The 123131-nt window shown below is 41.2% G+C and overlaps 1 protein-coding gene across 12 annotated transcripts; it reads right to left on the bottom strand.

The window, feature by feature from the left end:
• Positions 1-8245: 8245 nt before the first annotated feature.
• MYLIP (myosin regulatory light chain interacting protein) lies at positions 8246-93592 on the bottom strand. 12 transcript variants are annotated; one of them, XM_073810379.1, is made up of 11 exons: positions 93298-93592; positions 92001-92191; positions 80508-80693; positions 79013-79210; positions 78301-78465; positions 76830-77296; positions 74859-75274; positions 73143-73303; positions 70204-70527; positions 70016-70073; positions 8246-8360 (listed from the first exon to the last, which is right to left on the bottom strand). In XM_073810379.1, exons 1-7 carry the CDS (start codon positions 93382-93384, stop codon positions 75147-75149), a joined length of 1422 nt encoding a protein of 473 aa, XP_073666480.1. In that variant the 5' UTR covers positions 93385-93592; the 3' UTR covers positions 8246-8360; positions 70016-70073; positions 70204-70527; positions 73143-73303; positions 74859-75146. The 12 variants fall into 12 exon arrangements, with proteins under 12 accessions (XP_073666480.1, XP_073666477.1, XP_033719753.1 ...); XM_073810376.1 differs by lacking the exon at positions 70204-70527 and adding an exon at positions 9935-10275 and having other exon boundaries at positions 69935-70073; XM_033863862.2 differs by lacking the exon at positions 70204-70527 and adding an exon at positions 10051-10275 and having other exon boundaries at positions 69935-70073; positions 76876-77296; positions 93298-93589.
• Between the last annotated feature and the right edge of the window lie 29539 nt (positions 93593-123131).

The following is a 123131-nucleotide window of genomic DNA, read 5'->3' as shown; positions in this document are numbered from 1 at the left end:
AAAGGTTAAAGTATTAAACATTAATCTGGATTGAGTTACTATTAATTTATTATTCCTACACAATTGATCAAAACAACCTATATATTTCATATACTTTGAAAAGGATAACTACATGTAAAAAGTAAACTTTTATTGGAAATTCATCTATTAATGAGATGTGTGCTTCCTCCACTGAGTTCATATACCTATGAATGAATATTACTTCTAGGGCTCTCAGACACAATTAAACATTAATTTGATTCCTATTCTTGCTTTTATAACTAAGTGTAAACACTGGACAACTAGCTCATATAAATCGTTGGATGAGAATTGGTATACTTTTGTTTTTGTTTTTGTTTTTCTTTGCGGTACGCAGGCCTCTCACTGTTGTGGCCTCTCCCATTGAGGAGCACAGGCTCCAGACGTGCAGGCTCAGCTGCCACGGCTCACGGGCCCAGCCGCTCCACGGCATGTGGGATCTTACCGGACCGGAGCACGAACCCGTGTCCCCTGCATCGGCAGGCGGACTCTCAACCACTGTGCCACCAGGGAAGCCCTACTTTTGTTCTTGCAAATCACTCAGTTCTTTGAACTCAGAATTGCATGCTAGGAATCACATGATGATCCCTGCCCCTGCCCCTCCTCCCCTCCTCCTTTCTCTCTCCCCCCACCACCCCCTCTCTTTCTCATATGCCAGGTTCTCTCCAAAGCATGTTACATGAATTATTTTATGTAGTCTCCTAGCAACTCTATAAAGTATGGCCTTTTATTATTCCCATTTTACAAATGAGGAAATTGAGGAGGAGACTGACCCTCCAAGTCACAAGTTTAATAGATGGGAGAGCGTGAATTCCAAGCCAAGCAGAGCCTGCACCCAGAGCCTGCACCCCTAGCCACGACCCGTTACAGTAGGTGGCGCAAGAAAGTCCAAGTCTGTCTCAGTGCTTGGAGCATATACTTGTCGGCCAGTTCTCTAATGAGAGTGAAAACCCCAGAAATAGGAACATTCCATAAGCATTGTTTAAAAGTTCATTCAACGCATCTTCAGTCTCCTGGAGATCTGCTACCCAGCAGCTCCTGAACAAAAGACCCAGCTGCCTGGTCGGTGATCTTTAGAAAGCTAGCTGGAGGAATTGTCATGATGTAAAGGTCCTTTCACAGTATTTTCAGGGATTGTCAGGCAGTGTTTTTCACCCTTTCCATCCCAGCAAAGTACAGATTGGCTCTGACTCTCCGTCCTGGACAGCCTCGTTATGTCCTACCTATATCCAGGGCTTCAAATGCCCAAAGAGTTGGTCTAACTCAGCCTCATCGCCCCCTGCTGAGGTCCGGTCTCTAGGCTTCAATTTCTACACCAGGCACCACTGAAATGCTGTTTGATTAAGTCAACCCTGTGTTAGGATCTCAGGGTACTGGATGGGTGTGAGCAACATATTTCTCTGTTTATTTTCTTTGGATTCTAGCAGTTATATCACGGGCAGTGTTAATGTGCTGGGGCTGCCGTTGCCTACTATTCAAGAAAATGAGGATTGGAGATGTTGGCAGAGGTCCTGTGCGCATTAGGGAGGGAGGGGGGTGAAGGGTGTGGTTGGAGTCATGTTTGGAAGTAAGAAGAGCCAATGGAAAAGCTTGGGTCTTGACTGTGCCTGACTGGCCAATGAAATGATCCCATTTGGGTAACTGGCTGTGCAGGCCTGGAGTCTGGCTAGCAACAGCCCTGTACATCTGGCCACACTTTGGCCTGTCTGTGGCAGCTGATTTTGGGCTTCACGGCTATTAACCAGAGTCAGGAGTAATGTCTTTCATTCTGAGACGTCTAAACCCCCAACCACAGGCCTGTGTTCCTCCAGGGCAGAGGGCAAATGCAATTACATCTGTGACCAATTTACACAGCTGGGAGCTCAGCCTCCTGACAGAAACATTTATTTGAGATTCAAGTCTCCAGGGCGCTGGGGAGCCAGACAGGAAGTGAGGTCCCTCAAGCCTTTGTTGCTTGCTAGTCTGAGCCTTGAAAACAAAACACAACAACAGAAAATGTCAACTTTGGCTTTTATAAGCTAAAAATGAGACCACTCTCTCTACAAACAAGGAGGATTTTCGAGGCAGAGAGGAGAATAAGAATATTCAAATATGACCTGGCTGCCATTGAGTAAGGAAGACTCATCCACACCAGTGTGGGCAGGTCTCATCGAATCCACTGAAGGGCCAAAAAGAACAAAAAGGCAAAGGAAGGACATATTTTATCTCTCTCTTCTTGAACTAAGATATACATCCTCTCCTGTCCTTGGACATCAGAGCTCCTGGTTCTCAAGCCTTCAGACTCTGGGACTTATGCCAGTGGCCCCCTTGTTCTCAGGCCTTTGGCCCCAGGCTGAATTAACTATCAGCTTTCCTCATTTTCCAGTCTGCAGATGGCAGATTGTAGGACTTTTTGGCCTCCATAACCATGTGAACCAATTCCTATAATAAATTTCATCATATATATATATTTATATGTGTGTGTGTATGTGTGTGTGTGTGTATATATATATACATATATATATATACACATATATTTATATGTGTGTGTGTGTATATATATATATATATATATATATATCCAGAACAACATATATATATATCCCATTGGTTCTGTTCTCTTTAGAACATTTACTAATATATCTACCAATGGACATTTGGGTTGTTTTCACTTTTAACTATTATGAACAATGTTGCTTTGAATATTAGTGTATAAATGTTTATGTGGACATACATTTTCGTTTTCATTTCTCTTGGGGATATATGTGGGAGTAGAGCTGCTGGGTCATATGATAATTCTGTTTAACTATTTGAGGAACTGACAGTTTCTCAAAGCAGTCGTACTCTTTTATGTTCCAACCAGTAATATATGAGGTTCCAATTTTCTCTACATTCTTGCCAACACTTGTTATTTTCTTTAAATTACAGCCATCTTAGTGGGTGTTAATTGGTATCTAATTATAGTTTTGATTTGCATTTCCTGATTGCAAATTATGTAGAGCATCATCTGCTTATTGGCCATTTACATATCTTCTTTGAAGAAATGTCTATTCAGATATTTTGTCCATTTTTTAAATGGGTTGTCTTTTTGTTGTTGAGTTACAATAGTTCTTTATATATTATAGATATGAGTCCCTTATCATATATATGATTTACAAAAAATTTTCTCTCATTCTGTGGGGTCTTTTTCATTTTCTTGATGATATCCTCTGGAACACAAAAGTTTCAAAATTTAATTGTGCCCAGTGTGTCTCTTCTTTATTTGCTTATGCTTTTAGTATCATATCCAAGAAACCACTGCCTACCCCAAGGTCACAAAAATTTACACCTATGTTTTCCTCTAAGAGTTTTAGTTTTAGCTATTGCATAGGTTTTGATCTATTCTGATTTGTATATGGTGTTTGATAGGGCCCAAATTCTTGTTTTAAATTTATTTTTGCATGTCTACCCATTGTCCCAGCACCATATGTTGAAAGACTATTCTTTCCCCATTGAAAGGTCTTGGCATCTTGGTTGAAAGGCAATTGACTCTAAATGTGAGAGTTTATTTCTGGACTCTCAAATCTATTTTATTGATCTATATGTCTGTCCTTATGCCAGTACCACACTGTTTTGATTACTGTAGCTTTGTAATAAGTGCTGAAGTTGAGAAGTATGACTCCTCCAACTTTGTTCTTTTTTTCAAGATTATTTTGGTTGTTCTGGATCCCTTCAAATTCAATTTCAATATGAATCTGGGGTTAGCTTGTGAATTTCTGAGAAGAAGTCATCTGGGATTTTGATAGAGATTGCACTGAATCTATAGATCAATTTGGGTAGTATGGCCATCTTACTAATACTAAGGCTTTTGATCCATGAACCTGCGGTACCTTTCCACATTTTTAGTTCTTATTTAATTTGTTTCAACAATGTGTGTAGTTTTCAGAGTGTAGCGGGTCTAACCTTTTTGGGGGGTTAAATTTATTCCTAAGTATTTTATTACTTTAATGCTATTATAAATGAAACTCGTTCTTAATTTCATTTTTGGTTTGCTCATTGCTCCTGCATAGAAATACAGTTGATTTTTGCATAACCTTGATGAACTCATTTATTAATCCTAATGGTTCTTTAGTGGATTCCTCGGGATTTTCTATAACCATGATTAAGTCATCTGAAAATATAGTTTAACTTCTTCCTCTCTAACCTGGATTCCTGTATTTCATTCTTGCCTAATTGCCCTGGCTAAGGCCTTTTGTATCTCAGCTGTCTAAGGAGCTGAATTTCTGTTACCAGACATCACAGAAGTGCTCCAGCTTCTTTAGCCAGGCAGCTAATGCTTAATATTCAGCTTACCCCCAAATCGAGAGATACATGCTCCCCAGGGTATATTTCAATAGAGCAAAACAAGTCTCTGGCACTAATCAGGCATGTGCTTGGTCAGTTTACTACAGTGTTCCCAGGTAGGGAGTTGGGACACCAGGAAAGAAAGAGAACGGGAACAGCTTCGGATGTAGAACCCTTTCTGTGAGGGCTAACACCCTTAGGACTGCAACCAGAGAGGGAAATGGAGGAGCTCGCAGAGGAAGAGATTGGGGCTCACGCAGACAGAACTGCAGCCATGACCTGGACAAACCTCCCGGCTCCTGCCCGCCATCCGCACTGCCCACTGCAGGTCGACACAGAAAAGAAAATCACTGCTCTTTCAAGCTACTAACCAAGTAAGTTCTTTTCTTCTCAGACTTAGAGTCAACAAATTCTGTAGGCCATCCTAATTAATGAGGAAAGCTCCAAGTCAGGCATGTTTTTCTAATGTTTTCAAGCATTCTGTGCTTCTAGCACTTCCCTGATTGGCTGGGATCTGGAAGGTATCCAAAGAGACCTCTGAGATTGTACATACTTGTGGCGGCTGTTTGCTGTGAGGTGGAAACAGACCCTCCTCCCTCACTGGAGGTAACCTCACGGCCCCCAAGACTTCAGCAACAAGATGAAATAAACGTCTTGGTTTGCAGGCAAACTGTGCAGAGCAGGCTTTGTGGGGCAGCCCTGCAAAGGTGGAAGAGCTATTCAAAGGTTGCCAGAGCCTGAGAATAAACTGGCTTTGATGAGGCTTATGGACACAATCCAGTTTTTAGCAAAATCCATGCCCAACCTCCTTGAAGTGCCCCATTGAGAAAACGGCTTGAAAATAGGTTGAATGACATGGGGTGCAACATCGGTAGAATAGATTTAATGAGCCAAAAAATGCGGTTTCAAATGCCCCTCTGAGTGCCACTGCCTGGCTTTGCCAGCAGATGTAAAAATGTGCACTGGGGAAAACTCAGAGAGACACAAAGCAGTGCTTATGCAAACTCTAAGCCAGTCAGTTGCATTCATGTTCAAGTCCAGAAAATTTACTCATGTGTAGAAAGATATGTCTGAGCTGAAGGGGGATTGTTTATGGTCCTGACTGCACGGTAGGGGTGGGGGCAGGGTGTGTGCAGAAGGAAATCTCTCGGATCTCCTCCAGAGAGTTTTTGGCTGTGCTTTGCCTTTGGCTCCCAGAAAGGGGGGAGGAGGTTGTTTACGGTACAGTCAGATCCTGATTATTCAGGGGCTGATTATCCATTTCATGGATTCACTGGCCTTGGGCCTCTCCTCCTTTTTAAGGGTTTTCTGACTTTTGGGGATGCTGTTACTCAGCTGATGCCAAATAGTAGAAAGAATGAAAAGAGACTAAAAATATTTTTACCGTATATGAGCAATTCCTATAAAGGATTTGATCAGGAACAGGGAGCAAACTGCGTCATTACAATAGAAGCTGGGGCTTGTTGGGGGGATTTCTTTCTCTGTTCTCTGTATGTGGTGTCTTGAGCCCCTACTGCTGTTGGGACTCCATAGCAGATTTGCTGGGGAAAGCTCTGGAAGGCAATGCTCATGAAGTGAAGATGAGGAGAGAAAGCAGCCAGCTGGGCTCACAGTAAGGAATGTTGACTACAGAGAGTCAAGCAAGGCAATGGACCCTGAAGAAACATTTGAGCTCTGACTACACTTGGTCTACAGCTGCTTATGTGTCACCAGTAGGATTCAAGCTCCATCAAGCTCTTAGACACCAACTGATCAGACATTTGGTAACGATGACTTGAGGGGGGTCAGGAACAAACGCCCAGAGGCCAGAAGCAAAAGTACAGATCTGTGAGGACATCTGGTGAAGCCAAACCCCAAGAAAGTCATGGAAATGGAAAATGAAGATAGTCATTTCCACAGGAGAAGTTGCATTAACCATTGGGAAGGAAAGGGGGATGACCTTTCATAAAATTAACGGCAGAAGAATCATATGACTTAAAAAATACCTTCCTTTAATAAAGATTTCTTAGAAGGAACTAGCTCTTTTATGTTAATATACTGAAGGCTAAGAATTGATTAGTGTCATTACTTTGAATTGTAATCTCTTCATTAACCTCTCTCACTTTCCTTTATTAGTGACCATTTATATTTTTTAATTTCTATGATACATTTAATTAAATGATTGCAATTATACTTTAAATTTGTAATTAGGATTTTTAAATAATTCACAGAGCTTTTCAAAGAGTTCTTCCCTGCTCTGCCACTCTTGTCCTTTCCTCTAATCTCACCACTTAATTCAAAATGAAAGTTTTTATTGCAATTGAAACAGAACAGGAATTATATTTCAGTCTTAAGTCTTTAACCTTGCTCTTGATTTTCTTCCTGTTGTTATCAAGTTTAAGAACATTCAGGGCTTTGGGTTCAAATATCTATTATTTTTACTGGTGAGGTTGACAGAAGACAAGGTGTGTTATAAACTAGAAAAACCGATCCTAAAAGCTTTCTCCACCCCTCACTGCTAGGATGTTGCAGGAAAAAACTAGTTTGACAATAATAATAGTCCTTAAACTTCTTTAGTCCCAGTTGACTTTGAGATTCTAATAAAATTTATGGATTTTCCTCCCAGAAAAGTCCACATGAACACAAAAACACAGATTCCTTAAAGCTATTCTACTCTGGTTAGTCTCCTGAAGCAAAATTGGTTCTACAGCTGCATCCATGGGAGATGAGCTTTAAGGAGGATTTAGAAACTTTTTCTTTATAGTCAACATAAAGAAATGAAGGATTGCCAAAAAATTAGGAAGGGAATGCAGTGGGGGAACTCAAAGGAAACAGAGGTGCAAAAAATGAAAATAAGTAAACTCATAGAAAAAATGCAAAGAGAAGATTATGGGAAACCTCTTGTGGTAACACTACATGGGAGTTTATTCTGTCTTAATCTCAGCGGCACCCAGGGAAGGGAGGACCCCAGAGTAAAATGATCTGCAAAATTGCTTTTCGGACGCAATGCAATGATGCTGACAACAATTTGAAGCAAGCATGTGAGAGGACGGCTGGGAGGAGAAAGTCTGAATTCAAAAGACCCCAGCAGGAGATGCCCCGTGACAGAATCCGACTTGACAGGCAGAGGCATGTACTTCTGCTGTCATCTCAAAACAGAAATCTCAGGCGACATATTTAGTATGCTCTTGAGAATCCACCGTGTGTCAAAGGAAGAGCAGGCATATGGTCAAGCCACAAGGCAAAACCTGCCTTGAGTGGTGGAGATGACTCAGACCTTCGTTCCTATTCCTAATAAAAGAAGGCAGCTCTCTCCTGCTATGGGATGGCTTGGTTAACTACAAGTGGATTGAAGATGCATCGGGAGTGCCGACTGTCTTTAGACAAATTGTACCTTGGGGTCTTGCCACAGAGCTAGCCGCTGGTCTAGCAATAGCCTATATTTAAGGGGTTTGGCAAAAACACGTCTAATTAAGCAGTTTGAAACTGATGGGTCTGTGTTGAGGAGTCTGTTACTGGATGCTTCCGAAAATAGCAGCAAATAAATCCAGGGCTCCTAAGAGTCATGCTTTGCTCTAAGTACAGGGTGTTGCTGTAGTGGTTGAGATAAAATTCACAGAAATATTGCTATGAGTTTTCAATGACAGCATTATTTCACATTTCTGTGCAACTGATATTGTCTTGATCAGGAATAGAAAATGCTATGTGGAGATTATTCAAAATGTCTGGTCAGAAATCTGGCCAAAATAGCCTTATAGATTTATTCCCTGAGACCTCCCTTTGCCCCCAAACACATAGCAATAATATATAAAATAGGCAAACAGTAAAGAACATGTAAATATAAAAACAAAATTAGAAAGACATTGTGTGTCATTACTGCTAGCTACTGTTAACAATCTCTGAAATCTCAGGGGTAAAATACAATAAGAGTTTATTTCTCACTCACATAAAGTTCAATCAGATGTCCAGGGGCTGCCTTCCATGCAGTGACTCAGGGACCCATGCTCCTTCAATTCTGTAATTCTTCCATCTCTGAAGAGTACCTCACTTCCAGCCGATGACTAAGAGAAACAGAGAGCGTGGGACATGATGTGGCAGAGGTTTTTTCTGAGACAGGTCTAGAAATGTCATGTATCACTTCTGCCCACATTCCTTAGCCATAACTTAGTCATATGGCCATGCCAAATTGCAAAGGAGGTTATAAATGTAGGCTAGTTTTGTGCTGTGAAAATAGAAGAAACAGGGGCTTCCCTGGTGGTGCAGTGGTTGAGAGTCCACCTGCCGATGCAGGGGACACAGGTTCGTGCCCCAGTCCAGGAAGATCCCACATGCCGCAGAGCAGCTGGGCCCATGAGCCATGGCCACTGGGCCTGTGCATCCGGAGCCTGTGCTCCGCAACGGGAGAGGCCACAACAGTGAGAGGCCCACGTACTGAAAAACAAAAAAAAAAAAAATAGAAGAAACAGATTTTAGTAAACACAAAAATGTCTGCCTACATAGTAAGACATTCTTGTGGTCCAAACACCTCCATGGGGGTACATGTCTCCATAGACCAATGGCAGAACAAAAACACAAAACAATAAGCAGGAAGTAAAGTAATTGGCCACTACACTGTAGGAATGCAAGCATAAAGAGTAGCAAAAAGATTCAGCTCCTGGAAAATGAATAGGGCTAACAGTGATTCCCATAAATTGAGAGGCTGGGATAGGTTCACTGCTGGAGTCTGACTCAAGAAAAATATATATTGAAAAATGCTGCTTGATGGAACCATATATAAAATACTGCATATCTGGGGAGGTAGATGGACAGAGACACAGCCTCTTAATCAGAAACGGAGGAAAGCTTCCATTATATCTGTGATTTCACTGTTATCATCAAAGGGCCAGAGAGGTCCATTCAGACTTTGTAATGAATAGAGGTGACTGTAATAACAGAGGCAATTGCAAACCCTGTAGACAGGGAGGGGTCAGAATAGAAAGAATGATTTGGGAAAAAAAGTCAAAGACAAGATTATCCTACAAATCCCAATTCCAAAACATATCAAGGAATATAACACTAAGCAAACAAAAAACAGAATGACGACAAAAACAGCTTCCAAAATTAACAATCAAGAAATAAATTGATTCTGGATAAACTTGTAAAGGACATTCCGAAAAAGACCTAAAAATAGTTATGCCTGGAATACTCAGCGAGATAAGGAAATTATATCCATGAAGTAGAACAGATTATATTTCTAAAAATCAGCCAAGCATAAATAAAACAGGAAGATATAAAAAAGAATTAATTAAAATTTTAGAAATAAAAATATTAATTTAAACAAAAATTATCATTGAAAATTTTTAAATATTGGGAGTTTACAAAAAGTGAAATTACTGCATATTAAGGACTGAGGATGCAATTTAAGTGGTAGACACAAATATCATAATTAAAAACCAAGGAAGACTGAAAAGAAATAAGATTTAACTCTAGAGGCTAGGAACACAATAACAGAGTAAACCTAAAGTTAGTAGAAGAAAGGAAATAAGGAGAGGATGTGAGGGGAAGTGATGTTTTTTTACCAGCTTGTGATACCATTTTAACAAAAGGAGCGTATTTCATTCATTTTTTTTTTTTTTGCGGTACACGGGCCTCTCACCGTTGTGGCCTCTCCCGCTGCGGAGCACAGGTTCTGGTCGCGCAGGCTCAGTGGTCATGGCTCACGGGCCCAGCCGCTCCGCGGCATGTGGGATCCTCCCGGACAGGGGCACAAACCTGTGTCCACTGCATCGGCAGGCGTACTCCCAACCACTGCTCCACCAGGGAAGCCCCGAGTGTATTTCATTCTTCATTTTGCTGGCTGGAATGTGGAGGTGATGATGAGACCTGGATACACCATCTGAGAGTGTGGGATGGAAGCCATGAATTGAGGATGGTAGGATGAGATGGACTCTGGTTTCTGACACCATGAAGCCTCTGGATCCACCTGGAATGCTTAAACTGTTAGGAGAGAGAAAATACATTCCTATCATGGTTAAGCCACTGTTCTTTTGGCCTTCATACATTTCACACGTATAAAGATACATCCAAAGTAATAAAATTATGAAGATTCAATTCAGCAGTATATAAATCTGAGGGAGGATGGGTGCACTGTTGTTTATCTTATTGTTATTCTTTAAACTGTACGATTGATGTGACTCTTTAGTGTCCTCAAGGATGGCTTTTGTATGCAGAAATAATGATTCATGTTTAGTTGTTCCTTAAGAATTAATATTCAATTATTAACATAATTTTAAAAATCTAGTGTACCTTAGAAATGTTATCATTTTATTTGTATGTCTAACTGATTTTTCTAATAACTTTTTAGGGAACTTTGTAATACTTGTTTTCTTCCACAAACTTAAAACACCTTTCCTATAGAGTATACCACTCCAATAGTCCAACATTTATAAATATATTGTGCTTTCTTTCTAAGTACATTGTTAGAATTAACAACAAAACTGCCTCAAGAACTTAAATAACTCTTCAGAAATATATTAAATTAAAAGTACTGAAAAACTTGTTTTAAAAAATGTCTTCAATACATACAATGTCAAATTTATATAAATAATTTATCTTCTCCTTCCTCCTCCTATCTTTTTTAGGATAAATTTTCAATCATGTACGAGAAAGAATAGAATATCCATCACTCAGATTGAACAATAAAAATTAAATTCTTTTGTCCTTTTGTTTATCTGTTTCTTTCTCCCCTTTCTTTATTTGCTAAAATATTTTCAAAACAAATCCCGGAGAGCTTAACCCCCTGTACACTTCAATATAGCTCTCTAAAAATATAGATATTTCCTTAAAGACCTCAATATCATTATCAATCACAACAAAATTTACAATAACTTTTTTTGTATCACCCAATTCCATGTCCATAACCACAGTTGCCCAATAATCTCAAAAAACTCTTTTTACACTTGCTTTGGCCTAATCAGGATTCAAGCAAGGTCACACAACACATTTGATTGTTTTGTCTCCTGGGTCTCCTACAAACCAGAGTACTCTACCCTCCCTTTTCCTTTCCTGAAGAAACTGGGTCAGTTGTCTTGTAGATTATTTTCTATTCTGGATTTACATGTTTACTTCCTGGTATCATTTAACATGTTTCTTTATCCCCTCATACTTCTTGTAAATGGAAGTTATCTCTAGACTCTTCAGGTTAAACTTAAAAAAAAAAACCAAACACTTTATATAACCGTCAGAACGGGAGAAAATATTTGCAAACAAAGCAACAAACAAGGGATTAATCTCCAAAATATACAAACAGCTCGTGCAGCTCAATATCAAAAACACAAATAACCCAATCGAAAAATGGGGGGAAGATCTAAATAGACATTTCTCCAAAGAAGACATACAGATGGCCAACAAACACATGAAAAGATGCTCAACATCACTAATTATTAGAGAAATGCAAATCAAAACTACAATGAGGTATCACCTCACAACTATCAGAATGGCCATCATCAGAAAGTCTACAAACAATAAATGCTGGAGAGGGTGTGGAGAAAAGGGAACCCTCTTACACAGTTGGTGGGAATGTAAATAGCAGTCATTCCCCATTCCTGTACAGCCACTATGGAGAACAGTATGGAGGTTCCTTAAAGAACTAAAATTAGAACTACCGTATGACCCAGCAATCCCACTACTGGGCATATGCACTGAGAAAACCATAATTCAAAAAGAGTCATGTACCACAATGTTCATTGCGGCTCTATTTACAATAGCCAGGACATGGAAGCAACCTAAGTGTCCATCAACAGATGAATGGATAAAGAAGATGTGGTACATATATACAATGGAATATTACTCAGCCATAAAAAGGAACAAAATAGTGCCATTTGCATAGATGTGGATAGACCTAGAGACTGTCATACAGAGTGAAATAAGTCAGAAAGAGAAAAACAAATATCGTATAATGTTGCTTACACGTGGAATCTAGAAAAATGGTACAGATGAACTTATTTCCAGGGCAGGAATAGAGACACAGATGTAGAGAACAAACTTACAGATACCAAGGGGAGAAGGGGGGATAGGATGAATTGGGAGATTGAGATTGACATATATACACTACTATGTATAAAATAGATAACTAATGAGAACCTACTGTATAGCACAGGGAACTCTACTCAGTGCTCTGTGGTGATCTAAATGCGAAGGAAGTCTAAAAAAGAGGGGATATATGTATACATATAGCTGATTCACTTTGCTGTACAGCAGAAACGAACACAACATTGTAAAGCAATTTATACTCCAATAAAAATTAATTTAAAAATTGCATAAAAAAGCTTTATGGAGATATTCACACACCATACAATTCACCCACTGAAATGTCCAATTCAATTATATTTAGTATATTCACAGGGCTGTGCATCCGTCACAACAATCAGTGTAAAATATTTCATCACTCCCAAAAGAAATCCCATACCCATTAGCAGTCATTCCCCATTCCTGCCTCTCGCCCCCAGCCCATTCTGTTTCTATGGAGTTGCCTATTCTGGACATTTCATATAAATGGAAACATATAATATGTCACTGTTTGTGAATGGCTTCTTTCACTTAGCATAGTGTTTTCAAAGTTCAAACATATTGTGTCCTGTATCAGTACCTCATTCCTTTGCTTTGCTGAATAATATTCCATCATATGGATATACCACATTTTTATCCATTCATTAGTTGATGAACATTTGGGCTGTTTCTACTTTTCTGGGTACTTTTAATCATATCACTATGGACATTCTCATACTAGCTCTTGTGTGCACATTCGTTTTCATTTTTCCTGACTATATACCTAGGAGTGGACTTACTGGGTCATACGGTAACTCTGTGTTTAAGACTGAGGACCTGCCAGACTATTTGCCAAAGCGTCTAGACCACTTTACATTCTCACCAGCACTGTTGGCGTGTTCAACTTTTTTTCAAGAAAACTGTGTATATATCTACAATTTTAATATAAAATGATCATACAAATTGAATGTTACTATACTCCAGCAATATCTAACTTAAAAATATAATAGAAAATAGGAAATCTTCCATATCAGCAACAGAAACCAAGGAACAAACTCAATAAAAGATGAGAAATTCTGTTTTGGAGAAAAATTAGAAAACATTATTGAAGGAACTATGGAGAAAAACATCCCATGAATTCAAAATTTTAAATATAGGTTTGTCTTTTACCAAAGATCTGCATCCAGGAAGAGATGAGTCCAGAGCCAGGGACTAACATACCTCAGATCTTACAGCTACTACATTTGAAAAGAGATTTTAAAAAAATACATTGTAAAAAGAGAGTGAGAGTATTTGTTCAACATAATGAAGGAGAGTTTGATATTGATCATCTCTTCAAGGGAGTAAAACATTAAGCGTATTTTTGTTACTTGATTGTTTTATCTTTTAGAATACATGATAAAGTGTTATAGATTACTGAAGGGTTTTATCTCCTCACCAAAGTATGTAAACCTTTAATAATGGAGAAATAATTATACCACGTCATGGATGATATGGCTAAACGTCTTAAAGCTATTCTCTTAAAATTAGTCTCTATATCAACCAAAATCCCAACAGGATGGTTTTGACAAACTGATACTGAAATGTGTATAGAAAAGTAAGGGACCAAGATACAGATGTTTAGTATATGGCTATTCAACAATGACTGTGTAATACAGGTATAGGTATATACAAATAGTCCGATAAAACAGACTAGAGACCTAGAAACAAAGGTGATCCTATGTGGAAAATGGTATTTGCCAGGGTTAACATTACATATCAGTGAGGAAAAAGTCTTTCTATTCAATAAATCGTTCTGGAAAAACGGGCAATCTGTACAGAAAAAATACTTAGGACCCCATCCAACATTAAATATAAAATAGATCCCTGGTGCAGTAAATATCTAATGGTAAACAAGGAAAATTTTATTTATTTATTTATTTTATTATTATTATTTTTTTTGCGGTACGCGGGCCTCTCACTGCTGCGGCCTCTCCCGTCGCAGAGCACAGGCCCCAGTCACGCAGGCCCAGCGGCCATGGCTCACGGGCCCAGCCTCTCCGCGGCATGTGGGATCTTCCCGGACCGGGGCATGAACCCGCAGGCGGACTCTCAACCACCGTGCCACCAGGGAAGCCCGGAAAATTTTATTTTTATTAAAAAAATAAGAGAACATCTTTATGTTCTATAAGTATGAAATAATTTTTAAGCAATGTATCAGATAAGCACAAACAATAGAGAAAAAATAAGTTCAAGTATATTAAAATTAAAATTTCTACACAGTAAAAGACCAAGAGCAAAGATCAAAACAAACTTAGAATGGGAGAAGGTATTTCCAGGAAATACAAGTAAATAACAAGAATTATATAAATAATGTATTTATAACTCAAAAAAATCAATATGTAAAAGATAAACTATCCAGTCGAAAAATAGGCAAAGGATATAATTAAGCAGTTCACTGAAGGGGACATCCAATTGGCTAATACACATACGGAAAGGAATTTAAGTCTCCCTAATAATCAGGGAAATGTAAATTAGAATCGATGGACAAAAATTAAAAATTCTTTTAATTCTATATGATGGCACACAGAACGGTTATGGATATCGTTCCTTCACTCAAGAGTATTTCATAGGAAGAGTAATTTACCAAAAAACTCCACTCTAGCTTTTGCTACTTTTTAACTGGGAGGATGCTTTTGGCACCATCTGACAAATAACGATGTTTCCAATAGTTTCAACAACAAGGAAATCTCTTATCTTACTCAATAGGAAGTTCAGAGGTGCTTGTGTGGGCTTAGTTATTGGTGACTTCAGCGGTTCAAAAATGTAAACAAGGACCTTGCTACTCCCCCTGTCCTTAATGCTGTTCCAGCGTTAGCTTCGCCCTCTAGCTGGGCCCCTCTTGTGGGAGGAGGGCTGTCAGCAGTATTTGGGGCTCAAGCTTCATAATTCACATCCACTGGGGGAAAAGGAGGCTCTTCGTCATCATGGAGTAAAGGGCCTTCCCTGTGGTCTGATAAAGCCCAATTGGATCACTTGCCAACTCTGGACCCTGTACCCCTCCCAGACTTGAATATAGGAAATGGGTTTGCTGGAATTAACTCAGATGTCTGGAGCTGGGTCAATTCCTAGGCATGTTGCTGTGGATGAGGATTGGATTGGGTGCTGTGGAAGTCCATTGCACCTCCTGTGGGCATATGACTCCCAAACACCCCAGATATAGACCTACAAAACCCCAGAAATAGGAACGAAAGGCAATATCAATTTTAAATACAATTACATGACACTTGACATAAGCTTTCATTAAACTGTTTTAGTCATTCCTGAAGGCAGGACAGTGAGGAATCTCTGAGGAGGGTGAGAAATTGAGCTTTGCATGCATCTCGGCTTGAGAGGCAAACCTTGGAGTGGTCGACTCTCACAGCCCCGAACAGCACTCAGGGGCACCATCTTTCCTTTCAAAGATGATATTGATAGGAGAAACATGCCACTGTACTGCAAGCTTTTTTTGCTTATATGCACTGCTGGAATGTGAGATCCTTAAATTGCCTGGAATGGGACCACAAGCACACTGCCAGCACAAGTACTGTCATTGTAACCAGAAGCTGTATTCCTATTCCGATTCCAAACTTGACCCACGTCTTGAGTGTTTGTTCCAGAACTTCAGTGCTCAGTCCATTTCTAACAGCTCACTTCCAGAGTCCTACTCGCACCAAGAGGAGCATCTTGACTTTTTGAGGTGTTGCTGAGAAACACCTTCTCAACTGTTGAAAGTTCAGAAACTTCTCTGAATCTTGCATAAGCAGCGATCCCCTCCCCCCAACACATAAGAAACATTAGACACCCACTCACTCAGAATCTCCAAACTGTTCTCCTTGGAGACTCTTTAGAGCCTTTGCTGGGGGTGGGGGGGTGGAATGAGAGGGAGAGAAAAAGCCAGTGGGAAGACCTCTAGGATTTTAATCTTCCTTCAACTACCTTCTAATCTGCCTTGATCTACTTTATATGTTGAGCTTCAGAAAAAAAAAAAATCATTTGCACAAAGTTTCAATGAACAAAAACATCCAAAAAAACCCCAAAAAACTGCTGACCTGTTCATATTCCTTTTTGCTAGATGGCAAGGAAGGCCAGAAAGATGACATTAAGATAACCCAATTTATCAGAGTCAGAACAAGGATCAAGTTCTGAGGACTCCTCATCTGCGGCTCAGTCCATCACATCAGTGTTTACTAAGATACATTCTGTGGAACGCTAGGCCCATAAAAGGATATTAAAAAATTCTAGGGGCTTCCCTGGTGGCGCAGTGGTTGAGAGCCCGCCTGCCGATGCAGGGGACACGGGTTCGTGCCCCGGTCCAGGAAGATCCCACATGCCGCGGAGCGACTGGGCCTGTGAGCCATGGCTGCTGAGCCTCAGTGTCCGGAGCCCGTGCTCCGCAACGGGAGAGGCCGTGATAGTGAGAGGCCCGCGTACCGCAAAACAAACAAACAAACAAACAAATTCTATGGACCAAGTAGGGGGAAACTTTACATGTTATATCCTCTTGGAGAATTATATCAACATCTTTAAGATTCTGAGTAGTGAAGAAACCTGTTTAATTTGGTATTTTCTAATCCAGTAGCAGAACCTGTTATATGAAAGACATCTATTAACATCCTCAGAACTAATGTTCCAAAGAATGTACTTTAAGAAACATTGCATTATATCATATAGCCAATAAACAATAAACTTTCAATTTTAGATGTATAAGCTACCTTAAAAACATGCTTTTACCATGGAGTATTTCAACCATATGCAAAACTAGAGAGACTAGTATAATGAATTCCAAGTACATGTCACCTAACTCAGCAACTGTCATTAGTTATCTTTTTTCTTTGTGCCACCATCCATTTTCCCAACCACTCATGATTATTTTGAGGCAAATCCTAGACATATGATTTCATCTGAAAACATTTCGGTATGTACCTCTAAAGACAAGGGCTTTCTTTTTTTTAAACATAACTTTAATATCATCATATCCTGAAAACTGCAACTATAAGCCTAATATCAGTGTTCTTATTTTCCTGATTGTCCGTAAATGTTCTAACTTCAGTTTTTTTGTTGTATTTTGTTTTTATAGTTTGAAATAAGATCCAAAAAGGTCCATATATTACCACTGGTTAATAATTTAAGCCTATTTTAATGAAAAGATTCTCCCTCTTTATACTTCTGCTCTTGTTTTTTTTTTTTTTTTTTAAACTGGACCCTTTGTCCTGAGTTTCCCCTAGTCCAGATTACAACCCCACGGTGTCTCTTAGCATGTTCCTCTGTCCTCTGTACTTCCTGTAAGATAAACAAATTCTGGTTTGGTTTCTTTGGCAAGACTATTATATAGGTGGGTGGAATACTTCCACTGAGAGACGTACAATGTCCCTTTTTTGATGTTATCAGCCACAGTTGATCATTGCCTAAAAACACTAATTCATTAGGCATTACAAATAGTGATGTTTCTTTCTATCATCCCTTCTTCATTTATTAGCTAGATTACTTCTGTAAAAATAAACTTCCTCTTGTTAAATACTTGGTTACATTGAGATACAATTCCTGTAGAAAGGGCAAGAAAAAGAAGTTTGATTCTTTCTACTGATAAGTTTTCAAAATAGTGCATTGGTGCCCTTGAGCTGGTAAAGAATTATCAGTGTGTTACTGTTCTGTTATTATTATGAACCATTACATTTAGACATATTCTATGTGTTTAAATAAACGTATTCTATGTGTTTAAATCCTTTTTAATTATCACACTTATTGATGCTCAGATTTGTCCCTTTTGCCCAATGCTCCTGAGTCCTTTTGACACAATCCACATAGCTTTTGATCGATTTCTGATGTTTTGGTAGGACAAGATGTACCAGGTTCTTCTTGTACATTTCTAGCACCAGACCTGGAATGATTTCTTCCAGGTGCCCTGGTTTTGTTTTGTTTTGTTTAACTGGGAAATGTATTTAGAAAACACAGTATGAATATGATCTTTTAGAGCTTAATATAGATAAAAATCTCCTGGGGCTTCAGTTAAATGTTTCATATGACAAAAGAGAAAAACATTTATTTTGAACTTGACCAATTTACTCTCCAAATCTGTTTTCTCATTTGTTAAATGCAGACCATAATCCTCACTCATAGTTTACAGATTAAACAAGTCAATACATGTGCAGTAGTTAGAATAGTACCAGTGACAGTGAGTACTTAATAAACATTAATTATGATTTGACACCTAGCATTAGTTTTATACTCAGATTTCAATATATGGTGATTTAAGATCAAATTATTTTTCTTTAACAACTCACAGTTCCCTTTGATGATCTGACACCCCAAATTCCCCTAACGTAGTTTGAGCAGTCACATTCCCAGGCAGCAGGGTTCAATTTCGGAAGCCAGAAGAAAGAGCAACCAACTCCAGAGTTATTTTTTGCTTCTTGGAAGGCCATCTGCTGCCATGACCCATTTCACATGGAAATTCATCAGCTGAGTGCAATTTCCCTTCAATCAGTGGCCCAGTAAATAGAATTACATTGCTAATTTTAAATTTCAAATGGTCAGCACGGGTTAAAAAATGCCCATTCATCAGTCAAGATTCTGCAGTTAATTGTGACAACAGAGGGTCCACCGCATGCCAGGATTTTGACAGAGAAGTGAGAAACAGTTTTGTTTTCCTTCACCTCTTAGGCTGCTGGCACACAGCAAACAGATAGTTCCAAATCTTTCCCTCTAAATTTTTTACTTTTTGCCTGATGCTTCGGTGTATAAGTAAGGGAACTTATTCTCCAAACTTAGTCCTTTCAAGACTGGACTGATCTCTTTAAGGGGAATGGATTTGTTGATCTTTGAATAAACTTTATGAAAAGCCCACATTAAAAATAAATTCGTGACAACAAAGTGTTTTCAAAATTATATGGACTTGTTAGTTATACTAAAGAATATCAATGTGTTGTTGGACTGGATAATGTATCAAAAATTGCTTTGCAGGGATGTTATTAGGACAATTGGTGAAACTGGCATAATATTGTAAATTAAAGTATTACATCAATATTAAATTTCCTGAATTTGATTACTGCTTTGGTCTTAGACAATACACACTGAACTAGTAAAGAGTACAGAGACATGATGTCTGCAGAGTACTCTCAAATGGTTCAAAGAAAATTAGTGTGTGTGTGTGTGTGTGTGTGTGTGTGTGTGTGTGCAGAGAGAGTGCATGCACACACAGCACTCAAATGTGACACGTGTTAAAAACTGGTAAAAACTGCCGAATTTGGGTGAAGGGTATAGGGAAGGTCTTGATATCATTCTTAAAATTCGTCTGTAAGTTTAAAATTATTTCAAAATAAAATGTTTTTTTAAATTAATTTGTTAAAAAATTCTATAAACGAAATCAAAAGCCCAGGCCCAAAAGGCTAAGAACATGAGCAGCTACTCAAAAGTCAAATTAATAATCAACCTAGGGCTTCCCTGGTGGCGCAGTGGTTGAGAGTCCGCCTGCCGATGCAGGGGACACGGGTTCATGCCCCGGTCCGGGAAGATCCCACGTGCTGTGGAGCAGCTGGGCCCGTGAGCCACGGCCGCTGAGCCTGCGCGTCTGGAGCCTGTGCTCCGCAACGGAAGAGGCCAAAACAGGGAGAGGCCCGCGTACCGCAAAAAAAACAAAAACAAAAAAACAACCTATAGAGAAGTGGGTTAAGCACGAACATTTGAAGGTAATGATTTGAGCTAAGCATTAAGAAAAACTAACAATGCAAGCCTTGATGCACTTCTGATACCAGTACCATATTTACAAATTGCTCACCATACAGTTCTTCCAAGACGGTCCCACAGACAACTTAGATTCAACAATCCTGAGACCTAAGATAGCTAAGAAAACGTGAGGGTAGCATCTGTCTTCTGTTGATGAAGAGGCCTGATAGACATAACTGGGAAAGTGGCTCACAAGCTCTAAGGTCAGCTCTGCAGCTGGAGATCATGTTAAGCAAGGTCCTGCAAGACCTGAAGACCTCGGCTTCTGAGAATAATGAAGCTGCTCTCTCAGACTGTGTGGGAGAGTTCCTAGATAAACAGATGAAGGACATAGCCTTTCTGGAATACCATCTTGGCTGTTGGAAGGAATTAGAAGAGCTAGCCCAGTGGGAAGCCCTATTTGAAAAGCCCGCTGCAGCCTCAGGTGAAGAGATTTAACTTTTGAAGGCAACACAACAAGTCTTCCCATTACAGTGAGTCCCAAAACCAGCTACTTAAGAGACTTGATATTCTCTATTTGTCAGAAGACTGCTTCCTTTTTATCTAGTATCCCAACCATCATTACTGGGCTTGCAAATAAATCTGCTTTGCATTGTACACATATTTTAAAAAAACAACAACATGATACCACCCAAGCTTTTCCCCAGATGTTCCCCTCTCTCTAATGTAGCACAGAGCACTATCCTCTTTAGTGGTTCTGCCCATGCAGTTTCCATGGCTGCTGAGTGAACTCCTGTTAAGGCTGTGCTGGGCTGCACCCCACAGGCCAGCAAGCCTTGTAGTTGCCCAGCCTCGAGACCAAAGAAAGAGCTGGGAAAGAGTGACAGAGACATCTTTGGTTTATTGGATAGGGGGATCTTACACATTTGCAGCAAAAGGTCCTGGAGCAACACCTCACTGTAGACAGCAAACGGGACACAGCAACAACCATCACTACTCAGGGGAGAAGTTGGTCGCCATTTATAGGGGGAATTGACGGCAGGTTAGCCCATCAGTTACCAGGGAAACCAGCAGCTAGGGCGGGGGCAAGCACGTAGGCAGTTCCTGATTAAGACCTATAATTAAGGGAATTGGATAGTCATGTGAGTGAAGCAGGGACTAGTGGAGCAGGGGATGTATAGAGAATAGCCATCTTGAATGGCCTGACCATACAGGCTGGAAAGTCTTCCTTCTCTGATTCCTCCAGGCAGAGCTGGTTATTTGCTCTTCTGACTTAGGGAGTAACCATATTATAGAACACTTCATTTTGTATGTTTGTTGGTATGGCTAAACTTCTCAGAAGACTGAGTTCCTAGAAGGTACATAATGTGACTTACTCATCTTTTTATTACCCCGACAACTCTGGCATATTGTAGGCTCATGAGAAGAAAGAAAGAAAGAAAGAGAGCGAGAGAGAGGAAGGAAGGAAGGAAGAAAGGAAGGAAGGAAGGAAGGAAGAAAGAAAGAAAGAAAGAAAGAAGGGGAGAGAGAGAGAGGGAGGGAGATAGAGAGAGGGAGGGAGGGAGGGAGAAAAGGAAGAAAGAAAGAGTGAGCAGATAAGCTCTGAGCTTGACCTGGATGACATGAAAAAGAACATCAGTATAATTAGTATTTCTTTGTCTGATGTATCTGAAGTCTGAACCAAGAGTGCCAATGCAGGCACAATTATTTACCAACAGATCAATCTCCACGTCTTAGCTATAAGATATACAAGTTCTCAGGAGGAAAGTACTACTGAAACACATCTGAAACATGCATGTACTAAGTATCGTTTCTGCCATTGAGGCCATGTTTTCCTACCTGTTCCTGGTGAGAATGAAGTTCAGAGTGAGGAGGTTACATGCCTCAAACAACCAGACCCAGGAGAGTGGAGTCCTCGTGGAGTTCAGTTCTATGAAGAGGCCTCATGAAAGATGGTGCTGTGTCATGATTCCCGCTTCAGAGAGTATAAATATATCCACCCAGGCTGAAGATCAGTTGAGCAAGTTACCTAGCCTTTCCGGGCCTCATTTTCCCTCCTTGTAAAATAACCATAACAATACCTACCGGTACTGGTTAGGGTTGAGTTGCAGAGAAAAAATCCGTGCTAGCTAATCTACACAGGAAGAAATAGTAAGTGATTTACAGATTCATTGAGAGGCCAGAAGGAGCAGACTCACAGAAGCTGCACTTCAGAACCAAATCAAAGTGAGCTCCTGCCTCTTCTCAGGTCAGGAAGCCATGAGCTCCTGAGGATACCACCCTTGTGACTCAGGAGCCCTTACAATTAGGAAGCCACTGTGGTTAGAAGGCTGCTCGCTACAGCTAGTACCCGTAAAATGAATGCCCCATGCCATGCCTCATAACACCGTGTAGCTATGACTGGACACGGGAGCCTCTGATGATGATGGGGGAAAAGTACATGCCCCCACTATCCTATGACCAGGCGAAACAGCAGGAGCAAAGCCTCCTTCTCATTTCCACCCTCCAAATCTCATCCAACTTGGGAAACCGAAATCTCCAGACAATAACCTCAGATACAAGGCAGTCTGGGAAATGTAGTTTTTAGCTTTCCAGCCTCTAAAGTAGAGAAAAGCATACCAGAAGGAAGTTGGAGTGAATGTTGAATGCCAATATTAGTATTTACTGCCTTTTAGAGCAGGGAGGATTAAACGAGATAATGTATATCAAGTACATAGCTCAGTGTCCGTCACACAGTAGTACTCAGTAAATGGTATTCATATTAAATCTGCACAACTTGGATACTCATCTTTGTGCTACAAAGCTGTACTATTACAGGTTTCAAAATTAAATAGAATGGTATTTTTTCCACCAGGATGGACTTTAAAACTAAAAATAGAGCTACCATATGATCCAGCAATCCCACTCCTGGGCATATATCTGGGGAAAACCATGGTTTGAGAGGATACATGTGTCCCAATGTTCATTACATTGCTGTTTACAAGGCATGAAAACAACCTAAATGTCCATCGACAGATGAATGGATAAAGAAGATCTGGTACATATATACAATGAACATTACTCAGCCATTAAAAAGAATGAAATAATGCCATTTGCAGCAACATGGATGGACTTAGAGATTATCTTACTAAGTGATGTAAGTCAGAGAAAGAGAAATATATGATATTGCTTATATGCAGAATCTAAAAAAAAATGATACAAATGAACTTATTTACAAAACAGAAACAGACTCACAGACATAGAAAACAAACTTATGGTTACCAAAGGGGAAAGGGGGCAGAGAGGGATAAATTGGGAGTTTGGGACTGACATGTACACACTGCTATATTTAAAATAGATAACCAACAAGGACCTACTGTATAGCACAGGGAACTCTACTCAATATTCTGTAATAACCTAAATGGGAAAAGAATTTGAAAAAGAATAGATATGTATATATGTATAACTGAATCACTTTGCTGTACACCTGAAACTAACACAACATTGTAAATCAACTATAATCCAATATAGAATAAAAATTTTAAAAATCAAGGGTGGAATATGGCAATGGAAGGGTATTCCATGTTCCAAAGGACATCAGCCTGTACAGGTGGCCTGCAGTGTGCCAGGTGCTATGCTCCTGATTCATACTCCTTATCTCACTAATTCCTAACAATTCCATGAAGTTCTTGTTATAGAATTTCACATGGAAGCTAAATAACTTGTTCAAGGTCCTACAGCTGGTAAAAAGCTGGGGCTTCATACAGACCCAGATTGGCCAACTTTAGAGCCATGTGATTTCCATTAAGTCATAGGTAATGTGATTTCCATTAAGTCATAGGTAATGTGATTTCCATTAAGTCATAGGTAATGTGATTTCCATTAAGTCATAGGTAATGTGCATGTGATTTCCATTAAGTCATAGGTAATGTGCGTGGGCACATTAGGGAGCAGCAGGACTGGCTAAATAAGATGAGCCCCGGAATTTTGTTTTGATCTACAGGATGCAGGTGATCAGCAGTACTTGTTCCGGTGTAGTTGGGTTGTTTAATGGAAAGGTAGGGAAAGGGCTTAGACTCCTGGTAAGCGCTCCACAAACATTAGCTTATTCCTAGTCTTATGCAAAGACGTTTATACGTTGACTGGATGGTAATATTACTAGCTGGCTTTGCACCTTATAGAACATCCATTTCCAAAGAGTTTTGGTTAATGGCTAAATATTGATAAAGAGAGTTCTCTATGTGGTGTTCTAGATGGACATTGAAATTTCTACCATTTCACTTTCTCTAGCTTCAAGAAATTCCACCATATACCAGCATTGTGACTTTGGGTGAGTCAGTCTTTCTTGCCTCTGTTTTTTTCATCTGTAAATGGGAATAATAACCCTACAATATCATAGGGTTGTTATGAGGATTAAAGGTTTAACATATACAATGCCCTTTTTGTTCTTGCTTTGGTTACTGTTTGTTTTACCAAAATGGGAATAATATATAATTTTTAAATTTCCCTTTTCTTAACAATATCTCAAGAAAATAATTTAACATCATTTGGTATAGTGCCAATTCATTCTTTTTTTTTTTGCGGTACGCGGGCCTCTCACTGTTGTGGCCTCTCCCGTTGTGGAGCACAGGCTCCGGACGCGCAGGCTCAGCGGCCATGGCTCGCGGGCCCAGCCGCTCCGCGGCTTGTGGAATCTTCCCGGACTGGGGCACGAACCCGTGTCCCCTGCATCGGCAGGCGGACTCTCAACCACTGCGCCACCAGGGAAGCCCCGATTCATTCATTTTAATGGCTGCATAATATCCATAATGTGGATATACAATAATTTATTGGCCATCTCATTCTCCTGATCAGCATTTGCTTTTTTTACGATTTTTCACTAAGAACAATGCATTAAAAATCCTACGCATGTGATTATTTTGGGGAAACAACAACTTGGTGCACAAATTGGAGGTATACAGCTCAATAAATTTTTAAAAACTAAACATATTCATATAATCAGCACTCAGGTCGAGAAGCAGAACATTACCAGGTCCCTAGAAGCATTCATTATGCCTCCTTCTGTCATTAACAGCTACCCTCTTGATTTCTCTGAATTTTGTTTTTAAACTGTATAAATGGAATCATGCATTTGGACTCTGTCATGCCCGGCTTCTGTTCTGAGATTCACCCATATTGATGTTTGGAGTTACAATGTGTTCATTCTTATTCCTGTATAGCATACCAATAAATGGATACGACCATTAATTTGTCCATTCTAATCTTCATGAATGTTTGGGTAGCTGCCAGTATGAATGGTGCTGTGGTCAACATTCTTCTACATTTCTTCTGGTGAAGATATGTACACATTTCTGGTGGGCATATACAAAGAGTGGTACATCTGCATCACAAGGCATACATATGTTCAGATTTAGAAGACACGGACAAACAGGTTTTCAAGGTGGTTGTATCAATTTAAACATCTACCTGGAGTGTATGATACTTTTGAATGTTCCCTACTTTTGCCAAAATGTGGCATTTTTATTGTACATAAGTTTTTTTTATGTCTGAGGGATAGATTGTCAGAAGTGGGATTACTGAGTCAAAGTGTGCACGTGTTTTAACTTTAACAGATGCGGCCAGATGGTTTTCCAAAAATCTGTATAACTGAACATTTTCACCAGGAACATAAAATACTCTTCTCCCTACATCTCTACCAACAATAAATATTATTGCTCTTTTTAATTTTTGCCATTCTGATGAGTACAAAATAAAATAAAATGTTATTTTAATTGACACTCCATACTACTAATTTTTATATTTTTGGCTACTGGATTTGATCTTCTATGGACTGTCTTTTTGATAGAGGGAAGGTTATTGAATATGTGACCAATAAGAAAGGATTAAAGGAATGCCTTTGCCCAGAGAAGAACACATCAAAGGCAAACTGTATTAGTTGTCTTTGAATATTTGAAGGCTCGTATTGTAAGGAATTTCATGTATCCTGTGAATCTTTTGAGGGCAGATTTGGGACCAATGAATGGAAGTTTTAAGATGACATATTTTAAGTTAAATTAAGAAACTAACAGTGTTATCCCATTGAAAAAAAAACCCCTCCCCCCAAACAAAACCTCTCTGTGAAGTTGTAAATTCTCTCCCTCCGTATGTGTCCACGATGAGGCTGCCCTGCTTACAAGTCAGAGATGTGTTGGGGGGATTCTTCTACTGAGTTGAAGATAGACTTGGCTAAGTGGTTCCAAAGGCAGGAACCTTGTGACTGAGAATCAATTTAGAAACTTTAACATGCAGATTCCTAGTATCCTGCCTTGAAGACTTTGCTGAAGAAGGCCTAGGAGAGCCCCAAGAATCTGTATTTTTGTAACACTAACCAAGTGATTCTGATTAACCTGTGTACAGACCAACATTTGAGAAACACTGTACTAGAGGACCTCTCTCTTTGAATTTCAAAATGATCGATTCTATCAGCTGCTATGTTATCAATGTTACCTAACACAAAATGTAATGAGTCAGATACTAGAGGACTATAAACAACCCCACCTGCAGTTCCTCACCCCTCTGTACCATTCTAAGGAAATACAAGAAATACATTTTCCTCCTACAAATGAATGTGTCAACTATAATCCTCATGCAAACAAAAATACCCATGAAATTATGAGTTACAGCTTAATAATTTGTGGACAAAGTATCTCTGGAATTCTGCAGCTGAGTGTTGAGTGGGGGCTCATGAATTAACTCTCAGAAGTTCATGCAATAAGGAGACAAATCCCCTGTTTAAACGGAATCACCATTAAAGAGAATGAGCTTTGGAGTCACGGGTCAGACTCACTCTCACCTTCTCCGTATCTCTAAAGCGGGGACAACAATACAGCAGTTTCTACTTTAAGGAGATTTCCCCTCAGGATTAAAGAAAATAGCATATAAAGTGCATAGCACTGCCCTCAGCATGGAAGAAATACTTAATAAGTATTACTTCCCTTCCATTCTTTCCCTTACAGTGCCAGCAAAAGTCACCCGATTTTTAGTATAGTTTATGCTCTTCTTTCTACAATTCAGTAAGTCAGAAAGTAAGTTTGATCTTGATACAGCAGTTTAAAAAGATTACAAGCATTTCAAAATATTTGGCTCCTTCTTTGATAGCTAATGAAGGTACATAGTGTTTTAGTTCTAGAAGTTGATCAAACAGTTCAAGGATATTTAAAGGAAAGTATTTGTATTCAAGAAAGAGAAATATTTGGTCTTCATAGGAACATTTTAAAGGTCACAAGAGGAAGGTTATTTTCACAACATCCTCATCTGTTCCAAAAGGATTGAGTAAGTAAGCCCATTCTTTAACTTTCAACTAGCTGTTTTGGGTTTCAGATATTTCTTTAGGTCTAATATTCAGTTAGTCTTAAGCTTAATTTTATTACTAATTTCTTCTACTAAACCAAGATGCCCAAGTATCTACTAAAAGCGTAGGCAGTTGGTACTTGGTCAGAGTCTTGGGTCGTGTAAGGAGCCGTTACCTCTTAGTATAAGGGGAAATACCTAGAACTATTTTCCTTCGACTAGGTGAACAAATAGGTAAGTCAGGCTCAGTTTTAACCAAGTTCCCGGAGACAGGGAATTGGTCTTATTTGTTTCTATAAAATAAGTGCTTGGCACGTAGTAAGTTCTCAATAAATGTATCTCAGATAAATAAATGAACGAATGAATGAAAGAAATCAGAACTAGGAGCTAAGAGTTGGAAATAAGGAAGACTGAGTGAAAAAGCAAAAAAAAGCACACAATACTGATTGATCCGGTTCTAAGTATATGGAAAACCGGAAGACCCCAAACAGGTTCCTTATATCATGGTCCAATATGGTGGCATATTGTCAGGCAATGAATGGAGAAAATATTCTCCAGAATTCTTCTTGTAAGACCACCATATAGGTCTGGAAGAAATTCTGTAGTAAGTCCTTTGAGGTAGTAGATGAGAACCCCAAGGGACGTGGTATAGGCATAGTTGCCAGTACAAGGGAAGGGAGGAGGGATTTATTTATAACTCCAGAATGGTGAGGGGAGAAGAGGGAGTGTAGAGGAGCCTGAACTTGTGGAATGTCCCTGTGCTGCAACTGAATAACGTCTACAAAACACTCAGGACTGCTTGCTGTGGTTGAACTTCTTGCTGAAACAAGAAGAGACAGCTTGGCAGGCTGTTTAGGAGTCAGCAGGCCTGGAGATGAGAGCATTGAGGCTGAGAGACAGGAGGAAACAAGGTGCAAGAATTTGCAGAAATTATGAGGAGGGCTTTGCATTATCTCAGGCCATAGAAGTAGGGTTTCAACGAGGTTATCAGATCTCTGATACCAGGGGGCAGGGAGACTCTGCTGACATCTTGGTTACATGAGTGGGTCTAAGAAATTACATTCTTAGAGGAAAGTTGAATGAGCCCTTCTATAGCTGGGTCTTTCCCTGTGCCAGGCATGAGGCTTAGTTTATTGAATTAACATCCATTGCCATCTTGGCATCCGTCGTGTTCCCAAGTCATGTTATTATTAATATATATTGATAAGATATATGTAAACACACACACACACACACACACACACACCCCTATTTTTTTCTCCAGGAATTTATAAATTTGTAGGATAGACAAGAGAAGCTCACTAATATCAGTGCAAGGAAATATCTAAGTACCCTGAGTTACAAAGATACTACAGGGCTTCCCTGGTGGCGCAGTGGTTGAGAGTCCGCCTGCCGATGCAGAGGACACGGGTTCGTGCCCCGGTCCGGGAAGATCCCACATGCCGCGGAGCGGCTGGGCCCATGAGCTATGGCCGCGGAGTCTGCGCGTCCGGAGCCTGTGCTCCGCAATGGGAGAGGCCACAACAGTGAGAGGCCCGCGTACTGCAAAATTTAAAAAAAAAAAAAAAAAAAAAGATACTACAAAGCCTCAAAAGTAGAAGTAACTTCAGGCTGGAAAGGACTCATAAAAGAGGCAGCTTTTGAGTAAGCGGGACAAGGAAGCATGAGTATAATTTCAACAGGTAGAGTGTTTAAGTGAGGGCATTTCAAGTGTCTGGCACAGTGAGAGTAAAGAGATGAGGATGAGAAGAAGCACGAGTTTCGGGGAGAAAGCAGTGAAAATCTGTTCGGTCGAGCAGAGGGACCACAGGTTTCTTCTTCTGGTTCTTGACCCCAGGAGTCTAACCATTTTAGGCTCCTATTTCTCAAAAGAGCCCAACCACGCTGGTTGCCAAACTATGGCCAACACATAATAGTGGCTGCACTTATTATTCACTCTGTGACTGACCTAGACCTAGTGCTTTTATTTTCAGTTCATTTCACCCATGTCCTTCAAGTTAAGCTTAAGTTCAGCTTAGATTTGTTACCTATGGAGGCTGAAGAGGAGAATGGATCAAAACCCCCCTGAAACACCCACTGAGGACTTATAGTATTGACTGGTTTCTACCACCATTTATTCATTCATCAAATATTTATTGAATTTATTTATTGAGTCTGAATGTTCTTAACTTATATAGCGAACAGTGTATTAACTGCAGTTCACGGTTTATATAAAGAGCCAGAGTGATTGCTATACTCTAACTAAATGCCCTAGGCCTTTGGGGCTTCATTTATCTCTGTTCTTGAGCTTCCAGATATTCAAAGATTATTGGTGCAGGGACACCCTTCCCTCTTCTCAAAATATACAAGTATCGCAAGCCCACAGAAACTGACATTGCTTCCACCAAGCAAAAGGAAATCATGTTGTCTTAAGTGCTGTGGAAGTTCAGCTGGAGAAAATCAGCAGCGTATCAAAGCAGATCTCCCATCCAAGCTCTCTTTCTGCCATCTGCACCAAATGAGCAGTTGTTCCTTTGGGCTTTCTGATGGTGCCAGGAGTCAGTAAATGTTGCCAAAGGCCCCAAATCAAGCTGGCGGGTTGAGGTTAGAGGGATAGCTCATTCCTCTGCAGGGAGAGGTTACAGCACACTTGGTACTTCCAGCTAGAGAATCCCATTTTCCTATCCCGGATCTCTGTGCACCAATGGCCTGTCCTTGGAAAGCTTGAATTTGGGCCTCAAGCCTTGTTTGTTTCCTTTCAAGTTTATGTTTCAAACTGAGTAGTGAAATCTGCTCGAAGTCCATATTATCGGAACTCAAGCTTTTGTTTTACGAACTCAGATGGTCTGTGTTTCTGGAAATGATTCCACCCCAAAGGAAAATGAACAGCCTATTCTGCAACACACGCTTTGCTTTCAAAAGCCTCATTATTTTAAAGCATTTCTCCAAGATCCCTCTGATGTAGCCCAATTTTGAAATCCTTTGGTTGTGTAGAAACATAAGCCTCCATAAATAAAATTGAAAATTTTTTCAAGTTGTGAAATTTTAGACGTAATTTTCCATTGTCTCCAATCTCTCTATTGCTGTTAAGGTAGAGACCCTGTCATTCTTATTTAGCAAGTTTGGGCTCTACATTTTTGGATTTTCAAGTGTTTTCTCCATCCTCATTGTACCCTTGGGCATCTTTCTGAAAGCCATTTGTTTGGCTATGAGCTTCAGGATGGCAGAATTTTGTTGCATGAATAAATGAATGAATAAATGTTTGTTCCCCAAGCATGAATCAGCCATTATTCTAAACACTTCAATTCAATTCAACTCAATTCAATTTTAATTTTTATAAACCAGTTAAAGAATGGGAAACTGGACAGGGTGACCATACTTTTCTTTGACTCCACAGAGGTCCTGACCTGTTGGGAAGGTCCTGCCAGAGGAGCAGCCTTGGGTCACTATTACTGGTCAAGCATATAGACTTCGAGCTACAGGAAAGATAGGACAGCCTTCAAGCTGAGAATGTTTAATTCTAAAGCAAAGACTTGTCATTTCTTGTCAATTTTTTAACTTAAAGAATTTATAACTCTTTGTGGTTTCTGTGGTGTGGAGGTGAAAAGGGAGGCTGATCTTCTAGAGAGGACAGTTAAATGCTAAGATGGAAAAACCATCAGGGAATCCAGTCCTTTCAGTGATGTTGGAACATGTGGACATGGATGGCAGTCTACCCAGGCACATCGCCCCCTGCCCCATGACATTACTGGCTTCTATATGTTCAAGACCAGGACATTGCACAAACAGGAGGTTAGCATAGGCCCAAACGAGCATAATTAAAATTCCACAGGAAAGCTAGACCTCACTGACACAGAAGCACAGGAAGCGAGAGGATTGGGAAAGAGCTGTATTCAATGGTGGTTGTAACAGGACAAGAGTCAGGAGCAATGTCCCCAGTCATACAACACCCTGGACTCCCCTGAATCTCTCCCTTAACAATGTGTGTCTTTGTTTCTGCACGTATAAACAGTGGTTCTGATTGCACGTTTTCAAGGGGTGTCTGGGGATTGGTGCAGTTTGAAGTACTATGAGAGCATAAGATGAAAAAACCAAATTCCTGAAGCCGGGTATACCACAGAGCCCATGAATCCGATACTTCACGTTGTGCCTAGCAGTCCCCCAAAATGGTTATAAATAGCTGTAATAATCCTGATCGCCAATCACCATCATCACAGAAGAGCAAACACTCCATCTGAAACCCTAGAGGAATGCTAGCTCTTCATATAACAAAGTCCTAAAGAGTTCTTACTTCTGCTTCCTCCTACCCTCAAGCCTTCCAAAAAAAAAAAAAAAAAAAAGAATCAAATTTCTCAGGCATTTCTGTTTGGAACCACTTTACTAGACCTAAGCCTCTATAAGTTTTAGTTCAAGGGCCTCAACTTTCACAGTGTAATTTAAATAGATTCTGAGTTGTAGTTTTCTTAATTAAAAACACACAGCCTGGAGAGCGCTTAAAGGATGAAAAAGAGTTATTCTAGCAAGGATGTGTATCTTGAAACCAGAACTGGCACCGGGGCAGCGGATGCTCTGGGCCCCAACTCTCTCCTACCTTTTCCCTTCTAGCTTCCGCTATAGGTTGCAAAGTTTCCCTTTCAACAGAGCTACCTGCCCTCAGCCCAACTCACGACTTTCAGGGCATGCCTTGGCTTATCCATGGTTGAGGAGACCTCTCTGAGAATCTCTCTTTGCACAGCACTGGTCTTTCTGTTATTGCCTTAGTCTAGGCTTAGAACCACCAAGTGTAACTCACGAGACCCCCATCTTCACATGGTTCCAACTCAGTCAATGCCATTCTCACCCAACTGAGATTTCACTGGACACTGTCTGACAGCCATGTGATACTTTTTTCTCTGTTATCCTGGATTTGTCACAAACCTCTAACATGTCCAAACCTCTCTCGTGACATTTTCCTTACCATTCCCATTTGGATTAAAGAGATGCCTCAAACCTACCGTCTGTTGCTTTTCTAAATTGCTTGTTTCTAAAGTATAATAATTCTTTCCACGGCCAACTCTGGTTGCTTTCATCAAAGGAGGTCTGAATGGTTTCCCTGTAATGAAAGAAGTATGCTGAGCTCCCATCTGAGAATCCTGGGCCCCAAGGCAGTTAATTACCAGCAGAGAGTCTCAGTGAACTCTATTGTCCTTGTGTTTCAAAGAATCACATTGGGTGGAAGGCAATTTTCTTGAGTGGAAAGATGAATGCTCTGAGATCCCTGGAGCCAATCCTACCTCTGGCATCACCATAAAAGGAGATAGCTTCTAACCACAGAAGACCATTCAATACCCCACCACAGTCCCAGACGCAAAAGCGGGCAAACCTGGCAAAAGCACACATTTTCCTGTTACATGCAATGAAAACCATCTGCAGGCAGTTCATTTTGACATCATCCAATTGGGAAGAAAACTTAATTTTGAAGTCTACTTATTAATTTTGCTCACTAACCTCAAATCACTTTGGATGTCAAGCAGTCATTCATTATACCACACATAGCACCCAGAAGACACAAGGCGGTCTGCATGCCCTCCCCTTCTTCATGCTCTAAGTAGCCCATCTATAGGCATAGTTCCATTCAGCTCTACTCACAGTAGGATGCTCGGGGCAAGAGGCTGGACCACTAGGTGGTACTTTAGTGATGTGGCCCTCTGATGCTCGTGCACTTTATTGTATTTTAAAAAGAAAACATCTTATATTAATAATAGTCTCTTTAAGCTGATAACAACTTAATTTTGAACATATACAAAGTTTTACATATATATACTGCCCCCATTTTATGATTTGGATGTCACAATTGACATCTTTTTACACTGTGTGTCCATTAACAAATTATATTGTAGTTCTAATTATTTTTAATACTTTTGTCTTTTAACCTTCATTCTAGGGTTATAAGTGATCTACTTACCACCATTATGACATTAGAGTATTCAGGACTTAATATCTCTACGGATGAGTTATATACTTTGATATGTTTTCCTGTAACTAATTAGCATCTTTGTTTCAGCTTGAAGAACTCCCTTTAACAATTTCTTTTAAGGCCAGTCTAATGGTGATGAACTTGTCTTTAGCTTTTGCTTGTCTGGAAAACTCTTTCTCTCTCCATCAATTCTGAAGGACAGCCTTGTCTGATAGTATATTCTCGGTTGGCAGGGTTTTTTTCCTTCAGCACTTTGAATATATTGTACCACTTCCTTCTGGCCTGTAAAGTTGCTGACGAAAAATCTGCTTATAGTCTTATGAGGGTTCCCATGTATGTAATAAGTTGCTTTTTTTCTTTCTTCTTTTAAAATTCCTTCCTTCTCTTTAACTTTTGACAATTTAATTATAATATGTCTAGGTGAGGGTCTGTTAGGATTCATCGTGTATGAAACTCTCCCTACTTCTTTCACCAGGCAGGGAAGTTTTCAGCCATTACTCCTTTGAATAAGCTTCCTGCCCCTTTCTCTCTTTCTTCTCCTCTGGGACCTCTATAGTGTATCCATTGGCCCGCCTGATGGTGTCCCATAAGTCCCTTAAGCTTTCTTCCCTTTTTAATTCTTTTTACTTTTTGCTTCTCTGACTGGATGAATTCCACTGCCCTGTCTTCAACTTTACTGATCCTTTCTTCTTGATCTAGTTTGCTATTGAACCCCTCTATTGACTTTTCCAGTTCAATGATTTTATCTGTCAGCTCTGTGATTTCCATTTGGTACTTTTTAATATTTTCTGTCTCTTTGTTGAAATTCTTTTCTTGTTCATGCACTATTTTCCTGACCATGGTGAGCATCTTTATGACCATTTTTTTTTTTTTTTTTTTTTTTTTTTGCAGTACGCGGGCCTCTCACTGCTGTGGCCTCTCCCGTTGCGGAGCACAGGCTCCGGACGCGCAGGCTCAGTGGCCATGGCTCACAAGCTCAGCCGCCCCGCGGCATGTGGGATCTTCCCAGACCGGGGCACAAACCCGTGTCCCCCTGCATCGGAGGCGGACTCTCAACCACTGCGCCACCAGGGAAGCCCTATGACCATTATTTTGAACTTTCAGGTAAGTCAATGGTCTCTGTTTCATTAAGGTCTGCTTCTGCAGTTTTATCTTGTTCTTTTGTTTGGAACATATTCCTCTGTTTATTTTCCTCAATTCTCTGTGTTGGCTTCTGTGCATTAGATAAAACAGCTGACTCTCCCAGCCTTGACGCAGTGGTTTTGTATAGACGGTGAACCTCATCAATCAACTTGGCCCAAGCTCTTGGTTTTCTCTCAAATCTTTGCGATTGTCCAAGCTGCCTTCTTTATTCTTGGTGCCTCCCAGGAGCTTAGGGTATGCCAAGATCTGTGACTGTCCCAAAGGGGAGAATGGCAGTCAGCACCTAGATGCAGGTTGACTGGAACTCAGACTTTCAGAGAGCAGCTGGGAAAGCATGTAGTTAAGTATATTCTAGGGAGAAACTGGAAGATGGGCATTTTTGCTTGCTCTTTCTGGGCTTCATCCAGGCGGATAGCCATATGGTGTAGAGCTCCTGTGCCTGTTAAGAACTGCTTCTTTGTTTTCCGTAGTCCTGTGGGATTTATAAATGTAAGCCATTTTGGCTATCAGAGGCAGGCAATACAAGGGCCCATTCCGTGGGCAGCAGCCACAAAACGTGGGGCACCAGACATGTGTACAAACTCCTTCCAGGGAGATACTGATGACTTGGAAAGGACAAGAGGGAGAAGGCAGGGGAGGTATCCACAGGCTTCTCTGGTCTCCAGGGAGGATCCTGGTGGTCATTTATTAAGTAGTTATGCATTGGTGAGATTCCCTACAGACTAAATAACAATCTGCTCCATTGGCCACAGGTTCTAAAACCCAATAGCCAATTCCAGAACCTCCACCAGAAGGTCTGTTTGGTTGTGGGAAGGGTCTTGGTATCCAATAGCTCACATCCAAACTTTCTGCTGGTGTTCCACAGAGAAGAAGTCCACCCATATCCAGAGTAGACCTAAGGTAGTTTCAGAGTCACCAGCAACCTGGTTGTATAGATACAAAATGGACTGAGACCCTTACTGAGAGGCAAAGTTTGAATCATAGAAGACATATTTCTTTTAAAGTAGTATGTGGAGGAAAAAGAGACCCTTTCTTATTCTTTTTCTTTTTCCTTTTCCTTCTCTCAAGTGTCTCAGATGGGACGTTTTTGATCTGTTCCGTAAACATTAAAAGAAAATGATTCTTTTTTCAAGGGAATGGAATCATGGGATACATATTAAATTTGCTTCTTCTGATCTTGCCTAAATAAATCAAGAATGAACAAGGAGTCTAGGTTCCAGGATCTAAAGAACAGTATGGTAGGATTCTACAACCACAAAAAAGCTGGATTCCAACATATTCATTTCTGTTTGCCCCTTACGCCATCCTTCCCCAGGAAGCAAGATGATGGTATTAATGGCTGCCTCTCTGGAGCACGTGTTGAACATATGTTCTTCAAAATATAGTTGCTGGTACAGGAAGTGGCAACTTAAACTAAGTCAGGAATATTTTTGGAACAACCTCTTTTTCCAGATGGTCTTCCCCATTCTTTGACCTACTTTATGTTCAGGAGGCTGGAAACTATCTCTTTCCTGAGGATCATCTGTTTCTCTCAGGGATCTAATATTATGTCAGTTCAATACGGTAATGGAAACACCATAATATGCATGGGACTTTACAGTCACTGCAATAACATTTTCCCCTTGTTTTTGCAGTTCAGTTCAATGACCTCTAGGTGGTGGTAAAGGTTCCAACCATTTTTTATGACCAGATTGAATAGCTAGTCATCGAACTGCTCTGTAAGGTCTTAAAGAGTTAATTGACAGGACTTGGATGAGGTTGACTGTTGTCTTGTGGTTTCAGTATCACCTTTTTTCTCCCTGATTCTCAGCAGAATGTGTATTGTGCATATCAAGGAGCTCTGAAAGCCAAGCATGACAATGAGAGTAAGGCTTAGAAAATGCTTTTTCTAGTTTAGAGATCTCACTTGAAGCTTTATGGCAACACAGTTCAAACCAAATTCAAACATCTTCAAGTTTTAATCTGTTTAAGTGAATGAAAGATATTTTCCTGTTTTTAATAGAAAGATATTTGGTCATCAACTCCCATTAACTGGGCATCAGTTTGATGAGTACAGGAAACAAGCGTATAGGCTCCATTTCTTACAGAATACACTTTTTTAAAATTTAGGAAGGGTTTCCCTGGTGGCGCAGTGGTTGAGAGTCCGCCTGCCGATGCAGGGGACGCGGGCTCGTGCTCCGGTCCGGGAGGATCCCACATGCCGCGGAGCGGCTGGGCCCGTGAGCCATGGCCGCTGAGCCTGCGCGTCCGGAGCCTGTGCTCTGCAACGGGAGAGGCCACAACAGTGAGAGGCCCGTGTAACGCAAAAAAAAAAATTAGGAAGAAAAACATGCTTAAGAGGCATATCTTGAGTTCAAAAAATTATTGCAAAGAACACTTGACAACAGTAGTTTGCAGACACTTGTGTCCCCGTTTGTTCTTCAACTTTATTTTAGGAAAGGACCAGACATAACCAACCTGGTCCTTCCAGGGCTCAGCCTGTCCCAGGACACCAATTGCAAGACACAGCCCTAGACATGTTGTGAAGATCTACAGACCATCTTTCACATTCATCTCTTACTCTGGTGGCCAGGCTCTGAATAGCACTTCTCAGTGAGTCTTAAGCTATGTGCTGGGAAGGACCTGACCCGGGGCTTTTGATAGACTCCTGTTCCCCTCAGGAATTAGGACATGAACATCCTACACTGAACCAGGATTTACCTGCTAAACTTATTTGTGAACTAGACCACAGCTCTCTGTATTAATTTCAGCCAACTTCATTCTAGGAAACCATGGCTGTAGCCAGATTAATTGTATGCATGGCAAGCTATAACTGCTAACAGAATGGCCAAATTCAATGAGTCATTCAACACACGTTTTTTTGAGCACTACTATATCCGAAGCCCTCTGCTGGGATTCGCTGGCCAGGCTGCTGTGCTTACAAAAATAACAACTCTTCTAGATTTTCTCTGTTCCTCCCAATCATCTGCCCCCATCATTTCAGTTCTCTAACTACATCTACTCACTATTTGGGGGGGGGCGTCAATAATACTTCCCCCCCCTTAATATAGACCTATTAGACGTAGCTTATTTCCATTTAGCCTTTAATCCTGAATTCTGTGTGTTCTATGTTTTGTTTGTGTATTTGTGTGTGTGTCTGTCGGTGTGTGTGTGTCTGTCGGTGTGTGTGTTACTCTCAGAAACTGTCTTGACCCTCTTTTACTCTGTACCCCTGCAGGGGGAAGCTCTTAGAACCCCTGGTCCTTAATGCTTTTTTTTTTTTTTTTTTTTGGCTGCCCCTTGTGGCATCTTAGCTCCCCGGCCAGGGATTGAACTCGCACCCTCAGCAATGAAAGCACAGAGTCCCAGAGTCCTAATCACTGGACCACCAGGGAAGTCCTCTGGTCCTTAAGTTATGGTAGGGACCAGTCACTAATACGATGAGCTGCATACAAGTTTTGAAGAAGGAAAGGGAGGATTTAGAGAAGTTAACATTTACTAAGTGCCTACTAAGAACTTTCTTGTATGTTGTTCATTTGTTGTCAGAGCAAAGCAGAGTGTGGCAACAAAAAGAGGACTTTGGAACTGGCAGGCTAAAGTGGGACTCCTGGTAAATCTGTACTAACTTACTGACCTTAGGCAAGTAACTCTTGGACATAAGACTCCTTGGCTGAAAAACAGGATTCGTACAACAATCCCACTCCATACTGTTGTATGAAGAATTGAGTTCCTAAGAGGCATTCAGTTTTGTTCTTACTTCCTTTTGCTGATGAGGAAAATAGAGAATGTGTTATAGGCTCCACATGTATGTTTTATAAAGCCAGTCGACAGCTCTAATGAGACTACATAAACTAAATGGTACATTTCAACCATTTCAGTAAAACTGGATTCCAGCATATTTCTACTTTCATGAAAATAAATTTAGGTTAATTCCCTTCTCTCCTAGTTGCCTGAGGGGTGCAACTTTACATATCTTCAGGGATGGGATGACGCCTTCTCAAAGATGTTTGACTGGGTCCTTTGGAAGAGATAACTTGTTTTCCCTGGAGAAAACCATGTATAGATATTCCAGTTCAACGTACTAGATTTTGATGGTGCCATTTGTAATATGGAAGATTCATTTGCCTAGGAAAATTAGCTGAAATCTTTAAACCTCTATTTTAAATTGCCTTTATGGCAGCAATATATCAACCAGAGTATTTTTCCTTTCTGGCTTGTGTGTCATTTTTAAAGTCTCCAAAAAAGCAGACATGTGGTATGAAATCAGAACTAGCAAGGGACAAAACTGCCAACACAGAGGACATGTACCTTTGGGGTTCACCTGTCTCCTCTTTGATGCCCTTCTCTCTGCTCTTACATTTTCTACTTTCTTCTTGTCATCTACCATTTAAAAATTTTCTATAAACACAGGGAGTGCCTATCCTGTAGTTCTGTCTCTGCAGCCTTTTCCCTTGACAAAACCTGCGATTTATTTCATTTCAGCTTTGCTATAGTTGGAAAAGCTACGGCAGAATAATTCATCTTATTGACTCATAAATGGCTTACTCTATTACCCCTTGGGGGTGGGGGAAGGGAGGAAAGTTCGGGATCCAATATTATTGATGTAGGTTGGAGATGCTATCTCATTTTTATCCTGACAACAACCCTATGAAGTCTATATTTCAATTTCCTCATTGACAGATGAGAGACCTGATGCTTTGAGAGGTAAAGTTCCCCAAAGTAGGAAAGGTCATAAATGGCAGAGGTAGAATCTGACTCCAGGTTTTTAAGATTCCAGATCATGTACACCATTCACCACTGTACCATCTGAGGCATTTACATTTCACCTGGAGTCACGGCTTTGACCACAAAGGTCATGGAATCCCCGGCACAAAGGCAGGCTGGGGTGGGGAATCACACCCCTCATTGAACCAACTCCCCTGAACTAGCAGATCTTAGTAGAAACCCATTTGTTTTCTCTCTCCCATTCTAACTCAAGAAATGCCCTTTGTTTTAGAAGTAATACCGTGGGGGCAGGTTCCTTGACCAGTTACTCTTTTCCTTTGACTAACCAAGAATCCTTAACCCACTGGGGAGGCAGAGCAGAGACGCAGGGTGTTGAGGAAGGTGGGGAGTAAGAGCAAAGTCCCCTGCGGGGGACACAGAAGGCCCCCTGGGAGAGGACTTAGTTAAGCCTGTTTTGCACTGAGCATAACCACAGGCTCTGCCAAGTGTTCTAGAAAAGCTCCTCTTCCAGCCAGACCTCGCTTAAGAGGGAAGAAAAGGGCTTCCCTGGTGGCGCAGTGGTTGAGAGTCCGCCTGCTGATGCAGGGGAAGTGGGTTCGTGCCCCGGTCCGGGAAGATCCCACATGCCACGGAGCGGCTGGGCCCGTGAGCCATGGCCGCTGGGCCTGCGCGTCCGGAGCCCATGCTCCGCAACAGGAGAGGCCACAGCAGTGAGAGGCCCGCGCACCAAAAAAAAAAAAAAAAAAAAAAGAAGGAAGAAAAACTGAACTCTCTAGAGATTTAGAGAACTGAACTGATAATCAGTTCTGTGATGGGAAGGAAACCTTGGGTGTTTGGACAGCAGTCCTTAATTCCTGAGGTCAGGGAGTGTGGACCAAAGATCTGAATCAAATCTCAAGTTGGGAGAGAGCTCAGCATTTCCTTCTCAACAATGCTGGTCCATTGCTCTTTCATTAAAACATTTGGGGATTGAGGGGCAGGTGGTGCAGGAAGGGAAAGGAAAAGAGGGGCATGGAGTTTTCAAGGAGTCTGTTTTAGGATCAACATAACAGGTTGTTTGTGTTAAGTTTGTGTGAAGTAATCTAAATGGACTCAGGTGGCAACATACTAAATATTTCAACTTCTCTTCTCTCCTTATTTTTCCCCTGTGGCTAGACAGAGGGCATGCAGGAGTGGGGTGGGTTAACTGAGTAAAAATAGGTTATTTAAAAGAAACCAAATGCTGCTGTAAAGAAGAGTATGCTTTGTGTAGACAAATGCTGCTTCCTTGAAACTCAGGACTTGGGTGCTTTTATTTAAAACTCTAGAAAAAAAATAGGCAGGTTTGCATGTGTTCTGGGATTTATTGCTATCCTTTCAACCCTCCAGACAAATTAGGGGGTGACTTGGTGGACTGCTGGTATCTGTGGGAAAAAAGTGAAACACCTCCCAACACCAGAGACAGTCACCTTCTCAAAAGAAGAACATGTTCAGTGCCATCTATTGTCCCTGAGTTTCACCTCAAGAGCTTTACTTCACTGAATCCAAGTTAAAAAAGAAAAAACAGGTGTGTGGTGGGGAGGGAGTGGGGAGTCTGTGAGGGGACGGAGTAAAATGTTAAACAATGTCAAGAGGATATAGACAGCAAAATCTAGACTGTAGAAAAATTCTGGCTAGTCCAGACTGTGAAGAGATGACCAGGTTTCTCTTAGAAATAAAGTTGTGCCCATGCAAGAGAGGTACAAAGAGAGAATTTTATACATCAAAGGGACTTAAGAGACATGTCAAACAATTGCAATGTATGGATCTTATTTTGATCCAGATTAAAATATGAAAATAAATGAGTAGAGAGCCACCCCCCCAACTCTGCAGGGGACCCTCAACACTAGCAGGGAAACAGGAAACTTCCACAAGCCTCTTGGATACCTTCATCCACCAGAGGGCAGACAGCAGAAGCAAGAAGAACTACAATCCTGCAGCCTGTGGAACAAAAACCACATTCACAGAAAGATAGGCAAGATGAAAAGGCAGAGGACTATGTACCAGATGAAGGAACAAGATAAAACCCCAGAAAAACAACTAAATGAAGTGGAGATAGGCAATCTTCCAGAAAAAGAATTCAGAATAATGATAGTGAAGATGATCCAGGACCTCGGAAAAAGAATGGAGGCAAAGATCGAGAAGATGCAAGAAATGTTTAACAAAGACCTAGAAGAATTAAAGAACAAACAGAGATGAACAATACAATAACTGAAATGAAAAATACACTAGAAGGAATCAACAGCAGAATAACTGAGGCAGAAGAACGGATAAGTGACCTGGAAGACAGAATGGTGGAATTCACTGCTGCAGAACAGAATAAAGAAAAAAGAATGAAAAGAAATGAAGACAGCCTAAGAAACCTCTGGGACAACATTAAACGCAACAACATTCGCATTATAGGGGTCCCAGAAGAAGAGAGAGTGAACGGACAAGAGAAAATATCTGAAGAGACTATAGTCGAAAACTTCCCTAACATGGGAAAGGAAATAGCCAACCAAGTCCAGGAAGTGCAGAGAGTCCCATACAGGATAAACACAAGGAGAAACACGCTGAGACACATAGTAATCAAATTGGCAAAAATTAAAGACAAAGAAAAATTATTGAAAGAAGCAAGGGGAAAATGACAAATAACATACAAGGGAACTCCCATAAGGTTAACAGCTGATTTCTCAGCAGAAACTCTACAAGCCAGAAGGGAGTGGCATGATATACTTAAAGTGATGAAAGGGAAGAACCTACAACCAAGATGACTCTAGCCAGCAAGGATCTGATTCAGATTAGATGGAGAAATCAAAAGCTTTACAGACAAGCAAAAGCTAAGAGAATTCAGCACGACCAAACCAGCTCTACAACAAATGCTAAAGGAACTTCTCTAAGTGGGAAACACAAGAGAAGAAAAGGACCTACAAAAACAAACCCAAAACAATTAAGAAAAGGGTAATAGGAACGTACATATCAATAACTACCTTAAATGTGAAAGGATGAAATGCTCCAACCAAAAGATACAGGCTTGCTGAATGGATACAAAAACAAGACCCATATATAGGCTGTCTACAAGAGACCCACTTCAGACCTAGGGACACATACAGACTGAAAGTGAGGGGATGGAGAAAGATATTCCTTGCAAATGGAAATCAAAAGAAAGCTGGAGTAGCAATGCTCATATCAGATAAAACAGAACTTAAAATAAAGAATGTGGGCTTCTCTGGTGGTGCAGCGCTTGAGAGTCCGCCTGCCAATACAGGGGACACGGGTTCGTGCCCTGGTCCGGGAAGATCCCACATGCTGCGGAGCGGCTGGGACCATGAGCCATGGCCACTGAGCCTGCACGTCCACAGCCTCTGCTCTGCAATGGGAGAGGCCACAACAGTGAGAGGCCCACGTACCGCAAAAGAAAAAAAAAGAATGTTACAAAAGACAAGGAACACTACATAATGATCAAGGAATCAATCCAAGAAGAAGAAATAACAATTATAAATATATATGCACCCAACATAGGAGTTTCTCAATACATAAGGCAACTGCTAACAGCTATAAAAGAGGAAATCAAGCAACACAATAATAGTGGGGGACTTTAACACCTCACTTACACCAATGGACAGATCATCCAAAATGAAAGAAATAAAGAAACAGAAGCTTTAAATGACACAATAGACCAGATAGATTTAATAGATATTTATAGGACATTCCATCCAAAAACAGCAGATTACACTTTCTTCTCAAGTGCTCATGGAACATTCTCCAGGATAGATCACATCTTGGGTCACAAATCAAGCCTCAGTAAATTTAGGAAAATTGAAATCATATGAAGCATCTTTTCTGACCACAACACTATGAGATTAGAAATCAATACAGGGAAAAAAACACAAAACATACAAACACATGGAGGCTAAACAATACGTTACTAAATAACCAAGAGATCACTGAAGAAATCAAAGAGGAAATAAAAAAATACCTAGAGACAAATGACAATGAAAACACGACGATCCAAAACTGTCGTGGGATGCGGCAAAAGCAGTCCTAAGAGGGAAGTTTATAGCTATAAAAGCCTACCTCAAGAAACAAGAAAAATTTCAAACAATCTAACCTTACACCTAAAGGAACTAGAGAAAGAAGAACAAACAAAACCCAAAGTTAGCAGAAGGAATGAAATCATCAAGATCAGAGCAGAAATAAATAGAAACAAAGAAAACAATAGCAAAGATCAATAAAACTAAAAGCTGGTTCTTTGAGAAGATAAACAAAATTGATAAACCATTAGCCAGACTCATCAAGAAAAAGAGGGAGAGGACTCAAATCAATAAAATTAGAAATGAAAAAGGAGAAGTTATAACAGACACTGCAGAAATACAAAGCATCCTAAGAGACAACACAAGCAAGTCTATGCCAATAAAATAGACAACCTGGAAGAAATGGACAAATTCTTAGAAAGGTATTACCTTCCAAGACTGAACCAGGAAGAAATAGAAAATATGAACAGAGCAATCACAAGCAATGAAATTAAAATTGTGATTAAAAATCTTCCAACAGGGCTTCCCTGGTGGCACAGTGGTTGAGAGTCCACCTGCCAATGCAGGGGACACGGGTTCGTGCCCCGGTCCGGGAAGATCCCACATGCCACGGAGTTGCTGGGCCCGTGAGCCATGGCCGCTGAGCCTGCGTGTCCGGAGCCTGTGCTCCGTAAAGGGATAGGCCACAACAGTGAGGCCTGAGTACCGCAAAAAAAAAAAAAAATCTTCCAACAAACAAAAGTCCAGGACCAGAGGGCTTCACAGGTGAATTCCATCAAACATTTAGAGAAGAGCTAACACCCATCCTTCTCAAACTCTTCCAAAAAATTGCAGAGGAAGGAAAACTCCCAAACTCATTCTATGAGGCCACCATCACCCTGATACCAAAACCAGACAAAGATACTATAAAAAAAGAAAATTACAGACCAATATGACTGATGAATACAGATGCAAAAATCCTCAACAAAATACTAGCAAACAGAATCCAACAACACATTTAAAAGATCATACACCTTGATCAAGTGGGATTTATCCCAGGAATGCAAGGATTCTTTAATATATGCAAATCAGTCATTGTGATACACCATATTAACAAACTGAAGAATAAAAACCATATGATCATCTCAATAGATGCAGAAACAGCTTTTGACAAAATTCAACACCCATTTATGATAAAAACTCTCCATAAAGTGGGCATACAGGGAACCTACTTCAATATAATAAAGGCCATATACGACAAACCCACAGGACACATCATTCTCAATGGTGAAAAACTGAAAGCATTTCCTCTATGATCAGGAACAAGACAAGGATGTCCACTCTCACTACTATTAATCAACATAGTTTTGGAAGTCCTAGTCACGGCAATCAGAGAAGAAAAAGAAAAAAAAGGAATACAAATTGGAAAAGAAGTAAAAGTGTCACTGTTTGCAGATGACATGATACTGTACATAGAGAATCCTAACGATGCCACCAGAAAACTACTAGAGCTAATCAATGAATTTGGTAAAGTTGCAGGATACAAAATTAATTCACAGAAATCTCTTGCATTCCTATACACTAAAGATGAAAAATCTGAAAGAGAAATTAAGGAAACTGTCCCATTTACCACTGCAACAAAAAGAATAAAATACCTATATGCAAAGAATAAAAAGAATAAAAGACCTGTATGCAGAAAACTATAAGACACTGATGAAAGAAATGAAAGATGATACCAACAGATGGAGAGATATACCATGTTCTTGGATTGGAAGAATCAATATTGTGAAAATGACTATACTACCCAAAGCAATCTACAGATCCAATGCAATCCCTATCAAATTACCAATGGCATTGTTTACAGAACTAGAACAAAGAATCTTAAAATTTGTATGGAGACACAAAAGACCTCGAATAGCCAAAGCAGTCTTGAGGGAAAAAAAACGGAGCTGGAAGAATCAGACTCACTGACTTCAGACTATACTACAAAGCTACAGTAATCAAGACAATATGGTACTGGCACAAAAACAGAAACATAGATCAATGGAACAAGATAGAAAGTCCAGAGATAAACCCATGCACCTATGGTCAACTAATCTATGACAAAGGAGGCAAGGATATACAATGGAGAACAGACAGTCTCTTCAGTAAGTGGTGCTGGGAAAACTGGACAGCTACATGTAAAAGAATGAAATTAGAACTCTCCCTAACACCATACACAAAAATAAACTCAAAATGGATTAGAGACCTAAATGTAAGACTGGACACTCTAAAAGTCTTAGAGGAAAACATAGGAAGAACACTCTTTTTTTTTTTTTTTTTTGCGGTACGCAGGGCTCTCACTGTTGCGGCCTCTCCCTTTGCGGAGCACAGGCTCCGGACGCGCAGGCTCAGCGGCCATGGCTCATGGGCCCAGCTGCTCCACGGCATGTGGGATCTTCCCGGACCAGGGCACAAACCTGTGTCCCCTGCATCGGCAGGCAGACTCTCAACCACTGCGCCACCAGGTAAGGCCGGAAGAACATTCTTTGACATAAATCACAGCAAGATCTTTTTTGATCCACCTCGTACAGTAATGAAAATAAAAACAAAAATAAACAAATGGAACCTAATGAAACTTCAAAACTTTTGCACAGCAAAGGAAACTATGAACAAGACCAAAAGACAACCTTCAGAATGGGAAAAAAACATTTGCAAACAAATCAACGGACAAAGGATTAATCCCAAAATATATAAACAGCTCATGCAGCTCAATATTAAAAACCAAACAACCCAATCCAAAAATGGGCAGAAGACCTAAATAGGCATTTCTCCAAAGAAGATATACAGATGGCCAAGAAGCACATGAAAAGCTGCTCAACATCACTCATTATTAGAGAAATGCAAATCAAAACTACAATGAGGTATCACCTCACATCAGTTAGAATGGGCATCATCAGAAAATCTACAAACAATAAATGCTGGAGAGGGTGTGGAGAAAAGGGAACCCTCTTGCACTGTTGGTGGGAATGTAAATTGACCCAGCTACTGTGAAGAACAGTATGGAGGTTCCATAGAAAACTAAAAATCGAATTACCATATGACCCAGCAATCCCACTACTGGGCATATATCCAGAGAAAACCACAATTCAAAAAGACACATGCACCCCAATGTTCATTGCAGCACTATTTACAATAGCCAGGTCATGGAAGCAACCTAAATGCACACTGACAGAGAAATGGATAAAGAAGATGTGGTACATATATACAATGGAATATTACTCAGCCATAAAAAGGAATGAAATTGGGTCATTTGTAGAGATGTGGATGGATCTAGAGACTGTCATACAGAGTGAAGTAAGTCAGAAAGAGAAAAAGAAATATCGTATATTAACTCATATATGTGGAACCTAGAAAATGGTACAGATGAACTGGTTTGTAGGGCAGAAATTGAGACACAGATGTAGAGAACAAACGTATGGACACCAAGGGCGGAAAGCGGTGGTGGTGGTGCTGTGATGAATTGGGTGATTGGGATTGACATGTATACACTGATGTGTATAAAATTGATGACTAATAAGGACCTGCTGTATAAAAAATAAATAAAAGAAAGTAAAAGAAAGAAAATAGATGAGTAAATCATTCAAAAAGTACTTATGAGGCAATGGGAAAATGTGAACACTGACTGGATATTTGAACGTATTAAGGAATTATTTTCCATCTGTGAGATGTGATAACAGAATAGTGGTTATGTTTTGAAAACGAGTCCTACTCTTTTAGAGGTGTGAATCTTTCTAGAGGAGATTAAAGTCTTGGATTTGCTTCAAAATACTGGGGCAGGTGGAGGGAGGAATGTGTTCAGGGAGTGATTGGAAGTATACGTCCAATGAGATTGGCCTTAAGGGGATAATTGTTGAGGTTGGGGATTCTTTATATGTACAGTTGTCTCTACTTTTGTATATATTTGCAATATTCCATAATAAAATGTTAAAGGCAAAAACCTATTGTATCATGCTGGGATGTTTTGAACAACAGAGCTGCCTTCTCTAAAAGCCTGACAGCGTTGGGTAAGTATCCCCAAAAGACTAAGAGAATACCCTTTTAAAATCATTTTTGTGTTAATTCAAACAAGCTCCCTGTCTTGCACCAGAATCAAACCACAAACAGTCCTTTTTTCATTCTACTCATAGAAAATATATGAAGGAACTGAAGAGGATCTGAACACAATGGAAAGGGAACTCACTGCAGTAAGGACATTCTAAGTTCAAGGTTCAGATCCCCAGTGGACTGAAATGTACAGCCGCCCCGGGCAGCCGGCCATGCCCCAGTCCCCACAGCTGTTTGGACAACAGCTGCCATTGGTGACATCTAGGCCTGCCTCGTGTTTGTGTCTTTTGACTTGTGTACATTGATATGTCACAAAACTCAGAATAGTTTGCTTCCTGGTTGAAATAATGAACTCTTTTGCAATGGATTTTGTCCCAGGTTTCCTGAACGAGCACCACATCGTCAAACGGCTCATAGAACAGAGTAAAAATGCCCTGGGTGTCTTTAAAATGCATTTGAGGAACTGGGCCTGGTTCCTCTTTATAGACATCTTGAGGAAGATTCAGTTACATCTTCTGGGTGGTGACTCTAGGCTGCTTCCAAAAGAACAAGAGAGCTTTATCTCTATGTTGGGCAGAATAACAGGGCAATCAAAGCTAAGCCTCTTGGAAAATACTGACCCAGAGACCAGCGTTAAGGATTGAGCTGAGACGTTTTCTGGGACAGATTGTGGACAACAAGAAAGAGCCAATAATAAACAGGAACCCAAAAAGCCTGGAGCCACCAGACTGACCACAAGGCAGCCTCCCATGTTTTCACCACCAGGAGCTAGAGAGGCCTCAAGGTGGTATTGTTTCTGTTTTCCATTGAAGGCTTGACCCACCAAGTCCCCAAAATAAAAAAAAAGAAAGAAGGAGAGACAGAAAAGGATCAGAGAAAAGAAAAGAAGACTGTCCACCAGCAAATTCTCGTCAAAGGAGGGTAATGGGTCTGTCCCTCCTGGGACTCTGATTCTGCATCTTGATTTTCTTCCAAAACACTTCCCCATTTCACTCCACCCACCACTCGTCTTCACCAAAACAAGCTTAAATATACCTCTGAGTGAAAAAGCAAACTGTAAATTGAGTTGACACTCGTGGGTAGTTTGAAAAAACTGATAGGGAATTCAAGAATACAGTTCTACATTTTTTCCAGTTTTTTTGTGGTATAATGAACATACAAGCTTGTATCAGTTTAAGGCATACAACATAATGATTTGATACCTGTGTATACTGCAAAATGATCAGCACAGCAAATTTAGTTAACATCCATCACCTCACATAGTTGCCAATTTTTTTTCTTGTGATGAGAACTTTTAAGATCTATTCTCTCAGTAACTTTCAAATATACAATACAGTATTATTAACTGTAGTCACCATCCTGTACAGTACATCCCCAGAACTTATTTATCTTATAACTGGAAGTATGTATCTTTTGACCACCTTCACCCATTTCTCTCACCCCAGTCCCCCACTCTGGTAACCACCAATCTGTTCTCTGTTTCGATGAGGTTTTTTTTTTTGTTTTTTTTTTTAAGATTCCACATGCAAGTGATGCCATTTATTTTGCCTTTCTCTGTCTGGCTTATTTCACTTAGCATATTGCTCTCAAGGTCCATCCATGTTGTTGCAAATGGCAGGATTTCCTTCTTTCTCATGGCTGAATAATATTCTATTGTATATATATGTATATCACATCTTCCTTATCCATTCATCCACTGATGGACACTTAGGTTGCTTCTGTATCTTGGCTATTAAGAATAATGCTGCAATGAACATGTGAGTGCAGATACCTCTTTGAGATTCTGTTTTAATTTCTTTTGGATACATAACCAGGAGTGGAATTGCTGGATCATATGGTAGTTCTATTTTTAATTTTTGGAGGAACCTCCATAATGTTGTCCATAGTGGCTACACTAATTTGCATCCCTTTTCTCCACATCCTTGCCAACATTTATCACTTGTCTTTTTGATGATGGCCACTCTAACAGGTGTGAGGCGATATCTCACTGTTGCTTTGATTTGCATTTCCCTGATTAGTGATGTTGAGCATCTCTGCACGTACCTGTTGGTCTAATTCTATATTTTTTGGCATCTGGAGAAAAGGTGCACCTGTATTATATTTTAAGCTCCTTTAACTTTTTAAAAATACACTTTTAATTTTAGCATAGTTTTAGATTTACAGAAAAATTGTGAAGATAGTACAGAGAGTCACCATGTACATCATACCCATTTCCCTCTATTACTGACATCTTACATTTGTACAGCACATTTGTCACAGTTAGTGAACCAATAATATTGTTATTAAATAGAGCCCATGATTTATGCATGTTTTCTCAGTTTTTACCTAAAGTCCTTTTCCTGTTCCAGGAACCCATCTAGGTCACCATATTACATTTAGTCTTCAGTACTCCTTAGGCACCACTTGGCTGTAAGAGTTTCTCAGACTTTCCATGTTTTTGGTGACCTTGACAGTCTTGAGGAGTGATGGTCAGGAATTTAGTAGAATGTCCCTCAGTTAGGATTCAACTGATGTTTTACTCATGATTAGATTGGGGTTATGGGTTTTGGGGAGGTAGCTCTTTAACTTTTTCATCTTAACTTCTGAACATCAGATGGTTGTTTCTTTAGCTCTCTTCAAAGCCAAATGGCTTTAGGCATCAAGAAACTTACCCTGGGCATGTGTTGCTCCTGTGCCCCGCACATTTATTATTATTTGCCTTCAAGCACCTTTTGCTGTTTACTCTGCTGAAGAATAAAAGCATTTTTAGAAATTGGGGATGTGCTTGGCAATAGCTGCTGCAAAAAAAGGTGTGTATAGAACTCACTTCTAATTATAGTTGCTGTGCAGGGAGAGTTAAAAAATAAGTAGCAATGGATTATTTTACTCACAAACATGAATGGCATGTAAATTCTCTTTTCCTGTCAAATAGGGGATCTGGATTTTTTTTCTGAAATCATTCGTGTCATTTTCCATTTTTAATTTTAGTTGCTACAGGAATTAGGTTTATCTTTAACTCTGTTTCCCAGTGCTCTTTTTGTACCAACCAGGTTTGGAAAGACTATACTAAAAAGTACACTAGATTGCATCAAAAAGAAAACTCCAGACCAATGTCACTTATGAATATCATAGGAAAAAATCTTAAATGAAATATTAAAACACACAATAGATCACCTCATTAAAAATATATAACAAGCAAGTGGGAGTTATTCTGAGAAAGCAGGGCTGATTCCTTATTAGAAAATTCAATAATATAATCCTTTATATTAAGAGAGCTAAAGAGAAAGATCATATAATCATCTCCACAGAGGTGGATAAGGCATTTGATCACATGAACTTTCACTCATGTTAAAAGTACTCAATAGAATAGAAATTGATGACTACTTCCTTTTTAGGATCGAAAGCCAAAATTTTAGTTCATGTGGTAACATTAAAAACTTTTCAATAACGTGATTAACAGACAAGGATGCATTATCTTTACTACTGTTTTACACTGGGATGGAAGTACTAGCCAATACAATTAGACAAGAAAAAGCAATTAGAAGGATAACAATTGGAAAGGAAGAGGCAAAACTCTCTGTAGGCGACATAATTTTATATATATGCAATTTCCAAAGAACCAGTGAAAAACCACCTTAAACAATAAAAATAGTTTCAGATTACAAAATTAACATATAAAACCAATAACCTTCTCATACACTAATTAAAATCCAATATAAGATACAATGGAAGAGAGGACACTGTTTTCAACAGTAAAAAGACAAAAACAAAAAAACCCAGGCATGAACCTAAACACTCAGAACTTATGTGAGGTCATCTCTAAAACACTGCTGAGGATACAAAAGAAGACCTGAAAAACTGGAAAGTCACACCATGGTTTTGGGTAGGAAGACTCAACCGCCATAACATGACAGTTCTCACTAAGTCAGTTTATAAACTTAATGTAATCCCAATAAAGTTAACATTAGGGCTTTTCCCTAGAACAAGACAACTAGATTATAAATTCATCTAGAAGGGCAAGAAAATCCCCAAGAATCGTAGGAAAACCCCAAAATGCAGAGCAGGGACAGGGGGCTAGCCCTCCCAGAAGTAACATATTATGAAGCCTCTATATTAAAACAGTGTGATATTGCACATGAATGGACAGATAGACCCATGGAAGAGAAGAGAAAATACAGAAATAGACCTAATTAAGTACAGAAATGTAGAATGCAGTGAAGGTGGCATCTCAAAATAGAGAGGAAAAGTTGGATTTTTATTGGTGGTCCTGGGATAATTGAATGACCATTTAGAAAAAGTTAATGTCTTTTTCACACCATATACCTGGATATATTCCAGGTAAATGTAAATATAAAAATGAAACCATACAGGTACTAGAAGCAAATATGAATAAATTCCTTTATAGCTTGGGGGCGGGGAAATTTTCCTTTGCTATGATTTGGAATCAGAGCAATTAAAATTATTTTTTATTTCTTAAAAATACAAATTTGCATAGTAAAAAAGACTTTAGTAAAGTAAAATGGAAAATGACAAACTGGGGCGAATAACAGTAACTGAGATCGCAAAGTGTAATCAACGCCCTCCAGCCGAAGACCACCAAGCACACACCTGTGGATGAACAAGTTTGGATTTAAGCCCCTTGTAACAAAGGAGACTGTCCACCACGGGGTACCACAGTGGGATTCAGGAAGGCAGTCTTGAAAATGACTTTTTACAGGAGTTGGGGTTTGGTTAGGCAACTCTGGAGAGGGTTCAAGGAAGTAGGGCTTGGCTCTGGATTGGATGCTGTCAGGGAATAGTAAGCAAATCTATTATTGACTATCTTATTAAACCTTATCTCTAGGGCGGAAGAAATGAATCAAAGCTAAAGCCACAATTGGTAGAGAAGCAGCAGTCGCCCATGTTAGCCAGTATAGGAAGATGTGTGTGTGTGTGTGTTTTGTTTAGTTTTCTGTGGTTTACACAGTAACCTTGTTTTTGTCTGTGCTTAGAAAAGACTCTCAAATGGTGTTTTGTTTTGTTTTGCTTTGCTATCATGGTTGCAGAGTGACCTTGTCTGAATCATACTGGTGCTCTACCAGATTTTTATATCCAACGGGGGACACCCATCTAGCCGTCAGTACCTAGCAAACCCCTGGCAGCACTGAGGTCCAGCTGAGGCAGGCCACCTCTCAAAGGTCAGGGACTGCTTCTCTTTCTCATGCGGTACCCCTGATATATAAAGAGTTTCTAAAAAGAGAGACTAGACTAAAAACCTGATACACCTGAGCAATCTAAAACAGTTGCCACTAGTCACATGTGATTATTTAAATTTAAATTAATTAAAATTAAATAAAAAATTTAATTCCTCAGTTACACCAGCCCCATTTCAAATATTCAACAGCACATGTGATTAGTGGCTACTATGTTAGATAGTGCAGGTATAGAATGTTTCCATCACTGGAATTATATTAAATAGCACTGCTGTGGAAAAAAGTACTAGAGAAATTGAGAGTTCACCAAAAAAGAAATGAAAATATCTTTAAATCATATGAAATGTTACTCAAACTCATTTAAATAGAAATGCACATCAAAACTCCACTGGGATCCATTTCTCTCTAAAAGATTAACAAAAATCTAAAAGTTTGACAAGGTACTATATCGGTAAAGCTGTGGGTAAAGCTATATTGTACAAGCTTCTTTATACACTGCTGGTGGGGATGCAAAATGGTAGAACCCTTACAGAATTTGGTATTTGGAATTTGGCAATATCTGACAAAATTACATGTGCATTTACTCTTTGACCCAGCAACCTCAGAGAGTCCCACCAAAGATTCCTGGGAAAAGATAAAAAGACATATGTACAAGGCTTGTCATAACTGGACTACCTTCAATAGCTAAAGACTGGAAACAAATGTGGATCATTAGGAAACTAATTAAATAAACTAAGGTACACCCACATAGTGGAGTACTATGCAGCTGAAAAAGTACTAAGAAACGTCTCTCTGTGCCAGTATGGTGTGACCTCCAGGATATATTTGTAGCTTGAAAAAGAAAAAAAACAAGTAGAGAAGAATATGTACGGCATGACACTGTTTAGCTAAGAAATGGGACACACACACACATACACACATGCACACATACATATATTCTGCTTTTTTTTTTTTTTTTTTTTTTTTGCTGTACTGTACGCGGACCTCTCACTGTTGTGGCCTCTCCCGTTGCGGAGCACAGGCTCCGGACGCGCAGGCTCAGCGGCCATGGCTCACGGGCCCAGCCGCTCCGCGGCATGTGGGATCCTCCCGGACCGGGGCACAAACCCGTGTCCCCTGCATCAGCAGGCGGACTCTCAACCACTGTGCCACCAGGGAAGCCCATATTCTGCTTTTATTTAAAAACAAAGAAGCAATGGAAGGCTAAACATTAAGAAATGGCAATTTTATTAGGGAAAGGGAAAGGTATAGAAGCTAGATTTCTCTGAATAAACACTGTCTTGTTTGTTTGACTTTGGAACCATGTAAATATTTTATACCTAATTGCAAAACCTGGAATTAATTGAACAATTTTAAATTGAAAGTAATAAAATCTAAGAATTAAAAATAAAAGCAATGAACCTGAATATACATTCAGGTGGCAGAAAGCACACAGTGAAAATCATTCTAAGTGATTTTACACACAAGAGTTTGACAATATGTCCTTGACAGAAGACACACTAAGAAAATATAAGATCTTCCAAAACACACAGACAAGACTCTCTTAAACTGTGTTCAAGAATCCTATTGTTAGGGACAGGGTTGATATTATTATTCTGAAACTGTTGGGCGTGTTTTGTGGGAGACAGCAAATGAGTAATTTTGTTATTTTGAATTCTAGCCTTTCTGTTGTTTTCAGATTCAAGATTCTCCATGTGGGAAAAAGAAGGTCCAGATGAAGATCAAAGAGGTTAGACCAGAATCTGAATTGGAATTATCAGCATAAACTCATGATATATTTCATCTTAAGAAAAGTATATATATTCCAACTTTGTTTACCAAAATAGCCTAGAAATAATGACCACCTACTACGAATGAGCAGCCTTAGAGCCCAGATTAATGTTTCTAATAGCATCTCCTAGAGTGCACTGGTTGTTGGTATGGGGCAGGAAATGTATCAGAGGAGCCAGAAACAACTTGTCATACCAGATAGCAAGGAAGGTATCAAAGAGTCACATCAAATGATTCAGGAGCCAATTAAAGAGGCTCCCACTGGCCAAAGATGGGACAATTTAACCATCAAAACCAAAAACAACAGCACTGGGTTGAAACACATCAAATATGTTAAATCCGTAAGTTTATAATAATAACAAACAAACAAGAACCTAATTGATCATCATTGGAAGATTCTAGGAAACAACTATCTTATTTTGTAAACTGGTTAAGCATTAATCCAGCCACTCCCAAGGAACAATGCAATTGATAGTCAAATAGGAGATACAGGGAATTTTCTCTTCATAGAAATATTCTTGCTATAAGTATGAAGGAATGATAGAATTGAAATGAATCAACTTGCGACACCTGATGAGTGAATGAATCTAGGCATTGAGCAGCAAGGCTGCCTATATCACAGAGACAACCAGACTTTATCTGCTTCCTGTTGGAAGAGCACCCCTGCCCCCCATGAAGTCATCTAGCCCTGCAGAAATAACCAGAATCTGAAGCAGCCTCTAGACCCAATAACCAATTTACAGGAAATACAGAAGACACAAGAACATCTTAAACAACACAATGGGGGTGAAAAATCCACATTGTACAAAATTCTACAGGAAAAATGAAGACCTAGTTTCTTAGTAAGTAAATTACAAGGCACAGGGATTGGGGGAGAGAATAAAGAAGAGGACACATGTAAAGATTAAAAGAGATTTACAAGTTGTATCAAATCAATGGCAATGGGTACACCTTATCTGAATCCTGATTCAAGCATAAAAACGATAAAAAAAATTTTATAAGACATTTGAAAATTTGAACACTGACTGGATATTGGCTAATATTAGTAAATTATCATTATCTTCAAGTATGATAATGGCATTACAGATATGTTTTTTAAGTTATCTTTAAGAGACACATACTGAAATATTCATAGATAACTAATGTGATGGGTAGAAGTGAATGGACGTACAGAATCTATATCTATATTATAGATAAAACAAGGCCATGGGGCTTCCCTGGTGACACAGTGGTTGAGAATCTGCCTGCCAATGCAGGGGACACGGGTTCGAGCCCTGGTCTGGGAGGATTCCACATGCCGCGGAGCAACTGGGCCCGTGAGCCACAATTACTGAGCCTGCGTGTCTGGAGCCTGTGCTCCACAACAAGAGAGGCCGCGATAGTGAGAGGCCCGCGCACCGCGATGAAGAGTGGTCCCCGCCTGCCACTAGAGAAAACCCTCGAACAGAAACGAAGACCCAACACAGCCAAAATAAACAAAATAAATTAGTAAACTCCTACCCCCAACATCTTCTTAAAAAAACAAACAAAAAAACACAAGGCCATGAGTTGATAATCGTTGAAGGGTGTTGATGGGTACATGGACTCATTATACTATTCTTCCTACTTTTGTATATGCCTGAAAGTTTCTAGAATAGGAAGTTAGAGCAAGATTTAAAACAAATAAGGCAAAATAAATAATCTTGATGGTGGGTATAAAGATAGTCATCATTTTCTATTCTGTTTTTGCACTTTTGAATTGCTCATAATTAACATCAAAGCCATTTGTAAAAGAAACCATGATGAGAATAGCTGTGGAGATACTTAATTTGAGGGAGGGTGCTATAAAATCTTATTTCTTAAAGAAAAAAGAACTAAAGTGAATAAGCCAACTATTCACACCTGCTTGCTCCTGGCAGTGGGCATAGGTATTTGCTTATTATTGTTTGTTCCTTTTGTTTGTTAAGATTTTTCCATAAGTTAAATAATAGCTGTTTATTTAAAAAAAAAACGTGACTGTGTCATACTGAGATCACATTGCCCTCTGGGGAAGCTGCTGTGTCTGGTCACAGAGATCACCAGTAGATTCAGTGCCTGGAGATTCTGTATCTGTGAGAAGTGGAGAGAAAAGGACAGGGTGTCTGGGGAGAAGGGGGCACTCCCACACCCCCATTCCACTGCATACTTTCTCATACCCTGGAGCTTTCTCTAGGAATGCTAAAGGGTCCTCCAAGTTGTCGATGAGTAAATAAACACAAGGAAGAGATACCTCAGGGGTTAAGCATTTCCCTCTACTGCCTGAGTGGGTGCCTAAGGCACCCTCCTTTACACACACCTCCCCACCGTGGTGGTCAGCACCCCGGGGCTTTGACCTGAAAACTGCACTCTCAGCGCTGCCCTCTCTCCTGGGTCAGGCAAGTTCCAGCATTGCTAGGTTCATCCAATTATCCACTGGCTGATGTTCTTGCATAGTTTACTCAGACTTTTCCTATTTGTTTGGCTAACTCCAGAGAGCACTTCAAAGTAAGATCTGGGAAACTTCAGAAGAGTGTCTTTCTGGAGGAACAGCAAAGAATATAGTTAAAACTTTTGGCTTCAAGTGGTGAGACCAAGCACACTTCCCGTTTTGACAAACAGAATTTGAGATGAACCTTTGGGAATGTTAGGGGTGGGGAGGAGGGTAATTTACCCCGAAGGTTGGTGACTTTAGGCTCTGCTAAACAAGTCTAGGGTCAGTAAGGGAAGATTCTGCAGCGAGCCTGGAGTGCGGACCCGTGAGGCCGTTGAAACTGTGGCTTTGCTCTGAATACAAGACAGTTTGTGGGGAGAAAAAAAGCCATCAGATATTCCCATCTCAGCTGGTTTTGTTCTATCCATCTCTGGAGGGTCATAACGCATGAATTTATTTGGGAAGGAGGGACAGTGTTAAACAAGGCATATTGTCAATTACTCTCTGTTGTTAATTACTCTTCAATGTTCATACACTTTTGAAATTAACATGTTAAAAAGTGACAACTAAAAGGCCAAATTTCTAAAGGGAAGAAAAAGTTGTTTTAGGATCAGACCAAGCACATTTATTAAGCATTCACTCATTCATTCATTCATTCATCTTTTAAATATTTTTAAAGCACCTACTATGTTTCTGATTGTGCTACCAGGTTCTATCCTAAGGTTACCCACAGGACACAGTAGCCACTTACAAGGAGAGGCATTGGGTAAGGATGTGCTCAGTTTTACCTACACTAAATTAAATTAAAAACCCGTTGTTATTTAAACATTTATATAACTACAGGCAGTCATTATCCGGGTTGTTTTCCAAAGGCCAAGTTTGACTCCGTGCGCCTCTGATTCCTGACACAAGGCACAGCAGCAACATGAAACATCTCTTCAAAACAAAGCACACCAAAGAAACTATTACACAGGAGGTTTAGTTAAGGAAAAGGAACAGAGAAATAGCTGGGAGTACAAAGCTCTTTATCTCGGTTTCCAAAATGCAGTGGTTTAACATTTAAAAAGGTTACTTTGGGGAATATTTTCTCCTGAAATTTTCTTTCACGCATTTACAGTCAGGAAGTACAATAGAACCATGAACATCTTCTACTGTCCGGAGAGGATTTTCCTGCTTTTACTTATGTATTAGATTAAAATAGTGCTTTACTTCTCTTCAAGCCTGAAGACAGGATTACATTTGAGTCTAGGTCTTCCGTTTCAAAATGTGAATTGTTAACCAGGAGATAATGAGACCTGAGATAATGAGACTTTTAACCAGGCAGCCCTGACTGTTGAGAGGGCTGGCATCTTATGCCCATAAAGTTCCCCGAGGTAAAATGAGCACCAGAGGTCTGTAAATATCAACACTGTTACCTCCTTCCCCCTTGCGCTGACAAACATTTTAGTGGTTGTTTTTCCTGGTCAGATACAGCTGCCTTAAGAGATTTCAATATTTATTTCTTTACTTATTTCTCACCTGAGTTTTCTGAACTTTTCATCCCTTAAAAAAAAGGAGAGCAAGCAGAAATAGACAAGATCAGAACCCCTTTAGACATCTCTCTGGTTTAATTTGTTGACAATCTAAACCCCAACGGAAGATGTGTCCCCAGTATTGTATATCTTACCAACATGTCTGAATCATGTTTCCTATTTCATGAAAATGCTAGGATTGTACCAACTTCTCTTTACACAATTTACAAAACAAAGTGATCCCACAGACAAACATTAAAAGAGTATTGACCACTTAGATTCCTGATATTGAAAAAAAAAGATGTTAACTGTTAGCAAAGTCGAATAGTGAGTAGAGGGATTTGTGTGTGTTCTGTAGGAATAAAGTGTTATTAACACAAAATGTTATTATTTCAGAACTGCAAAGAGCCTCTGGGTGATCCAGCCACCTCATTTTGCTATCATGGAAAGTGGGGACCAGGGAAGTAAAGGGACTTTCCCAACATCACATCACTAGACTTCAGTCTTTCTATTCCTTGCTGAAAGATACCTCTAACAGAGACAAAAGAAGGAAATGGGTAAAGAATGTTCAAAAATAAGAAGTCTCTTAAAATCAGGCCTTACTGCAAACAGCACCTCTTCAGAGAGGCCATCCCTCAACAGTTCCTTACTCAGCTTTATTTATCTAAAAAGAACTAAGCTCTTCCTGAGTTTATGGATTTATTACATTCCAGGGTCTCTCACACTAGAATGTAAGCTCCAGGAGGGCAGGAGTCCTGTCTGTTTTGCTCCCTGTTATACATACTCAGCACCCAGAAGTGTGCTTGGGCCCCCAGGTGATGCACAATAAGTAACTGTTGAAGTGAATGAATGAATAAATGAAATGAAATCTGGCTGCCACCAGAGGTGAGAACTGAGGACTTATGATAGAAGGAGCAAAAATAAGATATGAAAGCCTGTATGATATCATACTGCAATCAAAAATAATAATAAACTGGGGCTTCCCTGGTGCAACAGTGGTGGAGAATCTGCCTGCTAATGCAGGGGACACAGGTTCGAGCCCTGGTCTGGGAGGATCCCACATGCCGCGGAGCAACTAGGCCCGTGAGCCACAACTACTGAGCCTGCGCGTCTGGAGCCTACGCTCCACAACAAGAGAGGCCGCAGTAGTGACAGGCCCGCGCACCACGATGAAGAGTGGCCCCCGCTTGCCACAACTAGAGAAAGCCCTCGCACAGAAACGAAGACCCAACACAGCAAAAATAAATTAATTAATTAATAAATTCCTATCCCCAACATCTAAAAATAATAATAATAAACTGAGTGGACATTTTGAGAATCTTCATACGAATTCCATCCTGCCTCCTTCCTCATGAAGGCTAAGATTCTGGATATTGCAATTCTCCTAACATTCCCAAACCTTTCCTCTTACGGTCAAACTCCTGGCATTTAACCAATTAACTAATTTATACATACTAGATATTTTATAATGATATTTTAGATATTAGAACAAGAGGTGTCAGCAAGCAGAAGGTGAAGCAAAGGACTAGAACTAGATAACTCACAGCACAAATATTCAGCTCTTGATGGTCCTGAGTTGCTTGAATTGTATTGGGATCTCAAGATGCTGCCAGTGTTGAGGTCCTTTTCCATGGGTTCCAAAGGAGCCAAAATTTGTGTGTTGCTTGTCATCTAGTACTGACTATAAACATTCAATTTAAGTTTATTCAAAAAAATTTAAGTTATTGAGCATCTACTCAACAAATGACTGCGCTAGGCATTTTAGGGAAAGATATATGAAATACGTTAAGTTCTGATGAAAAATGTTGGCTGCCTGATGTATTGCTTGCTTGGCACACTGCCTGCAAGATGCCGGTGGCAAATAATTTTTTTTCTTGCAGCTGTGGAGCAGAAAGGATAGGGGAGGGGCCCTTTCTGTTGGATTAATAAGGAGATCATCAAATCTGAGTTAACAAAGGACAAAGATGTCGAATCTGAAAGAGTTCCATAGGACTAAAGAGGCTTCCAATGACCTGGATGACAAACATTTTCAACCAGGGAAAAATATGAAAAACAAAAATAAAACAATAAGGTGATGAATAAAGCGGTTTTAAAAAAGGCATAAAGGATTTAAAGATTGCTTTCTTCACATTAATTCTTAAACATAACTTTCACTGGACCACCTTGATTTTATGCAAAGTCAAGAAAAGAAGGAAAGGAAGAATATAGAGTTTAAAAAAAATTTTTTTTAATTTATTTATTTTTGGCTGTGCTGGATCTTCATTGCTGCACGCGGGCTTTTCTCTAGCTGCGGCGAGCGGGGGCTACTCTTCGTTGTGGTGCACGGGCTTCTCATTGCAGTGGCTTCTCTTGTTGCGGAGCATGATCTGTAGGCGTGCAGGCTTCAGTAGTTATGGCACGTGGGCTCAGTAGTTGTGGCTTGTGGGCTCTAGAGTGCAGGCTCAGTAGTTGTGGCACACAGGCTTAGTCACTCTGCAGCAGGTGGGATCTTCCCGGACCAGGGCTTGAACCCGTGTCTCCTGCATTGGCAGGCAGATTCTTAACCACTGTGCCACCAGGGAAGTCCCTATAGAGTTTTCAGATGAAAATAAATGCTAAAGAAAGATGAAGCTTTAAACAGATGTAGACAACAAAGAAGTCATTGGAAAGCCCCACTGAGAGCAGACTCAGTAAGAGACTATACATGTGAGGGGCTGAAAATGGGAGTATTCATCCAGCAGGAAAGGACCCAGAAAGACAGGAGGAAAAGGAACTGGATCATCATGGAAACCAAGACAAATTTCGACAGCCTTAAAGGTGCTGTTGCCTTAAGTTTCTAGAGTTTGTTATTGGTTGAATTAGGTTCAAGTGGCTCCACAGGTAGCAAAAGCCAACTGGTAATCAAGAGACAATGCTGCAACAAAACAAAGTGTATCTTGGCCATGGCATAACAGACATCTGCTGTGTGTTTGTTCTTGGATACAACTCTACAGCAGGACTCCTGACCCATTTCTAACAGCATGGCACCAGTGTATTAATCACAATGTTTCTGGCTGTAGGTAATAGGAAAACCAAATAAAGCAGCTTTAATAATAAGAAAAAATGTATTACCTCCCACAGCGGTTAAGTCAGGAGGTAGTAGGAGTGGGCTAGGGTGGGCCGGGTCTCCAGGATCAGAGAATTCAGCTGCTCAGTGTTGTCAGGATGACCTGCCTGATCTGCCACACTCTGCATGTGTGCTAGCTCTCCTCATCTTCACAAGATTGCAGTAGCAGCTCCAGGCATCACATCCTCACACAATACCGAAAGCCACAAAAGAAGAGGGCACATGAGCCCCCCAAAACCGCTTTTTCAAGAAAGAACACAAGCAGAAGCTTCCACACCTTCACATCTTTGACTGGTAAGAATTATGCCAAATGTCGCAGTATTTTTCTTTCTCTATCTGGTTTATTTCACTTCGCATATTGCCCTCAAGGTCCATCCACATTGTCACAAATAGCAGGATTTGTTTCTTTTTTATGGCTTAACACTCTTCTGTCATATATATCTCACATCTTCTTTATCCATTCATCTGCTGATGGACACTTAGGTTGTTTCCATGTCTTAGCTATCGTAAATAACGCTGCAATGGATGTGGAGATACAAATATCTCTGACATTGCGTTTTCATTTTCAAAGGTCATTCTTAAACCAACCAATGACAAGAGGAATTGGCAGGCAGGGTATGGGAGAAAGGCTACTGGGTAGGCAACAGTGGTGTCTGCCATCACCTCTCACACACAATAACAGTCACTCTTTTGTTGTGTACAGTTCTGTGGGTTTTCAGAAATGATATAGTTGTGTAACCACCACCACGATAAGTAAGATAGAGAGAAGTGTATTGCGAAAGTGGTGGATCAACCAGCATGGACTTGCTATTGCAGTATAAACAAGAAAGAAAGAAAGAGAGGAGTCATGGTTCTTGTATCCTTTGCCCTTTATGAACACACTTCCAGGAAGATGACCACGCAATGTATAAGTCTGACATAGGGAGGGACAAATAGTATGTTATAGGGGCTTGAAGAAGGGAGAGACTCCTATGCTGGAGCTACAGCCTGTCCTTGTGACTGTTTCTGGTTCCCAGGACACCTTGTTCAGGTAGCCACTCAAAAGGCCATCTCTGATTGCTGCCCTGTGGTTGCCATGATGGTTAACTTTGCTTCCCAGAACTCACAAACCTTGTTTTATTTTGCCCATCCTTCTGTCATCCCCCAGTTAGCCAGCTGGGGTAGTTCAGGTCCTCTGTCCAGATTCAGGACCTGTTTTCAGTCCAAAGAGGGAGGCTGGGTCTGCAGAGGGCCTAATTCCAGGGAGGGATGGCTGGCTTCAGGATGGCATTATGCTAACTTGGTTTGCCTTTTGATCTTCATTATGGCAGGTAGATGATGCTGACAAACTATTGTCTCGTCACAGAGACAAGCATGGCCTCTGTGATGAATTCGAACATAATAATACGGTAAAATGAAATAATGATTATAGTAAGGACAGCAAACACAGTAGCTAACATTTACAAACCAAATGACTGTCCAGTGAGAGCAGCTTTTCAGCCCTATTCAACAATACTTATAGTGTTTAGAGTCCCGTGAATGAGCTCAACTGTGGCTAAAACCAGTCATCTAACCCAGCTTGCTTTCATGCAGGGAGCTGGCGCCAATGCTTGTCTTTACTGCCCGGGGCCAGGACTTGCCCGTACAGTGCCTTTGTGCAAAGTAGAAAAAGTCTCCCCTTCCTCTTGATACTTTTCCATCTATTAGAAAAGGATTGTAATATGCAGTAAAATTGTACTAGTTAATATACAAATCCTTGGGGTACGAACTGTGAATGGTGCCCCTTAGGTTACAACCAGAACAGCTGTAAACAGCAGCCTTGGGACCCACTTGTTTGGGGCATGAGAATAAGTCCTGTTGTCTCAGAAATGTAGCAGGTCTGGATCAGTGGTTTGAAGGATACCTGGCAGTTTATTCATTTATTCACTCATCACTTATGGAGTGGTTCCTATATTCCAGGTGCAGTGCTAAGTGCTATATGAGCGTTATCTCATTTAATCTTTGCAAAATAACTGTGAATAGGTATTATTTTTATCCCTACTTTATAGATGAGGAAATCAGAGTTATTGCTTGCCCTAATTCACACTGTTCGTGACAGAGCTTAGCTAGAATCTTGATGGAGCTGATACTAAGGTTACCACTCTGTTTCTGAATATGAGCTCTGACTACATGTATTTACATAAAATAATTCTGTTGGAATTGATGTTGGTAATTCTTATATTCATATTATTGTATCTCTTCATTTTTAATATATTTTGTTGGATTTCTCAGAAAAAAGGAATGGACCCTGTGATTCTTAAGGTGTTGCAGAAGATGAGGATGGAAACACTTTAAACTTGCAAGTATTAACGGGAAAAAGGATTTATCTTTTCAGACCAAATAACTGAAGACAAGTAACTCTTTCAGCAATAGAGGTGAATTGCATGGGGCTTCTGTGTTGCTGGCTTCAGTGGAGATGGGTCTGATTGTACCCAATTAGGGGGATTAGCTCTCCAAATTGGAAGCATGCTGGCAAAGACTCAAGCATGAGAGCCTGAGCTTTCACAGTGATAATCCTTTCAATCTTAGGAGAGACGACATGGCAGCTTCCTCCCGAGCACAGGCCAAAGAAGAATCTAGTAGCCAAAGACCAGGTTGTCCTTTCCTCTTGGTTTCTGTAGTCATGAGAGCTTAGCTTTGGGGCCAATAAAATACTCTTGCTGAAGTCCTGCTGTCTTGCTGCCTTCTCTTAAGGAAGCTGATTGAAGTGAATGAGAAATGAAAAATTTTGCCCAACGGCTTCTTACTGGGTTCTCTTACACGAAGGATTCTTAATTTAACTGATTTCCTCTTCCTAATTAGATTTAGCAATTAGGGTTGCCCATTAACCTAGAATTTTCCTGTAAGAGTCTCATCCTCCATCATGTCTGCCTGCCTCACAGCACTACAGCCGTACAATCGCAGCTAAATCCGCATCTCCTCTTCAAAGCAGAGGAGATATACATAGCCAGATCCCGGTGGCTGGCTCTTGAATCCAGCTGGATTCGAGAATCATGTGCAAAGCACTTTGCCAGCCACTCTGAGGCGATGGAAAGATGAGGGCAATCTGGGATTTCTAGGCTCCCATGAGTCACTCACTTATTAATTTTAAAAATGTTTATTGAGTACCTACTATCCGTTAAGCACTGTTCAGACAATGGGGATACAGCAATAAACAAAGCAGACAAAGTCCCTGTGCTTTATGCAGACAGACAATAAAGAAATAAATAAGTAAATATATAGTATGCTAGATAACGGTAAGTACAAAGGAGTAACTACTGTAATCCAGGCATATGCATTAAAATGCAAACGAAAACCCTCTGATGCTGTGTGTTGGTGCACAGTGCTCTCAGTTATAATGGAAGAAGAAATTCATTTTGACAGAGAAGGGAAGATTCGTGGAAGAATCTGTGCAAGTGGGGAGATTTAAGCTGGAGCCTGAAGAAAGTTTAGGTCAGGTGAATACAGCCACGATGCAGAGGCAAGAAAAAAAAGCTCTCCAGGCATTAGGAAACATTTCAGCAAAGGTCCAGGAGTGCGAAGAGAGGGGATGCAAACCACATTCAGAAGAGCTGAATAGTTTACTCCAGTCTCAGCACTGGTGGGATAACAGGTGGAACAAAAACCCAGTCTAAGAAGGTATGTAGAGGCTAAGTGATGAAGGATTTTGACTTTCAAGGAGCATGGGTTGAGCTCTGCTAGCAGTGGCAAGTGCCCTGAGCAGATGTGTTTATAGGCAGCAATGTGTCAAACAGTAATATGTCAGCTGGATGCCTTGTCCAGAGGTACCTGGGGCGGTGCTGGCCCTGGTGGCTGACACCCAGTAGCACTGAGATAAGCAGTCTTTGGTTTTCCTTCAACAGGGGCATTATCTTATAACTCAGATGATTCAGGATAGCAAGCTAGACATTTACATTCAAATATGATCTTTCCTTCATTTCTAAGCCACTGATATTCAAGTTCAAGGGCAGTAAACTGAGGCCCTGACATTCACTTCCTTCCTCTTACAGTATAGTTGAGCAACTTGTGAGCTGAAAAGCTGAGATCTACTGCTAACCCAATGATTTCTTGCACCAAGCCTCAGTGAAGGCTTCCATTAACAGATGTGGCTTGCATCGTCTCTTGACAAACTGCATATACAGTCAGCTCTCTGTATCTGTGGGTTCCATATTCTAATATTCAACCATGAATCAAAAACATTTGAAAAAACAAAATTCCAAAAAGCTCCAAAAAGCAAAACTGAAATTTGTTGCATGGTGACAACTATTTACATGGCAGCTACATTGTATTAGGTACTACAAGTAATCTAGAGGTGATTTAAAGTATACGGGAGGACACGCCTAGGTTATATGCAAACACCACACCATTTTATACAAGGAACGTGAGCATCTGCAGATTCTGGAATCTGTGAAGGGTCCTGGAGCCAAATCCTATGGCTACTGAGGGATGACTGTTGATGGTCAGAGACATACAGTAAGGAATGGATTCTACCATCTTCACTCTCCTGACATTGCACTTTACCCTCATGGTTCATAAGTAGTAAACAGCCCTAAAGAGAAGAGAAGGAACAAATACTTTCATGAGTTTATGTCACTATCACCCCCCAGCTGACTCTCCTTTGCTAACTCAGCCAACAGAGATATTTGGTTCACCTGAGTTTAAAGAAAACTATTTTCCATTCCTTTGTTCTTTCTTCCTCTGTATTTTCCTTCCTTATATTTATTAGGCTCATTTTCTTGTTTCCTCTCTTTGTTGCTGCTTACGGTGTCCGGCAAGGAAGAACAGAGATGCTTGCATGGGGGATTTTAGACATTGTTGCCACACTGTGTATATATAATGTGAGTCCTCTCCTATCTTTCCTCAATGTCTTGAGCGAAGTATCCATTTCTCAAGAACGCTTTGTGGAGTTGGCTCTAGTATGCTGGCCTTTTTCCTGGTGGGTGTGGGCCTGGAACGGGGGCTGCCCTCCGAGCGTCCACCGTGCTGGTTACAGAAAGGGGATGCAGTGCACACACATTCTCCCCTCCAACTCAAAGGCCTAACCAGCCCAGGCTCTTGCTCTCTCCTCAGGGATTACTGGTGGTAACATGAAGCCAGCTGAGTTGGGCTGGCGAAGAAATGGGTATTAACAATGATACTTTGAAAATGCACAAGCTAGCCAAGATGTAAGTCCTTCAGTTGTTTTCAACAATCCTTTCAGTCGGTCAAAAACACAGCGCTGGACATCCCAGACTCCTAATCCCATCCCCTAATCTACCTGTATACCTTGTTTGTTTAAGGTATTTTTTCCCCCCTAGTAAACACATGATGATTTAAAAAATTGCTTCATGCGGTGGAGCTGGGCTGTTTCAAAGCAGAAGTATAAGAACCACGAATAGCGAGGATTCTTGCAATCAACAGCTGGACCCTCAGACTCAAGGGGGTGGAGAACATTTGGGCTACCATGCTCACTAAAAGAAACAAACAAAGAAGCAAAACCATTTCTTTGCCATTAAGTCCCTTCAGACGTTCTGGGTGAGACCATCTGAGGCCCTGTGTGACTCTGCCGCCATGTTGGATGGGGCTTCAGAACCCCACTGGCCTGCATCTGTGAATTAATCCCAGTGTGGGTGTCAGGGATGGGGGCTTCCTACACCCCACCAAGCAATTCTCAGATATCAGCAGGGTGTTGCGAATTCAATTCAGTTCTAACACCATCTACACGGAGACAGCATCAGATTCCATGGGGTAAGGGTTCAGTCCGCAAGACTGCTCTCCCCCAACTTCTGAGGTAAATCGAAAGCCCAGGTTGTTACCTATGCTTCTGACTGGCTATAAACCAGAGGCTCCCATAGCCCCCTCCTCAAGTTTGATTAATTTGCTAGAGCGGCTCATAGAACTCTGAGAGACATTTCACTTACTAGATCACCAGTTCATTATAAAAAACAAAAAAACCCAGGAGCAGCCAGAGGGAAGAGATGCTCAGGGCAAGGTGTGTGGGAAAGGGTGCCGAGCTTCCATGCCCTCTCTAGGCGCCCCAAGTCTCCACATGTTCACCAACGAGCAGCTCTCTGAACCCTCTCCTTTTGGGTTTTATGGAGGCTTCATTACATAAGCATGATTGATTAATTCACTGGCTATTGGTGATTGATTCCAGCTCCAGACTCTCTCCCCTTCCCAGAGGCTGGGGGATGGGACTGAGAGATCTGACCCTCTAATCTCATGGATGGGGACCCTGGCAAGGTGAGGTCCAAAAGTTACCTCATTAACATAACCCAAGACATATTTATTGCTCTCATCACTAAGGAAATGCCAAGGGTTTTAGGAGCTCTGTGCCAGAAATGGTGACAAAGACCGAATATATATTTTTATTATGAATCACATCACAATTGACTGCTGGCTCTCCGTCTTTCTAGCTCCGTGACCTTTAGAAGTCACTTCATCTTTCTGTGCCTCAAGTTTTCATCTATAAATGAGGTCAAAAAGAGTACCTACTTCACGGACACATTGTGAGAATGAAACGAGTTGATTCCCGTAAAGCCGTTAGAACGGTCTAGCCTCTGGTGCTGGACCTCTGTTGACATCCATGCTAAGGGACCCCACCAAAGAGTATTAAGTAGTACTGTGCATAAATTTAGGTTAAATACCAGAGGGGAGAGGGGAAGCTTGGTGGCTTCTCCAAAGGAAAAAGAACTTTCAAACATCAGGATGATAGGAAGAAGGAAAAGCTTTCCAGAATCAATTACTGAAAAATGAGGGCGGGGTTCATGGCTCCCACAGACTAGAGTGTAGGGTACCCCTTACACTTTCCCCTGCAAAGAGTCAGAAAGCAGAAGAGGGGGCACTGAGAAAGATTTGTAATTCTGCTTTAAGGTTCCTTTTCCAGTATAATGGGTTATTTGTATACACTTGCTCTTGGCAGAACTTACATAATACCTAAAACCCAGTAAGGTCATGGTTATACACATGCAGAGACTTGGGCTTGAACAGATAACCTGAGTGCCATTTAGAAGGCACTGCCCGACCCCAGGAGTGTCATGCACGCCCCCCAGTGATAAGCATTGTGTGGCATGGGCAGGAGTGGCCTTTGAAGAAGCTTAGAAATGGTAGCTCCCCTACCTAGGAGTACTAGGTAGTACCCCCTAACTCTCTCCACATACACTCTCCTGGCCCGTATCAGCGGCAGCCTCCAGTTTTGAACACAAAGGACATTTCTTCCATGAAATCATTGTATAAAGCTGGCCTCTTTCTGTTATGAATAATCATGAAATTGGGGGTGAAGGAGAAAGGCAACTCCACATTTGAAGCTACAAAAAGCCTGTGATTCATTTTTAGTCTCTTTATTAAGCAGCCTAGTCTCAGTTAGATAATTTGCAGCAAAGTTCTACCCTGGAGCAAGTTTCCTCAGTCATGTTAAATTCATGGGGAAAATCCTCCCAGGATTTAGAACTGAAAAATAGACAGCTTTAATAACAGAAACGTTGATGTAAAGAGCGGAGAAAGGCAGTATGTTCTAACCATTTAGGGAAAAAATGGGTAAGATGTTACTAATAAGCCCTGCTATATTTTTATCCTACCGTTCTTTTCATCTGAAGGAATATTGACATGAGCTTTTAAACTCTGAAAGATTATCTGACAGATTCTATCTTTAGGACAAATTATCAGCAAGAGTTTTATTTCGCTATTACCTTTACTCAAAACTCAGAGGACACATGCTTACCGGAGCCCAGATGAGGAAATGAAATCTACAGACAGAGTGCCATAAACAGAACAGCAGAACCCAGCTACTTCGAGGTTGCCTTGGTGGACATTGTCCTTCTCGAGTGTGGCTGGGATAGAGATGAATAGGGCCCACAGCACGCTCCTGGATGTAGTCCCAACCTAACTTCCCAGCCGCATCTCTCACCATCCCCTCCAACCACAGAGCCTATATTCCAGTTACGCTGAACTACCCACTGGTCCCAAATATGCTGCATGTTTGAACACCCTCCTTCCGCCCACACCGCCTACCTGGGCAAGTTTCAACTCATCTTTTAAGAGTCATCTGCAATGTGACTTTCTTCCAGAAATCTTTTCAACTCTAAGCAAATTGAGTGGCATCTTATTCCGCTCTTCCATAGCACCCAGTATCTGCTTCATTATGGAGCGTAGTGCACCGGAAATCTTAGTTTACAGTGTCAGTTCCCCCTGTGATCCTGAAAGGGCAGGGACTTCACCTAGGATATCCGAACCCTCCAGTCCAGCATTTCTCAACAGCAGCAATATTGACATTTGGGGCCAGAAAATTTCTTGGTGTGAGGGCTGTCCTGTGTATCATCCCTGGTCTCTACCCACTAAATGCCAGTGGCACACCATCCTCGGTGTGATGAGAAAGAACCATCTTCAGACATGGCCCAGTGCCTCCTGGGGAGAAAACCAGCCCGGATGAGAACTACAGCTCTAGCCCTAACAGAGAGCCTGATATATACCAGGTGCTTAATATATATTTGCTGAGTTAATAAATCAATGTCCAAGTTAATGAATAAAAACTGAATGAACCAGGCTTCCCTGGTGGCACAGTGGTTGAGAGTCCGCCTGCCAATGCAGGGGACACGGGCTCGTGCCCCGGTCCGGGAAGATCCCACATGCCGCGGAGCGGCTGGGCCCATGAGCCATGGCCGCTGAGCCTGCGCGTCCGGAGCCTGTGCTCCGCAACAGGAGAGGCCACGACAGTGAGAGGCCCGCGTACCGCAAAAAAACAAAACAAAACCGAATGGACCACAGATAAAGAAAGATCTTACTGTATCTTTCACACACTCACCAAACTTAGGATCTTTGTTCCAGAAGTCTCTTTATGACTTGGTTCTACTTTCTTCCTATTTTATCACCCTTTGTCCCTCACCTGCAGGCTCTTCCACATCCTCCGCTTTGTCTTCCTTCCCGCCAATCCAAATTCTGTACTGAATGCAAGGCAAAGAACAACTTATCTACTTCAAAAAGCCTTCCCCAAATGCACCCAATGCACAGTGACTTCTTCACATTCTTTAAACATTTATGAAAAGTTTTAAGCATATATACATATATACATACATGTATGTGCAATACTATTGGTCTTAGAAATATCATCTTTTTGTTTCACATGTGTATAGGAGTTTTCTTCTCAACCAGAGGAATCGCTCCTTGATAGAAGGCTTGCTTATGCTTTTGAGATTTTGCTTCCCCTTAGCATTAGCACAAGTTTATGAACAACAGATGTTTAGCTTTTGCTTGAAGTGTATTTTCTTCCATAAACATCTGGCAGGTGTGTTAAATCTGTGTAATTGGTGTGGTCTTGACATAGTTTCATTTTTAAAAGGCATAGGGCTAACTCTTTAACATCTTGCAGTTTTTAAACAAACTCATTTCAAGGAGATTCTGCAAATATGAATAAAAGTAATTTGCAATGTTATAGGATTTCTGTGAGAAGGCAGTAAATATGATAAGCAATGAGAAAGGCAAAAATAGCTGCATCTGGTCTTAAATTCTGACTGTGCTCAAACTCCACGTAGGCTTCGTTTTCCACTGGTTGGTAAAACTATCTTAAAAACATTGGCTTCCTGGTTTATTCTGAGCTCTCTCAGCGCCAAAGCATCCATTGCACCATCCTGCTTCAGGCTTACTTACGGTGACTCATACATGCACTCTCCCAAGGCCTGTGTTTGGAAATTTGCTCAAACTTCTGGGCTATAGGGCATTTCTTTCTCACATTTTTCTTGGAAGAGTTCATGCTTTGCCCAAGAGTAGTCACCCGTGGGGATTCTGATCCTCCGTGTTCAACGGCAGGGTTAAGGGGACAACCCCAGAATGTACCCACATTGCATCTGAGCTCGACATCTGCAACAGGATCAGTGTAGACATATAGGGTGGGGGAAATGTCTCTAGCTTCACCACTCCTTTTTGTAACCCTTAATAAAAGGATGAAAGAATGCTTTTGTTCACATCTCATGGATCGTGACTTTTGGCAGAACAGCCTCGTGAGGCTTCCATTTCTCCAGAGTTCCAACGCTGATTCCTCTCTGCTGTACCTTTTGACTCACCCTCTCCACGGCCCCCTCCTCTATGCCTACCGAGTCCTCCCATTTAAAATGCAAACGCAAACGCTTCTCTTGAGCCCGCCTCCTCCTACGGTACCATCTTGACTTACTCCACCTTGTCACCAATGCATGTCGGCCCCCCTTTATCACTTTCATGCCCCTGTCTCACTTTCATACACAGCTCACTACAATCTGGCAACCTTGGAGTATGCCCGCAATCTCAAAATACACCCACTCTTTCTTGGAACCTGGGACCACCTGATATTGCCACATTTGTACGGCCTTTTCTGGCCCTCCAGCTCCTTGATTCTGCTGGCCTGCCTGTTTGAACGGAGTGGGCGCGCCCGTTTGAAGTTGTCTCCGGGCTTGGCTTTCAGTCCCTTGAGTTTTCCTCGTCCCTTTGTCTTTCTCAGACTCCTTCCTATTCTCACCGTCCATCTTAGGTCTAGGTCATTTCAGGGTTCCATCTTCAGCTTTATTCATTTCCCCCCTTAATGCTCTCCCTATGATGACTTCTTACACTGTCATGTCTTCAAATATCAATTAAATGTAATGGCCACTAAATGCTTCTCTTTACCTTTTCCATCCTCTGTAAGTTCCAGCCCAAGTTTTCAACAGACCCCAGGTTTGCCAGTCATCAAGCATCTCAAATGCATCATGTTCAAAACCAGATTCGATTCCCTTCCTACCCCCATGGCTTGCTCCCCTGTTTGTCCCTCTGTTAACGACTATTTGTTCCAAGATGTAAGCAGAATTGGTGTATGACTCCTCTGTCTCACTAAATACTGCTCATACTTCCAAAGGCTCTTGATCTGTTTCATTTTCATGTCGAAAGATGATCAAAACTGAGTTCTTGCCTCTGTTCTCTTCCTGCTCTTGTGTATGCTTTCCTCTGTGGCTCTCTGTGTTCCCTGTGCAAGAAACCAGATCTCATTGCCACTCTCCCATCCCCAAAGTTCCTGGTTCTGAAGGCAGTGGAGAACCAAGTCCAAGTGAAGCCTGGAATTCAAGGTCGCTCACCACGGTAACTCTAACCACGTTCCCTTCAGAACTTCATTTCTTACCACTTCATTGACCACAGGGGGAGGGACCAGCCTCCCAAACTGCGTTCTAACCCTGTATGCACCATATACTTTCTTTTCCACCTGGTAAAATTCAACTAGAATGTTAAGGCTCAGCTCAAAGGGTCTTTGTGAAGCACCCTTACCCTTGGCTCTTAAGGAGAATTAACCATCACCTTCTGTGCCTACACAGCACTTTTCTTTTAGCTCTCCTAAGTCACCTTGTAATACAGTAGTTTTCATGTTAGTCACTGAGCTTGAGGAGTCCATGGTGTAGTGGGGTGAACGATATCTTATCCATTTGTTGGCCTGTCATCCATCCATCCATTACTCTGGCCAGCATTTTGAGACTACCACATTTAAGATCCCCTCCAGTGTTAATATTCTATCATTTTGAATATTATTTAATTTCTATATATAGAGAAAATAGTGTAAATTACAGGTTTAAGTACATGACATGGGCATCCTGTATCATTCGTGTCTTGATCATTATTAAATTTCCAGTGCTCAATAATAACTTAGCAGGTGCTCAATAAATGTGATTGAATAAATAAGTTAGTTCCTAGAAATTGATGGGAGGTTGACTTAGGAATACGAATAGTGGAAAACAAATCTTGTTTTTCTCGATTTTTAAAAAGTTGTTTGCTTGAAATCATTGCACTTGTACCGAACTGAACCTCTGTAGCAGCTGAAATTACTTGACTGTGACAGATAGTTCTGAGTTACATATATTATGTGCACTGTTCTCTACTCCACAAAGTATTTCCTGAGCAACACAAGTGAGCACACTCAGGGCAGCGAGGTCCCAGCAGCAGCAGGCTAGCCGCCCTATAGAATGCAGCCCTAGAGTCTGTGGGCTGAGGCCATCTCTGCTGGGACCCAGCCCGGCACTCACCTGTCCTGACCACGCAACGCACTAGCGGCATCATCTGGGTTTAGAGTTTTAACTTCCAACTTCGCCATTCCCTTCCTTCTCCAATACTTTACAGTCCTTTTCCCAATTGTTACTTTTCGTCTGCTTGTGTATATTACCCTATTTTCACCTACATTCCAATCCTATAAACCAGAAAACATAGCTGAATGAGTAACTGGGTAAAGAGTCTCCTTGATTAGAGCCAATACCTTAAACATTTTCAAACTTTCCACAAAGGACCCCATTAGATACCAACCATGACGTTATCCATGCTCTATTAAATGAATAAAATCTGGCTTAAATGACAATAACTGTGAAGATACAAACACCCGTGTTTGCTTTAACATCTTTATTATCCTGAATATAAAAGACAGAAATCCTTTAAGATATAACAGAGTTCTTTATATGTGAAACATTATTTTTTTACAAGTGAAAAAATAAATACCTCTTGGAATAAAGGCTTATATGCTAATATGTGCCATAAAAAAGTAGAGTTTTAATATCTGACAAAATGTCTGTGCAAAGAAACAAATGCATAAACACATTACTGCTACATTAAGGCAATATGAAAAGTATACTCAGAAATCTCAGTAAAGTGACAGTGTAGGTTTCTAGCTTTAACTTAGCTAGTATTGCACCCAATAAGGTCATCCAGGTTCCAGACATCCTAGAAAACCAACAAGCTGACCAGGTTCCAAAATGCCCAAGTGGGAGTGGAAAACATGATTAAGAATATAGAAACAAAAACCCCCCGAAACCCCTCTAAAACATATAGAGGGACAACAAAAAGTTAATACTTAAGCATTTACTACCAAAAAAAAGCTTACGATATCTAGGATACCTACTATAAGGCTGTAAAAGGCTTGATGGCTCAAGCAAAAGCAACCCCACTGGCTGAAGCTGGAGCAGGGTGCGTCGGAGAACTCACGAACGACCCCTGCTTTGTACATGGCGAAGCTTCATCTCAGCGAGCAATGCTCTTCCTTCCAAGGAACATGCGCTCCCTTTTCAATCTTAAAATATTCCACCAACTCAAGAGGCCCAAGGAGTGCTGACTACTCCACAGAAATCGTCTAACCAGACTGGTAGCATTTTATAATTGAAAGGCTTGGGGCCAGGGTAAGGAGAGGGGGAAAGAATAGGACACCATCCACGTGGAGGGATCTATTTTCCACTGGTTAGACCGGTTTAAATCTGACAACTTTGTGTCCACTTTAAAAAAGTCCCCGAATCAGGCTTCCCTGGTGGTGCAGTGGTTGAGGGTCTGCCTGCTGATGCAGGGGACGCGGGTTTGTGCCCCGATCCGGGAGGATCCTGCATGCTGCGGGGCTGCTGGGCCCGTGGGCCGTGGCCGCTGGGTCTGCGCGTCCAGAGCCTGTGCTCTGCAACGGGAGGGGCCGCAGCAGTGAGAGGCCCGTGTATGGCAAAAAAAAAAAAAAAAAAGTCCCCAAATCGATTTTTAAATATGTTTGCCTCCCAATCTTTCTTGAACAAGTTAGAAAAACAGAAATGACATTAAAATGACAAGTATCTCTTTAAGAAAAATTTTCCTATTAAAAATGTCCAGAGCTCTGTGACCCGTACAAAAAGAACCAAGTAAATCCTTAAAATGAATCCTTACAAAATTGGCTGCAAGTAGGAAACTTACCTTGGGATACGTTAAGGAGACTTAAACATCATTTTCTAAAAGGTACTCACTTTTGGGCTATGCTGCCACTTAACTGACGTCAAAGATCTTCCTGATTTCTTTACTTGATCATAAAAAGAAGAAAAGTCCAAGGAACGTGTCTGGGTCCCAGAGCTCTTCCTGGTCACCAACCCGGAGGTGCTGATTCTATGCATGGTACATTTTGGCGGTAAGGAGTAGTCATACTGTTTCTAGTCTTCCTTTTTTTTTTTTTCCCCCTAAACGTTGCATGGCAGATGGGCGTTGGAGTATTTATTCTCTCCACAATCTATCATGTTTATAGTTTATACCAGTGCAGTTCATGGAGACATGGCATGTCCGGTAAGTGCACAGGAGATCAGATCACAGTCAGGTTGAGAAGACTGGTGTGGGTCGGCAGGTAGACGTGCTGGACGTGGTCCACCCGTGACCTGCAGACAGGACAGGACTGGAAAAGAGAAGCCGACAGTATGGGTTAGGACACTTCCAAGGGTCTGTGTCTTCAGTGTTCACCCATGGTACCTATTACAGTGCTTTTTCTAAATACGCTGTGGTCACAATTATTTCTAGCTTTCCACTGGGAGGGCTCTTTGCTTTCTAACAAGTCTGACATTTTATACCTGACAAAGGATTAAAAATAAATACTAGGAAAAAGTATAAATGAATGAAATTAATCAGGTTTTCAGTCAAACTCTTAAACAAGGCACCGTGAGTAAAGTGATTACTGAAGACTTCTTGCTGTGCAATGAGGCTGTGGTCCCTACATGGGCTGATGATGAAGTCTCAGGCAGGGATGCAGGAGACCCTCCCGGAGACTGTGTCCTTGGCTCAGCTGGCTCAGGGTGCATCACGGGGGGATGCCACGTGGCCGGTGAGCATGGCCGCTCCTAGTCACAGGTCACAGCTCCACACCCCAGGCTGGCCTCTCAGCAAGCATGTCCCTTCCTCAGCCACACGGGGCGCCGTAGGCATGAGAATCAGACTATGTGGATGAAAAAGGCAAATCCACGACCACTCCTAGGGAAATCACTCGTCTTAGGAGCGTGATCTACTCTAAGGAAGACATGGGCATCCTCTTGGCTCATTTGTAGCCCTAAAAATAGTTCTGAAATTAGCAGCTTCCGAGGGACTAGATGTTATTTAGGGCTAATTTTACGTAAAATCACAGTGACAGTTAGCCAACCGTTCTGGGAAATGAAAACAAATTGAGAATATTGTAAAAGGAAATGCAAGGTGCAAGAAAGAAACAGATACTATGTAAGAGGTGCTTTTATTTTTTCTACTAATATTAAAATTAGTTTGACTTGCTAAGTGAGAGCTAATCCAAGGGGACCTTGGAGGCATAGGCAGTACCAGAAGGAAATTAATCACAAAAAATGAGGCGACAACCCACCCATGGATAAGTGAGAGTTAACTATCACTCAAAACTCTAAGAATTCTTTCCCAAATAATACAAGTAAGCAAAAAAGACCATCCTCCAACGTGTCAAGCAGCAGAGACAACATGAAAAGGGAAGAGAAGGAGGTGACCAGCCTCCAGGAGGCCTGGGTTCCACTGCCCGGCTCAGCCACTAACTAGATGTGGTACCTTGTGAATCTGAACCTCATATCCAGGACTTGAAAGAAGCCTGTGATTTAGTAATTACATTGCTGAAAAGAGTGTGCTAATCCAAACTGTTTCCAAAGGGCAACACCTTCCAAGTCACAGATACAAAGACCCTCTGGACGGAGATGGACATTCTCCATCTGTGCCTCCACAAGTCAGCACCTGGCCCATGCCAGCCGGCTGACCCCTCACCTGGAGCCGGGAGAACCCTCACCTGGAACTGAAAACGCCCCTTCACCTGGAGCTGGAAAACACCCCCTCACCTGGAGCCAGGAGGACCCCCACCTGGAGCCGGGGGACCCTCACCTGGAGCTAGAAATGCCCCCTCACCTGGAGCTGAAAACATCCCCTCATCTGGAGGCGGAAGGACCCTCACCTGGAGCCAGGAGGAACCTCACCTGGAGCTGGAAACGCCCCCTCACCTGGAGCTGGGAAGATCCTCACCTGGAGCTGGGCGGCGCAGCCCTCGCAGCACACAGTGTGGCCGCAGGGGCAGAAGGCTGAGTTGATCTCACCCTCGCAGCACAGCACGCACAGCATGGCCTCCTTGAGCTTGCGCAGCTTCTCCTGGAGGGCCCGGGTCTGCTGGCAGCCAAGGCCCTCGCAGCTGCCGCAGCTCATGCTGCTCTCCGAGGACTTCAGGGGAGAGTTTGGAGGGCTGGGGTCGCTTCTCGGCACGAGATCCAGCACACCCGCGTTGTACAGAGCCCTCCTGGCGTGGTCATACGCCTCCTTGGAGGTTCTTTTAATATCGAAGACATACTTCTTGCCCAGGTTGATGTTTTCGTTCAGAAACAGAGAAGCCAAATGGCCCTTCAGGTCTCGGCTGTACTGCATCATGACGGCACTGGTCACCGTGTCGCACCTACGGACAGAGATGTAACACCCACCTCAGTACTGACAGGCCTGGGCGTCCCCACGAGCCAGACCTTAAACACTGCTGTGAATAATGATGCTCATGGGAGCAGACATTAAATATTCTTGTTTGTGTGCTTGAAAATGAATTCTTCCAGTTTCATAGGTGTTAGGTATTTCAATGATTCTACCTCTGTGCTTCTCAAGTGTCTGCAAAGGAAGGAGCCCTGATCAGGCAGCTGTAAACCAGAGGGCACCTCCACCTCCAGGGACAGAACTACAGTCCAAAGCAGCTCATGGCAAGAAAAAGGAAATTCTTCTTTGTAGTCTTGGCTTTATGTTAAAAATTGCTACAAATTTTCCATTCTGCTCCACAATGTGTGTGTCTACTTTAACATAAAAAAAGGGTTGGTTGCCTGCCAATTAAACTTCTTAGCTTTTAAAAAACTTTCCAAATATTTGAGTCAAATCACAAGTCTACTTTAAAGCACCCTTGGAAATAAGGCTATCAATACAGTTATCGAGACTACACACTGAGGATTCAGGGTAGCAGCTCTCCCAGGAAGGAAAGACGACTTGGGTCATCTTGCGGGAAAAGGGCAACAGCAGCGGCTGAACAGGCCCCACCGCTCTGTCACCTCGGGGAAGGGGAGCTCTGAGGAAAGGGCTAAGAGATAAGCAGTAGAGCGAATCCATGCATCTCTCTCTCTCTCTCTCTGTCTCACACACACACACACACACACACACACACACACACACACACACACACACACACACACACACACACACACACACACACACACACACCCCCCCCCCCGAGGGAAAAGCAGGATGATGTTGAGAAGGACCCCACTGCTATGGTAGAAATGAAGGGTTCGAAAACAACCGATTTCTTAAGCTCTATACAAGGTTCACTGACACAGTGATACCAGGAACCACAGGAGCCTTGCTGTCACCTGGAAATCTCAGCATTGTGGCAGACGCTGGGGTTACGGGGTGCACAGGGGTACGTGCCTGTAAAAAGCATGCGTCTCGGTGATGGCTCGGTAGAGCCCGCTGGCTGCCCGGGTGCTGATCATCTTGAACAAGAGCACGATGCTGTTCCCAGACTCCTTGGTGATGGTGAGGTACACGTTCTTCCCTGACTGGGTAGCCATCTGCACGACAGGGTAAGCGATCCTGAAACGTGGGAAGAGAAAAGTGAGCAAGCCCAGGGGAGATGGGTCACCATGTGTGTGCTTCTGCAGGGTTCCCATGTGCTCAGGGCCCAGCCATAAAGCCAGACACTCTGCCTGGGACCATCAGCTAAGCACTCTGCTCCCTAGGTATGAAGGCTCTTTGAAAAGAGTTGGAGAGGAGCACTGGCGCAAGTTTTGGAGTGAGTGTGAGTGTGTGTGTGAGTGTGTGTGAGTGTGTGTATGTGTGAGTGTGGGGTGTGAGTGTGTGTGTGTGTGTGTGTGTGTGTGAAATGAGATTTTTATAGCCGTGGATGACATGTGAAAAATATTAACTCTGTCACATCAGTACACTTGAGCCTATATTTAAAAAAAAATATTGGAATGGTTATCAAGGCCTGAATAAAATGAATGTACCTACCCAAAATGAAATACATTATTCCTAAAGGATGACTGTCTAGTAAATCCCTCCCCATTTCCTATTTTCACCATCAGAGCTACAAAAGTACGTACACACGTAGGTCTAAACAAAAATTTAAGACTTGGGTTACCTATTAATTGGGCTGAAGTCATCTTTACAAATTGAGATTCCTTCAGGTCCAACCCCAATGAGGAGTTTCTGCCCTTCGCTGTCCCTCACAGAATGCCATTCTGTGCCGTAGTTTTCCATTGCGGACACAATCTGCAAAACCTGGTATTCAGCCGAAGCCTGGCTGGTCCCCTCCAACTCCTTATGCTTTGCCACAATGCTGCAAGACACCAAAGGGGCAGAGAGGCACACAGAAGGATTAACTGATGTAGTCTTCAGAGATAAATCGGTATCATTTTTACTAGTGAATTATACTGACACTGTCATTTACGAATCACAAAAACTCAAAGCTATATACTATTGATATTTCATTTATTTAGCAAACTTATTGTAAAAGACTTTTAAGACACTGTTCAAGATCTCAACTATTAAATCATTAGGAGAAAAAACTATGGGGGATGCCAGATGGGGATGAATTAAAAGAACTATGGAAAATCTCTAAAAATATACATAAGAAATTTATACGTAGCAATGTCTCATGCCATTTGTCTAGATTTGCTTTCTAAGTTTCATTATAATATATCATTATATGGGATTGATTAGGTCATTTGCAACTGAAAAATGCAGGATCTATTTTATCTATTGGGGCGGACAGCCTCCAATACCATCCTTAAAGGTCCCCACCTCCTGGTATCCATGCCCTCATGTAACTTCCTTCACTTGAGTGTACGCTGGAGTAACGACTTGCTTCTCATGTACAGAATACGGCCAAAGTGATGTGCTGTCACTCACTTCTGAGATTAAGTTATAAAGAGACTTTGAATCCGTCTTGGGTGTTTGCTCTTGCTCTGACTCAACTGTTTGTCCTTGGGGAAGCCAGTCCCCACGTTATCAAAACAGCCCCCCCGAAGAGGCCGCCATGGTGAAGGCACAGGCCAGCCAACAAGTCACCTGAGCCAAACTGGAAGCAGATCCCTCCCTCGTGTGAGCCTTCAGATGAGACTGAACCCCCCCAGCAGCTTGACTGCAGCCTCCTCAAAGATCTGGAGCCAGAGAACCCAACCGGGCCACAGCCAGATTCCTGACCCAGAGAACTGTGAGATGATTTTGTTGTTTTAAGCCACTAAGTTTAGGGGGGCAACCCTGTTACCCAGGAATAGATAATTAAGACATCTTTGTTAGGTCTCTTGGTTTAATCCTTGCTGGGATGAGGAAAATGCCGATAAACATGACAGACTTTTTAAGAGATATGCATTCTTAAAAGGTCAGAGATGTTACAATTCCTGTTATATAGTATTTTGTATAAGGGCATTTATTTGTGTGGATTATGTTTTGTGTTTGTAAGTTTCTCAAAGAAAAGGCTAAGAATCTGTTGAAAATAGTTGGTTATATTGGGCAATGGTCTAGTCTCAACCTTACAAATTACCTGTATCTATCATAGTTTGATTTTCTTCTGGAAATTCTTATAAATTTGCTAGATCTATGACAATAAACATGAGCCTGAACTGCAGCCTCACCTGTTCAAGGTGGCACTGGAGAGCTCCTTGGCACACAGCTCTTCATAGCTGTACTTGGCTGTGTTCTGGTTATAGTCGCCAAACTTGGTCTGGGCCAGGAGGGCACTGAGTTCCACTGCTTGCTCTGGTGAACACTGGAGGTGGCCTGCCAGGAGGGCCTCCTTGATATGCAAGAAAAAGATATGCCTGCAAAGCAATGTGAGAGTGAGGTTATGCTGAGGGACTAACTTGGTATCGGACCCAACCGCTTAGCAACTTCATAATCCCATTTAAGTAAGGAAAAGAGAGCAAGGAAGAAAGCTACCTTAAAAATGCTTACAGTTACAGACCCTTTTTTATCATGAGTAGTAAGGCAAAATAAGTCTAAGGATTAAGTTTCTCTGAAACAAAAAGTCTTAACCCAAACAAAACAAGTCTAACTATGACAAGTTCAGTAACATTCAAGTTACAAAATGTAAAATAATTATATACATGTTTCTGCATTACACTATTTAAAAGAAATGATCTTAATCAGAAAAACTTTATCTTGACGTGTAATTATTATCTTACAAGCCTCACCTTTATTCAAATGACCCTCAAATCTCTAGTTTTTTTTGATGCGCAGGCTCAGCGGCCATGGCTCACGGGCCCAGCCGCTCCGCGGCATGTGGGATCTTCCCGGACCGGGGCACGAACCCGTGTCCCCTGCATCAGCAGGCGGACTCTCAACCACTGCGCCACCAGGGAAGCCCCAAATCTCTAGTTTTAACCCCAACTTCTCTCCTAAGGATCATATTCAAATATCCAAGTGCTAACAGGCTTCTCCACTGGATGGTCTTCAGTATCCCAATTTCACCTTCTTCAAAGCCAAACTTTCTCCCCAAACCCACTTTTTCTCCCAGTGGAAACCAGAGACTGATTTGTTATTTTTACCACAGACTCACTTTTGACTCCTCATCTTCCTCTGTCTCTGAAAACTCTTTAAATCCAGTTCCGTTTTTCCCATTTTTACCTCCTCTATCCTACTTGTAGCTCTCAACTGTCAGAGAATTTACAATATCCTCTAAGCTGATCTCTCTTCTAGACTCTGTGAATCCATCTTCCAAGTTGCTTGCTTCTGATATAAACTTGCCATTTCTCCACTCAGAATCCTTCAAGGGATCCCCATTGTTTGCCGAGGAAGCACACTGTCAGCATGAACCCAGGGTTCTCCACATCTGGCCCCAGATTTCCAGCCACATCTCCTGTCATTCCCTCCAGCCACTACGTCCCAGGAAAGGGACAATTCCTCCTTCTGGAAAAACCAAGTACATTCACGCCCCCCACGTCTCTGGTCTTGCTATTCCCTCTGTCCTGAAGGCCACTCCTCCTGTCCCCTCATTTGGATACCCTTTTGTCCATATCACATGCAAACTATCTATTCCTCTATTATATTTGACATGTTCTAACTTCTAGTATTTAGCTGCACCTGAGCTGACTTCATAAGTGCCTCTAACATCAGAGTTCTATAAATGTACGTAAAACTACACGTGTCTGCAACTAGTTTATATTCCCATCCTGGTTCCATTCCATCTGAGCCTGTCCTAATTGTATACAACACTGCATTCTACATTTACCGAAAGGTATGTGAGAATTAGAAATCCTGGAAAACTTCACATATTGTTGGCTGCCAATCCGTGTTGCCTAAGATTCTGAACAGAGTATCTAAACTGTCATAGGCACACTGGCCTGGATTATGAAATCTGTCTCTGGCAAATGTATAACCTTCCTTGGATGACTCAACACAGTCTCTCAAACATGCTGCAATGCCATACTATTCCTTCTGTTAACAAATGAATTATGATCATCATTGTAAAGCTCTGAACAGGGTTCCTAAATTCCTCCCCTTCAGCTGGATACCCTTATTCCAGTCCTCGAGGTGCTTTTATTTATATGCTAGCCTTGTGTCGGACATCCAGGTAGAAGGGATAACGTGAACAATGCAAAAAAAGGAGGCAAGGGAACTTGAGGCTAGAAATACAAGGAGGGGCTCTGTTGAGAGTCTCAAAACTTCAGGCTGACAAGAGCCATTTAATCCTCCTTTAAGACATGTTTAAATTCAACATTTTGTGCCTTCTATAATGATAAAGAAATGTTTAAAATTATCAGACTCTGCCAAACACTGCAGTTTTTTCTTTATTCAAAGCCCCCTATGAAGAAATCACAGTGAAGAATGCATAATAGCACTGGAAGAAGATAAGCATGGTTTTTATTAACCCAAACATCTGCTTGTCTTTAAAGTATTTCTGACATACTGCTAAACTGAGAAGGGGGTCCTTACTGGGGCAAAGAAATAACTACAAAAATAACTTGTTTTAAAATAGCTATCTGAGGACTGAGGTCTAGCCGTCCCTTAAAATCTTGGTGTTACAACACTGCTTCAGCCCTCAGAAAGCTTTTTAGAGGACTGTTCGGTAAACGTCATCTTGATTAAGGTACCTCTGTCTCTGCATTCATCAGTGGACACGTTAGTAGGGAACAAAAACTTAAATATATACTTCCATTAAAGAAGAAAGTATGTGCTGAAAGATTTTAAGGGTATCACCCAAAAACCTAAATATATACTTCCATTAAAGAAGTATGTGCTGAAAGATTTTAAGGGTATCACCCAAACTAAGTTTTCTGAATTTAATTACTGCTTATGTGAAAATGTCTTTTAACTTATTTCCTAAGTATTAAGTTAGAGACTAGTTTAGCCTGCAAAAGAAGAGTTTCAAAATTGATCCAATTTCCTTTTCCAAACTATCCAGGACCGACTTCTGGACAGACAGCTGTCAAAATCAAAGGCAAAGCAGCAGCAGTAACAAAATGTTAACAGGTGGTCAGCAGCCTGAGAGTAATGTGATCCTTCCTCGGTCTGGGAGTCAGAATTTTCCAAAAGGAGGTGGGGGACAAGAGCCTTTTCAACATACTCCACATTCTCGGCTGCACTGCGGTCGATACCCTGTGAGTACAAAAATCCTCCTCCTTATCATTTACAGAAACTTTCTGGTAAGGCCCTTCCTGCATTTTGCCATTTCATGGCTATCAAGCAACCTTTTCATTTCAAGTCAACAAATCTGCCACGCATCGCCACTGTGCCAAGCCCTATGCCGAGGTCCCAGGGTGGATATATCTGATCGCTCCTGTTTCGATGGAAGGTACAGCCTTTTGGTGTCAAGGAATGTATCCTATCAAAATAACTCTGGCTACAAACTGGCTCTTGGGTGATAAGTTTATGCTCTCCAGGAGAAGAGCACGTGCAGCAGTGACAGCAAAGGTCACGCGGTGGCAGGCCATCTGCAGACTCTATTTAATGTGCTCTTTCGAAGAGGGAGAATGGCAGGGCATGCAGAAACATTTCCACACGGAATCCAGTGATGGCTCAATAATTAGGGGTGGTTTTCAGTCAAGTATTTTCTCCTATTATTTTCTCTCCAACCATCTGGCCTGTAACTGTCTGGCTCGTGGATTCCCGCCCCCCCCCCCACCGCACCTCCCATTTCGTAAAGTGGTTAAAAGTTACCAATAATATCAAAATGAGCAGATGTGGTCAAAGAAGTCAGGCCTGCAGTGAATTTTTTTTTTTTTTTAACTAAAGATCAAAAGTGGTTGGCCTATCTAATTCAATTTAGGCTACATGCTAGAATCATAAACAGAAAGAAAGCCTTTGGAAAAAATGATTTCTTTGTCTTAAGCAAATGTCTATGAATATGTCCTAACAGACATAAGCTCATTTTCTAAACATTGTTCTGGTTGCACCTTGAAATTCATGACTCTTCAAGCTTTACCCAGTTACTAAGAAAACGGATACACTTTCAATATATGGATGGGGTTTGGAGCCCCAAAGTGAAACGTTCTAGCTAACTCATGTCTGCATTTAATGAATTCACACTTGCTGCAGCATTAGGGAAGACTTAAAAAAAAAGGGGGGGGGATAAATATAAGGATATGTCATATTTTAATTTTAAAAAGAGTCACATATCCTTAATATATTTTTGTTTCAGAGTATGTACTTCAGATTTCCTCTATGTTTAAAATGAACTCCTTTCCATAGCTTTACGGAATAAAGTTAGGTCATTTATCTTTTGAGAACTGTAATCAGAGCACTCTCCTCTAAACCCTGGCTTGTCTCATAAAGAAATCATCTAATAATCAAAGCAGAACTCTCTGCAAACCAATCGGGAGTTGTCGATCTGCTCATCACAGTTACTCTCAATTACTGCCCTCCAGTTATCTTCCCAGTTACATAATTTTGAAGAGCTTTTCATGACACAAATATAAAACAACTATCTCCACATTTACTATTAAACTCAAAATTAAGTAACTAACCTAAGACATCGCGAAAATGGCTAAGTAGCTATTTTTAAAAAGTCTCCAGTCCTAATAACTGAAGTGAATTTCTCCCCAAGAGACTGACTGAACTTGGCCCTCCGTTGTAATGGCTGGTTTGTCCCTCACAGAGCGAGACACCCACTGAGATCACCCATATGCCCGTCTCAGTCCAATGAGTCATTAAACCACAAGCTCGAACTGCCAAGTTATATTTAAAAATTATCAAGTCACAACAGAATTGCTATAGGTTTGTTTCGTATCTTAAATTCCAGTGAAACAAAAATCAGTTCAAGATAGATCACAGGCCTAAATGTAAAAGCTACAACTGTAACCCTTTTAGAACAAAACACGGGAGAGTATCTTCACGACTTGGAGGTAGGTTCCCCTCAGGATACAGTCAGCAAAAACCGTAAAAGAAAAAAGTGGATAAGTGAGACTTCACCAAGGTTAAAAACTTCTACTCATCAAAAGGCATCAAAAACACAGGCAAACCACAGGAAAAAAAAATACACTTATAAAACACATATCTGACAAAAGACTAGTATATATAAAGAATTTGTGCAGCTCAAAAATAAAGACAACAACTCAATAAAAAAGGGCCAGTGACTTGAATAGATACTTCGCAAAAGATGTACAAAAGGCCAATAAGCACATGAAAGTGTTATTAATCAACAGAGATGCAGAAATTAAAACCACAATGTGCTACCACTATAAACCCACCTGAAACCTGGCAGGGATGCAGACGCACTGGTCCCCTGTACATTGTTGACAGGAGTACAGAATGGTACAATCCCTTAGGGAAAAGATGTGGCAGTTACTTATAAGCTAAACAATTACCTCCTCTAGGACCCAGCTCTTCCATTCTCATTTACTAAGAGAAATGAAAACACATGTCTACAAAAGACTTGTGCTTGAACGCTCAGAGCAGCTTTATTCACGACAGCTGGAAAACAGGTATTCATCACAGGAGTATGCATAAACAAACAGCAGCACGTTCCTACAGTGGAATACTATCCAGCAATAAACAGGAACGAGCCGCTGATGTATACAATAAGATGATGGGTCTCGAAAAATTTATGATGAACAAAAGGAACCAGACACAAAAGAGTACATACTGTGCGATTCCACTGACATGAAGTAGAACAGGCATCACTAAACTATGCTGGAAAAACATACAACCTGGTTGTGGGGTGGCGGTAGGGAAGGGGGGGGGGTGGGAACGACTGCAGAGAGGCATGAGAGAACTTTCTAGAGTGATGGTTCATACTTGATAAGGGTTTTGTTTAAACAGGTACATCCATTTGCCAAAACTCATTAAGTGGTATATTAGGATTTAGGCATTTCATCATATATAAATTTTGTATCAATCGAAAGAAAAAAAAGAACTGTAGGCAAATACTGAGTTCTAGTTAGTGATACGCATACTGAAGTATTTAGGGAGATGTGTACTCACACACAACTTATTTTGAAAAGCATGAAAAAATAGACTGATGGATGGATAGAGGGATCAATAAATGGATAAATATGTGATAAAGCAAGTATATTAAACTGTTAATAGTAGAATCTAGGTATTGGGTGTTCACTGTAAAAATTTTCAACTTATCCGTACATTTGAAATTTTTCATAGTAAGAGGTTGAGAAAATAACAACAGTAAAAATCCCTAGGGTCAAGGTTCAGAATTCAAATGAAGAGCCACACCTAAAATGAACCATCACATCTACCACACTTCATGGAAGGCTTACAATTGACAAACCTGTCAGAGCCAGTAATTACCAAGTCAGGTCTCTATTCAGGTTTAAGGAAATCCTTCTCAAAGCCCAAAATGCAAAATGGGAATCACCGATAAATTTGCTTTCTCCTCGGCTCCAAGGCAGTTAAAAGATAAGGAGGGTACAGGTGAGGGAAATTCCTAAGTTCAAAAGTAGTTACAACTCACAGCAGAAAAACACTTGGAAGCATAAAATCTGGACTTCTAAAAAATATGATTACTCACAGTAGATAGCTGTCCCTAGGCAAACAACAGTCCGGGCAATCTTGTAGTTTAAGAGCATTAACTACAATCTCTTTCTCAACAATTTAGATTAGTGTGGAGGGCTATCAGGTCCAGAAGAGGTCTGGGATCGGGCTGTAGTGGTACACGGCTCAGAGAATAAATAAACCTGGAACCTGACCCCACTGGTCACCCTGAATCTGCCCTTTGTGCCATTTAAATATTCAAATTTTATTTATAATGACATTCAAAATGAACAGTTCATTTTGGTTACATAAAAATCAATTTCTCAATGTTCTCTGATATTTCATACACATATATAAGTATCAGAAATTCAAAAAGAGACTGAAGGGGCCCAGGCGGGCGGTCTGTGGCTAAAATAACCATATACCACCACAAACATCCCGTACTCTGAACAGAAAGAAAAACTTAAAAGATAAATAAGAATTCAGAAATGTAATTAATACTTTCTTTGGAAATAATATACACGTCTGTCTTTACCATTTTTTACTTTCCTGGAGCCTGTGTTGTATTTGGGCATACCAAAAAAAAAAAAAAAACAGTGTCATTCCACTCTCAGGCATGTAGTTGATATGAAGAGCATAATACTCCTGCAATGCATCCTATGGAATTTACCCATCCTGAATCACACAAAGGTAAATTCTGTAATCAACCTTTACCATCGTGACAATGTGTTTTGTTTTAAATTTATTTATTTTATTTATTTTACTTTTGGCTGCGTTGGGTCTTCGTTGCTGCGCGCCGGCTTTTCTCTAGTTGCAGTGAGCGAGTGCTACTCTTCGCTGCGATGCGTGGGCTTCTCATTGCGTGATGATGTTTTATAAGACTTCGAATGTGATTACAGGCACTGGCTAGGGTCAATGTGATTCAGCTGTGTACTGATTTGAGATTATCACCCCCACCTGCCTATAGTTTGCATGTGGCATTTGCTTTGTGGGTTTCAGTGATGCCATCTTCCTTCGATTTTCACTTGTCTAAGTAATATTTGTTGAGAGACAGGGAAAAATTGAGTTTAATAAGTAGTCAGGACCTACAAATTGGGTGAAATTAGATAAAGTGAGCCTGTGGCTTGAAAACTATCTGAACTTCATAAAAGGTCCACGAGCGTGGTAGTTCATTCTAGATAAGAACAACCACAATGAACAAACGCCTTGGAATGAGGTAGAGGGGGCGAAGGAAGGAAGCAAGCAAACAAAAGAATGCCAAGCACTGAGCAAATTCTTAACTGAGAAAAATCACTACAAAACATTTTTTAGTGGTGAGAATTCTTTTAGACATTCTCAAACTTTTCAAGTTATAGAAGCAAACTGGCAAACATTTCAATACCTATAAGAAAATTTATATTATCACAGTATCAGTTAACCCTATTTTTTTTTATTTCCAAGTTCTTAATTCATTGATTCAACAAATATTTACACACCAAGCACTGGCTAGATTCTGGGTATACAAGGTTGATCAGCTCCTTGCTTAATGGAATTTTAGATTATTAGAGCGGCTGACAATAAGCAAATTGTCACATAAGTAAATGGAGTGTTACACACTCATTAAATGCTATAAAGGAAAGCTACACGATGTCTTGGGAGAGTTTAGTCTCCTGAGCACGCCTGGAGAAGGCTTCCCCGGGGAGTGATGAGTGAGCTGGGGTCTGAAGCCAAACGCATCACTGCTTGCGACTTTTAAGATCCTAATGAGATGCAATGTTCAGGATTATAGCATTTCCATGAACATGTAGTTCAGCACTCACGGAGCCCCTGTATTGGGATTGGTTTCTGGGATAGAGGATTCAGGTGTTGGTAAGTCTTAACCAAGCAGGGTGCCTCTAGCAAAGAACACAGAGCTCTGCTAAAATGCGGCAGTCAAGGAGAAACAGAAAGATTTTACTGGGAATGGATGGTATAATTACCATCCCTGAAGATGAAGCATATAATTCTCTAATCTCTGGTTTTGAAAATGTTGACAAAATCTGGTCTGAATTGCTGTGAATAACCGAAAGCCTCTGAAAGGTAATAATTTCAAAGATGATTATGATTTCAGATTTACTTCTGGAATATATTAATTTCACTTTTCGTTTTAATCCATAGCATGGCAAACATCTGCTGAAAACACCTGCTGTCGCCAATCTCTGAAAGGTGCCAGCTGAGTCTAAACAAAACTCTCTGGTTACTTTCCAGAATCCCCCATTCCAGAGCAAACATAATTATCCAGGTAAAGAATCAAATCTAAAATCAGGCCACATCAGAGGCCAGACTAACTCTATCTACCAATCTAAGCAGACATTGGATATATTTTTTCCTCTCTTCAGAGAAATGTATTTAGAAAAAGCATTAGGAAAATAATATGGAGAGGAAGCAGAAGCCAAGAAAAAAAAAGTCTACTGCTAGAAGGGATTTAAAGAATCTCTTTCAGGGTTTTCAGTTGGGCTCAAGTCTTGGAAGGCTGTACATGCTGGAGGCAGACTGCTGAGCTGGACCCAGAACACAGGGGCTTCTGCCTTGCCCCTAGAGCTCTGCTCTTACAGACGGGCTTTCCTGCCTGTCATTCTCACAGCAGCTTCCCTAATCTAATGCAAACTAATATATTAACTGGCCCCCAGTCAGGCCAGCTACTGTGAGCAGGCTGCTTTAATTGTCCACAGAGACAACTTGGCTAGGATATTTCAGCACATTTAATAAACTGTCCAGACACTTTCTGAGTATTAAATGGAAATGACTGATGACTTGACCTCATGACTTGATGAAGAGCTGGGAAAATATCACCTCTCATAACTGGACTGGCAAAGCTGAGCTTACTCACCATGTAAACAGATCGATTTTATTTTCATGGCATTTTATATGAATATTTTACAACAAATGATTAAATATCAAAAAAGTTTATCAACCAGCTTTATCTTGATAACATAATATTAGGGAAAATAAGTATTTCTGTTCCGTAGTATCATGCACATAAACACAATGCTAATTGTAACTACATTCGACGCAGCACGACTACTGATCCTAATGAAAAGGTACAATACTAATTACAACGCACTTTATCTAGTTATTAAAGCAGAATGCTATATAAAGTTTAGGTGGCATTTTCTTAAAATTCTGTATTTATTTCAGACAACCCCACAAAAACAAGTAAAATACACCAATATTTTAAAAGTCAAAATCACATGAATTTTTCAGTATAATTTCAAAAGGAATGAAAATCAATTAAAATTACCTAGTCTAACTAGGTATGTGCAATGTTTGAGTGCTATTAGACATGAATCTCGAGTCAAAGTCAATTGAGTCAATAAAGTAGGAAATTTGATTCCAATTCTAATTCATAAAATATCTCTATTTCTTGCATGAATAGAATGGAGCTGATAATAGTTATTCACTCTATTACAAGAAAGCACAGGTAAAGACTAGTAGCAAATTGTAAAATCTGTAAGCATTTATAATACAGATGTACGTATTATATTATGACTGCAGCCACTGGGTTTTTTTTAAGATTATTTGATCTGGACCATTTTTTTAAAGTCTTTATTGAAGTTTTTACAATATTGCTTCTGTTTTATGTTTTGGTTTTTTGGCCACGAGGCATGTGGGATCTCAGCTCCCCAACCAGGGATCAAACCCGCACCCCCTGCATTGGAAGGCGAAGTCTTAACCACTGGACCGCCAGGGAAGTCCCTCAGTCATTGTTTAAATGATGTATTTGGTCCTCCAAGTTTCTGCAGGTTTAAAAAATAAACCTGTGTCATCAAAATAGATTTGAATCTGGAGGCCCTGTAATAATTGCAAAATAATGATAAAGCTACACAATGAAAATTCCAAGGTGTTTTATATATATATTATTTTCTCTTACTCAACTGCAAGTTATCACACTGAAGTGCAAAGTGGAAGCATTCACAAATCCGCTTTAATTTAAAAAAAAATAAAAAAATAAAAAACCCAACCTATCCTGATTCATATAGACAGCTAAAACATCCTTAAATATGAAATCACTTGAATATTTTGCAACATATTTTCAGGAGCACTAAGAATTCAATATACTAGCTTCCCTCAGATACAAAATTGAACACTTCTCTCACCATTTAAAGCTCCATAAAAAGGCAAAGGAGAGATTTCAAATTCAAATAAATAGTGTTTCAAAATATGTGTCTATACGTCCTCTGGTAAACAACCAAAAAAATGACATGTTAAAAACTCTTAAAGGATATGGCTCACTCATTACTCATAATTCTCACACTCACATTTTTTATGTGCATGGCAAATTTCCAATCCAAAGGATTATGAAAAACATTAGAACTAAGATCCAAAGTTTACCATGTTTAAAAGTAGTCATTTTCCTTTTTCTTTTTCTTTTTTTTTTACATGCCACTATAAGATTTAGGTCTCCTGCATTTCAGCAGTAAATATTAAACACCAGTTTCCTAGCTTGGCTCATCCTTGAGAAAAGTATTACAGCCAGTCCAGGGGAGAATCCATTTTCTGTTTGAAAAAGGAAACCACATGCTCCAATTGTCTACCACTAGTGGTGGCTTTCTAGAAGAGATAAATTTAACAATCTGAACCCAACAATCATGTATAAACTATCTGTGGGGTAGTGTTAGATTACTACTGGCCTTAAAAGAGTTTTCTGACTAAGTTTTCAAGAAACTGAAAAACTTTTAAAATTCGGACAGAGCTCTTTGCTACACACTGTAACTTGACACTAGGCTGAAGAAGTTGACCAAGTTTAAGTAACCCAAGAGGAACTGTTTCCTGCTTTCTGTTAGAGCAGTCTGCAATGACCTGTAGTAACACTGCTGAGACAGAGGTTACTATCGGGCAGTAGATGCCACTATCAGGAAGTCAGTTAGGTCTTTTTTCTTTCTTTCTTTAATTTTTTTGCGTTGTGGCACTGATCTCAAGTGTTTGTAAGAATTCAACCTTACTCTCCCATTGTCTATAAAAATAAGAAAAACACCAGAAGAGGTGGAAAATGTACCCCAGGCCAACTATGCAGCTCTCTTTTCACCTCAACAAAAGAACTGTGCTATGGAAAACTTCTAAGTTATAACCAACTCACTCTGTATCAAAACAAATTTGCCTATGAACATCTCTGGGAAGGTGCAGTGGCCCTTCCTAAATGGAATCAGAGGTCTATTTGACATTGGTTTATTTTAGCGTCACTTTACCTAGTCTGCTCCTGTAAGATGAGATGAGGCTCCACGAAGAACTTGACTCTCAGTTTAAGCCGGTAAGGGGCTAGCCCATCCATCTGCTGGGAGATCCGATTTCTCAGATTTAGCCATAAACTTTCACCTTTGCTACCCGTAAACTGCAGTCCAAAATAATCAACTTCTATAATTCCCAATCGTCTGCACACCTAAAACAAAAATGAATGCAGTGTGGATGAGCAAGCGGTCCATGTGGTCAAAGCAAACCCAAAGGCTCCATCTGAGTCTAAGATTCCTGCCTATTCTTTTTTTTTAAAAAAATAACAAAGTTCAACAACGGTGTTACAATTCCTGTTGTCAGCTAAAACAACAGAGTTCTAAGGCTCCAGTGACGCGAAACCACTAGATGTAGTATAGAGGCACAAAAGGAGTTCTCAAAATGTAGCCTTCCAGAAAGGCTGAGGACGGGAATCCACGGGGTATTTTCCTTTTTATTCCAATCACTGGAATTCCCTCCACTAGCACAATCTGCACAGCTGATCTGGCAGCTTATTATCTGGACAATTTTAACCATCTGGACTCCAAAAAAGCAAACACATTGAGGAAACACGCCACAAGTGTCAGCTAAGCTTTGCAGGAGGTTTTCCAAACATCTCAGGTCGAGGGGGTTGGAGGGCACAGCGTTTCACTTGAGATCAAATTTTCTGCCACACCACTATGCACTGTTTGGAACCGTTCCTCCTCACTCCTAAGGAAACGCGTGCTTAAAGACAACCGAGGAGTCCACGACCCAAACCTACCGTCCTCTCGTCCCCCGCGAATCGGGAGATGCAAGGAGGTGCATAAGAAATGCTTCTCCATTTGAGAAGCATCAAGAGACAAGGGCACTGCTTGTCTCTGCCGAGCAACCCGAGCGACCTGCGACCGCCTCCAGCCACCTCATCCCGGGACGCAGGTGGCGCTGCCAGGCCCCGCGGGGACCCGACAGGAGGCATCATTCACACACCTGAGGCAGGTGTGCTGGGCCTCCTTCTTCCGGGAAAGTCCCGGGCTGGGGGGCAGGGGGGCAGGCCCGCCGCGCGTCCCCCGCGCCCTCCACCCCCACCCCACCACGCGCCCCCGGCACGCCACGAAGGGGCCGTGCGCCCCACGGCCTCGTGGAGGAGGGGGCGCAGGCCGGGCGCCTGGGGCGCACTAACCCCGCCGCCGCCGCTGCGCCGCCGGACCCCGGCAAGCGGCGCGTCCCGGCGCCACAGCGAGGCCCCTCGGCCTCGGGGAACCGGCCTGGACCCCGCGCCTGGCCCCTGGTCCTCACCTGGTTGAGGCAGTCCTCGCCGTTGGCTTTCGCCTCCACCTCCACCTCCATCAGCACCGCGTCCGGCCTCGTCACATAGCACAGCATGGCTGGGGCCGCCGCTGCCGCCACAGCCGCCTCGTCTTTGCTGTGCGCGGGGTTCAGACCCAGTTCCGGGCTCGGCGAGGCTGGCCCTCGGGAGGCTGAAGCCCTGCAGACCACTGCCCTGCAACCCGCAGCCGCCGCGCCCTCCCCGCCACCCCCTCTCCAGCCCGCCCGCCAGCTGGCTCTCCGAGTCCCGCGACGTCGCCGCACTCCAGCAGCCCGACTGCCTGCGCCGCAGCGGGGACTTCTCTGATATAGCGGCCCCGCCCCCTTCGGCTGGGGCCCCCGCCAATCACGGAGGCCCCGCCCCTCCGCCGCCGCCCGACCAGCCAATAGCAGCGGCCGTTCGGCCGCCGCCCGACCTCCCAGAGCCGGCTGAGTTCCCCCGGCCGCCGGGGAGGTGGTAGCTCGCGGGGGCTGAGCGCTGCGCAAGGAGGGAGGCCCCGGAACGCGCTTGCTACCTCTGCTCGCTGGGAGACGCTGCTCCGAGCCAGCGACCGCCCGGGGCTCCCACGTGGGCTCGCCTTTCTGTCGGACTTGAATATACAGTGATTAAACGCCTCCAAGCTACCGCCTTCAGAAAGAAGCCTTGGGTCGCTCCAGTAGCGCGTTTGGGGGGCGGGGTGGTGGTCGTCGTGGTGAAAGCAGATAGCAAAGAGTGCAACCCCAAAGCCTGAAAAGAAAATGATGATTTCCCTGGGGTTTGCCTCAGTGGGCTGTAGGAAGGCGGAATTTTTGTTCTTTAGTTTAGACCTCGTCATTGAGAAAACAAAATATGAGTATAAAAGTTTTTGCTGTCGTTCAATAAGCCAGGGAGCTTGACCTAGTGCTTTCTCTATGAAACCTCTCCAAAGGCTTCTATTTACCCGTTGTGCAGAATCAAAACCCCGTACGGGCACTAAGGCCCTCTCTCAGGTTGTCCGGCCTATCTCACGTCTTAGCTCATTTTTCATTAAACATTAATGGAGCACCTGCTCCAATGCCAGTCCCTTCTCTCAGGCAACCAGGTGTTATCCCCACCTTCAGAGTAACGGACTTATCTCTGAATCTCAATAGAAAGTATTAATAATTGAAGGTCTACAAGTCTTCCCTCATTTACCACTTGTTTCTCTTAGTCAACGCGTTACTCAGCCTACCTCTGGTTTCTTTATAGGAGAAGCCAGAGATGTGGGTTTCAGCTTTGGACCGATGAAAACTGACTTCATCTCTCTGCAGCTCAGTGTTTCAGCAGTCAGATGGAGACCACAATCTCTGCCCCGCCTTTCCCCAGCATTGCTGTGAAGAGCAGCAGAGATAATGTTCATAAAAGCACTTGAGGGCTTCCCTGGTGGCGCTGTGGTTGAGAGTCCGCCTGCCGATGCAGGGGACACGGGTTCGTGCCCCGGTCCGGGAAGATCCCATATGCCGCGGAGAGGCTGGGCCCGTGAGCCATGGCCACTGAGCCTGCGCGTCCGGAGCCTGTGCTCCGCAACGGGAGAGGCCACAACAGTGAGAGGCCCGCGTACCGCAAACAAAACAAAACAAACAAAAAGCACTTGAATGACCCGGTACATGATACATATAAGGAAACCTGTAACGTCAGCTCTGTCACTGCCTGCCTATGACTTCTGTCCTTATCCCTTTCCTGAAGTTCCAATTATCTCTGTCCTGGTTGTCTTCATTTCTGAAGAAGTAAGAAGGGTATCAGAGCAGAAGACTACTGGTTAGGCTCCTCCAATAGTCTTTCACTAAAGCCGACTCTGGCTAAAACGAAACCAAGTCCTGACCACCAGTGTTGCAGACGGGCATGCGCACTCACATCTTTCTTTGTGTCTTTTAAGAATACACCTCATGATATGGCGCTGCTGAAACAGTCCCGTCTTGTATCAGCTCTTGTTCCTCATTCACTTAATTTCAGTTTACTGATCTGGTAAATTTATCTGGGAGATAACATTTGGATAATTGTTATCTAATCTATGCTTAATCTCTAGAAATTTTAGATCCGGGAGAAGAGGTGAGGGGCAAGATGGAGGCCAAGTGTATTGGTTAACATTTTTGTTTATTGAGCGACTAAGCTGGCTAAACCAACGACGACTAACCAAAAGTTGGCTAATTTAAGCAAAAGGGAATTTGGTACACAAATTTGGGGAGCTCACAGAATCAGTAGGGACTAGGCATGAATGAATGGAAAGGGAGACATATTGATTGGCCAAGAACAAAAATCAAAAAACAAAACAACCAAACACCAGATATTTGGGATTTTACCAGGGATATTTCTTAATACAAACCCAGATTATGCTTTGGCTATGGGATGGTTGGTAAAGATTCCAGTTGGTTTTGAAATTGAATCACCAGATAAGACTTTAGAGGAGAAGGATTTCTTAAAACAAAACAATGCTAAAAATAGGAAAAAACGGCACTTGGGGAGGGGACAGAAATCATCATGACCAAGAAGAAAAGGAATACTGGCTTCTCTTAGCATATACAGGAAATGGGAGACCCTAATCTACCTCTCTCTTCCTTGTCTTTCTCTTTCTTTCCTAATTTTTTTCCTTGAGTAGAGAGATGGAGAGACAGGTTAGTCAGGAATGAGAAGGCTGAATTTGCTGGTTACTGGGTGAGAAAGCAGAATTATGTTCAAAGACCCGGTTCGGGAATAGAAAGCCCACAGTAGAATTGCTTCCTAGAGGATCCCACCGTCTGGTAATGCTAGGAAACGCCTGGAGCCAGTTTCAAGCCTCAGCTGGGTCTAACTCCAAAATAAGCCTGCACACCCAGGCCTGGGGGTGGTAACTATATTGGATTGAGCTGCGACTCACAGTTCCAGATTAGCCAGAGAGGTGCTACATGTTACTTGTGTCTGCTATCTTACACTCTCGATTAGCTATCATCTTTTAAAGATAGCATTAAAATTAACCAGCAAAGTAAAAGGATCAGTTGCGTGAAGGTAGATTTTAAAAATAGAAACCATAGTTTAAGTGGCTGTTCAAAGACACCCAGACTCCACACTTTTACTCTCTCATATATGAGGGCTCAAGACTGAGCACCAGATAATATTTGTAGGATAAGATGTGGTGGTCATCTGGCTGCAAACGAAGTCTGATCTGGCTGGCTGGATACCTCTCCACGTGCATTCCTCTCTAAATGCTGCACACACCACTGCAGAAATCCTGTGCTGGGTCAAAGGAAAGGCCCTTCTCCCTCTTCACCTCTTGAACGTTCATTTGTAAGAGCATAGAGGGAACAACAGTTAGTGACTGCCTAAAAAACTGTCCCTTGGCTTTCACACATTGTTCAAGCTAATTATTCTATCAGCAATGCTTCATCAGGCACAAGTGTGCTACACTGTGTGGAGTGAGCTGAAATCTCATTTGAAATGTTAGACTTGTGAAATTCAGGAGTAGTTTAATTTGCTGTTGGCCTACCATCAAAGCAGAGCATCTCATTTCCAAAACTGGCTGTCTGAAGAGTCAAAGAAGGAATGGAGAGAGAATAGGCAATGCCCGTGTTACAAACTCTGGAACATATTAAATAGCATTGTCTTAATTAGCAGGCAGTTGAAATGGTTTTTTTCCTAGTTGTGAGAGTTATGGTAATCTACTTAGAAAAGATTGAAAAGTACAAGGGAAAAAACGAAGTAGGTGTATTTTATCAGGCATTTCCAGTTAGTACTGATGTTTTACTTTTGTACTTTGCATGCAATGTGCTCTAAATTTTGATTGTGATATAATCAAATACTGCACATGAACTTCTGGAGAAATATCAAGAGAGCAAGAGACACTTGCTGTGGGAGTTCTGAATCTAAACCTAGTGTTACGAATATTAGGAAAATCATAAACAGAAAGAACAACCTCCATGAAAAAATTCCAACTATTACTGTTTCTCAGCTTTCTTCTTCTTTTTTTTTTAAATTTTCTGAAATATTACTGTTTTCTCTGTTTTCCTTCTTACTCCTAGTATGCCCTGATATGTCACACTTTATGACATGTTTACTTCTTTGGCATGTATCATTTAGTTGAGAGATGCTCAGATCTGGGAAATAATTTCCAATTTGGCAGGTTTTGTGTAACAACAAAACTATTTTGTGTAATACTTTAATACCTGTCTTCTATTTATGGAGATGATCAATGATCAGGCAGTTGCTTCTCAGGTCTGGTGATATGCAAGTGTTATTCCACCCACAACAAGGTGTACAATCATTCTGATCTTGAATGAGGTTGGGTAGATAGATGCTAGGGATGCAGCTGGGAGCCATGGAACAGAGGACAGACCCAGTGTGCACGAGGTTCAACCTCACAAACCTGTCCTAATTGGTAGGTGTTCTAACCAGTTGCTCTGTAATGACACCCCCCTTCCCTGCCCCTCACACCATGTCTGAGCAAACCTTTCTGTAAAAAAGGGGTTAGCATGATCTATTGTGTGTGTGCGGGGGTGACACAGAACTTAGTGGGTGTGGCCACTCTCAAAATCAGTGGCTCATGAGGTAGTACCAACTTTCCAGGGATAAAACGACAACTGTTAGAAATGCTATAGAAATAGCAAAAGGACATGAAATCAGTTACATACTTTGGAAGAACCACAAGCTCTTATTAAACAAGATAATGAAAACTGAGTGATTCGGGGTGAAGCAACTTCTCACTAAGCTTCAATCACACCACCTCTCCCCAGCTCACTTACTGTGCCTGACATTTGCATACATTATAACACTTGATATGCAAATCTTACCCTTGCCTCAGTTATTCAATATTTTGTCCTGGCTGTGATTTTAGAGATCGTGATGATTTGAAAATGACTTGAAAACAAAGGTTTGCTTTCTCCCTGGCAATCTCTCGGTAGCTATAAGTACCCAGCATCCTCTGTCCATTGCTTTTTCCTCCCTCTTCTCTCCCCTGGTTCAGAATTCTTGGGAGAGGTTGGACAAGAAGCCATCTGCATCCATGGATGAGGGAAAGCAACCTTGTCTCTCCCTATGTGATTTGATGGATCTGAACCTCAGACCCTAGCCCTCCATCAGAGCCGTTTTAGCTACCAGAGCCCAGGGACACAGCAGTCATTAGGTGGGGGTTGTGGGAATTTCTCAGGTTGGCTCAAGCAAAAGATGCTTCCCTTCCTAAGGCCCAGACTTCCAGAAGAAGAGTCTGAGCACGTGCGCCCCAGTGGTTGGTGTGAATCTGGTGCCCACCAAGAGTTAGGCCTAGATGGGCACTGTGAAGCCTAGAGAGCAAACCAGGTCTTGTGCTGACCTTAGTTTTTATGTAATTACCCTTGGTTATCCCTTAATCACATGTAAAACTTGTCCAAACAGCCCAGTCCTGTCTTAGCTTTGTACAGAATATGGTGGGAATGACCTCAGGATCTCACTTGCATCTGAGTTTTAAATTATATAGAACCGGGCTTCCCTGGTAGCGCAGTGGTTGAGAGTCCACCTGCCGATGCAGGGGACACGGGTTTGTGTCCCAGTCTGGGAAGATTCCACATGCTGCAGAGCGGCTAGGCCCGTGAGCCATGGCCGCTGAGCCTGTGCGTCCAGAGCCTGTGCTCCACAATGGGAGAGGCCACAGCAGTGAGAGGCCCGCGTACTGCAAACAAAAAAACAAAAACAAATTATATAGAACCACTCTTGGGACAGTATGGAGGCAATAATAGTAATTATAAGGAGTAATTCTAGAGAAAGGTGAGAAGTCCACCTGCCTACATATATGGAATGTTTACTTCTTATTTTCCACCTTGGAGGATCTGGTTTTTAATTTTTTTCAGTGTTTTAGTTAGCTCAGGCTGCTGTAACAAAATACCATAAATTGGGTGCCTTAAGCAATAGAAATGTCTTCTTTTGCAGTTCTGGAGGCTGGAAAGCCCAAGATCAAGGTGCCAGCATAGTGAGTTTCTGGTGAGGGCTCTCTTCCTGGCTTTTAGACAGCTGCCTTCTCCCCGTATCCTCACATGGTGGAAAGACAGAGTGAAGAAGCAAGCTCTCTGGTGTCTCTTTTCATAAGGGCACTAATTCCATCAGGAGGGCCCCACCCTCATGACCTCATTTAATCCTAATTGCCTCCAAAGGTCCCACCTCTAAATACCATCATATTGAGGGTTAGGGCTTCAATGTACAAATTGGGGGTGGGGAGGGACACAATTTAGTCCATAACATTTAGGAATGCACCAATTCCATGTACTCCCACACACATTTCCCATCTTAATACATTTTCTATATAATGAATAAGTTCAAATATATATCTATTCATATTGACCTGAGGAAGGAATTATTAGTAGCTCATCAATTGAGGTTTGGTTCACATTTTCACTGAGCAACATAGTGACTTGTTACCCAGAGTAAAACTCTTTCTAGCACATGCTTACAGGAGACACTAGTGTTTACTGAGCTGAGGGTCTGCTGTGGAATTTGCTTACTACTGTGAAATTTGAACATATTCTTTTATTTATCCACACTAAAAGTAATTTAAAAATTAAAAAAAAGTAAGGACACAAACCAACAAACAAAATGCTTATAACTGATAGTTTTGACAGTACGCAGTTCATAAATTTGCTCACTGCTATTATTATTATTGTTGTTGTTATTACTCATTGATAAGCTATTATTGCTATTATTTATTTGGTCTTTAGCATTCACTCATTCATTTATTCAACAGATGAAAGATATGCTAAAAAAGTGTTAGACACTAGGGATGGAATAAATAACAAAACTTCCCGCATGAAACTTACATTCCAGGAAGGTAAATAGACCATAAACAAGATAAGCAAGTAAACTGTAAATGCTAAGCAAAAAATGACTGAGGGCAGGGGGACAGGAAGTATGGGGAGTTGGGGTGGGGTATGATTTGCAGTTTTGGATAAATTGGCCATGGAAGGCTCATGGAGAAAGTTATAGAAGCAAGACCCAAAGGATGCAGGGGATGGATAGATGGAGTCCTGTGAATGAATATCTGTGGGGAAAGCCTTCCCAGAAGGGCAAATCCCCAGTGAAAAGCTTTGGCCTTTGGGGGCAGGGTATGAGCTTGAAGGTAAGGGGGAAATTAGGCAGAGGAGTGACAGCAGAATCTGAATTATATCCATTGTTAAAAATGACTGCATTTTATTTTCTTCATATTTGAAGATAAAGTCCAAGAGAATTATATGTGTAAATAATTGACAAATTATCTCTGTTAAAAATCCTTACATTTGAACCTGGCTTTCCTTTAAAATACTGGAAGTTAAAATTCAGTATTATTTTTTCTTTTCCATCAACCCTAAACATTTTTTTTTTCATCCATTTCTCAGAATCTGGCCACCAGTGGTAAATGCAAGGAAAACAGTGTTCAGACAGCAAATCTCTTTATCTTGGGGTTGAATTTAGATGGAAAAACTTGTAATACAAAGTTCTAATTGGCTTCAGTTTAATAGAGTAGGGCAAATATACACTCATGGAAACAAGATTCTATTTGGGTTGATATCATTGTTCTTGTCATGACTAAAACCTATTTTGATTTATCATAGACAAACAGCCCAAGGCAGGTGTTGGATTTCAGCATTGTGATAGATTAAGAATAAGCAACATTCACATTTCCAGGTGCTTTGAGAATAATGAAATCCTCCCCTTCCTTTTCTAGCTCCAGTCATTAAGAGGTCTTTCTCAGATTGTAGTTGTTTCTAACCAGCTTCAAATATATATAGATTTTTAAAAAATCTCATCTAGCTGTGAAAATGCCTGCTTTAAAAACAGCAAGTCTTAGATGGTACATGAATGCAGGGTATAAAATGAGATAATATGGGCAAAAATACTTAGAAAAGAAAAAGTGATATTCAAATGTACAGTGTAAAATGGTAGTATTCCTTTAAATCGCTCACCTGTGTTCTGTGCCTTTATTATCCATTTGATGTACTGCTGTGTAAATCAGCTCTCCTAGGGGACAATTCTTGCTGGTGGATGACTGGCGGGATTTGCTGTTTCTGGTGATATATAGTAAGACCAGTTAGATCATTCCTTACTATAAATGTAAAATCATGTTTGGCCATTAGAATTTTAGTGTATGTCATGAAAAGGAAAACACATTATCAATAATTAAAACTATCCTAAGTATTTACAGTGGTGCCTTGCAATATTTATGTAATATTAATAAGACCATGTTAAACATTTTTTAAGGTTTAAAAGCCATCTTTTATTATTTAATTTTTTTTTACTTGACATAACGTTCAACTTACAGGAGAGAATAGTACAGAGAATTTCCATGCAGTTTTACACCAGAATCCTCAAATATTGATCACACTAGCTTTATCCTTCTTTCTCTTTATGTATGTAATCTTTTCCTGAACTGTTGGAGAGTAAATTGCAGACATGATGCTACCTTTAACCCTAAATACTTCAAGGATAAGAATTAATTGAAATGAATATCCACATATCCCCAAATTAGGATATTATCTTACAGAATCACATGCAATTATCATAATCAGGAAATTAACTTTGATGTGATACTATTATCTAATATCCAGACCTGATTCATATCTCACCAATTGTTCCATTAGTGTCTTTTATAGCAAAAGAAAAACTCTGGGTTATGCTTTGCATTCAGTTGTCACACTTTATCCATCTTTGATCTGGAACATTTCATCAGTCTTTGTCTTTTATGACATTGATATTTTGAAGAGTATAGATCTTGTAGAATATGCCTCAGGTTGAGAATAATCATTTTTAAAGTAAAAGCAAAGATAACACAATGTAACACACCTATTCCAAAGAAATGTAAAGGGTTTATTAAAGGCCAGACCTTCTCCTTAATGCCCCTCACACACTTTTGCAGTTTCCGAAATCAATTGTCGTCATAGATGGGGCTTTCAAACTTGAAATCTTATTTGGAGGTCATAAGGAGAGAAGGCTAAGACACTTGCCCTTAATTGCTGCGATCAAATTCCAATTAGATGGGTTGACAGTCAGCTTTGTGAGGGCTTGGCCATTCCTCACTGGACTAACCTTCATTTATTTGCAGGTTTTCCAAGCTACAAAGCCCTCACTGTATGCTTTCATCAAAAGAAATTAAACTATGAAAAGGGTTCACTGTTCACCAGTCCCTCCCTCATCGCTGGGACTATTCAGTTCCCTTGACCTTCTTACCAGTTTCAGTAACCTTCCTACCTTCCCTAATAACGAGACTCTGGTCACTTGGTGATACTGCTTCACTGCCTTGCAGCTCTCCTGCTGGTGCTCCTGTTGTCAGCTCTCCTTCCCTTTGTGTGGCAATGGAAAATGAGTGTTACAGCCACCTAAGGAGCAGGAAAAGTATGCAAGGGTCAAGTGGCACATAGCAGGCAACTCCTGTGTGGTTGGTTTATCAGATACCTCAGCCCTGTCTAACCCTTAGGTGCTCACCTTCAGGATACTCTCAGCCTCTGTCTGCATATTCCACCCCAGAGGAAGATTCTCCTGTAGGCCTCTGAGGGTGACCAGCCCCTGGGGGCTCATCATCTCCCATACCCAGCAAAAATAATAGAAGAGAAGAGCAGAGAGCAGACAGAATCTGCCAGGGTAGCGGAGCCTTTAGGATCACCCCTCCCTCCTTACTTCACTGTTGATTAAAGTTTAAGAACCATTGGGGTAATATAACTACTAACAGAATGTAAAATACACACCAAATCTATGAATGAAAATAACCTGGAAGGAAATACACAAAAATGTTGGCTGTGATTATTTTGGTTAACAGGAATTTATAAAAAGAAATTTTTTAAAAAACCACCTAATTTTCCTTATTTTAGAAATTTAAATGAGTCGCCGTTGCTTTTGCTATCTAAAAAAATAGTATGGGCTTCCCTGGTGGCGCAGTGGTTGAGAGTCCGCCTGCCGATGCAGGGGACGTGGGTTCGTGCCCCGGTCCGGGAAGATCCCACATGCCGCGGAGCGGCTGGGCCCGTGAGCCATGGCCGCTGAGCCTGCGCGTCCGGAGCCTGTGCTCCGCGAGACCACAACAGTGAAAGGCCCGTGTACCAAAAAAAAAAAAAAAAAAAAAGTATTAAAAATAGTCTTGTTGTAGTTCCTTAGCATTACTCGAAATACTATGAGGTATTTTAAACTAACCAAAGAAATAGAACTTTGATATGGAGTTCCACTATGAATAGACTGAAACTCCATTAGTTACACTTCAAAGGATAAATATTAATATTATTCTACCCACTCTGTCAATTCAAGATACTAATTAACATTCAGGTTATTTCCCCAAATAATATTTAGCAGGTATTTATACTTGGACAAGTAGGTTACTGGAAAAGTAGTAGTTCTGGTAGTCTTTAAATTCTACTAAGCCCATGTTTCTTATTTTCTAAAATACCATACATTCTACTTACCTGAAAGTCCTTTGAACCTTGTTAATTATAATAATATCACCTCATTGCCCCAGGACAAATATTATGGCAGAACCTTTTGACGGTTCTTCCAGTAACACCAACATGTAGTTTCAGATGTAAAGGAAGGAACCAATTTAACTGGAGGAACAAGCGGAATCATACTAAAGACATTTTCATACAGAAGGATGTCTTTATATATATATATATATATATATATATATATATATACACACCAAGTATATATTTTAATATGACAATGTCTGAGATACTTCCAGAGAGAAATAAAGCGATGCTTTCTCTAAAAGCTTATAAGCTAAGTTAAATGGTAAGTCATTTGTTACCAACCTCCAATGTTTCCTATTCGTTGACTGTAAGATCATTCCGTTGTAAGTCTGCCACTTTCTATGTGATCATGTGTAAATTACTCACCTTGCTTAGCCTAAGTTTCATAATCTCTGAGGAGTTTACCTGCCTGTTTGATTTTGGTGAGGACTAAATGAGATTATGCAGGGTCCTTGGCACCCAATAAGCCTACAATAATTATTGGCCATTATTACAACTCCATAGGTTTCCTCATTTGGAAAAGAAGGTGGTTGATTAGATTACGTCAAAATCGTTTTCAGAATTTCCTACTGCTACCTTAAAAGAACCTGCCTCTTATATGTTCTTCCTTAGTGGAACTTACTTGGTAAATGATTAAAAATCACTGCTGTTGAGTATATATTCTGAAACTTCATTATCAAAATTCTAATTACCAGTTATATTTCATTTTGAGTTTAATTCTACTGGTTTCCAATTTATATGATTTTCTTTCATTTTGTATTGAATATGTGAGGAAGTATTTAACTTGGGCTACATTTTGTTGTTGTTGAACTTGATTCATCATTTTATTGAACTGGCCGCATTGTCCTAAATAGCCTTTTGCCTTGGGCTCTTGGAAAGTAGGTCTATCAACACTGTCCTCTGTGGTGACCACAATTCATTCAGCATAGTCATGGCTACTAATATAATCCAAGTAGGTGGTATGATAGCTGAACGGCAGAAAAGCACTTCTAGATCATCTGTAGAGACTGTAGCATAATCTAGGTAAGTGTAGATGATCAAGTGTGGACTATAGTTCTAAGTCAGGGTTACCTCTATGTGGCCTTTTGTTTCACTACTAAAAAAATCACTAAACTGTTATGCTGGTAGTTTCATTATTATTTGGCTTAGCTAGACTTTTAACTTATAAACAAACAAAAAACAGGACCTATTAGCAAAGCAGTTTATTCCAAATGGTTTCTTTGAACTAGCAATACTGATCTTAAGATTAAATGCAGAGCTTTAAAATTATAGAATTCTTTAAATTTGTGCTGATCCTGGAATTTTCTTCTCCTATTTTGTCCTTTTGTTTCAGTAAAAGAATGGCATTCCTTTTTTAGTCTCTACCTTCCTGGTTATGACTTACTGTACATTATACGGTTTTCTAAAGGGTGAGCTGACATACAATATAAAATTATACAGGTGTGAGGAAGCGAAACATTTTATCTTTTTTTTTTTTTTTTTTTTTTTTTGCGGTACGTGGGCCTCTCACTGCTGTGGCTTCTCCCATTGCGGAGCACAGGCGCCGGACCCGCAGGCTCAGCAGCCATGGCCCACGGACCCAGCCGCTCTGCGGCATGTGGGATCTTCCCGGACCAGGGCACGCACCCATGCCCCCTGCATCGGCAGGCGGACTCTCAACCACTGTGCCACCAGGGAAGCCCCCATTTTATCTTTTTGATCTTCATATGTGGTTAAAAAAATCTACTTTCCTCTATCTTCATGAAAAAGAATCTAATAGCATGGCCTTTCCCCCTCAATCAGAAGTTATTTTCCAGGTCATCAATCCAACTTATTAATAGTTAATATTCTTCAAAACTCCTAGTTTGAATAGAATCCTCACAGATTGTTATTTTATGTCTGTGGTTTCATTATCTGGTTTCCTCCACTTCCAACCAAAGCTTTCAAAACTTTTCCTCCTCTACTCTTGAAAGTAGAAAATGGGTTGTCATCTGGGCTAATATAACCTGAGTTCTCATTGCTTAATAATGTATTCAGCAGGCTAAACCAGTCCTTTCTGAACTATTTGACAAATAGTAGGGGTATCGAAATGTTTTTGAGTTAATAAATGTTCAGCTCCCAAAGCAAGTTATATTTTAGCAAACTTATGAGTAGATATATATTAAGGGAGTCATTTTTAAAACAAACTTTTTATTTTAAAATAATTTGCAAAGATAGTCCCCGGAGGTTTCCATACACCCTTCACTTAGTTTCCCCTAATGTTAATATCTTGCATAACTGTGATACATTTGTCAAAACTAAGAACTGACATTGGAACAATACCATTAAATAAAACTACAGACATTTTTTGGATTTCACCAGTTTTTTGACAAATGCTCTTTTTCTCTTCCAGGGTCCTCTCCAAGATACCACATTACATTTAGTTGTCATGTATCCTTAGTCTCCCCTGATCTGTGACAGTTTTTCAAACGTCCTTCATTTTTCACAACCTTGACAGTTTTGAAAAGTACAGCTTGGGTATTTTGTAGAATGTCCCTCGATTTGAGTTTGAGGCAGAGTTGTAGGTGCCATTCCCGTTGCACCCTGTCAGGGTAGAAGATATTGACATGATGTATCGTTGCCCTTGGTCCCTTGGTTAAGGGAATGTATATCAGGTTAATGTAATTATCTCTAATTAAAAAAATAAAACTATCAATGCAGCCTCCAGATATAGTAAAGTAAGATATTTACAAACATGAACTTGACATATAAAAAGTATTGAATTTTAATTACAATTGCATACCACTTATTCAAATAATGATTATATATTTATCTCAGTGATATTGCCGTCTCTCCTTTAAATGAATAATTCAATTTATTACTTAAAATATCTGTGCAGTGACTGCATTGGAATGCATAGATTATTTCTGTGTTTTCTTTGCCGTATTAAAGTTAAAAAGTTCTAAAAGTGCACGCAAATCAAAATGTTAAATCACTGTGACAATAATGTTGAAGAAACATTTCAACAGTCCCCAAACTATCTTTTTTTTTTAAATTTTTAAAAAATTTTTTTTTGCATTACGCGGGCCTCTCACTATTGTGGCCTCTCCCATTGCGGAGCACAGGCTCTGGATGCACAGGCTCAGTGGCCATGGCTCACGGGCCCAGCCGCTCCGCAGCATGTGGGATCTTCCTGGACCGGGGCACCGAACCTGTGTCCCCTGCATCGGCAGGCGGACTCTCAACCACTGCGCCACCAGGGAAGCCCAACAGTCCCCAAACTATCATTCATTGATCCTAGGCTGGAAACCAGTATCAAATGGCAATGCACAATCCCGGAATTTCTGTTCCCAATAGACAATTATCTGGGGAAAATTGGGCTTTGGTAGATCACTTAGCCACCAACCGTACACTGATAAGCTGCAGCATATTAATGACAATGATATTTGTTTTTTATTGTATTTATTATAATACTATTTAAATAATGTTTATGTATTTATTATTCAAATGTGCTTATTCTTGCACCATGGGAGAGTCACTTTAATTTTGATGATTGCAAGTGTGACCTTGAGCAAGTCACTTAACCTCTCTATGCTTCAGTTTCCTCATCTACAAAATGGAAATAATTGTACAACTTGGCTAGACTATTAGGCATCTCAAACTTAACACACCCCAAAACAAAATTTCTGATTCCAACCTACTTCCACATCTGCCAACTCTGCTCCTTCCTCAGTATCCCCACCTCAATAAATGACAACCTCACCAATTGCTCAGGAGAAAAGCCCTAGAATCTAGGGCTCCTCTCTTTTACACACACCCTACATCTAATCCATCCACAAATCCTGGGCTATTACACTCATGTCCCTACTTCTGCTTTAGCCGCTCTACAGCATGTCCTCCATAAGCAGCCACAGTGATGCTTTAAAATCAAATCACTCCTCTTCTCATAACCCTCCAATGGCTTCTCGTCTCACTCAGAATAAAAGCCAGAAAACTGGTAATGGCCCACGTGATCTGGTCCCCCTCATTCTCCAGCCCATCTCCCACCTCTCCTGCTGGTTGCTCATTGCCCTGCAGCCACACTGGCCCCCTTGCTATTCCTGAATTGAACATGCTGTGCCTCAGGGCCTCTGCACCAGTTGTTCTCTCTGCTTAGAAAGCTCTGTCCCTGGGTATTGCCACGACTCACTTCCTTACCTCCTTCCGCTCTTAACTCAAAGCCTTTCATGACTACATGCCATACCTTCTTTCCTGCTTTCTTGTTCGGCATAGCACCTCTTACCATCAGGCACAGTCCATAATTTGCTTGTTTATATTTTATTGCTTGACGCCTTCCTCCTCTCCCTGTCTTCTCTCTACCCCCTCCAAATAGAATGTAAGCTTCCTGGAGCAGGTATTTTGTTTTGCTCACTGCTATATCCTCAGGTGTAGAAAAGTGCTTGGCACATAGAAGATAATAATTATGTGTGTGTTGGAGGCCCCCAAGACCACTCCCAGGTCTGGTGATTTTCTAGAAGGACTGGCAGCTGTCATCACAGAGTTGTACTCACAACTAAGACTGCTTACAGAGAAAGGCTACCTGGTACATTCAGCAAGAGAAAAGGCACAGAGGAAAGTCCAGGGAAACCAGACACAAGCTTCCCAGGGTCTTCTCCCAGTGGAGTCACATAGGACACCCTTAATTCAACCAGCAATGAGTTGTGACAGGACATACACAACGCTGTCTACCAGGAAATTTCATTAGAGACTCAGGGCCCAGGGTTTGTTTGGCAAGTTGGTCACACACATAAGCACCCTCTGCCTGGCAGGTGCCAAAATCTCAGACTCCCCAAAGCAAAGCAGGTGTGCAGCATAAACCATGTTGTTTGCATAGACAGCCCGGGAACCATGAATCATTCTTATCAGTTCTGGGACTGGTGAGAACCCTTCCCAATTCCAAATTCCCAGACGCCAGCCAAGGGCCAACCTTGTAAGCTGGCCTTTCTAAAGACAGCAGTCTCAGGCCTGCCACATTTACTCTTTCTGCACAGTATGTTACAAAATAATCTGTCACTTTTTTTTTTTTTTGCGGTACGAGGGCCTCTCACTGTTGTGGCCTCTCCCGTTGCGGAGCACAGGCTCCGGACGCGCAGGCTCAGCGGCCATGGCTCACGGGCCCAGCCGCTCCGCGGCATGTGGGATCCTCCCGGACCGGGGCACGAACCTGTGTCCCCTGCATCGGCAGGCGGACTCTCAACCACTGCGCCACCAGGGAAGCCCAATCTGTCACTTTTTAATTGACCAAAAATGGAGCACTTTTGAGCTCAAGAGCAAGATAAGATCCATTAAAGAAAATAAAGTTTCTTGTTTTGCACATTGGAATCCCACTGAATAGATTGTGAGCTTATTTATACTCATCAACACAGTTTGCATATTTTTAAAGTAGCCTGGCATGGAAAGAAGACGTGGTAAGAACCTCATGCGTTGCCTGGATTCTATGCATTTGTTTCTGAAGGGAGTGAGAAGAAGCAAGCTCTAGATGAAGCGAGTGTCTGTAAGAGGGTGTCTTGTGATAGCCTTTAGTATAATATCTTTATTTTCTTGGATTTTTGCTTTTTGAGTACTCAGTGCTTAGCAAAGTACCTAGCATAGACGAAGAGCTACATAAATATTTGTACAGTGCATAAATGATACTACTATAAATATTTAATAAAATGGTTCTATTTTATGGGCGTGTAAGTAAAATTCAGCTCCTATTTGAGATAATTTGTGACAGATGCTGAATACGACTTGAAGACTGGTTATTACAGTTACTGTGATAAAACAGGTTCAAAGATTTTTTATTGAATCTTATTTAGGTATGTTGGAATTGTAAATAAATAGTTGGCATATATCGCTTTTGTTTGTTCAAGCTAAAATGAGAAGGGGAAACGTGTGGGCACACACAAGCACGCATGCACGTGCGCACGCACACACACACACACACACACACACACCCTTAAAAACTGTCTGGAGTTGTGTAAGGTTGGGGGAAGAGAATCTCTAGTTCTCCAAATCTAGACTTGCTTACAGCAGACTTCTTAAATGTGAGACTTTCACAGTAATGGTGAGAACGTGGAGAGATTTCTTAGGACAAGAATCTCCTAAGAAACTTACGCCAAATCATTTTCCAAGTTGTAAAAACCGGTGAAAGTAAGGCTGGTTTACTGGGATCTGAAGTGAAACAGGTAGAGATTTAAGACGGGTAGAAGTTTAAATGTCTTTATAATCTTGATTTGAATATGATATCTTGTGGTTTAGGACCTTTGCCCAATAAAGCTTCTTTTTATAAATATTATATGTTTTGCCTGATAGATATTTCTAGAGCACTATGTAAGTGGAGCCTGGTAATTAGCTTTTAACATCTGATGAAAATTAGCATGGTTTTCATATATACATAGACATGCCTATATGCATACGTACATAAGTGTGTGTTTGTGTGTGTGTGTGTGTGTGTGTGTGTGTGTGTGTGTGTTTTAACTTCCCATGACTGGTTAAAAATGTTTACTTACTCCTATATTGTCAGAAAATCCAAAATTTATGACAGGAGAGAGTAAGACACTCTAGAAGGGTAACTTTAACCCTTTCTCACGCAGGCAAACTCAATCCTGATCCACAGTTTTGTTAATAATCATTCACAATATTTTAATGTTCAAGAGTAAAAAGAAGAAGAAACAGTCTTGTGAAAAATCACAATGCAAACACACAAAAATGTAACGTGCTGAAACACTTAAGAGTTTTGCATTTTTGCATAGAGTAACTATCTCCGAAATATTATTGCGGAAACTCTCCTATGCAAATATTAATTGCACAAGTCAAGGAAGATTGGAAAGTATATTTCTAGATATAAGACTTGAAAATGAAAGCTGAACAGTTTTTCTAGGCTACAGCACAGCTAGACGTTGCTAGGGTTTTAGTGCTGAGTCTGATCTTAAGAGACCCAGATATAATTTTGCACTGTGCAGACTGGGAGGCTAGGTCCAGAGATTTAAAGTCATTTGCCTAAGATCACACAACAAATTTTTGGACCAGCAGAAGAACCCTTGGCTTCCACTCCTAGAATTTTCTCCAGGATATCCTACTGCTTCCTTCAGTCTCCATGAAAAGGAATGCAGGCATTAATTATCTACTATCTATACAATAGCATAGGAGGTTCTGAATTAATACAGCTTTAATCGGAAAGTGATCTTATGCCTCAAACTGAAGTGGGTCAGGCTTTCCTATGTGATGCCATTTTTAGGTTGTACTCAAAGATCAACAGTTGGGGAAACTATATCTTCCTTGGACTTACCATGGAAACTGGTACTCTCCAAATGTCTACTGAAACTCAGATGACTTTGATGTAAATGCTGCATTTTTGGCAGAAGAATCCTGGGAGTTTGGGGGTGGTCTGTATTTTTCTCAAACAAATACCGCTTTGTAACAGACTTCCTTCCTTTGGCTGGCCGACTTTCCTGAGCTAGCTGAAGCCGGTGACCCTAACACATACAGCTGGCCCAGGCAACTTGAATTTAGGATGGCAGTTTAAATTTAGTTGCAACTGCTATATTAAAACCTAAAGAATACTAGTGGTATATTGCAATATATTCTTAAAAGCTGGTTAATTGCTTGTGCCTGGGGATTCTCCATGACAGATGACTCCATAAAGAGAGAGAAAATGGTGGCCCCCTCACTCTGGGGCAGACTGATGTGCCTGAGATGTGCCTGCAGACTCTGAGGATATTTCCCTCTCCCACCCCCTTGCATGCTCAGGGCCCCCTACAGAGTAGAGAGAAACAGAATCTCTTGTCCTCTTCTTGCTAGGGATCTAATGGCTGGTGGCATTCAAATTTTCTTGTGTTTCCCTTGTAACCAGTGAGTACAAGCAAGCCCACTTTCTGAGCACAACCTTAGCAGCTTAGCAGAAGGTAAACCTATTCCTGGCTCTACCTTCAAAACGAGAAAATGCGTCTTTAATTACACAGGCAGAGTGTGTTTCAGAACAAACCTCTGGTTTCAGGTTAGGATCAATCCCATCCCTCCTCCTACCCATATTAGCCCAGGCTGGTACCTTTCCAACAAATAATTGTTATAATCCAATACTTCATTTACTTGATGTTCCTATAGGGGCAGCAGTAAGACAGACATTAGAATGAAGAGTTTTGCTTCTTCAGGAGGAGTGAGCACTAATCAACTTTCAGGCCACAATAAGAGTTTTCTCTCATTGGATTTCCTTACCAGGATCCAAAGGTTTCAACAAAGTTCTTCTCATTTTGCTGCTGCCACCCATAACCAACCTATTTAAGGAAGTTTACGTTTACAGATGCTGGAATAAACAGTGGCTGGAATAAGAAGGAAAGCTCCTTGTCAGCAATTATTGCATCAATCACTGTTTTCAATTTGCCAGCAATAAACTCAGTCCTTGTTGGGGAAGACTGAGACATGCACCATCCAGTATGGCAATTCACAAAACCTCTAGTTGGGACATTCCCAGCAACTGCTGGTTGAAATAGGATTGCAATGTCATCAGATTCAGAGACCCAGGGCCACAAGCAAAGGGAAATACTGAACATCAGAAAGATGCCATCCCCTAGGTAACAAATTTACCATGTGTTTCTCAGCCATCTGGCAGAGCATCTGCGGGGGTAGAGGCTAGAGAGATGACCATCTTGTCGGTTATTTTCCATTAACAATACAGAAAATAAAAATAGAGGCGACCACACAGTATGTCTGTGTGATCTGTATACTTGTACCACACAAGTTTTTATTTTTTTTAATTTTTGCGGTACGCGGGCCTGTCACTGTTGTGGCCTCTCTCCCGTTGCGGAGCACAGGCTCCGGACACGCAGGCTCAGCGGCCATGGCTCACGTGCCCAGCTGCTCCGCAGCATGTGGGATCTTCCCAGTCGGGGGCATGAACCCGTATCCCCTGCATCGGCAGGCGGACTCTCAACCACTGCGCCACCAGGAAAGCCCACCACATCAAGCTTTGACTGCCAATACTATTTGGCATTTTACGCCTGCCAAAAAAAGATACTCTTCCACCCTTCCCTGAACTACAATGGAAAATATTTTCATGGTGAAAAAATGAATGGAAAAAATTTGTCGTTATACATCACAAGTTTGTTCAAAGCCAATGAGGAACTAAGACATCATCTAAAACTCACCTTGGAATGTTTCCCTCTCTTTAGCTACTGTTTACCTAACCACAACAAAATATCTAACTCAGAAACTTCTCAGTGCCTAGATTTTACAAGTTTATTTAAAAAATCTTTATACTTTTTCTATATGCTACATTTTAGTCAGTTCTACTTTAGGATAAAGCCGTACATTTCAGTACTATGTTAGACTAAAAGAGGAAGCAGTTCAGTTTTAAGATGACAGTTCCAGGCTCCTAGTTTAGAATGACTTTTTTTTTTTTTTTTTTTTTTTTTCGGTACGCAGGCCTCTCACTGTTGTGGCCTCTCCTGTTGCGGAGCACAGGCTCCGGACGCGCAGGCTCAGCGGCCATGGCTCACGGGCCCGGCGGCTCCCCAGCACGTGGGATCTTCCCGGACCGGGGCACGAACCCATGTCCCCTGCATCGGCAGGCAGACTCTCAACCACTGCGCCACCAGGGAAGCCCTAGAATTACATTTTTAAAAAGCAAGATAGTCTGTGCTTTTAGATGTTGTATTATTTTTTCTTATCAAAGTCATGCTTTCATTTTTTGGGTAAATTTTATTATACAAAAACACAACAACAGCATGGTTTCCAGTATAACTAATATAACACGGATTTGATTTTCTTCCTTTGGACATTTCATTTTGGCATAACTCATAGCAATATATCTAACGATCTAAGGAAAGCTCAAATTGTTATATTTTCATATATTATATTATATATATATTCATGTTTGTTATACTTTGTGTATTTCCTGATATAAAAATGCCCTTGCTTGGTCTAACCCACATAGGTAACTACCTTTATGTGTCAGCCATATTGATGTCATCTTAAAGTCTCTGAGCATTAGAAAAAACTAAGTTAAGGGAATTCTTGGAATATGCCTGGGACATGCTGTGGACTGAACGTTTGTGTCCCCTCAAAATTCATATTTTGAATTCTTAACCCCCAATGTGCTGGTATTAGGAGGTGGGGCCTTTGGGAGTTGTTTAGGTCATGAGGTTGGAACCCTCATGAATGGGATTAATGTCTATAAAAGAGACCCCAGAGATGTCCCTGTACCTTCTGCCACGTGAGGATACAGTGAAAAGATGCTCATGAATCAGGATGTGGGCCCTCCTCACCAGACACTGAATCTGCCAGCAGCTTGGTCTTGGAATTCCCACCCTCCAGAAGTGGGAGAAATAAATTTCTGAGTTTATAAGTCACCTAGTCCATGGTATTTTTCTTAGAGCACCCTGCACAGACTAAGACAGCACAGCAACATCAAAACTCAACTCTTTCCTCTTATTGTCATAATTAACAAGTCTCAACTGAAGCTTTGGCTATGACTTTTTCAATACTATATTTACTGTAACACCTTTAACTTACCAGGCTTTAAACACCTGTTGGTCTTTTGTTGGACTTTGTCTCATCTTTGAAGCAAAATTGACCTGCCGCTATACCATGCAGCAGCTTTAATCCTTGTAGGCTGACTTCACACTTGTACTTTAGATCAGATATTGTTGTCAAACTAGGCTGAAAGATCAGTATTAATTACACCTTTGTTTGGTCAAAGTGATTTGATGTGGACGTGGCCCCTCTTGAGGGTTCTGAACAATTTAAAAGGACCCAATAAGATACATATGGGAAATAGAAGTGCAATGCTGCTTCCAAAGAATTCTGTGCTGTATGCCTTTGATTCTTCTTTTATAACTACAAAGAAAGGCTGAACAATTATATTCAATAAGCCAATAATGCAGACTCCATGGTCTACTTTTTTTGATTATCTGTAAGGTAAAATCAATTTAACAATAATTGAAATAGTGCCCAAGATGAATTTGGGGAGGAGTCCCCTTAACTGTCATATATTTTAAGACATGTCAGCAAGGGTTCCTACTACAGGATTTTGGGTCATTGCTGATCAGGACAAAATTCAGACAGCTGCTACAGGCACCTGGTCTTCATCCCAAAATCTTGAAATGCACTCACAGTTCAGGATTGAAACCTTTTTTTTCAAAGCAATTCTGCTATCTTAAATGATTTTTTAAAAGTTTTAATCATGCATGCAAATAATTTGATATTCTTAATGCCCTGTATGTCCTTCTTTCCAAATGTTATTTCTCATGACAGACATAGAAAAGTTTAACAGACCAAGAAGAAAATAAAATAATTGAGGTGTGCCTCGGAGATACTTCAGGTTCGGTTCCAGACCCCTGCAATAAAGCGTATATTGCAATAAAGCGAGTCACATGAATTGTTTTGGTTTCCCAGTGCATACAGAAGTTACGTTTATACTATACTGTAGTCTATTAAGTGTGCAATAGCATTATGTCTAAAAAAATGTACATACCTTAATTCAAAAATACTTCATGGCTACAAAATGCTAACCATCATCTAAGCCTTCAGTGGGTCGTAATCTTTTTGCAATGGTAACATTAAACATCACAGATCACCAGAAAAAATATAATGGTAATGAAAAATTTTGAAGTATTTTGAGAATTACTAAAATGTTACCCAGAGACACGAAGTGAGCAAATGCTGTTGGAAAAAAGGTGCCAATAGACTTGCTGGATGTGGGGTTAATACAAACCTTCACTTCGTAAAACAACAAAACAAAACAAAAAAACACACAGTATCTGTGAAGTACAATAAAACAAGATATGCCTGTACCAACTTTTGGGTGTTGACAAGCATAACCAAAAAGTCTTATCCATTCTGATCTAAAGCTAGAGTGTTAACTCAGATAGTTGAGCAGGTTTTAATAAAGATGCCATATGATGAACACTTTGAACCTCTTCCTACCTGAATGGGGCGGAGTTGGAAGCAGATAGCATATTTCACAGGGACAATTTTCTACGTGTCCATTGCACTATCCTTCAGCTCAGGAGGCATTTCAACATGCTCTTTTATTTTCATGCTGTCAGTCAAGACAGAGGCTCAAGGAAAGAAGATGTAGAAATGGTCAGTGGACAACCTAAGTCCTCCTTTCTGAAACTATCAACGAGAAAGAGAGAAATAAGCTCTCATCCAAAATCCTGCCAGGCACTGCTCTGCTTTCCCATGGACTGGTCCAAGTGTTGCTTGGTGTAGACTGAATGATCGTAGGTTTTCTGTGGGAAAAGCTCTCTCTTCCCTGCTGTCCCTTTGCCAAGACAAAGGGTACAAGGTGTTCCAGGGCACTGCAGGAAGTGGAACACTAAACAGAAACGATGTTATTTCTTTTCCACCCTACATTATGGTTTGAATGGTGTCCCCCAAAAGATTCATTGAAGTCCTAAATCCCAGCACCTGTGAATGTGACCTTATTTGGAAAAAGATTGAGTTTATACTGGATTGGGGTGAGCCCTAATCCAATGACTGGTGTCCTTAAAAGAAGAGAAAACAGAGATACAGGCACACACAGGGGAGAACGCCATGTGAAGATGGAGACAGAGACTGGACTGATGCACCTACAAACCAAGGGATGTCAGCCACCACCGGAAGGTAGGAGAGAAGCATGAAACAGATTCTCTCTCAGAACCTCTAGTAGGAACTAACCTGGCAAATACCTCGATTTCAGACTTCTAGCTTCCAGGATGGCGAGAGAATAAATTTCTGTTGTTTTAAGCCGCTCAGTTTGTGGGGTTTTGTTACAGAGGTCACAGGAAATGAATACACCCTGCCGTACAACAAGGGAGAGACCACGTTCAGCTTTCTCCCTTCTCTCCCACGGGAGCAGCAGTGTTGCTTCGCTGCTTAAAGATTGCAGAGTGGGGCTTGGGCTCCGAAGCCTGTGTGGGCATGAATCCCCACCCCAATGCTACAGCCACCTTTCAGAGTGCTTGCTCCATGCCCGGCTCTGTCTGAGGGCTTTGCATGGTATTTAAGACAACAACCCTGTGAAGCTGCCCAGATCTCACAGAAGAGGAAACTGGGGTTCAGCTACAGTAATTTACTCAGGGCCCAGAGCTCACAGAGGGAGAAGCTGGGAGAGGGACTCTGACTCTGCCTCCCTGAAGAAGACTGCCATCACCTTAGCAATCCTACTGGAATATTTGATGGCATGACACATCGACGCACAAGGGGGCGGTTTCTGAGAGTAGCAGGTGGCAGCATTTCCTTGCGTATCTGGAATTTAATTCAATGACCCTTAAAAACATTTGCCTTGACTCCATTTTTTAGGGAATTGCAGAGAAAATGGAAAGGTAATAAAGGAAACTAGTTGTTGAATTGGGAAAAAGAATAAAGAAGAGACAGACAACAGTTGTGATATTAACTAAAATTCAGCCTTATCAACTGCTGCTCTGTCCTTTGCACACTTCGCTCCAATAATATTAAATAGTTGAAATTTCATACACGTGCCATGCTGAACCATGCACTTGAACATGTGCTTGTCTCTCCTACAATCTCTTCGTTCCTTCCCTCTAAAACCCAATGGAAAAAAATTCTCATGCTTTCAAATCAGTTCAAGGTCCCAGAGATCTTCTCTGAGAGATTTCTCCCAAGTAGAATTAAGCACTCGTTTCTCTGCCTTACTCTTATAACTTGTCAATCTTTCCACTGTTCTGCTTGTCATTTAGTACTTTTATTCTTTATCTCACCCTACTAAGCTTTATAACTATGGTGCTGGGCATGGGGTCTGGCCCACAGAAGGCAATCTATAAATGCTGAGTGCATGAGTGAATGAGTGCTGTAAAACATAACTTGATTCATTAAGTGGTTTTGCCCTTTGCCCTCACTCTTGCTATTTAAAAACTGTTTCAGCCTGTCTGATACCAACTTTCTTCCGATTTGTTATATGAATACAACACAGATGGCTACTGTTAACATAAGAGATGAAAATATAACAGTACCTGGAATCTGGTCTCCATGACACTTTTGTTCACACTTTCATCCTTCAAATTTATGAACACATTAAATAACCTTTTAAAGTCTTTTAAAGATCTATGTTAGCAAATGCTCCCTCTACTAGTGATTTTTTTTTTTAAAAAAAGGCTTTTGCCTAAAAAAATCTGCATGCAAGAAGAAATGAAGGAGCATCCACCAGCTAGGAGTCAGGTCACTACCTCATCTGAATTCTTAACACATTGTTTTTAAAAATGTTCTGTTTTGACTATAACCTAAGCCTCCCTCCTCACCACCTTTCTGGAAACTGTTCCGCAGTCCACAAGGGAAGTTAGTTAGGTCTTTGTACTCACAAGTTACCAAACATATAAACTCTAGCCCGTGTTTTTGTTTTTTTTAAAATAAATTTATTTTTGGCTGCATTGGGTCTTCGTTGCTGGGTCTTCGTTGCTGCACGCGGGCTTTCTCTAGTTGCTGTGAGCGGGGGCTACTCTTCGTTGCGGTGTGCGGGCTTCTCATTGTGGTGGCTTCCCTTGTTGCAGAGCTCGGGCTCTAGGCGCGCAGGCTTCAGTCGTTGTGGCACACAGGCTCAGTAGCTGTGGCTCACAGGCTTAGTTGCTCCGCAGTATGTGCAATCTTCCCGGACCAGGGCTCAAACCAGTGTCCCCTGCATTGGCAGGCGGATTCTCAACCACTGCGTCCCATAGCCCATGTTTTGAAACCAGATCCAAGCATACATTTTGAAAGCAAGGGTAATAAACAAAGTGTGGTATATATCTGAAGAGAAATTCAGGTATCCATTTTAAAAGAAAGGGAGTCACAGTATTTATTGAAGAACAAAAGGGCTATGACCTTGAGGGAGTGAAAAATCAGGAATATTTTTGTTAGCTATGTTTTAAACATTTAGAATATATGATATGGGTTATCAAGTTATTTTGATGATGGAGGGGCTGGTCTCTCTTGTCAACCTGCTCCTGGGTGTACGAATCCACACTTAAATCTATATAGTCATGAAGCTATGATCATACCTTTCTAAGGATAATGATTATTCATCATCACTGTAAGAGACACTTGAGGGAAATGATCAAGATGAGAAGAAGGAAGAAGGATCTTCTACTTAGCGAGCAGCAAACTACAGTTGCAAGCAAAACCTGTGCACCCTACAACTGGTATTAGCCTGGTGATTTTCCGGTTCATGCTAATAGCCCTGAGATTGTGTCTTCTGCCTCCTTATCCAGTTCTTCAAAACTTGGTTGTGGTCTTGGTTAAATCATTTACCTCTTACTCTGAAGCTGCCACAAGGCTGTGGACGGTCCTCTAGGACTTTTCTGAGGTTTTAAATTTTCTCCAAAATTTGCACGAATCTGCCTCATCTTTTTTTTCCTTATGGGAACAATGAAAAAAGCCTTAACAAAGTTATTTTTCATCTATTTCAATGTCAATATCTGAAGTGCAGGACATTCTAGATCCATCTGGTATGGACCTCACAGATTACTGAGAAATGTTCTAAGTACATATTACAGTTTTAATTGAGTTTGTCAACCCCTTAATGATGGCACTGGGTGAGTTTACCTCCCCAGCTGAAGACTAACAAATAAGTCTATTTATACCAAAGACCAGATTGTTTGGTTTTTTAAATATTTTAGGATACCAGCCTCATCTAGTTTGAATGGTAAATCGGATGTGGTTGTGGCTTGTTATCCAAGTGTCTCTGGAAGTGACGTAGGGCCAGCTCACAATGAAATGCTTGTGTCTTTGAGGATGGTCGAGAGAATTTCACAGGGTTCAGTTCGTTGGGGCCAAGGCAGACTTTTTCCAGAATCATCTTTGTAGCCTTGTCTCCTGGCCAGTATGGCTATGTTGGTGAGGGTCCATTGTTGGCCTTTTGCATAGAAAAGACACGGAAGAGAAGGGGTCTACGGTGACAGCAAGTGCCCTCCAGGTGTTGGAAGACAGTAGCTGAAAGAGAATGGAAACCTCCTGGGCTGAGCTCCAGAGTCCTCTGAAATGTAGCCCTCATCTGGTCTTTATACACAGAAGGGCCTCAGGCTGCTAGTGGCCAGTTTTGTTGCAACTGATGATATCTACTATAGAGATTTAGGCGGGAAGCTGCTTGGATTCTCTTGTGACTCCAAGCGGGGGGTGCTTAACCTATTTACAGATGTTTTGTCAAGGGTACCTTCAATTCAAGAGGGGAGTGATCACCTGCCCCTCCCCTGGATTCAAGTTAAGCACGTGAACTGCTCTTCTGTCAACTACTAAGAGCCCGCAGCTCCCACTCGAGTTGGTAAATCCTTAAGACAAATAAATGTCGTTCTCCTTCTACCTCTATACCTTGAACTGGATGGGATCACAAGAAATGCCATTTTAAAGATGTTGGAACTTGATGGATTCTCTCATTCTTTTGTTTTAGGACCATACAGCTCTTTAAAATACTTAACATTATATGCGATTGAATTTTGGATTCTTTATACAGCTTTGTCTGACTTGAAATAACAACTTCTAAGGTCATTCTACTAATAAATCCCTTGAGTGAGAAACATCCTCTAACTGATGTGTTTACATTTACTAGTTTCTGTGTCTTTCACTGATGCAATAAATAAATCAACAATGCCGATGTGATTAAACAACACTTAACAGGAATGTCTGAGCAATAGGAATTTGGTAAGGTCACAGATGACAGTTTCACATGGGTCAATCGAATTCATTTATTCCACAAGGTGAAATATTTTGAACTGTATTGTTAAGGTCTTTTATTTTTCTTTCCAATCTCAGGACTCAAATGAGGGAATCCACCTTTGGCCAAAAGCAGAGGAAATGCAAACTTCTTCAGGGCCATCCACACCAGACCCTTTAGATCCAAGGTCGAATTGTGAAACGGACAGTAATGATCCTTCCTGCTGGCCAGGCTCCCCTAAGCCCTGCACTCCTCTGACCTTGTGTTGAGCACCTGACCTCACCTCGCCTGGACACACAGACCTTTGGCCTACCTTGGATTGGTGTTATCAACATCCATCAGACAGCACTCTGGGTGAGTTTCCATTCATATCAGCTACTTCTCATATCTGTCCTGTTGAGTGACTTTGCTCTGTTTTAATGAAATTGATTGAGACACAAATTCAGAAAATCCTGGAAGGCGTATCTTATTTCTATTGAACAAAGTTCTGGTCCCAGGCTTTATTCAGCCATATAAAGTGAACAATTCCTATACAAATCTGTACAATTGCTTCTGTTTGCCCAAAGTATCTGGCCAGAGTTCATCAGGTGCTTGTGAGTTGCCTCACAGTGAAAGCCTCTGCCTGAGCCTGTAGGCATAGAAGTCAGTTAAAATGGCCACAGAAGGTTCTGCTAAATCCACACAGGCCTCTCTATGCCAGGTCCTTGGTCACGCCTCCATTTCCCACCCCAGCCTCACACCTGGACTGCGGCCTCTCGAAAGGCTCTGGTCGGGCTACCCGTGCCTGCCTTGCCTGATGAGTCGTGGCGATTAGGCTTCTGCTCGTGACGTTGCCTCCGTGGTCGCAGATGACCTTGGATCCCAGTGACTGAGCCAGAGGCCCAGAACCGGCCTCTGCCTATTCCCACTGTGCCAAGATCTGATACGGTCACAAAGTCGTAACACCTTTGTCACGTTACTGTGACTCAGGTCATCTTCAGTAGTGGCTTGCTCCTCAGTCCACTTTGCAAGTGTAGAAAGAACCTCAGGGTATGTATCAATGTGTACGATAAGAATAGAGCATAGTAAGTAGTTCGGAAATAGAAACCACACCAAGAGAAGAGCAGTAACCCTCCCCCTCCCCCATCACATAGGGATTGAATAGTTCCTGAAATCAATGGACCCAGTTGATTCATGAGAATTATACCCCCTCCCCCAACACACAGAGTTGGTTTTGGTTCTTTAGTTTGGGGAAGAATTTTAAAATAAAGGAAAACTTTATTCTAATCTTCTACACTTGCCCCTGGAAATTTCCATTTCTTATTTTAGAAAATTGGCCATTTCCAAAAATAAGTGCAAAGGAGACTGACATTAATTTCCAGATCACATTCCATGTCAAGTAATTTTGAGCTTGTTACCAGCAACAAGTTATTATGTATAACAAGAAGACACACTGGTTATAATGTATTTTCCACCAAAAAGCTCAAGACAGTGTATAGACGTGATTTCATTTGGTTTTATAACAGTCTACAAGATAAGACTGTAACAGACTCTATTTCCTTTTGAGCTATTCAGGTAACAGATATTGAAGTAATCAGATTGACACCTCTACACCAAATCACTCTATTGCATACATATTGGAAACAAGAATCTCCTCTTGGACTCCAAACTTCTTCGTTTCTATTGGCTAAACAAGTTTGCAAGCTGCTGAACATCAAACTGTAAAGGCAGCCAACTTAAATTACAATAATCCAGTGTAAATAAAGCGGCCATGAGTAATACGCTTGGTGCAGCAGACACTTGTACTCAGTTTGAGAACATCACCGTATTATGTTGAGTACAAGGATTTACAGAAAAACAACATTGACATTATAATTCCTTATCTCGTAAGAGGGAGGTCTACTGGCTACTGCCATGAAGGTTGAGGCTCTCTCCCTTTTGTATCTAATAATGGCTTTGTATTTTGCTAGTACTTTCTGAGCATCTACTACAGACTACAGCCCTATCTTGGGCTGCACCTGAATACAGTGCTCATGCTAGGTATCATGGCCATACAGCAGAAACATGGACTCCCTCGAGGTCTACAGATTAACTAGATGATACTCCCAGAGTCCTGGGAGTGTTCAAAGGACTTTCCCACATAATGCAGTCCCTGTCAAATTCCAAGGTCCTTCCCTACAAATTCCCCTGCATAATGCAGCCCCTGTCTGTGTATAGATTAAGCTCTGAATGTAGCTAACCTGCAGTTGTTCGTTGAACCCTATGACAGTAGAGCCTGGTGGGTATAGGCACTGATTCTGATAGGCTGCCTGGGTTCAAATTCTAGCTCCACTGCTTCCCAGATATAGGGCTTTGAGCAAGTTACTTAACTTCAGGTTTCTCACCTGCAAAATGGGGATAGTAATACCTACCTAAGAGGGAGAATGTGAGTTAAGTGTAAAGCAGTTAGAATAACACCTAGTACAGAGTACGTGCTGTGCAAGTATTAGCCATACTCTTGTTATTGTTAATTACTACTACTATTTATCGTTTGGGACAAAGGCAGTTTCACTTGCTAGTGAGTTATTCTCTCAGATGATGCAATGCAAAGATGGTCTGGAGTTAACAGATTGTTGAGATAGAACAGGCAAGATTGCAGAGAAGACAGTAAAGGTATGTGGAGTGTTCTGAGTTCCTCAGGCAAAGAAAATGAGGAATGAGTTGTTCAAAACAGTGAAAATTTCAACTGAAGCTGACTGGGGCTTCAGTACATGAGAGGATCCTGGTAAGAAAAGGTACCTACATAGATGGATAGTAGTGTTTTGCA

Source organism: Tursiops truncatus, chromosome 10 (assembly GCF_011762595.2).
Source record: "Tursiops truncatus isolate mTurTru1 chromosome 10, mTurTru1.mat.Y, whole genome shotgun sequence".
In the NCBI taxonomy this organism is placed as follows: Eukaryota; Metazoa; Chordata; class Mammalia; order Artiodactyla; family Delphinidae; genus Tursiops; species Tursiops truncatus.
The sequence above is the reverse complement of the archived record's forward strand: the minus strand, read 5'-3'. Positions and strand labels throughout refer to the sequence as shown.

Bases quoted from the DNA above. Each gene is read 5' to 3' on its own strand.
- MYLIP (XM_073810379.1), bottom strand. From the start codon at position 93,384: ATGCTGTGCTATGTGACGAGGCCGGACGCGGTGCTGATGGAGGTGGAG. The intron at 77,297-78,300 runs GCACGTACCCCT...CTCTGTCCGTAG, and splicing joins GAGACGCATGCTTTTTACAG to GTGCGACACGGTGACCAGTG. The intron at 75,275-76,829 runs GTGAGGTTCCTC...TCTCTTTTCCAG, and splicing joins GGGGGCGTTTCCAGCTCCAG to TCCTGTCCTGTCTGCAGGTC.